The 142,057-nt window shown below is 39.3% G+C and overlaps 8 protein-coding genes, 1 non-coding gene and 1 pseudogene across 12 annotated transcripts; 4 read left to right on the top strand and 6 right to left on the bottom strand.

Annotated features, from left to right (window-relative positions):
• Nucleotides 1-24,927: 24,927 nt before the first annotated feature.
• On the bottom strand, nt 24,928-32,048 carry LOC131327057 (cysteine-rich receptor-like protein kinase 5). The gene is made up of 8 exons (XM_058360051.1): nt 31,471-32,048; nt 28,800-29,190; nt 28,087-28,242; nt 27,861-27,982; nt 26,782-26,992; nt 26,332-26,572; nt 25,640-25,790; nt 24,928-25,557 (listed from the first exon to the last, which is right to left on the bottom strand). The coding sequence occupies exons 1-8, from the start codon at nt 31,990-31,992 to the stop codon at nt 25,246-25,248; spliced, it is 2,106 nt and encodes a 701-aa protein (XP_058216034.1). The 5' UTR covers nt 31,993-32,048; the 3' UTR covers nt 24,928-25,245.
• Nucleotides 32,049-51,537: 19,489 nt separating this feature from the next.
• LOC131327549 (uncharacterized) lies at nt 51,538-52,998 on the top strand. Its single transcript, XM_058360703.1, has 2 exons — nt 51,538-51,676; nt 51,926-52,998. The coding sequence occupies exons 1-2, from the start codon at nt 51,538-51,540 to the stop codon at nt 52,996-52,998; spliced, it is 1,212 nt and encodes a 403-aa protein (XP_058216686.1).
• On the bottom strand, nt 51,937-52,043 carry LOC131328095 (small nucleolar RNA R71). The gene has a single exon (XR_009200377.1). It is a non-coding gene; the product is annotated as a small nucleolar RNA R71 (small nucleolar RNA).
• A 163-nt stretch (nt 52,999-53,161) lies between the features above and the next one.
• On the top strand, nt 53,162-54,064 carry LOC131327548 (uncharacterized). Its single transcript, XM_058360702.1, has one exon. The coding sequence runs from the start codon at nt 53,162-53,164 to the stop codon at nt 54,062-54,064; it is 903 nt and encodes a 300-aa protein (XP_058216685.1).
• A 3,492-nt stretch (nt 54,065-57,556) lies between these two features.
• On the bottom strand, nt 57,557-58,932 carry LOC131327056 (uncharacterized). Its single transcript, XM_058360050.1, has 2 exons — nt 58,603-58,932; nt 57,557-58,161 (listed from the first exon to the last, which is right to left on the bottom strand). Exons 1-2 carry the CDS (start codon nt 58,868-58,870, stop codon nt 57,896-57,898), a joined length of 534 nt encoding a protein of 177 aa, XP_058216033.1. The 5' UTR covers nt 58,871-58,932; the 3' UTR covers nt 57,557-57,895.
• Nucleotides 58,933-63,468: 4,536 nt separating this feature from the next.
• LOC131326726 (uncharacterized) lies at nt 63,469-65,150 on the bottom strand. Its single transcript, XM_058359585.1, has 2 exons — nt 64,822-65,150; nt 63,469-63,972 (listed from the first exon to the last, which is right to left on the bottom strand). The coding sequence occupies exons 1-2, from the start codon at nt 65,087-65,089 to the stop codon at nt 63,707-63,709; spliced, it is 534 nt and encodes a 177-aa protein (XP_058215568.1). The 5' UTR covers nt 65,090-65,150; the 3' UTR covers nt 63,469-63,706.
• A 5,369-nt stretch (nt 65,151-70,519) lies between these two features.
• On the top strand, nt 70,520-85,113 carry LOC131326476 (uncharacterized). Of its 4 annotated transcripts, none has more exons than XM_058359267.1 (10): nt 70,520-70,723; nt 74,982-75,038; nt 75,192-75,259; nt 81,134-81,350; nt 81,430-81,530; nt 83,650-83,713; nt 83,820-83,879; nt 84,093-84,143; nt 84,303-84,381; nt 84,836-85,113. In XM_058359267.1, exons 1-10 carry the CDS (start codon nt 70,649-70,651, stop codon nt 84,931-84,933), a joined length of 870 nt encoding a protein of 289 aa, XP_058215250.1. In that variant the 5' UTR covers nt 70,520-70,648; the 3' UTR covers nt 84,934-85,113. The 4 variants fall into 4 exon arrangements, with proteins under 4 accessions (XP_058215250.1, XP_058215253.1, XP_058215249.1 ...); XM_058359266.1 differs by having other exon boundaries at nt 70,522-70,723; nt 83,638-83,713; XM_058359270.1 differs by lacking the exon at nt 83,820-83,879.
• Nucleotides 85,114-97,247: 12,134 nt separating this feature from the next.
• LOC131327547 (uncharacterized mitochondrial protein AtMg00810-like) lies at nt 97,248-98,759 on the bottom strand (annotated as a pseudogene).
• A 9,041-nt stretch (nt 98,760-107,800) lies between these two features.
• LOC131326934 (uncharacterized) lies at nt 107,801-113,037 on the top strand. The gene is made up of 8 exons (XM_058359849.1): nt 107,801-108,095; nt 108,192-108,476; nt 109,977-110,260; nt 110,577-110,705; nt 111,061-111,183; nt 111,670-111,777; nt 112,331-112,509; nt 112,640-113,037. The coding sequence occupies exons 1-8, from the start codon at nt 107,948-107,950 to the stop codon at nt 112,761-112,763; spliced, it is 1,380 nt and encodes a 459-aa protein (XP_058215832.1). The 5' UTR covers nt 107,801-107,947; the 3' UTR covers nt 112,764-113,037.
• A 19,752-nt stretch (nt 113,038-132,789) lies between these two features.
• LOC131326496 (uncharacterized) lies at nt 132,790-134,304 on the bottom strand. Its single transcript, XM_058359290.1, has one exon. The coding sequence runs from the start codon at nt 133,559-133,561 to the stop codon at nt 133,115-133,117; it is 447 nt and encodes a 148-aa protein (XP_058215273.1). The 5' UTR covers nt 133,562-134,304; the 3' UTR covers nt 132,790-133,114.
• Nucleotides 134,305-142,057: the final 7,753 nt, after the last annotated feature.

The following is a 142,057-nucleotide window of genomic DNA, read 5'->3' as shown; positions in this document are numbered from 1 at the left end:
AAATCGGTTGAACCGGTCGAAACCGGACCGGTTTTATTTCAACCGGTTCCGGTTTCAAAAATGCTCAAACCGGATAATCGGTTTCGACCGAAAAAATATCCAAAACCGGTCGAAACCGGACCGGTATCACCCCTAGTCCCAGCAACCTCGCTTCCCACCTTGCTAACACTAACGAGCCACAGAAACCTCGCCCAAGCCAGCGAGGTACGGACCCCTCGCCCAAAGTATTTTACTCTTTTCTAGTTTGCCGGATTGTCGGGGCTTTCGTCAGTAGGGAATTCATCTCGTCGGACAATTAATTACGAAATCGGCGGATCCAATTTCGGAGCTTTTCATTGGTTTCAGTTGGAGAGAAGATTTCACAGAAAAGGAATTTGTGGGTTTTCAGTTTAGGAGAAGATGATTTGTGGGTTTTAGTTTCAGATCCGGTTGTGTGTGTGTGTGTGTGTGAGAGAGAGAGAGAGAGAGAGAGAGAGAGAGAGAGAGAGAGAGGTAGGTGGATTTCACTTCCATGTAGTACACAGAATTCGGTGCCGAAGCCGGAGAAGGCGGAATTGTGGTGGCGGTGAGAGTGGATCTGGTTTGGGAATTGTACGATTATATACATATATATAATGAGTATATATGTTTATGTTTATACATATAAAATAATGTTAATGGAGTTTGAATAGCCTAAAAAGGCTAGGTTGTTGGGTAGTGCAAAAATTTAGAGGCTAGCTAAAGGAGATAAATATACTTTTTCTAGCTAATTTACTTAAAATTATGTTGAGGCTATTGGAGATGCCCTTAGATTCGTCTTTTGTCCTAGATCGAAGAGTTGAGTTTAAAAGAAGGTGAACATTACTTCTTTTTTTTATTGATTGAAATTGTGTAGATCTCATCATAAAGTGATGTTGTGCTTACCAAAAAGTGTCTTGCAGGGGTAAACATCGTGGTGGGATCCACATCATTTCAACTGGTATTATTTAAAATGTAGGTTAAAAAAGTTAAAAAAAATTAAGTAGTTTTGAGCTACTTAATTTTGACTGAATTTTTATGTACTGACATTCAAAAACCATACCATGCCACCACTCCCACCCCCACAACTGCACCACAACTACTCCTACAACCATTTCACCACCACCACCGCTACCACTTCACCGCCATCACCATCAATCCACCACCACCACCACTCACCACTCACCACTCACTACAAGAAAATCGAAATCTAATAACGGTTAAAAGCATCACTAAAGAACACAAAAAAAAACGTCGCTAAAGGCTATACCAACGGTTCACCAACCGTTGGCCAAACCGTTGCTGTAAAGGTATAGCGACGGTTTTGACAAACGTTTGTACAGTTTTTTTTTAGTAATGGTTTCTTTAGTGACGCTTATAATCGTGCTAAAGACAATTTTTTTTTTGTTTTGAAAAATCACCATTGTGGGACGTAATGGCCACGTGTCTTCCACGTGGTGCTGACGTAGCACCCATATGTCATCCGCGTGGCACTAACGTGTTGCCCACGTGGCAGCGTGCAACAAATTTTGCTCCACCTGAGAATTGAATTCAAGACCTCGCATTCTTGCGCGCTCGCAACTGAGTTAGCACAGCATTTGTGTAAAATGAAGCACCTACTAATATTTATACTATATTAACCAGATTTTTCTTAATCTAATTTTTTGGTAACGATTCTTAAAAACCGTCGCTATAGTCTGGTTTATAGTAACTGTTATTGGAAATTGTCGCTATAGTCCAGTTTTTAGTAACGGCTATTAAAAACCGTCGCTATAGTCCAGTTTTTAGTAACGATTATTAAAAACCGTCGCTATAATCTTGTAATCTAGTAATGGTTGCATGAAAACCGTCGCTATAGTCCTGTTTCTAGTAACGTTTTGCAAACCGTCGCTATACATCATCTATACCGACGGTTTCTTGTAGTGACTCCTGCCCGCCACTACATCGCCACCACCACCACCACCATGCCACCATTGCACAACCACCACTCCATCACCACCACTACTCCACTACTACCACGTCGCCGCCACTACCACCACTACTCCACTACTACCACGCCGCCGCCACAACCACCACCACCACCACCACCATGCCACCATTGCACAATCACCACTCCACCACCACCACTCACTACCACCATCACTCTACCACCACCCCACCATTGTCACCACTCCAACACCGCCACAACCACCACCACGACGCTCACTCCATCCCCACCCTCACAACTCCACCACCACCACAACAATCACCACTCCACCATTATCATAAGTACATTGTGACTATGAGTAGTAAATTAAGAGAGAATCAAAACTAAAATTGATTTATTATTTTTTAATTCAGTACTTAATATATATATCAAATAGCTTTTCAGCTTAAAAATTTTAGCATTTAATTTTTATTCAGTTTTCAGTTTCAAATTTTCAAATTTTCAGTTTTATCAAACAGTCCCTAAATCAACTGCTAATTGAATATAGAATATCTCTTTCTGGATAATTGCGATGAAATAAAAAGGAGCAGTAAAACTTGCTCATCCTGAATACTTGAATGGACCTGGCTTCTCTGCAATCCAATTGTAGAGAGTCCATGTAGTTGTATCACAGTCGTTCATCTTTGCATTCAATGGTTCAGATTTTTAAAAAAAATTCCCCGGAAAAGTTTTTTTTAATCTCGACTGTTAAAAACACCATCTGACGATTACGAACACTCCAACCGCATTTTTGCAGTCCATGTTTGGACCGCAGACAAGCCTTGTGCTACTTTAATCTCGATTGGCACTATCAATAATCAATTCTTAAAGCTGTACTATTAGGCCATCCACAGTGGTATAATCAAAAATGGATAACCAAAAGTTGACACATCAGCTTTTGATTATTCACTTAAGAGATTGCTAAGCTTAACAATGTTGAGGTTCACAATGGTCACTGCTAGTCCATAACCAAAATAAGGGGTCCACTACAATTTCACACAATCTCTCTCTCCCTTTTTGTTTCCCGCCAGTCACTTTCTTCCATTACGTTTTTTTTTGGGCAAAAATATATCGAATATATGGTGTTCTTCCTAGTGTTATCTATCAAAACAACACCGATTTTTTTTTCTTCCTATTCCTATAGCCTATATCACAAATCCACTACTTTCTTAATCTTTCAAAAAAAAAAAAAGATGTGTTCTTAAATTTGGAAAAGAATGCAAGATTTTTCCTTTTTTTTTTTTTTTTGCAAGGTTCTTTGTTTACTCAACCATAGGGGGAGGAACAAAAAAATGAATAACCACTTTTTAGTCGAAAAAATCAATTTTTTTTTGGCTAAAAAGTGATTATTTATCAAAATACTTGGGTAAAAGTAAAAAAAAAAAACACTTTTCCCGATTCGTCTCATTGAGACGAATCAATAACCTATAAAAGTTTGGCGCAAAACTAAAAAATGCGAAAAAAATTCAAATAAAGATAATTTTCAGATTTAAGTTAAGTTTAAGTTAAATTCATAAGAATGCAGCCTAAAATAGAAACGTAAAAGAAGAGTAAAATACCTTAATCCAGCAACGATGAGTTAAATTATAGATGATCGAGAAATATGAGCTTCACTTTTGAAGGAAAAGAAAGAGAAACAGTTTGTGGTTGTGTAGACACCCCAATCTGACTTCCCGATCGTTTTACTTTGTTCTTCGGTTTCTTGATTCCCCGATGATGAGTCAGGTCGAAACAGTCCCGAGAACTTGGAATGGCTTGAGTTTGGCATGTGAGGAACCCATCCTTAGCCCTAAAACCTTTAATCAGAACCTAGACCCTGGTCTGAATGTCGCGCGACAATCTAGGACCCTCGCGCGATGGTTCGTCTGCCAGGTGGTGGTCAAAGTCAAAGCTTTGACCATTGACCATCGCGGGGTTGGCTGGACCCTCGCGCGATGGTCTCACTCCATCGCGCGATGGTCAACACCTGTCATTTTCACACAGATTGCGTGTTGGTCAGGGGCCTACAGACCCATGTGACCCCGTTTTCTCGGCTGAACAGCGTTCTGGGGGGGCTCCCCTTGCACCACCTCACCCCCCATTCTCCCATCACCTTTGCCACCCACTCCTCCACCAAGCATTTGTAACCAGCATTGTTGGCTGGTTACAAGGGCTTGGTTAGCCATCCACTAACCCCCTTCTTCTATAAATACCCCCCCTTATGCTTCCTTGCAAAGGGTTACAAAAAAGGCTCTCTTCAAGAAAGAAGAAGAAAAACTCAAGCACAAACACTTCACACAACTCAAACCCACATAATCACCCTCCAAATCTCACCATCTCATCATTCAAGCCATCTCTAAGACACTCAAAGCAAAGGTATAATATCTTTCTGCTCACTGTTCGATCCCCTGAGGGGGGCTGGCAGGGTCAAGGCTGGTAATCGATACCAGTTCTGGCCCTAAAGCCGGCAGAGTTTCAAGGGCTGTTGGCTGGGAAACCCTCGCGCGATGGTCCCGTATCCTCGCGCGACGATTCTGTCTGCATGAGAATGGACCACGTGGGGAAGGGACCCTGGTCTTTAAGTTTATTCTTGTGCATATAGCTCGTTTAAAAGTCTTTAAAGGAGATTTAGCCCACTGCTTTGCTGTTTTGCATGTTGAAAATCATTGTTAGGCTTAGTTTATAACACCTCTTGGTTTGGAATGCTCTTGGGATGCTCTTGAACATGTCTCAGAGCCCTAAGTATGCAAAGCAATTCCTGGAAGTCCAGTCAGAACAATCGCGCGGCTGTCTCATACTGTCGCGCGAGGGTTCTCTGTTTCCCAGGTACTGCCCTTGCATGAGCAACCTGGCCTTGGCCTCTGTTTAAGACACCCCCACTGTTTAGGGGTTGCATTTTCATAATATTTCTATCTGTTGGCTGTAATATTGTTTACTTTCAAGTACCCATAAACTGCTTGGTTTGCACCTGGGTGAGCACTGGTCCTTCCAGAGCCCAGAAGGGAATGGAATTCAAACCATTGGTGAAACATGAATACCCGCGCGAGTGTATGGGAATGTCGCGCGACGGTTTGCTTGCATGCGGATGAACTCACGCATGCAAGCTGGCTGTTTCTTCGTGTCAAACTCATACACAGCGCTGTCTTGATGTATGATCAATGTTTTGAACTTCGTTCTATTTATTACTCGTCATCTCGCTCATGCATGCTATCCATCACATCCTGCAAACTGTTACAGTTTTAATCCCCGATTAACTGTTCCCCCGCCCTAATTGACTAAAAATTGATTAATGAAACAGAATCGCAAACAAACATTTTTCGCAAATGCCTAAGTAGAGACCGATCTCCGGATTGGGCGAGAGGGGTGCCATAAAACCCTTCCCCTCTCGTAACCTGGCTCCCGAACCCAGATATGGTTATGACGGATTAGTTCCTTAACTCTTTCAAATCAAACAGCGCAGCAAGTGCTTCGAAATACGGTTCCTTGGGTGTCGGACCTTCAAAACCCGAGTGGCGACTCTGTATTTTGCGAGCGCTTGCTTTCCCCGCTCGCGCTCCCTCGACCCGGGCCCCTTGCCTCGCGTCTCGGAATCCGGAAATTCCGAAAACGGGCACGCATGCCCACAGTGGCGACTCTGCTGGGGAATCGAACCAATATTGGTCTATGTTTAGATTTCAATACACTTGAGGAACAATCCCGCAAAAGTTTTTCAAAACGGTGAGCTTCGCGCTGCCGAAGGTTGGAATGGTGATTTAACGGGACCTCGTATCCGGCCAATCCAATCTGGGACTTTTCCGATTGTTCTCTCGTGTAGTTTCTTCTAAGCATTGATTAAATAAAGTGAGCCAAATTTGAAAAAGGCGTTTGCGAATTTGCGATTCTATTTTCATTAATCAACTTCTTTAGCATCTTCATTTGCATCGATGTGGGATAAAGCCTCGTTGGATCGTTTTGGCAATCTGGCACGGTTTACCGGAGCTCGGGGACCCCGAATGACCAACAACCTTCGACGATGATGAGTCATTCTACCGTTTGACTGTTGCTCTGCGATTACGCGGGCAGTGGGAGGTATATCTTGGCTTTAGTCCGAGGAACCCGTTACAAGCCAAAACCAGCCTTTTTGCATATACAAAGCACTAGAACTCTCCAAACTAGGACAGGTACCTGCAGGGTAAGATCTACTTGCATCTAACCCCCATATACTGTCTATGTGTTACTGCTTTTCCTATCGCATGCACTGTACATACATACCGTTTTGCGTAGGGGCATGTTTAGGGCGGCTTCTAGGTTGTCTCTCTTTCGAGTCTGTCTTATGTTTATTAGGACGCTGCTAGGTCCGATGAAGAGTCATGCATCTTCGCGGTGCATGTTGTCAGATTTTCAAAAGTCCTAGGATCAACAAGACTTCGGGAAATCGAAACTTTCTAAGTCCTTGTCCATGTCCCGATTGAAGTCTCAAACAGAAAACAAGGAACGACGAAGAGAATGCCGTGATGCTCACACCACCCTGGTTACCGTGCGCAGCACGTACACCGCTCAGGCTATGGCACTGTGTTGCCTACGCCGCCCCGGTCAAGGTATCACGTCATTCACCCCGAGTTATTCCATGTTCAAAGTTGGAACTTCAAGAGCGAAAAAAAAATCAAAGGCTTAGACTATTTTCGACATCTCTTAGTATTATTCGACCCAAACGAGGATACACTCTCGAAAAGAAATCCGAGGATTTTAGCAGCGTCCGAACATCATGAGACAGACCCGTCTGTAGTCTTAGAGTCTAAGGGCGACACTGACGACGATGGCTGCATTATCACTTTAAAGTCTTTTGCTTAGAGTAAGGTTGCTGCAGGGCCCTTATCGAACCTTTTCTTACAGCAAAGCAAAGCAGAATTCTGAACCATTGCGCCGCCAAGGAAAGTATCGAGGCAGAAAGCCAAACCCACTTGGGAACGTCTGCATCAGAATTCCGTTCAAAGGCTAGTCAGGTTGCAAGCTCAGTCAGTCACAACGGAAGACTCTCCGGGCTCTCTTTTGGCCGCTTTACGATCAGGATCACCGTCAGTTCTCCAGGAAATTGAATCTCCGGCGTTACCAACCTCCCCGTCCTCGTCAAGTTCATCCGGGACCTCCATCATGGCAGATCATCCGCAACCACTGAGTCTCGAAACCATGCTCATGAACATCCAGAACAGCATCGCCACCATGCAGCAAAGGGGTGCTCAGACTGATGCAAATCTCGCTAGGCTCAATGACCTTATCAACACTCGTCTTCCACCAGCTGCAGAAGTGGGAGGCGAGGTCGATGAGGACGACCATGCGGAACAGGTCTTTGTTGAAGACCCTAACCATGCGGGGCGGATCATAATTCAGCCCAACCCGAGAGAGGCTCACCCGGAGGTTGCGAATCTGAATCTCGCTGTGGCAAGACCCGTTCTGGATCCTAACATGACTGCTCTCATGGCAAAGATCGTCAAGCTAGAGGAATCTGTGTCCAAGTCTGAAAAGATCAGCGCCGGGGGAATTGATTTAGATCGCCTCTGCTTGTATCCTAATGCTAAGCTCCCCGACAAGTTCAAAATGCCTGATCTCGCCAAGTTTGATGGAAGTGGCGACCCGAAGACTCATCTCTATGGCCACCATGCCGCCATGAAACTCTTGGCTGTTGAACCCGAAGCCATGTCCCAGCTCTTCCCTCAGACTCTCTCAGGACCTGCCTTTCACTGGTTTTTGTCGCTCGACATTGCTAAAAGGAGGACGTGGGAAGACATCGGTGCTGCGTTTATTTCGCAGTATAGTTAGAACTCCCAGCTCAAGATGACAACCCGAGAGCTTGAGTCCACGAAAATGGAGGTTAAGGAATCCTTCGCAGATTTTGTCAAAAGATGGAGGACGAAGGCTGCTCAGATGACCGATCGCCCGAGTGAGAGAGATCAGCTTCGAATCATCTCTCGCAATCTTCAGCCTGATTACGCTAGGCATTTGGTTCTTGTCCAAGCCTCCTCGAACTTTGATACTTTCTTCGAATCTGGGTTGGCCATCGAGGATGCGCTACAAAGCGGGATTCTGTCAAGAGGGGAGTCTTCTAACCCTTCGAAACCAAAGCCTCGGGTTTACTCAGGAAACACCAATGCGTTGTTTGGCAGTGGGACATCTTCCAACACAGCAACTAGCGGCACTAATGCTTCCTCTTCCAATACAACCAATCGCGTCGCTGAGATTAACCAGGTGCAAACCCCACAAAATAACCGGCCCCGCGGTCAGTCCCGCAGTTTCTCCGCGTTCGAAGCTCCACTGTCATCCGTCATGGAGAAGTTAATCCAGTCAGGGCATCTGAAGCCCCTTGACCCGACTCCTTTGCCTAAGAACCCTTCACCCAACTTCAAAGCTAACCTTTACTGTGCCTACCACCAAGGGGTTGGACATCTTACGGACTCCTGCTTCCGCCTCCGACATGCGATCCAGGATCTCATAGATGAAGGAACTCTCCATGCTCCACCTCCACCAACCCAAAAACCAAACATCCTCTCCAACTCCCTGCCAAAGCACAATGCTGCTCCTCGCATCAACCAAATATCCATCAACTCCACTCATATCAACCCTAGCTCCACTATATTCAACCCCACTGACCATATAACCTCAACAAACCAACCCAGGCCGGTCGTGCCTATCCCTTCTCAGCCCGAAGCCGAGATTTCCTACATCCATCTTGAAGAAGGACAGTCGTCTAATCCCGATGTGCCTCTCGCACGCTTGCAGAATGGGGCGTTTGTGTTCAACGCCTCCATTAGCGAGCTGTTTCACCAGTCCATTCCTGCCGTGCAGCTCAACTCTGCTTCTTCCTTGGACAGCCCGTATTTTGATGTGACGGATCCAAACTCCTCTCCGAATTTGATAAGCCGCTTTAGGTCTGCTGTCCCTTTTCTACCGGAACAGCAGGTTGATATGCAAGCAGTAGGATGGGCTATCGCCGATAGTGATGATTATGCGGCCCCCATAATCAATGAATGGACGGAGCTAGAGTTAGACAGTTTCCCCCAGAACCCCGAATATGTTCCATTTAACCATGCTTGGTATGACGCCTGGATGGCTAATTATGAGGCAGGCATGCTTGACCCTTTGGATGGATTCTCTTTGAACATGCTTTTTCAACAGCCTGAGCCCGTTCTGCCTGAGGAGGAGTACTATTGGGATCCCGAGCCCGCGTGGCAGTTTCCATTAGAATTCGACCTTAATCCTCCTCAAGGATATGCTCTGCCCGATCACGAGATTCAATTCATAGAAGAAGGTTTCGTTCAGGAGGAAACTCGCGTCTTGGGGGAATGCTTTCTCCCTTCTACTCTTGACAGGCTGGTGGGCTCTGTAACCAACACTGAGTACGATCCTACATTCTACATCATTAGCGAGGAGCTCTCGCGCCCCGCACCGCCTTATCCGACCGAGGAAGATCACAGCATTATGGTTACGGACCTTGTTCCGCCAGCAGATCTCTGGGATGTAGATGATGTGGTTAATATCCAAGTTGGGTCTGAGGTTTGGACTGTCAACCGCTCTCTTGCCGATGGGGGACTCTGGGACGTCCCGTTTATTGCTAACACGGAGCCTGTTGGGGAGGCTGTAGCTGTTAAGGAGCCAGATTTCTGGGAGTCGCTGCTGTGGAATGATTTAGCTCAAGACCTCGATCTAGGCATGGAAGCACCTGTAGCCCCACTGCCTTCTGACAAAGGAAAACGCAAATTGGGGGAGGTCCCTGCTGATCTTTGGGATGACCGTCAAGACCTTCAGGCGATACCCTCTTTAGAGAACGTTCACAACGTTACGAGGAGTGGACGAATTTTTCAGCCTTCCAATCTTCAGGCTGGGAGCTCGTCCAATCCTTCTAACAAAAGGAACGAACCTTCTGCGTTCTCAAGGTCTGCATCGTTTGAGGCACCTCCTAGCTCCCCGAATGAGGACTTGATTCAGAGGCAGCTGGAGCGGATTCCTGCTGCTATATCACTCTGGGGGCTAATCTGTTCCTCCCGCGAGCATCGTCAGAAGTTTTGCCATACTCTCTCTCGCCTTGAGATTCAACCTGATGTCACGCCTGAAGCTATGATATCCATAATTCTCCCGCCTACTTCGAAGCACACTGTGGTCTTCACCGATAAGGATCTACCGATTGAAGGGGTTGATCACAATCGCCCCTTGCACATCACTGTTAAGTGTAAGGGACTCTGGATTCCAATTGTTCTGATCGACAACGGATCGGCGATCAATGTTTGCCCGTTGAGAGTGGCTTACCGCTTGGGACTAACCAAGAAAGACTTTGCACCTTCCAATCTGGCTGTTAAGGCATACGACAGCACTCGTCGCGTGGTCGAGGGCACGCTCGTGCTCAAACTTGACGCTGAGGGATTTGAGATGGATGTTGAGTTCCATGTGGTCGACATCCCCGCCACCTTTAATCTTCTGCTGGGAAGGCCGTGGCTTCACCGATCTGACATCATGGCTGTACCATCTACTCTTCACCAAAAGGTTATGTTGGGACTGCCTACTGGAACTTTGACTATTTGCGGGGACTCGGGCATTCGCCCGCTTAAGGAAGATGGCACACCTGTTCTGGGGATTGCACACGGCGAGGAAGACGTTGATCTCGGGGGTTTCTCTTTCGACACTTCTGGTTCGGTTTTGGCTATCAACGTGGATGGGGACTTCATCATAAGCTCTGTTGCTTTAGACATCATGAGGAGGATGTCCTATCTGCCTGGTCTTGGCCTTGGGATTCACCAACAAGGGATCCCGGAGTTCCCTGCCTTTCCTTCCTGCGAGGGCCGCTTTGGTCTGGGGTACTCTTCCTCTACCAAGGATGCCAAAAGAAGGAAATGCACGGGAAAACCTCGATCTCTCTATGGTGAACCCGACAGCTACTTTGTGCGCGAAGTGGGAAATGACGTCTACACCGGACAGCCTGAGCCTTTTATCGATTCAGTCACTGGGGATTTGCTGCCTGGGTTTGAGATTTTCGCTGATGACACTTGGTCCTCTAGTGATGAAGAGCCAGCAAGGGCGGAGTTCAAAAGGAAGCTTAGCCAGCCTAAGCTAAAGACTGATTGGCTGGTGTCTTTTGATCAAGGGAGCTTGGAGCAGCTATTTTATGAGTTCTCCCAGGTGGGTTTGGCCAAGGAAGCTGAAGAGGCCGAGGTGTTCATGCTCGGTTCCGACGATCTCAAGGATCCCCTCTCCCTCATCACAGAAGCAAAGGGTAGTCTTAAAAATTGCATTTTCAAACCACGCCTTACTTGCATTGATGATGTATCAGAGTCTGACACTGAGTCTGTTGAGTCCTCTGAGTCTAAGTCTAGCTCTGAGTCGGAGTTTGAGCCTCTTGGCCCTCCACGTCATGGCTTTTACTTTGAGTTTGATTCCCTTGTACTTGGCGACCCTGCAGGGTCTTATGAAATGAAGGAATCCTCTTCTGACTACTTGAATGATCTTTATATAAACTGTGTCGACCCCGACGATGAAGGGATAGATTTCGATGGGGACATTCCCAAGGAAATCCGTGCCCTCATCGAAAGGGAAGACGAAAGGCATGCTCAGCCGTTAAAAGAAGAAATAGTCTTAATAAACTTGAAAGACGAGAATGATCCCCGAATGGTTCAGGTGGGCTCCACTTTATCTCCAGAGGAACATCACGATTTCAAAGAGCTGCTCTCAGAATTCAGCGACATCTTCGCGTGGTCTCATCAAGACATGCCCGGCATCGACCCAGAGATAGTGGAGCATCGAATCCCCTTGCTACCGAATGCCAAACCTGTGAAGCAGAAGTTGAGGCGGATGAGGCCAGATTGGGTGCAGAGGATCAAGGAAGAGGTCACTAAGCAGATCGACGCCGGTTTTCTCATGGTTTCTCAGTACCCTACGTGGGTTGCCAACATTGTTCCAGTTCCTAAAAAGAATGGGCAAATTCGAGTGTGCGTGGACTTCAGGGATTTGAACAAGGCGAGCCCCAAGGACGATTTTCCTCTGCCTCATATCGATGTACTGGTTGATAATACGGCGGGCCATGCCCTGCTTTCGTTCATGGATGGTTTCTCCGGATATAACCAGATTCTTATGGCGCCCGAAGACCGTGAGAAGACGACTTTCATCACTGAATGGGGGACTTATTGTTACTTGGTCATGCCGTTTGGTTTGAAAAATGCTGGTCCCACCTACCAGAGAGCCGCTACGACCATTCTGCACGACATGATGCACAAAGAAGTTGAGGTCTACGTGGACGACATGATTGCTAAATCAAAAACTCGGGAAGGGCATGTTCCTGTATTGAGGAAGTTTTTCGAGAGGCTCCGAAAGTTCCGCATGCGTCTCAATCCACAGAAATGCACCTTTGGGGTCACAGCAGGTAAAATGCTCGGTTTCATGATCACTTCGCGTGGGATTGAGGTCGATCCATCCAAGATCAAAGCGGTGCTTGAAATGAAGCCACCAGAGACTGAAAAGGGAGAGCGAAGCTTTTTGGGGAAGGTTCAGTTCATCAGCAGATTCATCGCCAAGTTAACCTTAACTTGCGAGCCGATGTTTCGTCTACTCAAGAAGGACACCCCGTTTGTATGGTCGGACAGATGTCAGGCGGCCTTCATGTCCATTCAGAACTATCTGCAAAACCCGCCTGTCTTAATGCCACCGGTGCCTGGAAAGCCCTTGATTCTATACTTATCTGTGAGTTCTACATCCATGGGATGCTTGCTAGCTCAAGAGGGTGACCAGGGAGTTGAGAAGGCCGTTTATTACTTGAGTAAGAAAATGGTTGGGTCTGAAGAGCGCTACACCGCCTTGGAGAAAACGTGTTGGGCTTTGGTTTGGGCTTCTAAGAAGTTGAGACACTACATGCTGGCTTACCCAGTGAAATTGATTTCTCGGATGGATCCACTCAAGTATCTATTTGAAAAACCGGCTCTCACTGGTAAGTTAGCACGCTGGTTGCTCCTTCTGGCAGAATTCGACCTCGAGTACATCACGAGGAAGTCGGTAAAGGGGCGAGCCATCGCTGAGTTTTTGGCTGATCACCCTGTGGATGGACCGGAAGATGCAGATTTCGCGTTCCCAGATGAGGAGGTGCTAGCAGTTGTCGAGGACGTCTGGACTCTGTACTTCGATGGGGCAGCCAATCAGAAAGGATTTGGGATCGGGGTCTTGCTAATCGCCCCCGATGGTTCTCATATTCCGCTTGCATTCAAACTTAACTTCGATGTTACAAACAACCAAGCTGAATACGAGGCCTGTATCGTGGGTATGGAGGCTGCACTCACGCTCGGCGTTGAACGACTCGAAGTCATCGGGGACTCCAATCTCGTTGTATCTCAAGCCAATGGGGACTGGAAGGTGTGTGAAGAGGGGTTGAAACCTTATCATCAGGATTTGGAGGGGCTAATTCCTCGCTTTAACAAAGTGACTTTCACCCACATCACCCGTTTGAAGAACCAGTTTGCCGATGCCCTCGCGACTTTGGCTTCCATGGTCGAACTACCCTTCGGAGTCAAACTCCGCCCAGTCTTAATTGAACAACGGGACCGCCCCGCTTATCAATATGTCAACGCCATCGATGATGTCGATGATAGCCTACCCTGGTACCATGACGTATGGAATTTCGTCGAGAATGGCATATATCCGGCTGAGGCCTCTAAGAAGGATCAGACTGCATTGCGAAGAATAGCCGCCCAGTACATCATTTGTGGGGGAAAGTTATATAGGAGGTCTCATTGCGGAATGCACAAGCTCTGTGTCAACGGGGCCGAGGCCGTCAGAATCATGGAAGAGATCCACGAGGGGGTCTGTGGCCCACACATGAGCGGCGTCATGCTGGCTAGGAAAATCTTGCGCCAAGGCTATTTCTGGTCTACTATGGAATCTCAGTGTGTAGATTATGTGCGGCGATGTCACAAATGCCAAATTCATGCTAATCTAATGCATGTTCCACCCTCTAACCTATTTGGCATGGCTTCGCCTTGGCCTTTCTCTGTATGGGGTATCGACGTCATCGGCATGGTTAGATCGTCTGCATCAAATGGCCATAGATTCATCCTCGTGGCGATAGATTATTTTACCAAATGGGTGGAGGCCGAATCTTATAAGACCCTAACCGCGGTTCAAGTCGCTCACTTCATCAGGAAAAACATCATCTACCGATATGGGGTTCCGCAAGCGTTCGTATCAGACAACGGGAGTCATTTCAAAGGCAGGGTTCTAGAGCTCTTTGAAGAATTCAAGATCCAAGTCCATCATTCAACGGTCTATCGTCCCCAAACAAACGGTGCGGTTGAAGCGGCCAACAAAAATGTCGAGACAATCATCAAGAAGTCTGCAGAGTCCGCCAGGGACTGGCACGAGCAACTGCCTTTAGCTCTTTGGGGTTACCGAACGTCGATTCGAACATCAACGGGGACAACCCCCTATTCCTTGGTCTACGGGATGGAAGCAGTTCTCCCTATAGAGCTTGAGGTGCCGTCTTTGAGGATCATGGTAGAATCGGAACTCTCGGAGTCTGAATGGCTCAGTGGGAGATTTGTTGAACTCATGCTTTTCGATGAAAGGAGGCTTCGGGCCCTGTATCATGTTCAGGGGTATCAGCGGAGAATCGCCCGGGCATTCAACAAAAAAGTGAAGTCTAGAGACTTGGTCGAAGGGGACATGGTTACGAAAGAGATTCGGGCACCAGTTTTTGACCCCCGTGGCAAATTTCGACCCAAGCGTTCCGGACCTTACATCATCAAGACCATCCTTTCTGGGAGAGCAGCTCAGCTCATTGATCTTGACGGCAACAAATTCAGCTCTCTGGTTAACTTGGATCAACTCAAACGATACTATCCCTGAGAGAAGCTCGTTGGGCCGAAAACCACAAGGGTGGGCGGTTCCAAGCAAAAATTAGAGCAAGCCTGCTAAACCGAAAACCTGAGAAGGCGGTTTAGGCAAAAATAAATAGGCATCAATCAAAGCTCGCTAGGCTGAAAACCCGAAGTGGCAGCACTAGGCAAAATTTAGAGCGCAAAAGGAGAGTTAAAATACTCGAGTGAACCTTGGCCTGAACTACGTGCTGACCTGATTCCCTGAAAGGGGATACGTAGGCAATCTCTCTATGAGATTCGGTCACAATCCCTCAACTTGATCCACGGTTTCCCATTACCAGGAATCGACCCGATACTTGGGGGACACGGCGGTTCAACACTTGGGTCAAAAGGGGACAACTCTCGAACTTTCATCTTTATTCAAATTATAACTTCTATTACACATGCTGAGCAGTCTTAAAAAGATTAAAGCATAAAAACAGAATAAAGTGCTCGAGGCCTTAACAGGCTCACGGTTTATTCTAGATCATCAGGATTCGTCAGAAGTCAATTGTTGTTTTGACTGCTTACGATTTCCCTTCTTAGCCATGTTTGATATCGGTGCGTAAGTTCCGTGCTGAAGTCTGGGTCAGCTCCTCCGAGTTGCCGCAGGCCCCAGTCGTGCTCATACCCTCTCAGATTCTGGGCAGTGAAAGCGGGGACTTGGAAATCTTCAGTCCCAGCTCGGTGGAGTCCTTGGCTCATTCCTAGTTGACGAAGGATGCGTCCGGGGATGTAGAATGTGAAAGCAGTCAGCCCAGCTATCACTACCCTCTCGAATCCTGCAGAACTCAGCGCCATGTCTGGAATGTTTAAAGCTTCATGCCGCCATATGATCTCGTTCGGCCACATTTCCCTCATAAATGCGCACCATTGATTCACAGACATTTTCGGATAAATCATGCCCCGCTGGTGCATTCGGCCGGGCAGATGAGGCCAATTTGCTTCCGGTGCTGTGAGCAATCCCAATTTGTCAGATAGCCAGAGCTGCATGAGTGGAAAAACAAGTGAGAAGCCACATAAAGCTTGAGAGAAAAGACAAGTAAGGAGCTTTGATATAGCCTTAGCTGAGAGATGAGGTAAAAACAGAACGTGTGAAAGCCAGAAAAAGGAGAGCTGAGTGAGAATTAAGCTAACCTGCAGTAGTAGTGGACTACCGCCGAACACGTCTGTTTGGCCTGAAGAAACCAAATCCAAACCTATGAGTGTCTCTGCCAAAACCAGTGGTACCACATTTCTCCGAGCACCCATTTGAGCGGCGACGCTCACCAACATGGGGTTGACTCGCCCATTTGGAGATACCAGTAAATAAGCAGCCAGCACGCCAATTGCCAGGGCAAATCGACGTCGAGCCTGCGCGGCTATATTCTCTACGTCCCCTTCTGGCCCATACCACTCCATTAGGCGCATGATGTTGATTTGCCCTCCAGTTAGCAAACTTTCGGCCGCCCCTCTAGTAATATCAAGACTTGACTGTAATAGCTTTGGCATGCTCTTCCTATAAGGCGGCACAACAATCACGCTCGAGGCGACTCCTTGGAGGTATGCTTGGAATTCCTCCACGGTTTGGCACAGCTCGTCAACCCCAAACCTGAACACGTGAACCTCTGGGTCCCAGAATTGTAGGGCTGCCCTCAGAAGCTCTGGACGGACCCTCACATTGCGAAGGAAACGGAATGCGGCCAGCCCGTGAAACCGGAATGACAGCCAATCTCCAGCAACAAAGGCCATAAGCCAAGGGCTAATCAAGGCCGGAAGATTATTTGCCATTCTGCTTCTCGTGGGACTCTCAAACTGTGGGAGGAATGCCTTTCATTTGCAGAATATTGGCCTCTTTATAGGCAGAATGCATAGAGTGTCGTCTCTTCCCAGTATAAATGTCCATGCCATGTGGCGTTTTCTTCTTCAAAGTGAGGGCACCTCTGCACTGCCCCCCCCCCCTCTGAAGTACTCTGAGCAGTTAAAGGTTGATGACGAGGCTTGGACGTCCAAAAATCTGAGATGGTCAAATAAAGGTGGCCTGGCACGGCCCAACCATCGCGCGATGATCTCAGTCCATCGCGCGACAAATCACCATCCACTCCATCGCGCGACATTATCAAACCCTCGCGCGATGGTTCAGTCTGCATTTTGACAGATTTCACCAGCTACTGTCCAATTTTGGTCGCGTCCTATTCCAAGGGTACTTTTGCAACTTTGGTGGTTCTGGCAAGTCAATGTGAGCATATGCAACCATATCCAAGCATCGGATTCGAGTTATCACGTTTAACGAGGTTTTTGAACCCTCGGTGGCTCGTTTCAAGGCCAAATGTGTGTTTCGGAAGGTCGAAACTCGTTCCGGAGGGTCGTGTCCTTTTCTCTCAGGCCGTACAGGTCATGGTGACCTATTGTGACTGTACGGAGGTGTCGGTTTCGGTCCGGGACATAATAGAGTCTTGTTTTCCCATCTCGTGTCCCTTTTGTGTCCTTCGTAAGGTTTTTGGGCAATTTTGTGTTTCGGGAGGTATTCCTCGAGTCCGTCGGCTCTCTTGAGTCATTTTGTGTATTCATGACCTCACAGAAGCGTCCCTTTTATCCGAGTTCGAATATTCTGGGTTTTGGCTTTTAAATGTCCAATATTTCGTATCCTAGTATCCTAACTGTATCCTGGGGTACATTTTCATTTTTTTTTCCGAGTCAATCATGTGTGTGCGTGTGCGCGCGTTTGTGAACAGTCTCGGTACGTTATCAATGCAAGCATCGTATTAGTGGCAAGCGTTTATTTATTCTAAGATCATTGCAAGAGTAAAATGAACTGAAAATGCAAATTTTATAGCTAATCCATATCTATCCATATCGAAACAAGGAATACTACTGTGCGTGCGGCGCTTCGGCCGGTCAAAAGTCATCATGTCAGCTCGGGCACACTCGCCCATCAAATCAAAAAGGCGCACAGGCCCCAAAAACATGTATCAAAGTATCAACTAAGGCACTCTGGCCTTCCATCTATCTACGCGGGCACGCAGGCCCAAAAGCAAAAATCAAAGATGCGGAGAGACAAGTGAGGCTTCTTAGTAGCCCTTAGTCCTCCCCGAACCAGTCACCATCCCCGTCGTCGTCGTCGTCGTCGTCTCCCTCTCTAGGATCCTGTCTAAAACCAGGGTCATCGGCTGAGTCGTCTGAACCACTGCTGTCAGGCGCCTCCTCGTCCTCCTCTTCTTCTTCTCCCTCCTCTTCCTCTTCTTCCTCAGAATCCTCGGGCAGGATCAGCCGCTTCTTGCGGACCGGCTCATCTTGCGAGGGCCTCTGGCGCATCTTCAATTGATACCTCTCCTCTGCGCGCGCCACGGCCTCTCGGGCCGCCTCCTCACTCGTGACGGGTGGCTGTACGCCCCGCGTCTGTGGTCTAGTAGTAGGTGGAGGAGCGGGAGTCCTGCTTGCTAGCTTCTTCTGCGGAGGCTCTCTCGCGCTCTTCCTCCTAGGAGCCGCCTGTCCCTGTGTCTGCATTGTAAAAATTTTGCACATTTAGTATACATTCTATATGTTGTATGTTTGCAAGCAGGTACAATTTATTTCAAAGTTGACGGCAATTAAAGTACACTATGTATCGAGCAAAGCATGCGTATGTCAAGTATCGAATGCAGGAATGTATCGTTTCTCTGAAGGGTATATACCTGAGATCTCTGAGCTGCCGGTGATGGATAGCGCAAGTCCAAAGGCAGGTCACTTGCCGCCCGCCTTATCACGTTCTCCAGTGCAAGCATGCGCCGAACGGCCTCGTTCGCCCACTCATTGGGCACCTGCAAGAATAACTTGAGCATAAGTAATAGGGCAATATTTCAAGGCTTTATGGAAGTACAATAATGAAGGGTACGATGCCTTACCGACACAGTGACGGGCGCTGGCTCAACTCTGGCAGGAACTAGGTGTAGCTCGGCCGGATTGCCCTGAGAATCCACCACAGCTATACGCCATGTCAACTCTGGTGGCCCACCTCTCACAGGTCCACTCGGACCCCGCCTCGCGCGACTCTCGCCGCTGCTCTGCCTCGCAGCGACGGCCCTCCTCTCCTCAGCAGCTCCCCGGGCCTGACTCCGGACCTCCCTGAACTCTCGTACTCTCTACGGCCCCGCCAAGCGCTCTCTCTGGTAAACTGCATAGTCCATGCCGGGACGCAGGTAGCGTGTCAAATCGGTGTCAGGCCGCGTGAAGATCTCCAGCTCGGCCAACGTGTACTCCCCTGTGTGTGAGGCCCGTGGTGGAAGCGGTCCGGGCATCTGGAACCCTGCATGGCCAAGCGACTGGCGTGTCACTCGGTCACCCAAGTACCACTGCCAACCAAAAGCTGACTCCAGCGGCACTCTGCTCGCCGTCACGACCCTACTCCTGGCCAAGTACTCAGGCTCTGACTCTGCCACTTTCCAAGGATCCCACTCTACCTGTGCAAGCAAGCAACGCAAATGTCGGTCAGCGACAGCATTAAAGCAATAAAAGGGACGCATATTTAAATTTGACGAAGTCGTGACATACCTGTGAGGGTCGGAGCTCGTCTAGGTATACCCTGAAGCCGTTCAGGTCGCCTCGCCCTCTTTTCTCTCCCATATTCTTCTTGCTCCAGATATGAGCACGTGGGAGGATCCCCAGGTCCAGGCTCTTTGTCACTGGACGGCACATGTTCAGAACTTCGTAGGCCCAGAGCTGCACAGTTGTCAAGGTTCAAAGCATTAGTACAATGCAGGAATATTTTTGAGCAGTTTATGTATTCAAAAAGATAAGCGCATATTGGAAATGTACTTTACTCAATAATGATCATACCTCCCAAATCCGCCAGTATCCAGCTGTGCTCATCTCGGTCCTCGACGAGTCTCCCATGAAACCATAGGCCGCGCCAAGCGCAGCTCCTCCCCAGTCAAAACGTGAGGCCGTCCTCAGATCCCTCAGTGCAGGCAAGTACGATAGGTGGACCTTGCTGCGCCTGTTCGGATACAGGGTAGCACCAAAAAGGTACAACAGGTACGCCCGGGCCATCTGCTCCGCCTCCTGCTCCGTCGCCACCTCCTTTGCAAGGTATCTCGTGAACTGGCCATATCTCGCCATCCCCTCCTCAACCTTGGGCACCTCTCCCAAGAACCACTCCAGGGCCGCCTCGTCCTCCTGAATGCCCGAGTCAAACGGGATAGGGTCACCTCCAACCCTCAAACCAGTAAGCGCCGCAAAGTCAGTTGGCGTCACTGTCATCTCCCCGAGCGATAGGTGGAAAGTGTTGGTGGTATCTCTCCATCTCTCTGCAAGCGCAACCAAGACCGCGTGGTCGTTTCTGGCCCGAGTCAAGGTCTGTATGAACTCCCCAAAGCCTGCCATATCCACCAATTGCCTCACCCTCTCCGGCAAGCCCTGGTACAATGCCAAGGAGCTACAGGCGCCCCCGAAACCCCGGATGTCCCTCTGTCTCGCTCTCTCCTGCATTAGACACGGAAACAAGCAACAGAGGATATATCAGCATGCAAAGCTTTCATTCTCAAGTTCTAGGTAATCAATACAACTTGGCAGTAGGTGGTTGGTTCAAGTTATTATGTTTCATGCATGGCGTTCAACGTGAAACTATAGTCTCACTATTCGTATCTACTTCAAAGGGTTGCGCTATGTTCCTCAGTTTTCAAGTACATGCATTGTATTCAAATGACTATCACAAAAGTAAATGAGGGATTTTCAGAAATTTACCTCAGCCCAGCTGCTAGAAATGTGGGTATCGGGGTCTCTCAGAACGAGCTCGGGGTCGTACTCCGCTTGCCGTGGCTTGTATGCCGCAAATCCTGACGGTACAAACAGGTGTGGAACTGGTGACCTGTACCCCTCTGCTGAAAACGGAGCACGAGTCAAGCTCTCCGCCTCTGACACTGCGGTCACTCTGGGTCCCTCCCCCCTCGCTCCAACCCGCTCCTCGGCCTCCGCGTCCCTCAAAACCCCCTCCTCGGCGGCCCTCGCCCTCTCTGCCCTCGCCGTAGCCTCTGAAGCGGCTATTTCCCGCTCCCGCTCCTCTCGAGCCTCCAACACGGCAGCCCCAATCATGGGATCCTCTTCCAGAAGCCGGGCTAATCTCTCGTCACTCAGGAACTCCGCAAGATCCTGTCTCGTGATCGGCCTGTGGCCCGATGACGTGGCCCCCGGCCGAAACAGTACCTCCTCCTCAGGAATCTCCGTGGCTTCCTCCTCCTCGGCCGCCACGCCCTTACCCTTCGCCGGATCCCTTGGCGGAGTCTCGCTTGGCCCATCGCCACCATCCTCGGCACCTCCACTGCCTACACCCTCGGAACTGCTACCAACCACCACCGAACCACTCACGGCCTCGCTCGGGTCCAATTGCACGACCCCAGCCCTCACGGCCCCGATCTCAACCGTGGCGCGACGGTCTGACTGCGTCGCGCGATGATTGCCGTCGCCAACCGCCTCCTGCTCGTGACTCCGTTCGCCATCACCGCCGCCCGCTACCTCTGCACTGGTGTCTACAACAACCCCCGATGCCGGCCGATCCTCTGTTTCGACCACCATTGGTCTTCCCTCGTCCTCCGGACGATCAACTACTTCCCCACTGCCCCGAGTAACGTCGTGATCAGCCATGGATGATGATACACACGTGGGTTTGCTTGGTTTTGGGACGGAATCAAGGGTTGGAGAGGAAGAGTTTGAGAGAGAATAGTGTTGGAGGGAGTTCGAAACTGCTGTGAGCGGTTTTCGAACGTCCCCGTCGATGGTATGGGAGAAAGCAGGTTCGGGCCGGGTCTGGGCTCTTAGCAGACCCAGGCCTGAACAAAGAACCCTCGCGCGATGGTATGACTATGTCGCGCGATGGTTTGGTTGGGCCTCCCGGCCCAATGCAGCTTCTGGACAAGCCCGATCCTGCTTATCCGTCTGTTCAAAGCACACGGGTTTTCGCCTAGGCCCCACAACGATTTTGAGGATTATCACGAGTCAAAGTCTTTTTAAAAAAATCCGAAACACATTGATATATCCCCAGCAGTGGTCTGCCCGAACCAAAATCAGCGACGATCTATCCGTCCAACTTTCAATCAGCGACGATCTATCCGTCCAATTGTCAATCAGCGACGATCCATCCGTCCAACTTTCAATTAGCGACGATCTATCCGTCCAACTTTCAATCAGCGACGATCTATCCGTCCAATTTTCAATCAGCGACGATCCATCCGTCCTACTTTCAATCAGCGACGATCTATCCGTCCAATTTTCAATCAGCGACGATCCATCCGTCCAACTTTCAATCAGCGACGATCCATCCGTCCAACTATCAATCAGCGACGATCCATCCGTCCAACTTTCAATCAGCGACGATCCATCCGTCCAACTTTCAATCAGCGACGATCTATCCGTCCAATTATCAATCAGCGACGATCCATCCGTCCAATTTCAATCAGCGACGATCCATCCGTCCAAATTCGGATCAGCAATCAATCTGCTCACCGATCCGTTGGTGCACGGTATTTGTATATACTTGCTAGCACTTTTCGTTTAAATCGGCTTTTGGGTGGATTGGATGGGTGTCTAGAAATCTTTGACGTTACCCGTACCAGCCAATGGTGCTCCGCGTGCCGTCAAAGAGGGACTACTGTAGACACCCCAATCTGACTTCCCGATCGTTTTACTTTGTTCTTCGGTTTCTTGATTCCCCGATGATGAGTCAGGTCGAAACAGTCCCGAGAACTTGGAATGGCTTGAGTTTGGCATGTGAGGAACCCATCCTTAGCCCTAAAACCTTTAATCAGAACCTAGACCCTGGTCTGAATGTCGCGCGACAATCTAGGACCCTCGCGCGATGGTTCGTCTGCCAGGTGGTGGTCAAAGTCAAAGCTTTGACCATTGACCATCGCGGGGTTGGCTGGACCCTCGCGCGATGGTCTCACTCCATCGCGCGATGGTCAACACCTGTCATTTTCACACAGATTGCGTGTTGGTCAGGGGCCTACAGACCCATGTGACCCCGTTTTCTCAGCTGAACAGCGTTCTGGGGGGGCTCCCCTTGCACCACCTCACCCCCCATTCTCCCATCACCTTTGCCACCCACTCCTCAACCAAGCATTTGTAACCAGCATTGTTGGCTGGTTACAAGGGCTTGGTTAGCCATCCACTAACCCCCTTCTTCTATAAATACCCCCCCTTATGCTTCCTTGCAAAGGGTTACAAAAAAGGCTCTCTCCAAGAAAGAAGAAGAAAAACTCAAGCACAAACACTTCACACAACTCAAACCCACATAATCACCCTCCAAATCTCACCATTTCATCATTCAAGCCATCTCTAAGACACTCAAAGCAAAGGTATAATATCTTTCTGCTCACTGTTCGATCCCCTGAGGGGGGCTGGCAGGGTCAAGGCTGGTAATCGATACCAGTTCTGGCCCTAAAGCCGGCAGAGTTTCAAGGGCTGTTGGCTGGGAAACCCTCGCGCGATGGTCCCGTATCCTCGCGCGACGATTCTGTCTGCGTGAGAATGGACCACGTGGGGAAGGGACCCTGGTCTTTAAGTTTATTCTTGTGCATATAGCTCGTTTAAAAGTCTTTAAAGGAGATTTAGCCCACTGCTTTGCTGTTTTGCATGTTGAAAATCATTGTTAGGCTTAGTTTATAACACTTCTTGGTTTGGAATGCTCTTGGGATGCTCTTGAACATGTCTCAGAGCCCTAAGTATGCAAAGCAATTCCTGGAAGTCCAGTCAGAACAATCGCGCGGCTGTCTCATACTGTCGCGCGAGGGTTCTCTGTTTCCCAGGTACTGCCCTTGCATGAGCAACCTGGCCTTGGCCTCTGTTTAAGACACCCCCACTGTTTAGGGGTTGCATTTTCATAATATTTCTATCTGTTGGCTGTAATATTGTTTACTTTCAAGTACCCATAAACTGCTTGGTTTGCACCTGGGTGAGCACTGGTCCTTCCAGAGCCCAGAAGGGAATGGAATTCAAACCATTGGTGAAACATGAATACCCGCGCGAGTGTATGGGAATGTCGCGCGACGGTTTGCTTGCATGCGGATGAACTCACGCATGCAAGCTGGCTGTTTCTTCGTGTCAAACTCATACACAGCGCTGTCTTGATGTATGATCAATGTTTTGAACTTCGTTCTATTTATTACTCGTCATCTCGCTCATGCATGCTATCCATCACATCCTGCAAACTGTTACAGTTTTAATCCCCGATTAACTGTTCCCCCGCCCTAATTGGCTAAAAATTGATTAATGAAACAGAATCGCAAACAAACATTTTTCGCAAATGCCTAAGTAGAGACCGATCTCCGGATTGGGCGAGAGGGGTGCCATAAAACCCTTCCCCTCTCGTAACCTGGCTCCCGAACCCAGATATGGTTATGACGGATTAGTTCCTTAACTCTTTCAAATCAAACAGCGCAGCAAGTGCTTCGAAATACGGTTCCTTGGGTGTCGGACCTTCAAAACCCGAGTGGCGACTCTGTATTTTGCGAGCGCTTGCTTTCCGCGCTCGCGCTCCCTCGACCCGGGCCCCTTGCCTCGCGTCTCGGAATCCGGAAATTCCGAAAACGGGCACGCATGCCCACAGGTTGAAGTGAAGAAGATATAAAGCAAGTGAAGAAGAGAAGAATAAAATAGTAGTTGAAATGCATGTGTATATAAATTTTGGAATTAGTTAACTTATGTAATGTGGGGTTCACAAATTTTGATTATTGAAAAAGGTTGCTAGTTTTGGTTATTCAAAGCCCAAAATTTGATTATTTCTAAGGATGTTGCTAAGTTTGATTATACCATTGTGAGCCATTTTTGCACAAATATTGTTAACTTTAACAACAATTATCTTTTGGTTATACCACTGTGGATGACCTTAGCTCCTTAACTTTTGTGCTCTGTTTAGAGATTAGGGAAAGTGAGGGAAAAGAAAGAAAAATTAAAAATTTTCCTTTACCATAGTTTGATTATAAGAAAGAGAAAGGAAAGAAAAAATAACCAATTCTAGAATTGTGAATAGTGAAATTTCCTCGCATTATCTTTCTTTTCCCCTCATTTTTCCTTTGTTCCAAATAGAGAGCGTTACTTGTTTTTATTTGCGGCTTCTGAAGATAGGTTATTGAAAGAAAACAGATAGTTTAACACGTACAGTTTATTTCTTGGGCTATGACTTAAAAAGAAAACATACAAAGAAGAGCCAAATTAAAACGAGCCAAATGAGGCCCTGAATTCTTGCTCATCTTGGATTTTTTTGCATAATACAAAACAAATTAACAAGTACATTTTCTTTCTGCTTTTGAAGGAGAAAAAATAAAGACAAAGAAAGAAAGAAGGCCAAATTAGAACGAGCCATATGAGGCTCTAAATTCATGCCCATATTGGCTTTCCCACTTAAAACATTGTGAGACATTGTTGCTTATTTATCTCATGCCACATAGTGTCCATTCTAGACTTAATGCTTGATATCGGTCTATGCTACTCATATTACCTTGGCTCTAGCTCACTGATTGATGCTTCATTCACAGACCACACTATTGATTTGCTCCTAGACCGATTCAACGCAATGTCAGTTCTACTCTGAGTGAGGAATGCAGGTGGTTGGGGAATCGACAACGTAGTAGAATAGCCATCGAGCATTGGAACTGCGATTGCCATGGAGGGCCTGGCATCCGGATCATCTTGAACACATAATAAGGCGACATGGATGCATCTTGTGACTTCATTTTTCGAATAAGGCCCTATCTCAGTTGCATCCGTCAAATCCAATGGTGCTTCATCACTCCAAAGCTTCCGAGCCTATAAGAATTCATTATATATGTCTTGTTGATGAACAAAAAGGAAGATTGTATGTAATCAGGCGGTAGAGTTGATCACTTACATAGCTCAGAAGGTCCATGGGAGTGTCTGATTGATACAAGACATTATTCTTTTTTCCAGTAATAATCTCCAGAACTAAGATCCCGAAGCTAAACACATCAGACTTGACAGACCATTGTCCATGCATCGCATATTCTGAAGACATATGATCCCTACAAGCCAACGATAACAACTAGTTTGTCAATATATTTTAGAAGAAAATAACAAATCTGTGCAACAAACTTTTCTGATGAAATCAGATACAAAATTGTTGAGGGCATAATGGCCCAAAGTCTAGCTGAAAAAACCAGTCCATAAACAGTTAGCCTAGCATTAAATATGTTTTTGAAACAGCAAAAATATTATAAAGAAACTTGATAGGGGTACATCAAGTGGAGGTAGAGGGAAGGGGAATTCAACCAAGGATTGAATAATAAGCTGAGGTCCAAACACCTTATGGGCAAGCCCGAAAAAACGGGCCAAACCCGACCACCTATGGGCCTAAATACCTAGATCAAATAGACATTACAAATAGAATAAAAGGCCAATCAGCCCAAATATGGAAATACAATATTAAATTTAATTATTTTCTATGTTCGACTCCAAGGGTACTTTTTTGAATAATTGTGCAGATGCATCCACTGTCATTGCACAAAGAACCATTAATCGAAGTCATGGAAAATCTAACACATGGGTTATGGGGACATAACTTACAATGTTCCATCGATTTCACTTGCATTTCCTTGATTTTTATCCACTCCTAAGATCCTGGCAATGCCAAAATCTGAAATATATACGTTCATATCACCATCTAATAGAATATTGCTAGCTTTAAGGTCACCGTGGATGATTCTAAGCTGAGAATCTTCATGAAGGTACAACATCCCTCCAGCTATCTCTCTTATAATCTTGTAACGTCTTGACCAATCCAACGGTTGTTGTTGTTGTTGCGGATCTGTACATTGCTCGAACAACATATCTATGTTATTTGGTTTTGAACTGATCAAACACAAGAGAACTTTAAATTGGGCTCGTCTATGAACTAAAAGTAATTACTACTTGTTAAAATTTGAGAAGTTCAACACATATATAGCTAGCAATTCAGTGTTACCGGTGAAATCGAAAAGCAATATTCAGAACTACAGTTGTTCAGATTGGACAAACCGAACAGAACGCAATCGAGGCTTTTGTTGGGCGGAAGTTCATAGATGAGCATCTTTTCTTCTCCTTCCAAGCAAAATCCCAGTAACTTGAGCAGATTCCTATGCTGAAGCGTGGCTACCGATACCACCTCATTCTTGAATTCTTCTATATCTTGCCCTGAGGTTCGAGATAGCTTCTTCACAGCTATTGTTTGTCCATCTCCAAGTAATCCCTGAGGATACACAGAATAATCTAGTTAGTAAAATTTTGGGCAAAGTCCACTTATACTCTATGTGATTTGGGCCATTTTTGGATACACTCTCTTAGGTTTAGTTTTGTGCATTGGCACGACGGCACCCCTATGGTTTGTGAAAACATGAACATTTAAGTCTGAACTATATTTAAAACTTTGGGCAAAGTCCACTTTGACCCCGATGGTTTGGGTCATGTTTGGATACACCCTCTATATTTTAAAAGTGTGCAAATAACACCCATGTGGTTTGTGAAATATGCACATAACAGCCAATAATGTCTATTTTAACGGAATTGTATCTCACAAGTCTCTTGAATCTAATCAAAATCCAATCCGAGCCGTTCATAATATATTAATCAAAGAATAGAGTATCTCTGTGAAAAATTAACTCGATCAGATATCTATAACTTAGTGGTCTAATACTCGTTAAAATGAATATTAAATTTGAAATTGAAATTTACTTCATAATAAATTCAATTCAACCATGAGATTTTTATTTTTTGATCAGCTAGAATTTTGGTATGGATGTGGTATACATCGTACTCTACAGTTTCAAGGGTTCAAATCAATATTTTGGTACATGGAATGGATTGTATGATTCAAGGAAGAAGATAAATCAAGAGAGAAGATGAGATTATATTGGACTTTTAATGGGCATTCGTCACACTTGACGTTAAATGGGACGGAATTGGGTATTATGTGCACACTTCACAAATCATATGGGCATTATGTGTACACTATCATAGAAGTGTATCCGCACATGACCGAAATCACAGGGAGTCAAAGTGAACTTAATTTGCCGTGAAACTTTCGTATGGTACCAAAAAACGAAGAAAGGATTTCATACCTTGTAGAGCGGTCCAAATCCATCTCCGCCAATTTTATTTTCATCCGAGAGGTTGTTTGTGGCAGCTTGAATCGCACCCAAATCATATCGCAAGGGCTTTACTGATGTGATTTCAGTCCAAACTGTACCATATCAAACGTCAAAACAAGAAAATACATGTTTTTTTTTTTGTTTTTTTTTTATAAAATTTATCTTTCCTCTCTCACTTTCTTTTGATTGTTCTTACCAGAATCTTCTCTAATATTGTTTTTAAGTTTCTTCTTTTCCCTCCTCCTACTTATGAAACAGAAACATGCGACGGAAAGCACTATAATAGAGACCCCGATCGGAACTACTACGATGGCAATGAGGTTGTGCACTTTGAAAGAAATTCCCTTCTTTCCTGCTTCACAAAATACACTACTTTCATTAGATCTTCAATAACATATATAGAAGACTTCTCATAACAAATTAACGTTCCTAAAAGGACTAAACACCGAATAAATAAATTTACTTATTAGCTATAGTGCCCCTTTTTAAAACCAACTCCCTTTGTTTCTTTGTGAGCGTCTAGTTTCGTAACTCCAATTTATCAAGAAAACGTCATCATTCATTATTTCACATCAACTTTTACCTCTACTTTCGATAACTATCATCCATGAAGACATCATTATTACACTTTTATTCACTAATATTTCAAAGATGAATCTACTTATAGCAGCAAAATGAAAAATGTACCTATTTTTTTTCATTAACTTTACAAAATAGGCACTTATTAAGCGACAACCCGAAATTGAATATTGGACTCTAATAAAGGGACAGAGGGAGTACGTTTCATTTCATATATCAGTTTGTAATTAAGAATAGAGGAGAATTCTAAATCTTCAAAATTAAAACCTAAACCATGCTTTCTAAAGATCATATACATGAATTATCTAAATGCCTTGTTTGGAGTTTTACCAGGATTGCTTGTAGGAGGATGCGGCAGAGGGAGGACTGGAGCAGGCGAACGCGGAGGAAGGACTGGTGGAGGCAAACCCGGATGCGGACGTGGAGGAAGGACTGGCGGAGGCGAATGCGGAGTTGCGGTGGACGTGCTATAAAATGGGAAAGTGGCAAACCCGGCATTACAGCTTGGAAAGCGATACATGGCATACGAATATCCGCTGTATTTGCTGAATAGATTATCGGTGCACTGACTAAGGCAGTCACTGCAATTCGAAGTAGATAAATCTGGCGTGCATTGTGCTAGTGAGTACAGCTTTCGATTAATCATAGAGAGATTTTCTTCTGTAGCAAATTTTTTACTCGAGTCTCCCCTCGAAGCCTGAGCAACTATATTGTCCAAGACCTTGTCAAGTGTGATAGATAGCATAGGTTAGTCATTAGGCAAAAATTTAAACTTGATATCCCAGTAAAAAAAATGCAAAACTTCCATAACTGAATAAGAATAATATGATGCAAACCCAAACTAATTAACCCACTTCATCCTCTCAACTCATCTAACAGTTGTAGTTAGTGAATAATTTTTCCCTTCCTCTTTTGTAGACGGTTATGATCGGTAGGAATTAAGGAAAGAGTTCTTAAATTTGGGTAAATTTCACTGACACCCATTGGCGGAGGTTTATAGGGCCCGGAGTAGCTCCGGCCCCTCCTGCCATTTCAAATATTTTACTAATATAAAAAGTAATATGGTTATTATTTATATAATTAGTATAGCAATCTCTAAAATTATGACTTATTTTGATTTGATCTAGCCAAAAATTAAAGTTATTTTACATTGTCAAGTAAAAAAATTTCAAATTCTTTCATAGACGAAAATAATTACACACGTGCATTGCAATTGTCAATTAATGCAAAAGATATTATATCCAATCTATATAATAGGGAGCGGTGGTTTTTGAATTATATATATAAACAAATGGTCCAGATTTATCCCATCTTTGTGCATAAATCTCCACTCTTCATTCTATAAAATGACATTTTGGCAAATACTTTGCTTTTTTACTACAAAAAATAGAGCACATTTTCGGAAAGAGAAAACTGGTATCAAGTCTGTATTTTTTATATTTTAATATCATGTTAATTGCATTTCAATAATTCAACAAATTTTAAGAAAATGAAAAGTTTTCTCACTTTAAGAAGCAAGTATAAATATTTTTGTTTTCCTAATGTAACAGAAGTTTTTGGCTAGGTAAGTGTTTGCGAAATCAATTAAGGGTGCGTGGGTTTGAAACTCAGCAACGCCAAGACAAGAGGATGGTCTAGTAGATGCCAATAAAAGATCACGCGTAATGATTTTCCATCTCATTTTAGGGCGTGATCATTTTGAACTTTCAATCACGATTTATTCTAAAGTAGGAGATTTACGATCTCATTCGGAAAGATCAGGTTTTAGGACTATGATTTAAGACATACGATTATAGTTAATAAGTGTGATCATTTTGAACTTTCCATCACAATTTATTACCGTGATCTAAAGTAAAAGACTTACGATCACATCCGGAAAGACTACGGTTTTAAGACCGTAATTAAAGACATACGATCACAGTTAATAACTGTGATCATTATCGTCAATTGTAGAAGTGAACCCAAAGCCCTAAAGCTCAAAAAGAACGATGAAGCCCATCCCAAAAGAAAACCCTAAACCTAACCTTACGTCGGCACCCACCAAACCACCACCGACCATCCCACGGAAGATGTAATCGAAGCCCAGAACATCAAAACTATTGCTGTTGCGGATATTGCACCATGCCGTTGGGCGTGAACCGGGCCGCCCAACGACAGCCACGGTAGTAGCCAATGCCAATCGCTCCATCCAACCCGAAAATCCCTTGCCGTTAAGCGAAAATCAAAAAACCTAGCAGAAACTCAGATCGGGGATCAACAGGCCGATTAACAGTCGAGAAATGGTGGTAGCAGACACGACGAGGGAAGAGGTTCCAAAACAAAAAAGTTGAGCCGGAGAAGACGAAGGAACGAGAGTCGTAGAACCAGATTCAACAGATCAAAACCCTTGAAGCATCCGCCGTGAAGCTGCAGCAAATCGGCTCCCTGAAACGGCAAGAGGTAGACATCCGCTGAGAAGACTACAAGCACCGCCATCGCAGACTACCGTCATCACCAACTCGCTACCATTCCGCTCGATTTTGTGAATATCCGAAAACAGAGAGAAAACGAATCGGAAGGGTGGGAAAGATGGAGAAAATGGGAGGGGAGGGATAAGGGGAGAGAGAGAGAGAGAGAGGGGAGCCCGGAGGGAGGAGGGGAGAGGTGGCGCCTCCCACTCGGCGGCATAAGGCGGTAGAAAACCCTAGGCTTTTCGAGAGATAGAGAGAGAGTCGGGAGGGAGTTAATGTCAAAATTCTAATGAAAAGACTCGTAATGTCAAAATTCTAATGAAAAGACTTGGTATTTAATGAAAAATATTAACTAAAAATCATGTCCTTTAACCAATAATATAGCTCTTCTAAAATCAAACAGAATCTAAGTAGTCCTGACAATTACTCCTAATACAAAAGTAGATTAACTTTTAATTCAATGTTAAGTTTTACAAATATAGTATAGATTTTTTTTTTTTTTGAACTGCTATAAAATTAAAAGTAGAGATTAAAGCCACTCAGATACGTACCCCTCTCAACACGCTAGGAAAATCGAGGTCCTCTATGAGTATAGCATCATTAGTGGAACCACTATGGTACGATACGTCCAGAGTGCCGAAGATGGAGACGTTGGAGTAGCGTAGCATGCACTCGTCGTACCAGATTATGACCTGCTTCGATCCGGGGCACCGTGTGGTTACATCTTTAGTCGCGAAGACGATGCAGTCGAAACAGTCGGCGGGGGAGAGGTCGCCGCGGCATAGGAAGAGTCCGTAAGAGGCATCGCTGGTAGGCCTGCGGGCGGTGAAGCTGTAAAAGCCGTTGGTGAGCGCGGTGGGGTTTGTCGAGAGACTGGAGAAGAGAGCGGAGGAGAGATCGGAGTGTAAGGTGGTGGTCAGGTGGTGATCAGCGGAGTGATCGTTTGTGCTTGGTGGATCGACTGGGCAAAGTTTATCGACAAATTGGGGCTCAGCTGCTACGGTTGTTGAGGGGCTCAGGAGGCCAAGCAAGCAAAATGTGTAAAGAGGCAAAGGGACTCTCGAGGCTGCCATGGTTATCAATCGAACTCGTCGATCAACGCTGAGTCCACGTGAATGATTTGGGATGGAGAGGCGTTCCGTGGGGGAAAATATATAGACAATGCCATGACAAAAAGTTTGGTTCGTGATCGATCATTTTTTATTAAACCTCGTTTAAGATCATTTCCCATCACAAAAAAGTCAACCTTAAACATGTGTTTAAAGAGAAAAATTTATTCACGGTCTCACGGAAGAGCTGTGAATAAGTTTTACGACGCTCAATCTCGGCTATCTAAAAGTGTTTTGGACGATCCGGATTACAAACAAGTCGTCCAAATACTTTTGGACTGCTGAGATTGCCCAGAGCCGTGAATAAGGCTCCGTTTGTTTGGGCATAAAATATATTTCGGTAAAATATATTTTATCTATTTTTTGGTATTTGGTTGTGTAAAAAATTAGAAAAATATTTTACATGTAAAACATTTTTCATTAATTGAATGAAAATGACTTACCTTTAAATTTTCTGTAAATTATTTTTCGAAATGAACTCGCTGTCTGCTACTACAATTCTCACTGCTCAGTTTTCTTGATCGTCAGTCCTGACCGTTTAAGCCCCTTCTCTTCACCGTTTAAGCCCCCCTCTCAGATCTCTCCACCGTTTAAGCCTCTTCTCTTTCTCTACACTATTTTGTTGATTTTTAAAAACATTTTCAAGTGCCAACCAAACACCAAAAAATAAAAGTTTGAAATTTGTTTTCTAAAAAAACATTTTATATGAAAAACATTTTATATTGTAAAATATTTTACATCGAAACAAACGGAGCCTAAGTTTCTCTCACATTTAAAACTCATTAATTGCTCACGGTGCTACCTTTTGTTGCCCTGGCATCTTATGCCAAAGTTTAGAGATGTGCATGTGTAGTACAGAGTACGGTGTTGATCAGAGACTTGTTGAGAAGAAAGAAGGATACGAAAAATAGATTACCTTAGTGTCCACCTCTATCTGTTAAACAAATATATGTAATTTGAATTTATGGATTTTAAGAGTTTGTAATGACCTTATATTCATTTCTATTTAATAAATGTTAGAAATTTGTTAAATTAATTTTCTAAAAATCGGGGCGTTACATGTTTATTAGTTCTGCATTGATTTATTACTTATTTTAAATTGGATTTCTTTTATACTTTTAATTTTTGAGAGCTTTAGGTTATTTTTTTTTTTTTTAGGAGAGAGATGGACAGGTAAAAAAGGTTATGTTAAACAAGGCAGCAACTACCAAGAAGTTCACTTAAGTCTGATCAAGATAAACTTATGGAAAAATTGATAAGTATAGTTTCAAATATTATTTTTGTTTATTAACAATATTTTTGAAGATCGGTCCATAATTTCAATTTTTGATCTTTAAATGAACCAAAAACTTAATATTCTAATCAAAAGCTAAAATAATTTACTTAAACGGAGAATAAGCTAATTACAAAAAGAAAAAAGATAAGTCAAAATTATCTGGATTGTTTAGGAACAAGTTTTTTGTGAAAAGAGTGTGAACCTGACAATGTTTTCAAAATCAAAAGCAATTTTAAGTGACCCCATCCCACCGTCCCACCGCCACATTGATATAAGGTCCACCCTTTGTCTTCAAACTCATGTCAATGTGTATACATGGTGGATGACTGAATAATTTAGGATATATACCAATGTCCTTGGATTTTTAACTTCACGTTAAGAAAAAAGTAAAGGAACCAATTTTTTTTTTTTTCTCGCCAAAAGGAAGATTTATAAATCTCGAAAGGATACATCGAGGGGGAAGGTTGAGGAGCATAAGTGCTCAAAACTCAACCGGGGGAGGGGGAAACTTAAATCATCCAGCACGAAGTTGAATGATAAATGCCAAAACAGATTACAGCTTCAGCAACCGAATACCATCTAAAAACAATTTGAAATCCTCCACGGAGTACATCATAATATTGAACTTAACTTTAATCAACATAACCACCTTGAATTTAATTATGTCCACCACCTCCTCTGAGGTCTATAAAAATCTCATTTCTTACGGGTGGTAGGTACCAATATTTATCAAATCCGACATCTTACAGATGCAATTCCGTTCTGGCTCTAATACCAATCATTATCGGTCGGTACCAAACTATTTGTAATTGTATTTAATTTTTTTAAATAAACCCAAGTTTTATGCTAATATTTTATAATGTGGAAATCTTAAACTAACAGAAATAAATTCGAAAGGATACTCGATTTTTCACTGGTACACCAATAGGTGTACACCAAATGCGCATGGCATTTTGTGTGTTCCACATAAATAATCAGAGCCACTCGATAAGATTTTAATCGGTTCTTGGCCCAATTTCTTTTAGCGGCTCATTTTTGTGCATTTGGTATACACCTAATGGTGTACTCATAAATTTTTTTTTTGTGTTTTTTTTTCCCTTTTCCTGACAACATGGATGGTATTGTAAGCTATTTACTAGAACTTTTGGTTTGTGCACGGACTGCTCCCCTTCCTGGTAGTAGAGGTGTACTTTTATATACATACACGCACACGCGTACATATATCCTTATCTTCTTCATTTTAATCCTATCTCATTCTAGCAAAAACAAACATGTTATTACCGATCCCAAGATCTAATCTTGACCTCATGTGCAAAACAAATTATGAAGAAATTATTTGTCGGCTTTGCTATTGTCAGCCCACTGGGCTGACGATAAGCACACTAGAAGATAAGGAAAACACATATTTTTGTGTACCTTTTACTACCTTTAATACACATTCACACACTTAGTATTGTCAGCCCATTGAGTTGATTTTAGAATTTTCAATTATTTATATCCTCATTAATAATTACACCCACCTCAATGCTAATAACAATTCCAATTCTAACCACACCTCTTTACAAATTTCTCCGCAATAAAATTTGGGCGCTGCTATTCGCAGTCTTTTATTTTTTCCCATAACCCACTACATTTCGGTAAATGGTTGTTGAAAATCATAAATAACATTTCGGTAAATAGCTGTTAAAAACAAATTTATATTTCAGTAACTACATGTCGAAAATATGTTCAACTTTCGGTAAACAACTGCCGAACATACATTTTCGGTAAATAGCTGTTGAAAAAAATATTATATTTCGGTAATTGGATGCTGAAAATATATCTCAATTTCGGTAACTAACTGTCGAGTATAATTGAAAATTTTTAACGAACTATGAGAGAAAATAAAGGGCTGCGAATAGTGGCGTCCTAAAATTTGGTATCAAACACGTCCTTAATGTATAGTGATCTTTTTTTATTATTGTTTCATCTTTGGCCTTTTGACTGATCAGCAATGGATTGAACTTTAATTAATTAAGGGGGAAGAAAGGAGATCTTTTTCGTATTACCTTTTGCCATTAAATTCTACGCAGAGGGGCCCATTCAAAAATTATAACCGCGTGCACTCTCTCTCTCTCTCACTCACTATAATTACACGGTGTTCTACTTTTCTCTCTCTCTCCACCGCTCCAAACCTGAGAAAATTAATCCAGTGCTTCACCCCCCGACCCAACCCCGGGTACTGTCCCGCAGCGAAGGGACAGCAGCGTGCTGTCCCGGCCGAGGGAGCCTCGCTCCGGTTTTGGTCCGACGATCGGAAACGTTCACTTCGTAGAGTTTGTTGAGTTGAACAAGTAAATAAAAAATCAGCTCAATTTGATATCATTAAGTGCCTAATTGAAACCTTTTTGTCTTGAAAAGAATGGATCCAAAACACTTGATCAATTATACTAGAACTCATTATTGGCAAGATATATATGTTCCAATCAGACACTTAAAGATATCATATCAAACTAATTTTTTGCATACTTGTTCAACTCGATGAGCTCTACGAAGTGAATGTTTCCGATTGTCGGACCAAGACTAGAGCGGGGCCCCCTCTTTCTTTCCGGTTCGATTTTTTTTCTCTTTTTATTTCCTTTTTTTTCTTTCCGGTTTGAATCCTTTTTTTTTCATTTTCTATTATTTTCTTTATTTGTTTCTTTTCCCATTTACCTTCACTTTTAAGCATGTTAAAACCTTTCCCTCTCTTGTCATTCTATTCTAGGTGCAAGACTTTGTGATTATCTAGGCTAGTATGCATGTATACTTAGAAAATCTAGGAAAGACTACTTATAAGACAATTAATAGGTTCAAGTCTATTAATTTCTAGGCTTTGTAAATTAATTGAGAGAAAAAAAAAGTGTTTCAATTGATCATATTTATTCGACTGTTTTTTTTCTTCCTTTTTTTGTCCTTTACAGATTAAAAAATATAGTTACAAAAATAAGTGTTCCAATTTTCAATCCGTTTGAACCAGTGCAAAAATGTTATTTTTCTGATCATTTTATCCTAAATGGTCGTAATAGATTTTTCGCTTTAAGGCCTTTCAATGGGCACCCTAAGAGAACTCTAAAACTAAATAAAGAATCTTAGGGTGCTCGTTGAAAGGTCTTAGAGTCAAAAATTTACTACGACCATTTAAGATGAAATGGTCAGAAAAATAACATCTTTGTACCGGTTCAAATGGATTGAAATTTGAAACAATTATTTTTTTACACCATTTATATATTAAAAAATATAGTTAAAAATTATGTATTTCAATTTTTTAGTTAAAAAATATAGTTGAAACACAAAGTCCTCCTTTTATAGCTTTCATAAATAATATTTTTGGCACACGAATCAACATTTTTGGACCAGCCGATCGCTGCCTTATCTTGGCACACGAATCAACATTTTTGATACTTGTCTTTTGTTCACACTCTAAGTATGAGGGTTAAGCATTGCCTCTATTGAATCCGACTGTTTTTTTTTTCTATATACATATTAAAAAATATAGTTAAAAAAATAAGTGTTATAATTTTCATCATAAATGGTTGTAATAAATTTTTGGCTCCAACGACTTTCAATGGACACCCTAAGAGAGCCTTAAAATTAAATAATGAGTCTTAGGGTGTTTGTTGAAAGACCTTATAGCAAAAAATTCATTATGATCATTTAGAATAAAATGATCAAAAAAATATGAACTTTGCCCCGATTCAACTGAATTGAAAATTGAAGCACTTAATTCTTGAATTATATTTTTTAATATAGAAAAAGTGTATTTATAGAAATTAAATAAATAAAATAAAAATAATTAAATAAAAAAAGAAATTAAAAAGTGGGGTACTTTAGGGGAGGTGGGCCGGGGGTAATCCAGGAAAATCGGTGTGGGGTCGGGGGGGTGGGGTGTCGCGGGGGGAAAATGCAATTTACCATCTATCCACACATTTACAATGACCATTTATGTAACGCCTCTGGGTACGTTAAATAGACAATTTTATTGAAATTTCAAAATAAAGTTTGGCTCATTATTACATCACGTCCTCCATAAGAGTACTTTCATTACAAAAGGGAGGGAAACTAGGGTTCCATATTACAGCTCCGTTTGCTCCTCCATCCTAGCCAGTTCTTCAGCTCCAAAGACCTCCAAGGTGTACAGCTTACCTGGATCATCTACAAAGTTTAACACATTATACCAGCGTCGCCACCAGTATAATATGTCAGGGTCACCAAAGGTAACACCATGAGTTACGAGAACTCAATAGAATAATCCATATCCACTAACCCATTAACGTACACACATTAGATCATAATATTAACGATTTCCACGAAGTATATGCATATCTAACAATAACACATCCACATTCGCTAATCAACTATCGTTGGTGTTTATGATTTCTGAATTTCTCCTACGCAACATTTCGTAAATCGTGTCACTGGTTTCACCTTTCATTTACCAAGTCAACACTTCCAAAATCGTTTTAACACACCCAACCTCGGTTCCGCCATTCCGGTCTCCCGAGTATCCTCACAATGGTTCCGTCACACCGGGTTTCCATTGGCACAAAAAACTTTGCATTGGCTCCCCTCCGCGGATAATCAAGCCATATTACCAATGAGGCTACCACGTCTGGCCCCGTTGGCAATCTTCACAATAGGCTACCAAGTCCGGCCACATTGCGGTTTTTGCAATCCACATGATGGGCTATCAAGTCCGGCCACATCGCGGTTTTCATACACATAATGGGCTACCAAATTCGGCTACATTGCGATTTTTGCAATCCACACGATAGGCTACCTAGTCCGGCCACATTGCGGTTTTCATACACGCAATGGGCTACCAAGTCCAGCCACATTGCGGTTTCAAAACATGTCTTGTCATTAACACACCCTAGGTGCCATGTTTCTACTTTCTCGATTTTTGTGTCTCATTTTCATGCAACGACTCTGCGGTAGGACTTTTCACATACGCAATCATAAATCATTCATTATAATCTTGAAACTAAACTAGCAAAATCATCCAACTCTATATTAATCATCATACTCAAACCACAACTTAAAGCATAACGCCACATGTACGGACGTCTTTGGAGTGAAAATCACTTATGCTTTACAACAAGATAAGTAATGCAAGCAATTCATGTATAGATGCTCATAACCATCCTAAAGATCAAAATATGAATACTTCTACCAAACAGTAAAGTCTTATCTTTCAAAAATCGTTCTTTCTTCCTTTGTGGGGAGTTCAAAACAACATATGTTTATTAGAGTAAAAGTATATTATTCCAACATGCTCAAACTTCCATTAGCGAAAATAAGTTTGTTAACTATCATGCATTCCAAGCCTTATAGGTGATAGATAACCTTGTATACTTAAAGAAAACAGTTAGGGACATTCTACGTATACTTAGAGATAGTGAGGATGGAAAAATCTACGGTTTTTCTTGGCGGTAGCCAATAGGGCGGCTACGAAAAGATAAGTCGGCGGTCGAACGGAATAACTTCCTACGGTAAGCTTCCGGTAGCTTCGAAAGAGAAAAATTTCTCTCGAAACTTGTTCTTGAATAAACTACTAAACGTTTATGGATCGAAGGGTGGTTGAGTAGCGGTTTAGTGGCAGCCTAGGATGAGTTTCTTGAAGAACTTAGAAAGAACTCAAGAACAAGAAAGAACTAGGAAAAACAAAGTAAGCACACAAGGATTCTAGAGAGAGAAGTTGAAGGTTGAATGTGTGAGTTGAATGCTTGGACAAGGGTCATATTTATAGAAAAAATGAAGCTTCTCTCTCTCCCTCCCTTGGCCGAAATCTCAATCTCTCTCTCTCTCTCTCTCTCTCTCTCTCTCTCTCTCTCTCTCCCATGGATTTGCCTCATTATGTAGTTAAATCACATCAAAGCATGCCATGCCTTGTTATCCAATTTTTGGTCCAAAACCTAGGTTATTATAAAGGGTTTTTGGTCTATTCTTTTACTAGGAATGCCTTGCTTGGAAGAAAGAACAAAAAAAGTCTAGAATAGATTGTCATGTGGTACTTAGGTTGAGTGTGGAGTTTGGTTTGATTTGGCTAGCCAAATCTTATGTGTACTTTTTGAATTTTGGCAAGACTTAGTTCTATTACCCAAGGGATAAACTTTTCCCTAGCAATTATTGTCCAAAGGGTAAAGAGGTAATGATGATAGGTATGGCGTTGAAATGACAAATCATGAAGGTTTTTGGCTTGTCTTGTCCTAGAATGGGTTGCTTGCAAGAAAGAACAAAAAGAAAGTCTAGAAATGGGTTGTCAAAAGTACTATGTATATATAGACATATATAGGCATGCTTAAAATAGCCTAAAAGGTATATATGTACCCATATTTATGTATATATAAGTACATAGGCAATCTAAGAAAGTGACTTTGGTGGGTAACTTAGATTTAGGCCTATTAGTCAAAGGGTGGAATTTAAGTTATCTTCTTTTGGAAGTAAGGTGATAGGATTTGGTTTTGACTTGTCTAGTCAAATATATATATACACACATTGGCAAGTTTTGTTTTATTAACCAAGGGATAAAAATTTTCCTAACATTTATTATCTAATGGGTAGAGGGATAATAATGTAGAATAAGGTTTGAAATGACAAGTCATGGAATATAATATGATTATTTCTTAAGGTCCAATGGTTCAATTAGGGTTTGGAGGGGTTCACAAAACTCAAAGATAGTCAAAAAGGTCCATCTAAGGTTAGGAGAATGTAACTAGGTTAAATGGTAACTAGGTTTCTCTAACCAATTGGTTAGAAGCTAATTTTACTTACCAAGTAGGATTTCTAGCCAAGAAGTATAATTTAAAGATTTTATTTTGCTCATTAGGAAAATATACAAGTGCTTCTATAAGCATACTTGTCTTTAGAAAATGACTAGATTGTTTGGTGCGAAAAAATATAATTTTATAAGTCTCAAATATAATTATGACGGATTATTATAAATTAAAAAGGAATTTCAAAAGCAATCCAAGTAATTAAAATAAAATTCAAATATTTAACGAAATTTTTTATTTATAAAAAATCAGGGTCGTTACAACTTAAGATTTGATACATTGAATCAAACACTTAAGGTTATCCGATTAAGATGGTTTTTCGCAACATTACTCAAAATAATTATTTTAAAACTAATGAACAACTTAGATCATTCGTTTGGAATCCATAAGTTGACCCCATAAGTCAATCTGTGTACACCATCGGTGAATTATATATCGATACCCTAGAATTATGCAGAATCCATGATGTCCTGTAGGATCAGCAAACAAACTGCCGCAATCTAACAGAACAATGCTTCATATTGTTTTATCGGTCTTGCGATAATATGTCAATGACTCCAAAAAAGTTTGAATATTAATATATATTTCAAAAATATCAACACATCTTTCTTGGATATCAATGAACCTTTATCTATTTTTCTTCGGTGGAAGTTAGTATTTTTCATTGTTTATTGTGTGCAATCTTACCTTTGAATTTGAGGAATATTAACCTTGTTCCGGTTAGAGCAAGTGCATGAGACTCTCTAAACACCAAACTTAGATAGTATAATACCTAGGCAAAAAAAATAAAAATAGAGCTGCACCAGTTCGCATCCAATGCCGTATACTTAAAATAGTAGTAGTGGATGGATGGTAGTGTATGTAGCATCTCTCTTTTGCTAGGCTGGGGCACAAGGTGAATCACTGGATGTCTCGAACCCAGTTTATACCGCGGTGAGAGAGAGAGAGAGAGAGAGAACATGGGCAAGGAATTAAATTGGGTTTTAAGTTAAATGGGCCGCCAGGTGACGTGTCAGTTATCCGTGGCGGTCCGCACAAAATATTCTACATGGCCCCTACGTGTAGAATTTAATCTATTGTCTTTTACATTGATTTAGTGTCCCTCTATATCCCATTCAGAGAAGCTCTTGCTTTTAAATCTTATGCCCTTGACCGAGCAGTCACCAGTGTATTGAATTAAGAAACGTTGTCTAGGAACTGTTAGTTTTAAATTATTTTTAAAGGATTTGTAATTTCGTCAGTTCAATGGGTATATAGAAAACCAAAGCATTCTTTAGAGAGTCTACCTAAGACATAAATAATACTCCTTTGAAGAGGAAGTGTCGACGAAAAGTCCAAAAACATCATACTGCAAGAAACTTTTGCCACATTTATTATTAAATATAAGTAGACGAATTATGCGTAATCTGGCCTGGAGACTTAGTTATATGTTTAAAAAAAAAAATAGCATAGGCAATGTTTCTCTAGAAGAATCATATAATTTGTTCCAATTGAATTTTAAGGACAAGAGTAGTAAATTGAAAATTCGGGTACTTCTTCCATTCAATTGTTTTAGAGTTTGTTATTTCTTCAATTTAAATTAGAAAAAAATTTCAAAAAAGCCCTGAACTTTCAGTCAATTTTTCTAAAAATTCTGAATTTTAACTAATGACAACAAGATACCTAAACTTATCATTCCATTAACAAATAGGCCCCCGCCGTCCAATTCTGTCAATTGGCTAGTAATATAACGGATGGAGCTAACGGAAGGTGTTAACCTACCTTCTTTTTAAAAAAAAAAAAATTTACTTTCAAAAATTCTTCTAACTTTTTATTTTTTTAAGTAGTAAATAAATATGCAATAAAGTTCTTTTTTTTCTTACTATTTATCAAAAAAAAAAAAGAGGGGGGGAGAAAGAGAGGGAAAGGTAAAACTTGAAAGTAAAAGAAAAAAAAAGTGGCAAGTTACAATAGAATAAGGCTCTCTCTCTCTCTCTCTCTCTCTCTCTCTCTCTCTCTCTCTCTCTCTCTCTATATATATATATATATATATATATATGTATATATATGTATGTATGTATGTATATATATGTATGTATGTATGTATATATATGTATGTATGTATGTATATATATGTATGTATGTATGTATGTATGTATATGTATGTATGTATGTAGTAGTAAGAAATGGAGTTAAAGTAATTTTTGATAAATAGTAAGAAAAAAAATTATTACATATTTATTTACAACTAAAAAAAAGAAAGAGTTAAAAGCTTAAAAAAGGAAAAAGAAAAAGAAGGAAGGAAGGAAGGTTAACGCCTTCCCTTAGCTTCATTTGTTATAAGTTGGCAGAATTAGGCAACGGAGGCCTATTTATTAACAGAGTGATAAGTGCAGGTGTTTCTTTGTTCATTAGTTGAAATTCAGATGTTTTTTTGCAAATTGGCTGAAAGTTCAGGGATTTTTTAAAATTTTCCCTTTAAATTAATCAACTTTCTTTGGTTCTATCCCACATAGTATATAGTTCTAGTAATTAGCAGGCAGTGGGAGAGACATCGAGGCAAGTGTTTGATTTGACACACAAGGCCAACGAATTGACCCAACCTCAAACTATAACTTACGTATTTCACATGGATTTAGGGGACTGTAAGCAGAAATCGCTAGGGTGATTTCTGTAATTTCTGTATTTTGTTGGTCAATTTCTGTATTTGTTTTTGTTAGACAAAGCTGAGCTGGCAGTTGGTTAGTGTTTGTGATTAGTTTAGTCGGTTAGTTAAGGGCTAGCTAATCTCAGATTAAGTGAGGAGTATATAACCTCCTGTGTTCTCACTGTCTTCAATCAAGAAAGAAAGATATCCAACGTGATTGAAACCCTAACTCAGTTCTTGATCTCTTTTGAGTTTCTGTACAAGTATTGTGTTGATTTTCCTCTTTTCATCATGGTATCAGAGCCGTGAGACGAAAGTCCACAGATCTAGATCCATTTCTGCAAGACGATTTCTCGAAGGTGATTTCTCTGCGTCTTCTCGAAGGCGATTTCATTCGCGTTTCTTCTCTGGTCATCAATGGCTTCCAATTCCTCTTCAGTGAGTTCAACTTCCACTACATCAGTAACTCTCCCGTCTTCTCTTGCATTCTTAGTGTCTAACTTTCATTCCTTGGTGAATATAAAACTTGATGGAGCCAATTATCTCTTATGGCGTGCTCAAGTTGAAAGTGTATTAAAGGCTAATGGCTTTCTAGGATATTTGAATGGTACTGCAGTATGTCCAGCCCCTCAGATTCGAAATACAGATGGTGTTATGGTTTCCAATTCTGAGTTTGCCTTATGGAATCTAGTTGATTCACAACTACTGTCTTGCTTACTTGCGTCTTTATCACAGAATACATTACCTTATGTTCTTGGATTAGATCATGCCTATCAGGTTTGGCAATCATTGTCTAGTCGGTACAATTCGTTATCTAGGGCACATGTTCATGATGTAAGAGATCGTTTGTATAATGTTACCAAAACCTCTACCATGGAAGCATACATAGACACTATTAAGGGCTATGCACAGAGGTTAGCTGCTGCAGGTTGCCCCATGGAAGATGATGATCTAGTGTTTCACACACTCAGAGGACTGAAATCCAAAGCTTTTGATGGTTTTAAAACAGCTGTCAGATTGAGGGGTGATGATATTACCTTTGATGAGTTAATAACCAAACTAAATGGAGAGGATATGCAAATGATAAAAGATGATGAAGTGGTGACTACATCTGTGTTGGTTGCTACACATGGTAATTCTTCAGTTCCAAATTCGATACCGCAAGAACAGTTAGGTTCTTTGCAGTCTGCTCAGCAACTACATAGCCCTTCCACATCAATTCTTATGCTTCCTGTGACACCTCAAGTTGGTGCAAACCACAATCCAAATCACTTTCTCCCTTCCTATTCATCACACCAGTTTATGCCTCAATCACAGTTCTATCCCCCTTCTTCCAGAAATTTCTATAGAGGAAGAGGAGGAAGAGGTCCTAGATTTCCAAGAGATCCCTGTGAAATCTGTGGGAAATCTAATCATATCACTAGTTTTTGTTACTACAGACCTCAGTTTCAAGCTCAATTTCCTCAGTTTCCTTCTTATGATCAGTTTTCAAGTGGTCATTGGAGAGGTTCTCAAGGAAGTCCATGGATGAATTCATCACCTATACAGTATAATTTTCCTATGATGCCTTCCCAGGCTTCTTTTTCAGGAACTAGAACTTCTGTGAGGGGACCAGTACATTCTTCTTTTCCACATTCCAACGTCACTGGGGGTGTCTTGCCTCAAATGTCACAAATGGCACCAGCTTCTGTGTCTGCACAAGCTCATTTTACTGGTCCTTCTGGTACTGCTAGTCCTGGACCTGGACATGGTTCTGTAAATGGAAATTACAGTGGTTATGAAGGTTTTTGTTCCACATCTTCTTCTCCTCAACAACCGTGGTATTTTGATAGTGGAGCAACAAACCATATTACCAATAATCTGCAGAACCTGGACATTTCTCAACCTATTCAAGGGACAGAAGGAATTTTGGTGGGGAATGGCAATTCTCTTCAAGTAACCCATACTGGGCAAGGTTTACTTCCTACTCCTAAAGCTCAGTTTCATCTTTCTCATGTTCTTCACACACCTCATATTACACATAATCTTATTTCAGTCTATCATTTTGCAAAAGATAATAATTGTTCTCTTATCTTTGATTCCTCTGGTCTTGTCATTCAGGACAAGTCTTCTCACAGAATTCTCTATCAGGGACCATGTCACAAGGGACTTTATCCAGTTATGAACAACTCTAAAAGGTCATCTTCTGTCTCAGGTTCTACTGTTCTAGTGAGTTCTGATTCCTCTGCTATGTTGTGGCACAGAAGACTTGGTCATCCAAGTCCTCCTTTGTTTTCTGCTTTAATAAAACAGCTTAGCTTACCTATCTCTAAGTCTGTAATGCTCAATTGTTCTTGTTGTAATATGGCTAAGAGCCATAAGTTGAAGTTTCCTTTATCTGTGTCTAAAACTACTGCTCCTTTTCAACTTGTTCATATGGATGTTTGGGGCCCTGCTCCCATCCCATCTAATAAAGGTTTTAGATATTACTTGTTGATCATTGATGATTTTTCAAGATACTCTTGGTTGTTTCCTGTGCATTATAAGTCTGAAGTTAAGCAAAAGATTGCAGAATTCAAATCTTATGTCTCTACTCAATTTCATACTTCTATTAAGATTGTTCGAAGTGATAACGGGGGAGAATTTGTCAATCACTTTTTGCTTCATCTTTTCTTGTCCACTGGGGTTCTTCATCAAACCTCTTGTCCTCATACTCCAGAACAGAATGGAGTTGTTGAACGTAAACACAGACACCTAATAGAAACAACAATAACTCTTTTGCTGCAAGCTAACATGCCTAGTCATTTTTGGCTTGAAGCTCTTACTACAGCTGTCTACTTGGTAAATAGGTTACCTCATTCCTCATTAAATTTTCAAGTTCCTTTTATTGTTCTGTTCAGATGTACTCCAGATTACTTGGCTTTGAAGCCTTTTGGCTGTTGTTGTTATCCTTGGCTTAAGCCCTATGTTCCTCATAAACTTGCTCCAAAATCAACACCATGTATTTTTCTGGGGTATAGTGAAACATCTAAGGGACATAAATGCTATGATCCAGTTAAAGATAGAGTTTATGTTTCTAGACATGTCAAATTTGTTGAGCATGAGTTTCCCTTTGTATCTCTTTCTAAAACTTCTCATACTTCTCCCTGTGCTATACCTCCTTCTTCTTTGTCTTTTCCTCTTACATCCTTTGATGATATTGTCGTACATTTTCCTATGTCTGTATCTTCTCTTCCTTCTTCTTCTCCTATTGTTCCTCATGAATCTGTCTCTCCTGTTGTTTCTTCCTCAGTTTCTCATGTTTCTGCTTCTTCCTTGCCTATTTCTGTTCATGTTAATGGATTTTCTCCTATTCAATCTTCTAGTCCTACTCATGTATCTCATTCATCATCTTCTTTGTCTCATAGTTCTTCTTTACCAGTTTCTTTACCTACAACTGCTATTCAACCTCCTGTTTCTCATTCCATGATCACAAGGTCTAAGAATGGCATTGTCAAACCAAAATATCCCTTAAGTCTCAGTGCAGTTATTTCTGATTCCGTCTTGCCCACTACAGAGCCTACACATTTTTCTCAGGCTATGAAACATACAGTGTGGCAAAAAGCCATGGGGGAAGAATTTCAAGCTTTAGTCAAACAAGGTACATGGACACTTGTTCCACCACCACCTAATGCCAATATCATAGGATGTCAGTGGATTTATAAGATTAAACGCCACTCTGATGGTAGTGTGGCAAGGTATAAAGCAAGATTGGTAGCAAATGGAAACCAGCAATTTGAAGGGTTGGATTATACTGAGACATTCAGTCCAGTTATTAAACAGCCTACTGTAAGGGTGGTATTGAGTTTGGCAGTTCATCATAACTGGAACATTCGTCAATTAGATGTGTCCAATGCATTCTTACATGGAGTGATAGAAGAAGAAGTGTTTATGAAACAACCCCTTGGTTATCAAAATAGATCTTTTCCTCACTATGTGTGCAAGTTGAATAAAGCTTTGTATGGTCTCAAGCAAGCACCAAGGGCATGGTTCTCCGCTTTTTCTGCATTTTTGCTGAGTCAAGGGTTTGTTAACAGTAAGGCTGATGCTTCTCTCTTTACTCTTCACAATGATAAAGGGACTACTCTTATTCTGGTATATGTTGATGATATACTGGTCACTGGAAGTAATACTTCATATATTGATGATCTGATTTCTCTGCTTGGCACTAAGTTTGTTATGAAAGATCTTGGGGCTTTGAGCTACTTTTTGGGTATAGAAGTTCTGACACATGGCTCTAGTGTGCTTCTATCTCAAACCAAATATGCTACAGATTTACTAGTCAAAGCAGGTATGCAAGATTGCAAGCCTAGTTTTTCTCCTTCCTCCGTGAAGCCTGCTGTATTGGATCCTGATCCCCTTTTCTCTGATCAACAGTGGTATAGAACTATAGTGGGTTCTCTTCAATATCTCACATTAACAAGACCAGAAATTTCCTTTGCTGTTAATGTGGCATGTCAGCATATGCACAATCCTAAACATAGTCACTTCATAGCTGTGAAACGCATACTCAGATATATCAAGGGTAGTTTACACCAGGGTCTTATGTTTGTACCAAGTCCTCTAACTCTTACAGCCTACTCAGATGCCGATTGGGCAGGTGATCACCTTGATCGCAGGTCTACCTCAGGTTTTTGCTTGTTTATGGGTTCAAATCTGATTTCCTGGTGTGCCAAAAAGCAGCACACCGTTGCCCGTTCTTCTACTGAGGCTGAGTATAGGTCTTTGGCTCATACAGCAGCTGATCTTTCCTGGATTCAACAACTTTTGGTGGATTTACATGTTTCTGTTTCTGGTTCTCCTATTATCTGGTGTGACAACCAATCAGCCATCTCTTTAGCTGCTAATCCTGTTTTTCATGCCAGGACTAAGCATGTTGAGGTCGACTATCATTTTATTCGAGAAAAGGTTCTCAGCAAACAATTGCAGGTTCAGCACATTGGCACTTTAGAGCAGATTGCTGATATCTTCACCAAATCTCTTTCTGTGGATAGGTTTTTGTTTCTAAAATCCAAACTCATGGTGGTTGATACCCCCATGAGTTTGCAGGGGACTGTAAGCAGAAATCACTAGGGTGATTTCTGTAATTTCTGTATTTTGTTGGTCAATTTCTGTATTTGTTTTTGTTAGACAAAGCTGAGCTGGCAGTTGGTTAGTGTTTGTGATTAGTTTAGTCGGTTAGTTAAGGGCTAGCTAATCTCAGATTAAGTGAGGAGTATATAACCTCCTGTGTTCTCACTGTCTTCAATCAAGAAAGAAAGATATCCAACGTGATTGAAACCCTAACTCAGTTCTTGATCTCTTTTGAGTTTCTGTACAAGTATTGTGTTGATTTTCCTCTTTTCATCACGGATGTATGCCCAAGAGTCGAGTTTACCAAAGATTAGGTGTCCATACCGACATGATAACATATCCCGAACACTTATTCCTGCAGCTCCTCTCATGTTCTTCACCATCCCTTCACGGCTTCGCCTATTGGTGCCCCCGCAGCTATCTTCCGATTTTTCTTCAGATAGTTTTTGACAAAAGGAAGATTTTCCCAAGGACAGTCCACTGATTTGTAAGCCATTTTGATCATCTTGCTTCTACTTGTGCTATATATCAGCAAGGCAGGCTTAAAAAATTAGAGGGTTGCCACCAATTTCAATCAGAAATGACATCAATTCCAAAAGTATATGGCACTCCATCAGGCCGATCGATTACGATCTCTCGAAAATCAAATCGATTGCTTGTTCACATCTTGAGTAGGCTACCCTCTTGTTGGATCTCGAGATATAAATTGTAATAACACCCACTGGTTAACCGATAAACAACACCAATAGCTAGCATCAACCTAGCACCTTTGATCCGCGAATTGAAAATAACATGAAAGGGAATCTTGTTAGGTATTTATTATTTTTTATATAACTCAGGTGTCGGGACCAATTTTGAGGTATTAGTGATAAATGCATAATGCCAAACATTTGTACCCACAATCTATGAAGAACCAAAATCCTATCAAGATGAAGTTCAACTGGTGCAACATGCAAGATGCATTTTGACGATCCCAAGATGATACTGCACTGGCTATATATGACACGACCAAAATTTGTAGTCATCAATGCCTTTCCAAGGCACCGTTCCGCTAAAGGTAACGTATTGTGAGTAAATGATTTGTCTTGTAAAATGAAAAATAAATACTTAAAAAAATAAGAACCTTAACGGAACATGACCTAATAGCTAAAACTGTGCTACAATACCACAAAGACAAGTTTGTTGTTGGCTTGATCCTGGTCTAATCTTGAATCTTTTTAGTGGGGTAGAAGAAACAAAATGGAGCAAATAAGGACTGCTAAAAAACAGTCACTACAGTCGCAGGAAACAAGGGAGGAAAGAGTTTCTTCTCTGTATCTCACTCAATCTCTAACATAGGGCCAATTCGAGACTTAGCCCAACTACAAACATTTAGGCCCAGCTACAAAACCAAATAACTTAGCCCAACTACAAACATAAAATTGGTCCAATTACAGAAAGAAATATACTTAACAAGGTACTTAATGCCTTGTTATAACACCCACATTTCTCTCATTATACATTGTAACTTTTTCTTTGAAAGAGCTTTGGTGAAAATGTCCGCCATTTGATCTTCGGTTGCACAATACCCGTGTCGATTTTCCACGGCCTCTCGAATGAAATGATGCTCGATGGCAGTGTGTTTGGTATGATAGACGAGATTTTTTGTCATTAATGCGGATTTGTTGTCATGCAAAATTGGAGTAGCTATTTTTTTTTTTACAGCAAAAGTAACATTTTATTAAGAAAAAAAGGAAAAGAAAATTCCAACCAAAGGTTAAAAAAGTACACACAGTTGAGAGAAAGCCCAAACACTCCTAAAGGGCCAGAGCCTGAACAGATGAGGGCCTAAATCCTCAAATAGTTATTCTTTGGTTTTCACTAACATCCTTCAGCATCATCCTTAGCCATACTCGGCTAAAGCGGTAGATTGTGCTACAGATTGTTGCTTTCTTAGATGCCCCTGAGAAGACACCCGTTAATTTTTTTTTGTAATCTTTTTCCCTTTCTTTTTTGTATATTTCTCTTTAACAATCGATAAAAAGAAAAACTATGCAATATACGACACATACAATCTCTATATGATAATGACAAGATGTTACCAAGAATTGTGCTACTTGAACTTCATCAAGTACAGATTTCAAAACAGGTTTGAGAATACTTTAATAAAGCATGGAATTCAATAGTGACAGGTGCTGAAAAGCACTCATTTATTTCCATTAACTTAGGTTTTGTCGGTCCTATCTAATGTTATTTAACGAGCTTTAATTGGTTTATGGTGTTTCAGGACTTACGGAGCATTCGGAAAGGATTTGGATTAATAATCATGAGTTAAGGATGTTACGGAAGGATCCACGGAGAAAAGATGAAAGCTGAGAAATCTGGTCCGGACCAAGGATATGTTGGTCCGGACAACCAAAGCTGGAGCAACAATTTGAACAATCTGTTTTTCTGGTCCGGCCAATGGAATTGCTGGTCCGGACCAGCGGGCAGCAGAAGGAAATCTGCTTTGCGTTTTTTTTTAAGTTTTATTTTTACGGTCCTAGACTATAAAAGGAGACTTTAGTTCGTTAGGTTAGAATTACTTATTTACTTTTCCAGAGAGAACAGCAAGAGGCGTTCTAAGGGATTTCCTCCATGTTTTCCATGTCTTCTTCAATCTCGATCACATCTTTCTTCTCCATGGCCGGCTAAACCCTTTTTCTAGGGTGAAGATGAAACTTCGCACCAAGTAACTCTATTTTATGTATGGGTTTTAGGTTTATTATTCGGATCGATTGTTTAACTAAGAACCCTTTCCGTTTCAATTGAATGGAATGATTTTGATGGTTTTAATTTATTGAGTATTTGTATGCATGCTTTCAAATACAAGTTATACAATGGTTTTCATCGATTGTAGTTGGAGTTCTGAGATAGATTATACTCGTAAGACGGATCGTGCCGTTAGGCGACTAGATCGTACTTCTGAGACGGTCCGTGCTATGGGATAATCTATACTTTTTAACAACTCAATTATTTTCTAGATGATTATTGCTAGGGTTTGCAAGCCCTAATAATAATCCTTTCTGATTCGGATAATTAATCTGCCTATGCATGTTTGAGTTACGCGGTCGAGGTGGATTTAAACCCTAGATTTTCTCTCCAATCGTTACAAACTTTCCATTTAATTATTTCTCTTAGTTTAATAAATTCTCCAAATTCAAACAACCAAACTTCCTTGCCCGAATTAATCTAGAAGTTAATTGAATTTGTCGTAACTCAGCCATACTGTCTCCGTTGGAACGATACTCGGACTTGACCACTATTCTACGGAGTAGTAGTTAATTCTCAGTTTTATAAATATATTTTTGACACGGAACGACGCGGTCAAATTTTGGCGCCGTTGTCGGGGACAATTTGCACTGTTGCGATAATTTAATTAGTTTTTTAAGTTTAGTTCATTGTTTTTTTTTTTATTTTGTTTGTTAGTTTTGGTACTCTTAGCTACAGGTTACGAGGCGACAAAACGAGCAAAGATCACTGTGGAGAAGCGGTGCCGTGATATAAAGCGATTTCGTTGACCCACTGTGAGTTTGTTCTTCTTTTTGGCAAATTAGTGTCTGTGTCTGGAGTACCCAGTTTTAACACCTCTGGGGTATTGAACTTGCATGCTTGGTCGTCGGTCTTTGGAAACCGAACTCTTACCTCTTAATTTGAATTTAGATAGGAGACGTAGGGTTAACAAACAGACCAACTTAGTCACAATGGCAGATGATGTTGATGGAGCACTTGTGGTACCTAAACCTCTCCCTCTCAACTCACACTTTGCCCCCACAGCGTACACTACGCCATCATGTGTACGACTACCCGCCATCACGGCTAACAACTATGAGATTAAGCCTGGTACTCTCCAAATGCTCCCTAAGTTTCAAGGGCAATCTCAAGAGGATCCATATCAACACATCACTGAATTTGAAGCCCTCAGTTCCACGCTTTTAATTCATAATTTTCCGATGGATGCATTGAGATTGATTTTGTTTCAGTTCACTTTAATAGGGAACTCCAAACATTGGCTTAGTACTTTGCCAGCTAATTCTATAACATCTTAGGCGCAAATGAGTGCGGCATTCCTTAAGAAATTCTTTCCCATAGGAAAAACACTCAGACTTCGGCAGGAGATTACCACTTTCCAACAAGCTGAGAATGAACAGTTCTATGAGGCTTGGGAGAGATATGGGGATCTCATTCGTAAGTGTCCGCACCATGACATACCTAAGTGGCAATTAGTACAGAGTTTTTATTCCGGGCTGCATCCGCAGCATCGTGTGATGGTTGATGCCTCATGTGGAGGCTCTGTGATGGTTAAGAATGAAGAGGATGCCTGGCAGTTATTTGAAACTATGAGCGAAGGGTCCCTGCAAAATGTTTCTTTTGAGAAGAGAACTAAGTCAGTCATTGCTGGTTCTGATATGCCACGAGGTATGTATGAGATTAAACCATCTCATGATCTCCAATCTAAAGTAGATGCACTGACTGAGAAAGTTGAACAGCTTCTCACCAAGGAATTGGCCACCTCACAACCTCCACCTTATCAGGAGGCATGTTCTTTATGTGCTAGTCCGGCCCATTATATTGTTGACTGTCCTGCAGCACCACAATTCCCTTTGTTTGTGCAAGAACAAGTTAATGCTGCACAAGGGTATGCCAATGCGCAGGGTTTCTCCAAACCGGGTAATGATCCTTTTTCCACTACTTATAACCAGGGATGGAGCAAACATCCCAATTTCTCATGGAAGACGGAACACCAGGGTAATAGTTTCGCCCAGCAGCCTAGGCCATTCAACACGCAGTTTAACCCTGCGGCCTATCTCTCCCAGAATCAGCAGCAAGCACATCCCCAATCCTCGCGGGATCCATCCTTTGAGGAAAAGGTGCTACAAGCGTTTGGTAGACTACATGACACCCAACAGCAGGTGCGCACCAACACACAGTCCATCGCAAGGTTAGAGACCCAAGTGGGTCAAATAGCCAATGCACTCAATCGTAGGGAAGAAGGTAGGTTGCCCAGTCAGCCTGTCCAACCCCGTGGAGGACAGTTTGTGATTCATGACCCGCCTCCTGCTGATGCTAAGGTAATCATGACTTTGCGCAATAAGAGAGAGGTCGAAACCCGACCAGAGAAAACGAAATCGAAGGAGCATTTGGCTCCCTCCAACACCAGATAACTTTGGGGAGGAGAGTTCACAGAGTAAAAAGGGAACCCTTCCAGTCACACCCTCACCATCCACCTCCACTTCATGGGGCTCTAAGGTACCACCCTATGTGCCTAAAGCCCCATTCCCACAATGTCTCAATGCCCCATCTCCTTTCCCCAAGAAGGGTGCGGCTATGGAGGATATCCTTGAGGTTTTTAAGCAAGTCAAAGTAAACATTCCTCTCCTAGATGCAATCAAACAAGTCTCCACTTATGCTAAGTTTTTGAAGGATCTCTGTACTCAAAAGAGGAAATGTAAAACCAATGTATCGAAAAAGGTCCTTCTCACTGAGCAAGTGAGCTCAGTGTTCCAATCAATTGCTCCTCCAAAGTTACAAGATCCAGGCATCCCTACTATTTCCATAGGAATAGGGAACCATGTCATTGAGCGAGCATTGCTAGACTTAGGGGCTAGTGTTAATTTGATACCTTACTCGGCGTACGAACAATTGGGGCTTGGGGAGTTGAAACCCACGTCAGTCACCCTTCAGTTAGCAGACCGATTCATTAAGGTGCCGCGTGGGGTAGTTGAGGACGTTCTTGTCAAGGTTAACGATTTTTATTTTCCAGCGGATTTTATAGTACTTGACACGGAACCGGTGCAAATCCTTAAAAAGCAAACTCCCATCATTCTTGGTCGCCCATTCTTAGCAACGGCCAATGCTAATATTCACGTGAGGAGTGGGGAGATGGAGGTGACTTTTGGGAATATGACCCTTAAGTTGAATGTGTACAACACTGCAAAACACCACTCCAATGATGAGGTACATCCACCTCTCACTGTTAATGATGTGTCTAAGGTGAGTGAGGTTGACTCCGAGGTTCCAATTTTGTTTGATGATGTTCCACTTATGACTAGCCCTCCTTCAAAAAATGATTTAAAGTTGCCATCTCATTTGCTTTCTATCACACCATTAGGTCCGTGTAGTGCGCACTCACCGGAATTAGCATGGAGACTTCCTTTGGTCTCGGCAGCGTGTTCACGTGCAAAGTTGGATTGTAATGCTTTGTTGAATGATGGTTTTTGGAGTGATTGATGTCTGGCTGAAGATATAAAACTTAGCGCTTCTTGGGAGGCAACCCAAGGTTCTTTTGGTCTCGTATTTTCGATAGTGGTTTAGGCAACTTTAAATTTTTGGAGGGTGAAATACCTCCAGTGTTTGTTGTGCTCGAACGGCTTCCAACGGTCTGGTATAGCCACCTTGTCAAAGCTATGTATGTAGTACTTAGGAGGTTGGGTCTGGCGGCAGGGGTGTAGTTAGCAGCGAGAAATCTGTCTGAACCATCCGACTTTAGTGTCCAGCTTGGCGGAGATTGCTTCATAAGCCGAGTAGTGGGTAAGGAATCTGGCAGCCCCAGAGGGAGTGACAGCCTATTAGATGATGGCACTACTTCTCACGATATCATTGAATCCTACGCATATTGCTCTTCCAACAAGTAGGGAACCACAGTCTTTGGCAAGGGAGAAAAGTAGTACCCGTGTCTTTCGCGTGAAGAAAGTGGTGGATTTTAATTTTTTGTTTTTTATTTTTGTCACGCATTTTTCTGTAATTATTTTTGTTTGTTTGTTTTCTTTTTGTTTTGTTTTATTTTTCCTGTTTCTTGTGAGGACTAAAATTGCAGGTTGTTTCGTTCAAGTTGGGGGGCCTCTCGGCCGCCATATCTTTTCTGCCTAGTTCTCCACTCGCGGTGATATCCTTCCTCCCTCTTTCTTTCCATTGCCTTGTTTCTTTTAGTGCCCTTGCAATCACTGAGGGCAGTGACTAGTTTAAGTTGGGGGGTGGGGCATACTTCGGGTGCTTTCTTTAGTAGTTTGTTTAAAATAAAAATTGAATTTTTTTTTGAGAAAACTAAAAATTAAAAAAATGGGAGCCTTTCTGCATGAGATTGTTGTTTGTTGTGCTCACTTGTTGATTACTTGAGCATAAGCATGCTGCTACATTTTCGATATCTCTTTGGCAGAGTAGTTTCACTTGCTAGACTGCTGGCACTTTTGTCTTAGCATTTTTGCACATTGCACGTCGGGCTTGATTGCTTGTGAGCTGTGATTTGACTGTCTTAAAGGCTATGATTAGTGGAGACTTATGTCCGAGTGAGCTTTCATGCCTTAGCCTTTCGTTGGAGTGGTGTCGAATAAACTCTTTGTTTGTCATGAAAAGAAACACATTTGTTGTCAATCTCAATCATCTTTGGTTGCCAAGTGTTGGAACTTGAATGCATAACAATATCTCTTGGCTTTGGTTTGTCACATGGATGTTACACCCCTGAGAGAGGATTACAGGCACTTTCTTGATATTTGGGTTAGTTCGTTCCTTTGTGTTCACATTTATCCCTTGCGAGCTATATTGAGCCTTACACATTTAGCCTTTTCTTGGTTAGCTCCACCTTCCATATTATGTTTGGAGAACGGCGAGAATGTAAAGGTTAATTTTTGGGTAGATTGTTGAATTTTGTGGAGTATTGGTGGTGTCCCTTAAAAAAAGGAGAAACACAAGAAAATACAAAAAAAAAAAGTAGAGAAAAAGGGGCACCGATAAGTTAAAAAAAAGGAATGGTTACTTTGTATTTGAAAGATGTTGAAAGGATAGAAGGAGAGATAAGGTGGAGTTGAATTAATGTTAGCGGGGTACACATTGCATATTTGCCCCGTTTAATTGAAATACTTGCCTATTCTTTCACACTTAAATCTATTTTTACCGTAGCCTAGATACATTATCCCATCCCTCATGCTTTGACCTTGAATAAAGTCCTCTTTGATCTTTAGGGGTGTTGGGTTGAGGTTTGATTAATTAGTGGAGAGTTCCAATGCTTGGCATTTTGTTCATGAGATTGTGTGTCCACTATATAAAGCGTTCTTTTCGTGTCATAGTGTGCGGAGTTCTTTGCTTTCCATTAACGTATCCTCCAAACCGCAATGCAACTTGTTTCGAGTGACTTTATTTGTGAGTGCATGACACGGTGAGAATTGAAGTCGAGGCTCGGTCCAGAGAGAGTGGTTGGTTATTGTTCATATGTAATTGAGGCCCGTATTCACACACGCTAAGTTTAAGTGCCACAGTTTATTTCTTGAATTATTAGCGCTCGGAACTATGTTTGCCTTGCTATATCTTTGTGGTAGCTTTGCATCCTCTGCTTGATATGTCGATGAGTTGCATGACAGGTTGCGATTTTTGTGTTGAAATGTTCCTTATGTTTGTGGGCGTTCACTGCTAATAACCCTCACACTTTTACGAGACTAAACTCGTCCTACCGGAGCACCCGGGGGTTCAAATGTCCTATCTTTCATTGCTTTCATTAGTTGTTTAGTTCTTTTCTTTGCTAGGGACTAACAAAGTGTAAGTTGGGGGGCGTGATAGGTGCTGAAAAGCACTCATTTATTCCCATTAACTTAGGTTTTGTCGGTCCTATCTAATGTTATTTAACGAGCTTTAATTGGTTTATGGTGTTTCAGGACTTACGGAGCATTCGGAAAGGATTTGGAGTAATAATCATGAGTTAAGGATGTTACGGAAGGATCCACGGAGAAAAGATGAAAGCTGAGAAATCTGGTCCGGACCAAGGATATGTTGGTCCGGACAACCAAAGCTGGAGCAACAATTTGAACAGTCTGTTTTTCTGGTTCGGCCAATGGAATTGCTGGTTCGGACCAGCGGGCAGCAAAAGGAAATCTGCTTTGCGTTTTTTTTTAAGTTTTATTTTTACGGGCCTAGACTATAAAAGGAGACTTTAGTTCGTTAGGTTAGAATTACTTATTTACTTTTCCAGAGAGAACAGAAAGTGGCGTTCTAAGGGATTTCCTTCATGTTTTCCATGTCTTCTTCAATCTCGATCACATCTTTCTTCTCCATGGCCGGCTAAACCCTTTTTCTAGGGTGAAGATGAAACTTCGCACCAAGTAACTCTATTTTATGTATGGGTTTTAGGTTTATTATTCGGATCGATTGTTTAACTAAGAACCCTTTCCGTTTCAATTGAATGGAATGATTTTGATGGTTTTAATTTATTGAGTATTTGTATGCATGCTTTCAAATACAAGTTATACAATGGTTTTCATCGATTGTAGTTGGAGTTCTGAGATAGATTATACTCGTAAGACGGATCGTGCCGTTAGGCGACTAGATCGTACTTCTGAGACGGTCCGTGCTATGGGATAATCTATACTTTTAACAACTCAATTATTTTCTAGATGATTATTGCTAGGGTTTGCAAGCCCTAATAATAATCCTTTCTGATTCGGATAATTAATCTGCCTATGCATGTTTGAGTTACGCGGTCGAGGTGAATTTAAACCCTAGATTTTCTCTCCAATCGTTACAAACTTTCCATTTAATTATTTCTCTTAGTTTAATAAATTCTCCAAATTCAAACAACCAAACTTCCTTGCCCGAATTAATCTAGAAGTTAATTGAATTTGTCGTAACTCAGCCATACTGTCTCCGTTGGAACGATACTCGGACTTGACCACTATTCTACGGAGTAGTAGTTAATTCTCAGTTTTATAAATATATTTTTGACACGGAACGATGCGGTCAATAGCTATTCAAGAATAGATATATAAAAATGTAACAGTAATTAGGTTTTCTATTTCTAGACACATTTTCTCACTCCTAAACACAAGTCAGTAGATCTTGAGTAATCCTAATTCTTTGTGTCTACAGGTGAGAAAATGGGTTCGACTCTCGCTTATTCATTACTCTCGCAAACTTTTACTAGTCGATAACAAATGTTATCCACAACAGAAATCGAAAAAAAAATAAATAAAGAAAAAGAAAGCGAAACAAAAAATTGCATTATTCGTATAAATGGAAAACTAGAAAATTCTCGTGGGCAGCACTGCATCTTCCCAAGCCTAGCTAGTTCCCGCAGCATCACCCATGCCAGCGGCGAGACAATGGCATGACAGCGAACTTCATGAGTCCCTGGTTGCAATGGACGCCATTACTTTCACCGCAGGCAAAGAAGTACGGCTGCCACCTCTTCAACCGGAACTCGAATCCCTCTCCACCTCCTTGTGTCGGGTCCGCCAGTCGACTAGCTCGGGTCAGGTCGCAGTTCAAGAAGCTCCAGAAGTTGGTGAACAAATACACACTGTGAGGGTGCGAGGAGTTGTCGACTGGAGGGTCATACTTGAACACTGCATACAACCACAATAAAAAAAAATGGTGATAACAATTCAAAGAAACATAACAATGATTATTTGGATTTTTTTTAAACTTTTCCCCCAGAAAACTAAAATGATTTGTGCATTGGTTTGTTCAACAAATACAGAAATAAAAATGGAAACAAGTAATATTACATTTATGGTAGAAATGAGTCAAATGACCTAACAGGAGCCTAATCGATCCCTCCGTTTTATTTTGCCCACTCTGTCTGGTTAGGAGCACCACATGCACATTAAAATTGTTCCACAAGTACTATCAAACATACTTTTACAAGTCAATAGAGTATTTTTTCCTACAACCATTGAACCAATAACAATAAATAAAAATGATTTCACCAAAATTTTTGCCACACATGGATATATCCAATCATGATCCTTGTGTCTAATAAATAAGAATATTGTGTATCAACTTACCGAGAGTATCATTGAGGTAGAATGGGCCATTTTTCATAGCCCAATCAGTGTAGTTGAATCCAAACTGCCATTTAGCAGACCCACCGACGATAATTCTGTTGGGCCCAGATCTAGTATTATTGTTTCGGTGTTTGGCAGACCAGTCTGTGTAATTAAACCCAAAGTTCCAACGTTGGGTGGCAGAAATCTTCTTATCTGCCATTCCAACAGCTGCCATAGAAGCAGCAGTTAGTAGCAAAATGAGCACTTGTACTTGTTTCAAGCCCATCTCTGTAATTTTAAAACTTGAATGTTTTGAACCTGAGGAGGAATATAGATATTGAAAATGTTGGTGGTGGAAATGAACGATTGAGCTGATGGGGTTTTATAGGGAGATTTAGATTCAAAAGGTGCGTGGAAATGTGTTACAGGGAGCCGAAATATGTGTCGAACACTTTTCCTGAGTTGGGTTGGTAAGAGATGGAAAATATGAGGTGAGAAGTTTAATTTTCTTTTGTTGTACTTATTGTTTTTTGATTTTGAGACAGTCGACAAATTGAGACTTTTCACTTACACTGTTTGTGGCAAGGGCGGAACCAGAAATTAATTCTACCCTGGGCTGACTTAAATCATATATATATCCATTATATTTTTAGCCATATTTTTATGAGAGTTCTAGAGACAAAATTTAATTATGAAGCTCTAGAGACAAAATTTAATTATAACCATTTACTTATATGATTAGAATAACAATATCTTCGTACTGGTTCAAACAAATTGAAAATTGGAGCACTTCATTTTGTAAAACTGTGTTATATATTAAAAAAATATAGTTACAAAATGAAGTGCTTCAATTTTCAATCCGTTTGAACCGGTGTGAAGATATTGTTTTGTTGATCATATTATTCTAAATGGCCATAATTAAATTTTGTCTCTAAGGCTTTCATAATTAAGTTTCTGCTCTGTAGGGTCCCAAGTAAAGAGCAGAAACTTAATTATGAGAGCCCTAGAGACAAAATTTAATTATGACCCTTGAGAATAATATGATCAGAATAATAAAATCTTCGTATTGGTTCAAACGAATTAAAAATTGGAGAACTTAATTTTTTAATTATATTATACGAAACTCACCCATCTATCACTGTTATCAAACAAGGCCTAGATAATCATAGAATTCGCTAAAAAATCATCCTCCATTTTGATGGAAAGATCAATTTTCACATGCTTCATAACTAAACACGCTCTTTCTATAAAAAAAAAATGGGTTGGACTAATAATTTTGGACCGAAATTTACATATAGTAATAATTTATTTTTTGGGGTTTTTTGAAGGTCCACCTGGGCTACAGCCCAAGGCAGCCCTTCACTGGTTCCGCCTTTGGTTTGTGGGTTTACAACACAATGTTTTACTCTGTCAACTTATCACCACAAATTATACATTACTTGACATTGAACATTTTTTTAGGAGGGGAAGCTTTAGCCATTGTTCTTAATTGAGAAATGGCTCAGTCTGGCTCATTTCTCGAAAGAAGTTTTTACTGGATGACTGGATCCTTATCTACCAAAATTTTGACTTATGGTTCCGATAAAGGAATAATCATTTATATATCCACATGTAACGACATGCGTCAGCTAATTTGTTAATTAACCCTTAGTCTAACCACAAAGCTCGAAAGATTAACCTCAGATTATCCAGTAGCTCGTCAGGATTCGTTATATTCTAAACCATTTCCATATTATCCACCGATGCGGAACTACTTAAGGGGTTTCTCACACCACATGACCAACTTGTAGTTGGATTTGGGAAGCTTGAAACACAAATTTGGTTAGCGCAACCCTCTAATGGTACAGAACTTTGCATAAAATACTTCCACATACTATTGGTACATATGGGGGTCAAGCACGTACGGCACACTTTCAATGTTTATTACGCCCGGCCCTCAAATTCTCTCATATTCAATGATAGTTGGCGCATGTAAATATCTTTTCTCAAACGAAAATAATTTGTGAGCCACATAGTGAGGCATGTCGATCATGTGTGGGTATTGCATCTAAAGAGCTTGCCAACTCCCAAGACACCGCGAGTTCGAATCTCACAAACATTACTCCAACTCGATCTTGGGGCTATTGGAGATTCGTCCAGTCCGTTAACTTCAACACTCGGAAATTAATTAGTCGAGTCGCGGACAAGCTGACCTGAACATCTGCTTATAAAAGAAAATGGTTGTTAACATGTTGATTCAAAGTCTACCAACTCTACACGGCTATGGTTGGGTAATCTGCCATTTCCTCAATTAGCTAGACTCTGGGGTCAACCAAATGTCTGCTCAGTAACAGCGACTGAATCATTTGTTTTAGAAAATTAAGTCAATATTTGTGTTGCGGTCTGAACTGAAAATAGGTCGACGGAAAGTGGGTAAGAGCCAACTAACTATTATACTACTCCCTTAGTCCCATTTTGTTCCGTTTGTTTTCTTTTTGGGACGTCCCAAAAAAATGGTCTATGTCTCATAATTTATAATTTTATATATTCAATATGGATCTTATTTGATAGATCTCAATTTATTTTTTTAAACAAAGTTTTCGAAATCATAAAAAAATATTATATATTGTGAGATATAGACAATTTTTTGAAACGCCAAAAAAAAAACAAGCGAAACAAAGTGGGACTGAGGGAGTACTATACTTACTTACGAGTTGATGAGCTCATGATGACCCTTTTCATAGCATCATTTTAGCTATAAAATCAAAAGAGATTATAATACCTGAATCTTTGTCCAGTTGTTACTCTGCTCCTCCAACGCCTAAACATCATTAACATATCAATATTGTTGACTCTTCGACAGTTGTGATTGCAAACATTTTGGAGGAGAATGTTGTGGGTCTACCCAGGAATTTGTGGTCTCTATATAAGAAAATCATGGCCATCTGGAGGAACCGATCAGAGGATTACAGCCCTTTTTCTGCCTTGTGACCTAACAATCGCAGACAGAAGACCAAACCCAATCATAATGCTAAATGTGATTGTGGCAAGCCTTCTCAAAACCTCACCCGGACTAAATTTAATCGCGAAAGGATTATTGAGGACAGTTATGGCGACCCTCGTACATATCGTATCCCTCAACGTCGCGTTTTCCATTGATTTTCTTTTTATCTCTTGCTCCTCACATTTGTTTTGAAGGTGTTTGATGTTCGTGTAGTCGTGTTGGCGGGGAGGGTTGAAGTTTTCTTACAAGGGTTTTTTCATTGAGCCGTTTGTTTTGCTTGAGTCGTTTGAATGCTTTGTTTGTTTGGTAAATTGCTAATAAGAATCGATCCATAGTCCATATTAGTTTCAAACAAATGGATCAGAATTTTCCCTCTCAATCACTCCTGACCTTAGGATGACTTGCTGAGACCGGCATAAGTTGGTCTGGAGATATGATTATCAAAATGTAAAACTATTCCATGCAATGATACGTACTCAATTCAAGTTTTTATATTTAGTGTGTGCATGCATTAATTCAACAACTATGCAATGTACGACATATACAATATATGTCTATATGTTAATGACAAAATGTTACAAAGAATTTGTGCTACTTGACCTTCATCAAGTGCAGATTTCAAAACAGGTTTGAGTTTAATAAGCATGGAATCCAATTGCAATTCAAGAATCTATATTATAAAGTAGAGCGGTTTTTGTCTACACATACAGATGAACACCTCTACAACAGTTGATCGCTTTCAAGGGTAATGAGGAGGAAATTGTTTGTGGATTCATGGCTATGGAAGCTGAAGATGTGGAGAGGGCCAAGGTTCTTGCTACTGTAGGATGATTATTTCTTAGGCATTTTCTTTGGGTGTTTCTTATTTTTGCTGCTCTGTTTTGGTTGTGGTTTGCTAGGTTTGGTTCCCAGTTGGGTTTGCTTTGGGCCTTAGGTGTTAGGTGTCTTTTTGAGAGTCGTATTTTTGTTGGTTTCTTGCCAACCTTGGGCTGTTATTCTCTCCCCTTGGGTCCGTGTCGGCTTATGATTGTTGGAGCTGTTGTTTCCCTTTGTGGGTTTTCTTGTCTCTAGCTTGAAGCTGTCTTGGATCCTTTTAATCTTTGTAATTTGTTTCCAAAGATTAATAAATTTTTCGCCTTTCAAAAAAAAATTTTGATCGCCTTCAAGTTAAGATCGTAGCCATCCGATTAAGAGAGTGTTTCCTTAAGTTATACTTTGACCTGCTATTGTGGTAATATAGACACTTCCCTTTCCAATTAATAACCTTTTGCTTTTTTCTATTTTAAGTTGATGTTATTTTAAGAGGGTTGATAATTAACCTGTAAATTATTGTTTTTTTTTTAAATTTTATTTCTTCCCTTCTAGCATGAGCTTTTTAAAAGTGAGGCATTTATAAAATGCAATAGCTGGCTAGGTTTTCAATTTCTAACCACATTTTCTCACATAACACAAGTCAGATCACGAGTACTAGTCCTACTACTTTGTGTCTACGGGTGAGAAAATGGGTTTGAGTCTCTCTTATTTAGTTATTTTATTGGTAAAAGAAATTTTGTTAATCTCCGAAATATTACGTACAAAGATTAAAAGAACAAGGGCGAATGAAAATTAAAATTAATTAATTTCCAAAGCTACCCGAGACTCAAGGGTTGGCAAAAGACTAACAAAAACCCTAACAACCAAAGTGACCCCACATTCAAACCGCCTCATCGGATAGCGCATCAATGCCCCCACTGGAATCTGGGGAACCAGCCCATATTGCTGCCCCAGAACGGCATAGATGCCTCTCCGCTGTTGACCGCACCAATACTTCCTCCAGAACTCGTGGAATTAACAACGCCCATGTTGCCGTCCCATGCATAGACATTAATTACTTTAATTCATTATTTGATAACAATTGAGTATTCAATAACAAGTAACAACGCCCCTTCCTTATTCATTAGTCATTACTTTCGCAATCTTTTATTCGATAACTAATGTTATCAACAACAGAAATCGGAAAAAAAAGAAAAAAGAAAAAAAAAAGAAAAAGAAAGCAAGAAGAATCGCATTCATTATTCGTAAATGGAAAAGTAGGAAATTGATAATATAAATCTCGTGGGCAGCACTGCATCTTCCCAAGCCTAGCTAGTTCCCGCAGCATCACCAATGCCAGCGGCGAAACAATGGCATGACAGCGAACTTCATGAGTCCCTGGTTGCAATGGACGCCATTACTTTCGCCGCAGGCAAAGAAGTACGGCTGCCACCTCTCCAACCGGAATTCAAATCCCTCTCCGCCTCCTTGTGTCGGGTCCGCCAGTTGCCTAGCTCGGGTCAGGTCGCAATTCAAGAAGCTCCAGAAGTTGGTGAACAAATACACACTGTGAGGGTGGGAGGAGTTGTCGACTGGAGGGTCATACTTGAACACTGCATGCAACCACAATATTTATATATGATATCATCATACAAAGTTATTACAAACTATAGAGGGCTAGCTTTTCGTATTGTTTTGGTTGTTGATATTTTGTTTGCTTGGCGAATAATCCACTTTTCAAGAAACATAGTACTCCCTCCGTCCCTTTTTAAGTGTCCTGCTTCGTAACTCCAACTTATTAAAAAGACATCATCATTACACTTTTCACATCAACTTTTTCCTCCACTTTCCCTACTTACCCGTCATCATTACACTTTTACTCACTAACTTTTCAAAATAAAATCTACTTTTAGGAACAAAATAGACAATACACCAACTTTTACCCCCCTAACTTTACAAAATGGACACTTATTAAAGGACAGCCCAAAATGAAATACTGGACACACAAAAAGGGACGGAGGGAGTAATAATGATGATTTGGAATTTTTTGAAAAGTTTCTTCCCTGGAAAACTAAAAAATTATTTGTGCATTGGTTTGTTCAAGAATTACAGAAATGAAAACAGAAATGAAAAAGGGAAACAAGTCGATCCCTCATTTTATTTTGCCCTCTCTTTCTGGTCAGGAGCACCACTTGCACATGTCGCGGTAGTGCTTCAGAAGTACTTATTAATCATTTTTTTTTTTTTTTGTATCAAACATACATGTACAAGTCAACAAAGTGTGTGTGTGTGTGTGTGTATATATATATATATATATATATATATATATATATATATATATATATATATATTACATCAATTGAACCAGTAACAATAAATTAAAATGATTTTCACAAATACTTTTCCCCAAATAGTCCTTCACAAATGACTGTAAAACAAAGTAAGAATGTGTATCAACTTACCAAGAGTATCATTGAGATAGAATGGGCCATTTTTCATAGCCCAATCAGTGTAGTTGAATCCAAACTGCCATTTGGCAGATCCACCGACGATAATCTTGTTGGGCCCAGATTCAGTATTATTATTCTGGTGTTTGGCAAACCAGTCTGTGTAATTAAACCCAAAGTTCCAACGTTGGGTTGCAGAAATCTTCTTATCTGCCATTCCAACCGCTACCATTGAAGCAGCAGTTAGTAGCAAAATGAGCACTTGTGCTTGTTTCAAGCCCATCTCTATAATTTTAACACTTGAATATTTTTGAACTTGAGGAGGAATAGATAGTGAAAATGTAGGTGGTGGAAATGAAGGGTTGAGTTGATGGGGCTTTATAGGGAAAAATTTAGATTCAAAAGGTGAGTGGAAATGTGTTGCAGGGAGCCGTGCATGTGTCAAACATTTTACCTCAGTTGGGTTGGCAAGAGATGGAAAATATGATGTGAAAAGTTCATTTTTCTTTTGTAAGTTTGTTGGACTTATTGTTTCTAGATTTTGAGTCAGTCTACAACTTGAGGCTTTCACTTCCTATTTGTGGGTTTACAACACAATGTTTACTATGTCAACTATCAAAACAATGTTTACTATACCAATTCAATGAGCTCTTACCTCAGTTGGTACGCCTTCCTCAGTAGAAGCATGGTTCGAGCCCCGCGAGTGGTGGTTAATTTGGGATTCAGGGCTATGGATAGCTTTTGAATTTCATGTGGACTAACATACCGTTGGTGTATACAATAATACAATATTGCCAAAAAAAACCTATCACCACAAATCTAGGAATGCTACATACACACCTACAAACCATACCCCTCTCACTTGTGTATGGGTCTTATACATTTAATTGTGGGATGATGTCCACACATATTTAAGAGGAGGAATGCTACACTTACAACATTTTTCTACAACATGTTTATAACACGGTGACATGGTCAGGGGACCCACTCACTTTACCCAGCCAAAAAACAAAAAAATTAGTGGGTCCCCTGGCCACGTCACCATGTTGTAAACATGTTGTAGAAAAATGTTATAAGTGTAGCATTTCTGATTTAAGAGGGGTGTAGTTGGCGGTACTTGACATAGACCATTTTTCAAGAGGGGTGAAGAGATTAATTGTTCTTGAGAAATGGTCCGGCCAACCAAATTTTTGTTTGAAGCTTCCCAAATCCAACTAGAAGTTGGTCATGTGGACATGTAAATGATTATTCATTCGCAATTACCAGTGATACATAAATACTTGCGCACATTCACATGGATTGATAGCCTCACATAGGTGCACTGCGTGGGGTCTTTCGTGTATACAAGTATGTGTAAGTTTTTTTTTATAGTACAACTTTGTGTCACTGGCAGAATTAATTTCTTTAGATTAAACGTATTGTTAGATCTCCTTGCATATACTAAATACAAAAATGCTACTTGCACAATCGTTGTGTTGGTTGTGTGCGTAATTTTGACCATCCAGATGTATTTGGACGGTCTAGATTTAAAAAAAACTCTTTCATGGATAAGTTTAACTTTTATGAGGAAGAGTTTGAGCGAATCCTGACCATTCATTACAGCCTAGATGGCTAGAGATTGGTTGTGTGTTGTGTTTTACACAACCGTTGTGTGTGTAGCACTTTTGTACTAAATAATATTGTGATTATATCGTGATATTGAGATTGTGATTTGATTATAATTGATTACTATGATTTTATTATAATTGGTATGATTCCCTTCCATAGTTAGGTTCTTTCATCTTGTATAAATAAAGGCATCATTGTGCGGTTTCATTATCAAATTCAATAAAATATTTATTTTCTCATATTTTACAGCCTCAATTAGGAGAAATTTTTGGATGGTGCTAAGTGGGTACCACGTGGCGGCATCCATTGGCAATCCCAACTGTTCAAACGTATTTTAGATGTACGGTTCTGATTACCCAACCACTCTCTCTCCTCTTTTTCTCTCTCTAAAATCTGGACTGTTCGAAATACGTTTGAACGGCTGAAATTACCTACAGGGTACCACATGTGTGGCAGCCCGGCACTCAACACCTTCTCATCAATTAGACTTCGGGGTCAACCAAATGCACGTCGGCTCAAATAGCTTAATTAAATTCAAAGTTGGTCAAGCCTTAACAGTGATTGAATCATTACATGTGTTGGAAAATTATGTCAAAAATCGTGTTGCGGTTCTAACTGAAAATAGGTCGACGGAATTAATATTTAATAGTAGCACTAATACTTCCCAGATGATGTGCTGATGACCCTTTTATAGCATCATTCAGTGAAAGTTAAAACCCTAAGCAAATTTCCTAAAAACTGAAGTGAGAAAAATTCACAAAAAAATTATAATTCTCGTATTTTCATTTCGTTTACCAAAATTGAATGGGCTAAGAGATTTGTCAGGAAAAATTCCTTCGAAAGGACTACTAATAGAGCTGCAAGCATGCAAACGATTCACTGAGCTATTCGCAAGCAGCTCGAGACTCGATTTGTTAAAGGCTCAACTCAATTTGTTTAGCAAAAGAACTAAGCTCGAGCATAATTTTTAGTTCGTTTAATAAACAAGCCAAGATTGAGTTAAGCGTAAACCGGTGTTTTGTATGTACAAGCTTGCTCGACTTCGGTTTTAGTACTGGAGCTTTCAACGAGCCAACTCAAAGCAAATGCGGGCTTCGACCGGTTATTGTTAGGGAAAATGATGGTCCAGGACGTGTTTTGATAATTAATACCCGCCAAGGACAAGCTAAGAACATTTGTTAATGCTGAAAATGTCCTTGGCGGATATTAATTATCAAAACATGTTCTTAGCCGTCATTTTCCCTTGTTACTGTTTCTTTCTATTTTCCCTTTGGGCTTTGGCCCCATTAAGTGCATTGATGTGAGCTCCTTGGTTTTCAGCCAAAACCTGATTTCGGGAACTGAGATTCGGGTGATGATGGTGAAAATGTTTTACATTTAATGAACAGATTGGATTATTTTTGTGAGATCTGTGGTGGCCCCACAGCGAAATTTGTGCACAAATCGTTTGTGTGGGTAGCAGCGTTAATTATAGGTATCCGATCGAATTAGCTAACTTGATTTTCATTTAAATTTCAAGATAATGAAAAGATATTTGATTGAATCGAGCACCTATTGGTATCAGATTGAGTTGATTTTTCACGCATGTCCTTAAAAAAATGTTCTAAATTTAGGAGCTGTTTGATAAAACTGAAAACTGAAACTGAAAGCTGAAAAATTAAGTACTGAAATTTGAATACTGGAATTTTTAAGCTGAAAAGCTGTTTGATAAATATATTAAGTACTGAATTAAAAAAATGATGAATTAATTTTGTTTCAATTTTCTTTTAATTTACTAATAATCACAATATACTTATGGTAATGGTGGTAGAGGTGGTGGTGGCGATGGTAGTGGTGGAGTGGTATGTGGGAGTGGTGGTGGTGGTGTAGTGATGGTAGTGGTGGTGGAGTGGTGGAGGTGGTGGTAGGAGCGGTGGTGGTGGTGTAGTGATAGTAGTGGTGGTGGTGGAGTGGTGGAGCTGGTGATGGTGATGTGGTGGTGGTGGTGGTGGTGGTAGTGGTGGAGGCGGCGGCGGTGGTGGTGGAGCTGGTGAAGTGGAGGTAAGAGCGGTGGTGGGGGTGTAGTGGTGGTGGAATGGTGGTGGTGGTGGTGGTGGTGGAGTGGTGTAGGTGGTGGTAGGAGTGGTGGTGGTGGTGGAGTTGTGGAGCTGGTGGTGGAGAAGTGGTGGTGGTATGATGGTTGAATGTAAATACACAAAAATTCAGCCAGAATTAAGTAGCTCAAAACTACTTAATTTTTTTCAACTTTTTAACCTATATTTTAAGTGATACTTAATTTGTTAAGCAATGTAAAATGTGATTATCAAACCTACTGAATTACTTATTACTTAATTGATTCAGTTTTAAGTGTTGAATTTAGGGGCTGTTTGATAAAACTGAAAACTGAAACTGAAAGCTGAAAAATTAAGTACTGGAAATTGAATGCTGAAATTTTTAAGCTAAAAAGCTGTTTGATAAATATATTAAGTACTGAATTAAAAAAATGATGAATTAATTTTGTTCCAATTCTATCTTAATTTACTAACGGTCACAATATACTTTTGGTAATGGTGGTGCAGTGGTGGTAGGAGAGTGGTGGAGGTAGTAGGAGTGGTGGTAGTGGTGGTGGTGGAGTGGTGTAGTGATGGTAGTGGTGGTAGGAGCCGTGGTGTGTGGTGGTGTAATGATGGTAGTGGTGGTGGTGATGTGGTGGTGGTGGTGGTGGTGGAGTGGTGGTGGTGGTGGTGGTGGTAGTGGAGGAAGTGGTGGAGGGGGGGGTGGTGTAGTGATGGTAGTGGTGGGGGAGTGGCGGTGGTGGAGTGGTGGAGCGGTGGTGGCGGTGGTGTAGTGATGGTAGTGGTGGTGGTTGTGGTGGAGTTGTGGTGGTGGTGGAGTGGTGGTGGTGGTGATGTGGTGGTGGTGGTGGTAGTGGAGGGAGTGGTGGTGGTGGTGATGTGGTGGAGGAGGAGTGGTGGTAGTGGAGGTGGTGGTGGTGGTGGTGGAGTGGTGGAGTGGTGGTGGTGGAGGTGTTGGTGGAAGTGGTTGTGGTGATGGTATGACGGTTGAATGTAAGTACACAAAAATTCAGCCAGAATTAAGTAGCTCAAAGCTACTTAATATTTTTCAACTTTTTAGCCTATATTTTAAGTGATACTTAATTTGTTAAGTAATATAAAATGTGGTTATCAAACCTACTGAATCACTTATTACTTAATTGATTCAGTATTAAGTGCTGAATTAAGGGTATCAAACAAGGCTATCAAACAAGCTCTAATGAACGACTTGAATTATGTGTAAGAAACCCGTGATGGATTCTACATCAAAATATGTGTACAATCTATGCATAAATCCTCTGTGTGTATAGACTTTTTGGTCCCAATTTGTGTTCTTGTGAGGTCATGTTTCCGGTAGTAATCTAAGGAAAAAATGTAGGTATTTTTACTATGTTGTTCGCACAAATCAATAAGTTATGGTATTTAATCATCTCGTTCACAGAAACTAATAGCTTGTCAATAAATTTTTTTTTGCCACAGTAACTTTACGCACAAATTCATCTATAATTTATTCATTATCGAAAATAACTTAACATTTCTCAATAACTTATTTACTACCGCAAACCCCTAATAATTTAATTGATACAAATTTTTTCTCACAACTCACTGAAACACCTCCTTATTAGTTGTGGTAAGTTTGGATTAAAAAGTTAAGTGACTTTTTTTTTTGTCTTTATTCAATTTTTTTTTTTTGCATTTGTTTGTTTTGCGTTAAAATTTTATGACTTATTAATTTGTCCCGTTGTGAGTAATCGGAAAAATAAAAAAAATAAGATCGAAACTCATAATTTTTTGAATAAAGACAAAAATAAGTCAAAAAGATAGTATTTTTTACTTATTTTTTTATCTTTTTAAAAAAATAATGAGTTTTGATCAAAAAAATTTATTTTTGCTATTTTTCTCAAAGAGACGAATCAATAAATCAGAAAATTTTGACGCAAAATTATCAAATACGAAAAAAATTTGAATAAAAAAAAAGAAAAGGAAAGAAGAGAGTTTTTTTTTTTTCAGCAAAAGAAGAGAGAGTTCTATTTGACTTTATTAAGCCAGGTTAAGGGGGTTATTATAGAAGGAAAAAAAAAAAAAAAAAGAACCAAACCCGCGTGAGGGTTGAATATTCATCCGCAAAGGGGCTTTCTTCAAATGCATCTCGATCGTATCCGTATGTTGTGCGTGTGAGATCGAGAAAGGTACGTATACCAATGGAGCTCCCGCAGTTCCAGGAAGCGTCAGAGTGCGACGTCTGCAGATGCAGCTTCAACACCTTCAGACGACGGGTATTCTTTCAACCCCTGTAAAAACCTTATTGTCATCTTGTTGGCGACGGGTGAATCGAGTTTTGATCTGCTATTGCCAATCTTAACTTTGGATCTCTGTGTACCAATTCAATTCAATGGGTGCTTAATTTGCAGGCCCGACTAAAATTCTGATAATCTGCGTCTGGGTTACTTTCAATCTCTAATGTTAATTGCTTATGACACTCCATAATTTTATGCTTACGAATCCATGTCCAATTTAGGGCTGCAAATGTTCTGAACGTCTGGCTAACATTTTGGTTTTGTTCGCGTTCGGTTATTTTAGAAACAACCGAGATCAGGTTGTTTTCCATAGCTCCTTTGCTAAACGAGCCGGGTTTGATATGGCGCAAACTCCGCTCTGTTTGTTGAGGAACATTATCAATGGCATATCAATTTCGCATAGGACATCTAAGCCGTACTGTTGTGTTTTTATGTTATGCCAAAATTCTATTTGAAAAGGAGACTTCCTTTTTAATTGCTTTGCCAAGTTTTAGTCTAACTCAAACTTGTATATCACCCAATCATTGCTCAACCCGTTACCCATGTAATAAGACTGCTTACAATCGCTAAGCCTTGATATCCTAGTTAAGCGACTCGAGCAGATGGGCTCCAACAGGGCCATGTCTTTAGTTTTACTTTGACCACTTTGGGTTCATATTGGAATTGTATTTTTGCTATATCACTTGATTTTGAAGGAGGACCAGATCCACCACTTGATGTATTTAATCGTCCCTGCTTTGAACACTAACAATCAGCAAATTCAGATTCCGGACTCATGGTGCACTTTTTATTCCAACAGTTGCAACTCAAAACCAATTATGATCGTTTCCTGCAAAATTAACTAATTCCATGTAATTACGAAAAAAGATAATAATTATATCAAATTAAGCACAAGTAATGACCGTAAACCGACCCCATCTATGTACTCATATGCATAGTTGTTAGGCCATAATATGGATTTCTTGTGGCTCCACACGGTTCTGCTGTGGACCTTCTTGTTGGATCTGCCATGGTAAAATGGCTTTACCACGACTGAAGCTGAAACCTTAGAGCTGTACGACTCTTTCGGGCATGCAAATGGTGGAGCAAGAATCACTCATTCTGGAGGCCTTACACCCAAGTGGAGCTTGCTCCACCATTTCCATGCCCGAAAGAGTCATACAGCTCTAAGGTTTCAGCTTCAGTCATGGTAAAGCCATTTTACCATGGTGAAGAGGACTGTATGTGTACACCTTTGGCACTGACAACAGAATTACCTTCCAGCAGAGGTGCCAAATGTATCAGGGTTCAGATCTTAATGGATATAATATACGGAATAATCCTAAGTAATGCTTCAGTGAAGTAAGAATTGGTAACCATCAGCCTGGACACTGGGAAATCATTTTAGGTGAAAAAGCGAGGGACACAGTGGACTGTCTTGCAGGGGTGCCAAAAGCATTTTTTTTTCCTGTACAGGAAAAGATCTCTCTCGAATAAAGTTTTTTTAAATCCTAAAGGGTTGACGCTATATCATAGGCAACCTGGGAGGCCTTATGTGATCTCGCAACAGTCATGCTTCCTGATTGTGTAGCAGCAATACTCGCGATACTTGTGGTACTCTTATGGGTACTTCTCCGCGATAACTACTCCCTAGCTATCCATTACTCTTTAGCCACCGAACCACTAGTCTCCAGAATTCCCATAAAAGAGCTGGTCAGGACATGTCTCGGTCTCGGCAATAATGTGAAAGAGGGCAAGCTCATGACTTGTCTTAGTCTGGCTAATACTACATCAGGTAGGTTGTGAACTTTGTCAATCTCCCCAATACGCGACCTTAGAGGTCCCGTCAGGTCCTACCAGTTGACAGAGTGGAACTTACTATTTCGGTAAATCGTATAAACCAAACCAAACCAAACCGAGCCTTATGTTCCAATCACTTGGGGCGGCTACATGAATCATTTTCCTCCATTGAGCTCTGTCAAGGGCCACTTGTTCACACAAACCAATTATACCGTACCGTATATGAATGGAAAAGTGGAGTCATTCTCTATGTCGCACCAACTTAACCATGTCTTTTGTAGGTCCCTCTATTCCCGAGAAAAATTAGTTTCTCTGTGTTAACAATTATCCTCGCCAAACAAATTAAAGGTTTCACATTAGTCAGTACCTCGGGGGATCATCATGTCGCTTTAACTATGGTGGATTAATTTGACAATAGGCCTTAATGATGGGGGGAATTTTTAACTATGGATGCTTTGATTCGGATGTTATCATTACTTAGAGATCCCCATAACCTTTGTTTACAGATGGCTCATATTGATAAACCTAGTCTTAGAAGGGTCGAGGAATTTAGCTATGGCATCAGAAATCCTTTATGCCTTCGTAGTTAAAAGTCGATTTGTGACGTTTAAGATGCAATATACGAAGAAAATGTGGGATCAGTTATTCCAAAATTTTTGGAAGACTTTAGTTGTGTTCACGGGTCAAATAATGCATGTTGGTCTACACAGTCCATTTTGGTGCCGATAATCTCAATTGCATCTATGAGAGTCATCTAGTTGCCTGCCTCATAGTTGTTAAGAATCATACAATCGTACAATTGGATACGATTCAGTGGGTCATAGATATGAGTAGGTTGCATGAATCAAAAATTGAATCATAAGTTAGTGAATTGTTCAATTCACTTTCAATTTGCTAGATTCAATTTTGGCTCCTTTTTTTCATTTTTTTTTTGTTGCAAAAGGAGTTAAAACTTATTTTGCAGGGTTTATTTGTACTTTTTCAAAGGGCCGGGCCACTGTTTTAGGGGTATTCTGAAAGCAGCCACTTTGTGCATATATTACCAAAGGTTAGGTCTATCTCCAATTCTCTCTCGCCCATACCCCCAATGATTGGGGATTAAATGGGTTCTGTTATTGTTGTTGTGAGCTGTCAAGGGTTACTTATTCACTCAATCCCATTAGACTCGTATCTTTGCGCAAACAACATCTAATGTCAATTTAGGTCTTCCCCTCCCCGTAACGTTACTACCCAACGCTATCATATCCGCTCTCTTAACTACTGCATCTACAAGTCTACGGTAGACATGACCAAATTACCTTAGCCTATTTTCCCTCAACTTCTCCTCTATAGGTGTTACACCTACCATCTCGCGGACCGTTTCATTTCTAATCTTGTCTCATCTAGTCTTACTATACATCCACCTCAACATTCTCATCAAAACTTCCTCTACTATGCAAGTATATATATGTTTGTTGTTGGCTAGTTAAGATTCGTGAACAAGAGCTAGCTTGAGTCAAGCTTCGACTAATTCGGCTCGTGCTCAGTTCATTAGCTTTTCACTATGTTCGAGCTCGAGCTTGAGCTCGAGCTCACTAAATATTTAATAAACAAGCTTTAACACGGCACAGCTCGGCTTGTTAACAGCCCTAGCCATAAATAGAAATCTCAAATCCACATCTCTTACAATTTGCAATAGAGTCATCTTACCTATTAGACCAGTCTTATTTATTCATCATTTCAAACAAGCATTTATTTGTTTAGGCTTAAATTCTCACTTATACTATTTATTTTTTGTCACCAAATGTATAAATTATTTCACCGTGTATTTTAGGAATCAAGACTAAATTGAGTGATTCGCGATTCGGAAAATGAACTTTTCATTTGCCGATTTGATTCGACAGCTATGGCTCGCCTATCCATCATTTTTTGAATTTTTGGTCGGTATATGTCATATGTCGCTATCATGCAACTTGACGAGACGATCACCTGAATTTGAATTGTAATTTTCGAAGTTTGCAAAAAAAATCCTCCTAGAACCTGATGCAGTGATGCATAACCATCTCTTTTGTACATGTAGATGCAATTCAGTCTTCAATTTGTATCCCAAAGCTTAATCAATACCTTTGAGAGGACTGGTGCAAGAATATGCAAAAGTGGTTACAATATTTGATGGACTAATTAAATATATACGAATTGTAGGAGGAGTTATTCATTCGATTTTAGTTATAAAGCTGAAGAAAGAAAATTTATTATCATTGCCCTCATAGAAATTTAAATTAAAATGCTTGTGATGCATTTTGTAGGAAGATAAATTTTTTATGTGCTTTGCAGAGTTGCATGCAGTGACACCTATGGACTATATACATTCCTCATTGTAAAATGTTATATGCTGCAGAGTTCTTCGCATCTCGTGCAAATCAAAATTTTCTTTAGGCCTGACCTCTCTCTCTCTCTCTCTCCGTTTCAAATTTTGCAGCATCATTGTCGTTGCTGTGGTCGGACATTATGTGCTGAACATTCATCGAATCAAATGGTATGAGCTATGTGGAAATCGTATATAATACCTTTAATCTGAGCTCGATAACCTCCTTTATCTACTTCATTTGTTTCGTAGCAATTCTTCCAATGGACAATGGGTGGATTTTAATTACTACATCTTCTGTTTTCTCTTTCTTTTTTGTTTCAGGCCTTACCACAATTTGGTATTCACTCGTGTGTCAGAGTTTGCTCTGACTGTTTTAGTAATGATTGTCGGTAATTGCTTCCAACTCCTACTTTGTAGTAACTACCACACATTTTAGATGTCTCTTGGCTTTCTTAATTGAAATAAGAGTGGGGACCTAAATCAATTTTTACAGGACTTTGTTGCATTTCGTGAATGAAATGTCAATATTGACTAAGCAATAGTGATTATTTAGGTTACCCGACCTATGCTCACCCCTATGCAATAGTGATTATTTAGCTTGCCCGCTAAACCAAGATATCTACCTTGATATGGTAACAACCACCTAGAGGTTGATCAACTTAAAATGGGATATTATGTTTGTGAAGTGTCTAAGTAGGCGTAGACCCCTACAAACCAAAATATTAAGCTCATATTTCCTTTGTGACAAATTAATTCCTTTGTTTTACCTTGATGCTTCACACACAAAAAAAATAGTGCAAGCCCAATTATTTTTTATATGAAACGAGCTTAGGAACTCTTCAATCCCTTTCTTATCACCAATGATAATGCATTTGTTAAAGCATCAAAGCCAATTAGCAATAAGTGGAGAGGCCATCCATGCTCATATGCTAGTTATGGAGATTATAATTAACCAATATGGGACAAGCTCTAACACTCCCCCGTAGGCCTGACCCCTAACCCACACGTGAAGAGGAGGTGCACTTATGGCACAAACTACAAGGCAATCAATCAAGAGAGACTTGTTGAAAGCCTCTGAAACCCTAGCTCTGATACCATGTAAAAGCATTCAACTCAAAGCAATTTGCAATGAGTGGAGAGGCTGCCAGGCTCATATGCTATTTATGGAAGTTATAATTAATCAATGTGGGACAAGCTCTAATAGAATTCATAAACATAAACATAGATTTCCAAATACCAAAGAAAAGTTATGACAAATGTTTACGAAGACATCTAGTACAAGAACCAACCATAATGGTACAACATCATAGATTTATTTAGCCCTCAGGTACATGAACTAAGCATAAGTTTGTAGATTTTTCAAGGTACTACAGCTTATGTAAGCTGGTTTCTCTCTTATTGTAAGTTATCTGTAAGTTGGCATCTCTCTCTTCTCAATTTTTTTACATTTGAGAATGTGGCATGTCTAATTCTTAGCCAAAATGGCGGATTCATGTGACATAGGTGGTGCTGTGACTAAGTAATGCTAATGCCTTGCTCCAAAAGATGGATGTATGGGTGACTCCTCTACCTCACAAGGTGTCATAGATAACTAGAATCAGACGAGGCTATGTCTGAGTCTCAATAATATCTCCATCATGAGTTTCTTGTTGCAATGGATATAGTGGAATATGATAGATGGGCGCCAATGAAGCACATATTCAGATACGGGATACGGATATAACACGATACGGATATGGCGATATGGTAAAACCTAAAAAACTAGGATACGGATACGTCTGGGATACGGCTGTGCAGATTATATATTATTATAATTATTAGTCTCCTAATAGGTATAAGAAGTCAAAAGAGTAGTTAAATTGCCAATACCAAGCATTGAGCACATGTCCAAGACAAAAACAAAAGTCATTCAAGAGAACCTAACAAAAACTAATACGAAGCATTCTACATCCAATACATGCCAAAAGTCCAAAATGCGAGGTGAAAGTTCAAATCAATGTCCACTTACATCGATGTTAGCCTTCAATTATCAACTGCAATTGCATCTCTTCGCCTTCATCGTTGAATATCACGGTTTCCATCTCCAACTCATTAAGGGAAAGATTTGCAATTTCAAGTATACCAACACCCTCAAGGGAATCAAATGCATCTCCACCAACATCCCACAATTTGGTATCTCCTTCGTGTATACTCAAGTTCTCCTTGATAGGAGATGAAGATTGTTGTGCACATAAATCAAATCTTGTGCTCATTGTGGTGTCATTTTGTTCCTTTTGATAGAAAGAATAAAAGAGTAGGTGCTCCAATTTCTTTCACAACATGATAAGGAAGATGGTTGACTAAGCTACTTCAACAGTGAAGATTGGAGTGTAGGTGCAGGAGACCCATGTGCAAAGTGCAAACCACCAAATACGTGGTTGTAGGGCCCCCCTGTCACTTCACTTCTTGAGTCAAAATCTCCAAAAATTTTCTAAGCAACTCGAAAATTTGGAATACTCGACATTGACAACCCTTCTCTCATCTGGATTCGGAAAGCATCTTTGGAAACACTTGTTCCTCGTCTTGAAATCTGTTCATCCCTATGAGGAGGAACACGCTCATGATTTTCATCCAACCACATTGTACTATAGTACCTAGATAAAGAGTTGAAAAGTACAAAAAATCAGATTATGCCAGCTACATCCATCATATTAATGCAAATAATATTTAGTACAGATTCATAAATGCATTGTACCTTGGATTTAATGAAGTTGCAAGGCAATGAAGAGGCGTGTTACTTTTGGCCCACCTGTCAACTAGTATATTGTGCACCACAGAATAAAAAACTAGCTCATCATTTTGATCCTTATTCTCATGCTTGTAAATGGCTGCCCTCACATTTTCAATCATTGCGTCCCACATCTCATAAACCAAGTGAAGACATGGTTTATCGGTGTCACAAGCTCTAAGCATCTCATAAATTGTCTATGCGAACGAAAGCATGTATTCTATATCACCCCACCACTCCTCTTTCAACAATAAGGTCCTCACCGCTTCAGCTTTCGGAACATTATCCTCTTTGTAAGCAACCTATTTTTCACTAACCATCGATTGGAGGCCACGCTTTGTAAGTTTAAACCTTTTCAGCATCACAATAGCAGATGCAAAGCGCATATCCGCAACAAGAAGTAACTTCAAGGCACAAACTCACTGAAAATTGCTTACCTCATTGAATGATTCATTACGAAGTTCTTAATATCAGCCACATCTTCAACAATACTGGTAATCCATATGGATTCATTATAAGCAAAAGGTACCTCTAGTCTGCTTTGGAGCACAAATATTTTTAAGAGCAAGATTCAAGGAGTGCACTACACAAGGGGTCCAAAAAACTTTGGGATACTTGCCTTAAATAAGTGCACCAGCAGCAGAACAAAAAGGAGCATTGTCGGTAATCACTTGAACCACATTTTGAGACCCAGCATCTTCAATAGCTTGAGTCATCAACTTGGAAATAAAAAACTTATCTTTGTGCTCTACCTCACAATTAACAGCTTTCAAGAACATTGCTCTAGCTTCTGACAAACCAAACCAAACCAAACCAAACCGAGCCTTACGTCCCAATCACTTGGGGTCGGCTACATGAATCCGTTTCCTCCATTGGACTCTGTCAAGTGCCACTTGTTCACACAGACTCATTATACTCATATCTTTGCGCACTACAGCATCTAATGTCAATTTAGGTCTACCCCTCCCCATAACATTGCTACCTAGAGCTATCCTATCCGCTCTCTTAACTACTGCATCTTCTGGTCTACGGTAGATATGCCCAAACCACCTTAGCCTATTTTCCCTTAACTTCTCCTCTATAGGTGTTACACTAACCATCTCACGAACTGTTTCATTTATAATCTTGTCTCGTCTAGTCTTACCACACATCCACCTCAACATTCTCATTTCTGCTACACTCATTTGCTCACGTGTTGTTTCTTAATAGGCCAACATTTTGTCCCATAAAGCATCGCTGATCTTATGGCAGTTCCATAGAATTTTCCTTTCAATTTTGTAGGTACCCTCTTGTCACATAGTACACCAGTAGCGCTTCTCCACTTGAGCCACCCCACTTGGATCCTATGGGCCACATCATCAGCAATCTCTCCATCTCTACTAATAATTGAGCCTAAATACCTAAAATGATCACTCTTTGGTATCTCCTGGTCTTGGATCATCACTCTTCCTTCATGCGCACTACTGGTACCACTAAACTTGCACACCATATACTCAGTTTTACTCCTACTTAACCGAAAATCCTTTGACTATAATGCTTCTCTCCAAATTTCTAGTTTCGTATTAACACCTCTAGTTTCGTATTGCTCCAGCTTCTGATGCTGCCATGAAATTAATAAGGGGCCTTCTTTGAGAATCAGTTCATCCATCCGTAACAACACTCAATCCCTTTCCATTCCATGACTTTCTATTAGGCTCCACAACCTCTCCACATTTGCCCTTTCCTTCTATAACGGAGTTGTTCTCAACAAATTATAACCTAGCAGTACATAACCACTAATTAAGTTGTTTGCAGCAAATTGAAAAACACTCACATAATACGGGTTTCTAGATTGAATGCGAGCAATCTCAGAATGCAGCTGTTCTTGAGCACCAAGATTGAATGCCTTCTCAATAGCAGTAGTTCCACTTGCCTTTCTTTTTCTTGTTTCATACCCTTCCAACCTAAATCCTCCAGTTTCAAAACTCATTCCGCCAATAGAATTAGATTGGCAAGATGAAGGGGGCAAAGGAACTTTTTTAGGCATGTTCATCTTCACCTTGTTCTTAGCATCATCAATTTTCTTTCTCATTTTGGCACGGTGTTGAGGAGCCACTTTTGGGACCATTACCAGTGATTTTCAAGAGATGTGCACCTTGGCCCCAAAGTATGACCCCCTATATTCATATTCATTTAGACAAAAGTGGCGTTTAAAAATGGTGTTTCCACCTCCACCTCCCAATTTTTCTACCGTAGTAGCATAAGCCCAAAAAGGAGCTTTTTCTCCATTCATGTGATTGCTACTACTGCCTGTGGAACCTGAACTTCCGGTTCTAGAACTGCTCATCCTTACGTCCACAGAGAGAGAGAGAGAGAGAGAGAGAGGTTTGGACTTTGTAGGTGTTGAGTCTGTCGATCACAGGAGAAGTTGTATAATGTAATACTTAGGGTTTCTATTATAAAAATATATAATTTATAGTTTCATTACAGTTTTCCCTTTACAGTTTCTACTTTTTCTACTTAAATGTGTAAAAAAAAAAAAATTTCATTTTTGACCCTGCCATATCCCAAAACGTATCTGGACTTATCCCACGTGTATCGCTCGCGTATCCAAAATGTATTCGAAAATAAAAACATTTAATTTAATTATAGGATACTTATTTGCCATATACGATACCTGTACGTGACTAGTTTCGGAGTATCCGTGCTTCATAGATGGGCGCTGAAAAAAAAATGAAAGGAAAGGTTACTTCTTGGTCTTCGTGCCCGAAAAGTATAAGGCTCAAAGGTGCATTGGTTGGAAAGGAAATAACTACATCAATAAAGGAGTAATATTCATTGTAACATCACCGCTCAATGTTGTTTACAATTTGCTGACAAATGTAATACATTTTCTTTGGATTTGGCAATTTTCTAAGTCAAAAAAGAAGAAAAAAAAACAATTGCCTATAGGTGCTGTTTTTTGTTTCTATTTTGGGCTTGGCTTTTTGTGTGTTGTTCTACTCTGACTGTGGAAATAGTCCTCGGGAGACCCATGCTAATAGTGTTTGTGATATGAATTTTAGACGGGTAGTACCACTTTTCATTGTTGGCATAATGATCATCTACACTACAAAACGACTCCCGCGAATGAGAAAACTGTAACATCAACCCAGCAGGACGTAAAACTCTATACAGAAGTATATTTGCTTCACAGGTGCTTATGAATGATTTGGCTCGAACTTCACATTGTTTATCCTTTCTTTAGAAAGTGAGACTAAATGTTTCTAGGAAGGGGCTATATGTATGGAAACTGTAGAGCACATAACTACCTGTGTTGTTTTTTTTTTTTGTTTTTTTTGTTTTTTTTTTGGGGGGGGGGCGGGGGGGTGTGTGTGTATTTTCTGAGTTCCAATTGTTGTTTTACTTTGTGGTATTGGGGTCTGGCAGGATTTTCTTTACAATTTACCGTTTTTTCTTTTAAAAAAAAAAACCTCAGAAAGAAGTGTATCCTTATCTATTTATCAATTTTGTTCAGGGATAGATCAAGCAAAAATAGCACACCAACTTCTTTGGACGGAGTTAATCTGCTTACAGACGGGGTTTCAACATTAGACATTAGTACCGGTGCAGATTCAAATCCCAAATGCACTGCTGAGAAAATTCCTGGTATAGGTACTGTAGAGTGCAAATGTGGAATGCCTTTATGCATTTGTGAAGCCCCAGCTCCGTCAACGGATCAAGTATTCTTGCTGGTAGAATCTTGTAGCTACCTTAAAATGATTTAATTGAATTAATTACATGGATCTCACAGACTTTGTTTGTCCCTTGCAGAACAAATTTACATCAACTACTACAGTTCAGTTAAACCCCAAAGCGAAAAAGACGGATACAATACCGAGGAATAGACGTCCAACATCGAACAACCAGCAGTTGTATGTTTGATCTGAGTTTTGCAAATTACTTTTGTGTTGATTGTGACATAAGATGCCAAAAAATGAGTTGTTCTAGGTGATTAAGGGTTATGGAGCCACAATCTTTCTGCCGTTATGATAAACACCTCGTGCTTTTAGGTCTAGATTCTAGTGCATAACTTAAGCTGATTCTCACATGACTTTCTAGCAATTGGTTCTTTAATAACACCCATTTTTCAAAATTTCCCCTTTTAGTGTAGTAACCATCTATCCTATTGAATCAATCTACTTCTTTGAGATGCATGTTGCCGTATTATACGGATTTTAGTTTCTTAGTCTGCACATGTTGTCAAGACCAAGGGGTTGGCCCGGTGGATGAGGCGCTCCCTTCAATTTTGGTGTCTTGGTTTTTGTATTTTTCTTGCTTGGAGGCTGCACTTGTCGGAGACAATCTCGTTTTTGAATCTGTTTATCCTGTGTAATTATGTCATGTGGTTTCAATATCAAATGTTTGTTGTATATTGTTCATAGATGATACTGGCTTAGTGAATGGCAACAAAAGAGGGATTAATACTAAGCTAAAAATAAAGAGAGACACTAGAGTAGAAGGGCATAAAATAAGTAGGACCAAGGTCTAAAGGGTCACGATAAGAGCCTCTTTGTCTAGACTGCCTTTCTCTGGAGTTTCTTTCCATTGTTGTCCCTCTCTTTCCCTGTGTCCTCCTTCGCGCCCCCTCTCAGTTGCCATGACTCGTAGTTCTGATCATGCTGCTTTTCCAAAGAATTGCATTTCTGGTTCGTCTTCTGATCATCGTGAGTTAACCCTCATCATAGAAGTGCCGCATCAGGATCTGTAAAACGATGTTGGGTTATCCTATTTTATCTTGGCGGGTTGCTCTGTTTAAGAAGTAGTTCAAGTAGTGGTGTCTTAGATGAAATGTGTATTTACAAATATGTGATGTTATAAAGTGGGTAGTTTAGCTTAGTCAAAGTTATGCATCTTTCGCAAGTTTTTTCTTATGGATCCAATTCAAAGAATTTGTCCACATCACGTTGGCTTTGTATTTGCTCATCGAACCTCTCCCTCTCTCCCTCCTTCCTTGTCTCTCTGATTTTCTTTTGTTTTGGTTTTGTATCAAAGACATCTACCCATGTTTCCTTGGGCAGAAAAGTGTTTTTATTGAACCAGTTGGTGAGAACTATATAAGATGGAGTGAAGACTTGCCAGCATTTTATAAATAGAGGAGAAGAAGAACCATTCAGTTTAGTCCAAACATGCCCTTAGATGCTATGTATAAGGGGATTTTGATCCTTTTGGAATTTTTTGATAGAATGTCTAGGCACTTTGGACACTTATTCGTCACATTTTCGCTGAAAAATGATTGATCACACTTCACTTGTGAATTCAACGGGGGTGTATGTAAAAATTTAGTTGAGGGGTTTTAGGCGAAAGCAAAATTCCCCTTTCAATCATAATTGACCCATTTCATGTCCCCAATTGTGTCCAACTTGAGACAGGCGTATCGCTGACGCGTCCCTGTTGTCCCCTGCTTGAAATTTGTGAAATTAATAGGACGCACCACCTTGCATCCTGCCACGTCACCACTTGTTCTATTACCTCCACATGTGTCCAACATGGATACGGTTACTGGTTGGGTGTGTCGATACTCCATAGCTTCCTATTAGAGAAAATTTGCACATTGGGGACAAGCTAAATAAACAAGGGATTATCGATTTTTCTGGTTGTACTATATGAAATCAAAAGGACAAATCCCTGCAACGCTTGGTCGATTGCTCTTACTCTTGATTATTTTGGCTCATGTTACCTCATTTAAGAACCCCCTCTCTAACTTCTCCAACCAGCTCGCCACCGACACTGTAATGATACTAAAGACACCGTAAATAAGCAAGCTCTGCCAAGTACTTTTGGTAAGAGTAATTCACTTCCCCTTCGTTAGATATTGTCTCGTCCGCCCTGTGATGTCTTTCGAAACCTCGCCACGGCAAATCCAAAACCTCAATCGATTAGGATATAAGGTTTAGTATGCTATGGTAGTATGGTGTATTGTTTAAAGCTTTCATATTGTAAATTTATTTATTTATTTATTTATTTTTGACTAATTCTCTGTATGATTTCAAGTCATGGTCAAGTGTCCAATGCTGGTTCAGAAAAAGCTCACATGGATTACGAAGTTAATGGAGAGGTATGACCCTACGTTTATTGTTTGAAATGACAAATGCAATTCAAATTTCTTCTGGCTTGGAACGCTTAGCTAATTGAATGGTTCTATTCCCTAAACTGTTGCTTAGGGTTTACGAGAAGCAATAAAAAACGGTGACACTTCAGCTGTCAAGGAGCTTCTCACTAAAGTACTGCTACTTGTTTTGTTACAACTATAATTGTTATCTTGTGGTTATTAGCAGTTGTCTTTTGCCAAAGCAATCAATGCTTTCACCTATTCCACAAAAACTGATTGCTTTGGTTTTAGCGATGGCCTTTTGTTATTCAGGCTTGATGAGATGCTGACATTTTGTTGCTTTACTCATGGTTATATACAATCTGAGCCATAACCAAATTGGCAGGGTGTGGATGCAAGTTACTGTGACAAGCAAGGATTATCATTGTTACATTTGGTACTCTCTCTCTCTCTCTCTCTCTCTCTCTCTCTCTCTCTCTCTCTCTCTCTCTCGCTCATGCACGCTCTTTACATGCTATTACACTTATGATGGTTTTTTTGGTCTGTCCATTCCCTTTGTGAAAGTGTCATATCTGACATGATCGATTGAATGTAGGCAGCACTTTTTAATCGAACTGAAATAGCTTTTGCTCTCATGGAATGTGGAGCTAGTCTGGATCACAGAAATTTGCAGGGTAATTTATTCCATGCCTGACTATATTGTCCAGTGTTCGGGTTAATTTACTTTGGCTAAGTTTCCTAGAACTGTCTCTGATAAGCTATCGTTGAGTACTAGTAGTAAATTATTTAGCTTCCTTTTGTGGGTAGTCAATAGTTGTCTCTAGAATGTCCAGGAAATGTGAATCAATGTTGCGGTCTCTCTCTCTATCTCTCTCTCTCTCTCTCTCTCTCTGCACACAAGTCTTTCTCAACAATGACAGTGGATGAATTTTTGTGGATAAATTCCCTTTCCTGGATATTGGTTGTCATCTATAACATTCAGGAAATGTAGGTAGTGGATGAATTTTTGTGGATATATTCCCTTTCCTGGATATTGGTTGTCGTCTATAACATTCAGGAAATGTAGGTAGTGGATGTTAAATGTTAAAAGTTCATTTGCTGAAATCTGACTGATAAGGTATTGTTTAGGGGAAACGCCACTTGATTGTGCTCCTGCTACATTGCAATACAAAATGCAAAAGAAGATGGAAGAAAGGGAACAACTGGGCGCAAGCCATATTATCTGAATCTTTGGTATTTAACTTGTTTGCTTCCTTGAAAATGGTGATTTTGATCCACCTGTTGCAGAGTTTGTAATAATGTGACGCCTTTGCCATTATTCCTGGGATTGTGGGAGTACACTTCAGCCCAAGATTTAATTTTTTTTTGACCAGTTCTATTTCTTATTTCTGTCATTGTTGTCCTCCCATCATTGGAAAGCACAGATCTCTCTCTCTCTCTCTCTCTCTCTCTCCACCCGTGTGTGTACATTTGTTTGCGTTTGTGTGTATGCCCATTCGTTTGTGTATTTTCCTTTCATTTGGTACCATATCGTTGTTTGTCATGGCTAAGATGGTGGATTGCTTACTGGCTGCCCAACCAAAATGGGGTTTAAGATCTGCTGGGTATGTATAGCTAACAACTCGGATGATGCTATTCCAATTCCATAATGATGACTCAGTGTGTGGATAATTTACTCCTGTTGAGAATATCTCTAGAGAGATCATTTTACTTCCATCAAAGGATTCTCAAAATGTGCAACTGGGGCAGGGATGGAGAAATTGGCGGAAATTCCTTGCCGGAAACATCAGATTCAGTAATGATGGTTTGATGACTATTCCAAAATTTCTTGGAGGTTTGGCAATGCTAAAAAGTGGAACTTGCTAAGTTGGGTGCTTGATCGCTTCAGAATACTGTTTTAACCTTTTTTTTGAACGGCGAAATAGCAAGAATACTGTTTTAACTTGACACAGTTTGCTAGCACTTAAGTTGAAATTATTCAAGGAAGTAGCTCGGCCCTGGAATTTCCCAGGATGATTGTTATTCAAAAGTTAGGTCAGGTTTGGCAATGCTAAAGGGGAATCAATGCTGATGTTTCTGAGACTCCCAAGTCCCAAGTATTGTTGTATCCAGAGAGCAGTCGTTTCATGTTAACGGGTAATAACTTCAAAACGCGGGTGGTGCATTGATCTCCTAAGGATTCTGAATTTGGACATCTTCCTGTATCCGTTGAACGAATTGTGCGGCAGAACCCCACCAATCTTCTCCCGTCGTCTCTAATCTCATACACCTTGAGGAGAGAGAGAGAGAGATAGCATTGGACGAAGGGATAGGTGGCTAGCTATAGGGTTACAGAGAAGACTCGACCGCTTCTTAGCGGAGGAGGGGATGAAGCTTTGGTGTTTCAAATGACATAATGACGTTTGTGGCATTTCAGATGGTATGCTTAAGGTTAGGTGGGAAGGTTGCCAGTATGGGCGTGTTTGATTGGGGAGATTGGAGGTAGGATTGGATTAACAATCCGTCCACCTTCTCTTATCCCATGTTTGTGTGTGTTTTACTCCCGGAACTAATAATTCAAGGACTAATGTGGCTCTAGATTAACTGTGAGGATTACCAAAATAATCTTGGATGCTCCAAAATGAGTACTTTTTGTTTCCATTTTTTTTACTGTAGTAGTTGTATGTAATGTAGAGGAATAGGAAGAGCTAAAGAAGTAATTTGAATTATAAAGAGTGCTTCTATTAGAAGTTTAGAACCCAATGAAATTCTCTTTAGCCCCAAATCTTTTTCAACACCCATTAAATAATTATTCTGTAAAGTTACTTACCAAATAAAAAATTATTCTGTTCAACAAACACCCTCTTGTTCTATAGTTCTTAAAACCAATTTCTATGTGCTCGCTGACACCATTAGCCATACCCATTACCCAACCCTCACCACCTTCCACCACCATGCCCGAACCCTTCTGATTGTTTTATTCCATATGGATGAACTCCATTGGTTGTGGAAGCTAAACGTCACTATAAAAAGCTAATCGCCAACAAAAAAAAGCTAAAGAAAAAGGGTGCCAGTGGGTTTGTAAATTGCTTTGGAGGCAACATAGTCAATTGAAAATTAAGTTTTTTTTTTTGATCAAATTAATTGAGGTGGTTGTAAAGAGTAGTCGGGGTTAGAGATAATTTTTAGGAGATTTTGTGATAGGTCCACTATAGACATTTCATAAGCCCACAAGTCCACCTAATAGTTTTGTAAAGCCACAAGTCCACTTAACCTAAATCCTAGGATACCCTATGAAAGTGCCTAAAATCCTAAATCCTATGAAAATGCATAAACCACTAAGACTCTATAATAGGAAAGTGCACCCTAAAATCCTATAAAAGTGCATAAACCCTAGGGTACACTATCCTATAATAAAAAAGTGCATCCTAAAATCTTATGAAAATGCCTAAACCCTAGGGTACCCTAAAATGGACTTGAGACTTCACAAAATTAATAGATGGACTTGTGGGTTTATGAAGTTCACATAATAAACCTAAGACTAATTTTCTAATAATTTTTTGGGTTCAAATAGAATTGCTCATCTATAAATTGCACTAGGGGCAATATGGACAATTGAGTCATTAATCCTTGTCAAGTGGTATTCAAAACAGGAATACCAATGGTGGTGTTACATTGGCGAACTTGAATATCAGTGACAATGAGGGCGACCACACTGACGACGACGGCGAATACACTGACGACGATGGCGACCACACTGACGATGACAGCGACCACACTGACAATGATGGTGACTACACTGAGGATGACGACGACTACACAGAGGATGACGATGACTACACTGACGATGATGACGATGGCTATGGCCAAAGTACGAAGAATACCTAAGGTGGGTGCATCAACTGGGAACACGAGTACCGTAGGTGGTGCATCAACTGGGAACACCTTTAGCGGAGGTGGTCGAGCAATTGGGAGCACGAATACCAGTGGTGGTTTTTCATTTGCAAGTCTGGATACCAATGGTTATACTGTGTCATTTGGGAAGGAAAAGGCATGATAGAAGAACCAAATGTGCCAAATGCAATCGTATTTCCTCCCGGAGTTTGTTTTCATCCCTTGAGAATAATTTTTCTTTTGTGGAACAATAAAGCTGTAATAGTGTCTGTGATTAAACTTTTATTTGTGTCTTATTCTTTTTTTTCTTGTAAATCAACTTTTATGGTATTCATGGTGCTTAGTCAATAAATTAAAGGTAAGCCTGGCCAGTAAACTTACGAGCTATTTGGATGCAGGAGATGAAGGGGATATGTGAGCCCCCTGATTTGTACTCCGGGTGTCCCTCATATCCGGTGTTTGGTTCAGTTTTTTGAAAGGGGGAGATAAACACTGTTGCGGCTCCATCTCTGGTTAAAGGTGGATTTGTGAAGGGGAGCTCAAACCCCGTCGTTGGCAAATCCGGGGGGTTTTGAGATGGTTTTACCCCTCCAAATCCCCCTTTGGTTTATCTTTTCTCATTCCATTTGTTTTGATCGTGTTCTGAAACCCAAACCAACGAAGAAAGAGAAGAGAGAGAGAAGAGAGAAGGTTGCCAAAGAACTCTGGTGACTCCACAGCCTTACTGACGGTTACAACCCTCCCTCGTATTCCTCTTTACATGGGCTGAGGTATGGTTGTTCACTCTATTTGCGATCATTTTTGTGGTTTTTGAAGACCGTCTGTGGTCCGTTGGGTTGAGTTTTTGATTGATTTGGGGGTTTTTGATGTTGGGTGTGATTTTTCTCCCACGGTACTCCATAGCTTATCTGAGTTGCCCTATAAATCTTGAAACGTCATATATGTTGATTTTGCCCTAATTTTGTTGTACGGTTTGTAGATTTGAGTTGCCCTAACTCAAAATAGTATTTTTTTTTAATCTCATTTTGTGCATTTTGAACCACGATTTGAGTTGCGACATGGGTTTGAACCACTATTTAGTGACTGAATAGTCACTATACTTCGGACCTGAGGATCTGGATGATCAGAGATGATTCTTGCCTCTACATTGCATGATGTTAAATTTATGGTTGATAAAATAGTGTTTAAGTACGAATATGCATGATATATATATATATATATATATATATATATATATATATATATATATATATATATATATATATATCTTCATTGGACACTTCCACTTCTTTCCATTTCTGTTTTTAGTTCAGTTGGAATTTTTCAAAATGAGGGTGGATTTCTCCGCATGTGAAAGCTTTATTTTTGTATCCGATGCCGAGTACGAAAGGAAAATGTAGATAAAGCTTCCTTGGCATGGTCTAAAAATGCACTTCCTAGGAGCCGTGGTAAATAATTGGTATTGGGATGTAACCGTACATATTGTTGGAATAGAACTTGGATGATTTCTGGACATTACCTATGTTTTTTCAACTTGGAATAGAACTTGTACGGACCAAATATACATTTTTCAACTTTCAAGATTGTTTTAGAGCTTGTTCAAATATACACTTGGCCTTGAGGACAAGGCCTTTGGTGGAATGTTGAAAGTTATGGTTAATAAGACTAAACATAGAGCTATGTGGCAACCGTTTGATATCTTCTCTAGTTGCATTAAAATTACTCCAATACGGATGGTACGGCGTACTAATTTGGTACCGCTTACTGATTTGGCCATAATTTCGAACACCCTACTGATTGCCACCTATTGATTTGGCAATATTGTATGTATAATGATTAAAATGCATTGAGTTGCCCTAATAGAATTGGAATTGCCCTAAAGTATTAGTTGCAGTAAATTAACTTTTGCCTTAAAATAGATGGCAAGACTAACGAACCGTGAACGAAGGAAAAAGACAAACCGTAAGGCATTGTTAGCAGCGTTATGTATGATGAGAGTACTCAATAGCGTTATTCAACTTTACTTGTTAATTACGGAGTTGATTGCTGAGAGGCATCAACAAAAGCCTCATCTTCATGTCAATCCTAATGCTTACCAAAGCCAATTGGACACACTTAATAGGTTGGTACACGGGAATGACAAAACTTGTCATGACAATTTGAGGGTAAACAAGCATACATTCATGACGTTGTGCCAGTTACTTATTCAAAATGGGCTAGAGCCATCTAGGAATGTTACCGTTGTAGAGAAGGTGGCGATCTTTTTTTGGATCCTCTCACACCATACGAAGAATAGGCGTACCATTTTACAATTTTGGAGATCGGGGGAAACAATTAGTAGGCATTTCAACGCAGTTTTGATCGCGGTGATTCGCCTTCACAATATCTTGTGGTATCATCCTCAGCCTATTCCTGCCAATGAGCCGGATGCTAGGTGGAAGTGGTTTGAGGTACATAATTGTTATGTCTTAAGTTCTAGTAATGCACTTATTCATTACCAATCTTATTTGTAGGTCGTTACCATTGTAAAAATACCCTTCTGTCTCATAGAATTGTCTAGAGGCTTTAAATGGTACCTTTGTACTTGTCCTCCCCCCAACAGAACACAAGGCACGATGTAGGTCAAGGAAGGGTGACTACGTGACAAATGTGTTAGGAGTTTGTAGTCATTACCTACAATTTGTTTACGCGTTGTCTGGTTGGGAAGGCTCCGCCTCAGACTCAAGAGTGCTCCGAAATGCCTTGCTAAGGCCTCATGGGTTGAGAATTCCACAGGGTATGTGACTTGAAAACCTTTCCATTAGTGAACATACCTCAGCATTATTGTAAGCATACTCATGTAGGGCAACTAATCTTATTTGTAGGTCGTTACTACCTCGTCGATGTTGGTTACACTAATGGGCCGGGATTATTAGCACCTTACAGAGGTCAGCAATACCACATTAACATTTGGAGGCAAAGACACATTTCCCAGAGCCGGGAGGAGTACTTCAACATGAAGCACTCTAAGACACGAAATGTTATCGAGAGATGCTTTGGGGTGCTGAAGATGAGATGGAGAATTTTGAGATCTTACTCTTTCTACTCCATCAGGATTCAATATCGCATCGTCATTGCCTGTATCTTTCTCCATAATTTCATTAAGCGTACAATGGCGGTGGATCCCGTTGAGGCTGAATACACAGTGTGGGAGCAGGTGAACCTACATAATGTACCACATGAAATGTACATTGCAAATGTCGATGCTACAAATGAATGGACCCAATTTCGGGATAACTTGGCAACCCAAATGTACAATGATTGGTTAGCTAATCCAGAGGGTGACCATTAAAATATGTGTAACTGAATTTGAATGTAATAATTTGGACGTGTTATTTATTTCTATTAATTATATGTATCTGTTGGACGTGTTAAACTTGTTGAACATTGGTCGTGTGAACTATTTGAATGTAATAACATTATTTTTCTTGAGTACAATACTATGTCAAATTGTCATCATCATTTAAACCAGGTTAGCATACCTATGGAAAGTGAAAGAACTTCAAAATCTGAACCAACGAGTCGTAGGAAAAAACAAGATCGTAGGCTATGGACCTTTGCGGAAGAGAAGGCCCTACTTGCTGCCATGATGGAGTGTATATGTGATAAATATAGAGCTCATAATGGTTTCAAGCCGGGCTACTTTAATGAAGTTGAAAAGGAGTTGAAGAAGAGATTGCCTAGGACGACGCTTAAAGCGCAACCGAACATTGAGTCAAAGGTGAAAAATTGGAAGGAAAAGTATGCTCTAATTCTCAACATCACACGTCTTAGTGGGTTCGGTTGGAACCATACCACTAATTCCATTGTAATGGATGATGAAAACGTGTGGCAAGATTATGAGAAGGTAACTTCTACTTGCATACATTTAAACTTACTATTATCGTTGTTGCCTCCCACTTAATGTATGCTATTGTACATGTACAGTCCAATTCCAAAGCGAAAGGGCTGAATGGGAAGTCTTTCCCCATGTATGAGAGTTGATAATTCTTATTTGGGAGGGATAGGGCCACCGATGATTTAGCCGAGGATGCGGCAGAAGTGGAAGAAGTTGTTGAGACCCCCCAAGATGAAGCCAATATAGAGCTCGATGACATGTTGAATGAATGCTATACTCCAACATTTCCAAATGGTGACACGGTGTTTCCACGTGAGACACCATTTGTTGACATATTAACTTCTTTAGGAACTCCAACAAGCAATGTCATTCCCGTCGCGACATGAACCAATGCCAATACTCCAACAAGCAATGCCAATGCTCCCACAAGTAATGTCGTGCCGGGAAGGCCAAAGAAAAAGGCAAAGGTGGACGCAAATGAGGCGTCCATTCATGTGGCAATGGAGAATTTATTGGCTCAAAGCAATACGGCGTTCAACAAGATTGCTGATGCGATTGGATATGAACACCGACTCTCTGCCAAAAGAGAGAAGGTGTTTACTGAGCTAATGAAGGTTGACCTTGAGATGATCGATAGGTTTGCTTTAAACATCATGATTGTGTCCGCCGAAGAAAATGTGGACACATTCTACGGCATACCGGAGAACTATAAACAAGCTTGGGTCGAGGCCGTATTATTGGGTCAAATCAAATTGAAGACTACGTAGGGATGTCTTACTAATTATAGCCCTTTTTGTTGGAATGATGAAAGATGTGTTTACTCCTTTTTGTAAAGAATTATATCGTACTAACTGAATTTGCCTAAAACATGTTGTTTATTTTAGGAAATAGACCCCTTTTTTGGCATTGTAATTAAGCACTACTTTAAAGTTGTTAGGGCAATGATGATGATCCATGTGATACAATGAGGGGTATAAGGCCCTTTTTGTGGAATGTTGTAGGGCAACAATGATGATACAATGTTAATAGCCCCAAATTGTATTAGTTGGTATTGATATTGGCAACAATGAAGGCAATTTTTTTGCTATATTCTGGCTAGAATCATCTCTGTTTTCCGTGTTGTTTTATTGGGCAATGATGCAATGGTAATTGCAATGTATTAATTGGTATTGCTTTTGTCAATTTTGACGGCCTTCATGGCATCTTAGTTGCAAATGGTAATGCTACTTTGATTATTGTGTCTTCTTGTCTGAGCCCAAGTGTTGATATGCTACTTAATGGTAACTTCCTATTTTTTGCTATTTGTTGGACAGTTTTGGTGCTCCATTATGTGGCAGTTAATTGGCTGTTTTGTGGACAGTTTGGGTGCTGCATTATGTGGCAGTTTCGTGGCTATTTTTTTTTTATAGTTTTGATTCTGCATTCTGGACAGTTTATTGGCTATTTTTTGGACAGTTTGGGTGCTGCATTCTGTGGCTATTTTGTGGCTATTTTAAAACAGTTTTGGTGCTGCATGCTGGACAGTTTTGTTGCTGTTTTAATGAAAAATCTGGTGCTATTTTGGGCAATGACGATGCAATTGTAATAGTATTTATAAGTTGGTATTGCCTTTGGCAACTATGAGGGCCTTAATGGCAACTTAGTTGCATGGTAGTGCTGCTTTGATTATATGTTAATTATATTTGAGCCTAAGTTTTGATATTGTGTTTTCTGTCAACATGAAGGTTTTAGGTATGTTATGTGACTATTTTGTGGACTATTTTGTTGCTGCTTTCTGGCTATTTCTTGGACAGATTTGGTCCAATTTTTTTACACTTTTCTAGCTACTTTCTGGCAGTTTTTTTTCCTATCTCTTTGGCAAATTTTTTCTCTGTTTCTTGGACAGATTTGAAGCACTTTCTTGGGGTTATTGTTATAGCAAGTTTGGCAAGGTTTTTGGCTGGTTTTTGGCCTATTTTGTTGCTTATTTTTGGCCAGTTTTGATGCTGTTTATTGGGCAATGTTGGTGCTGTTTGTTGGGCAGGTTTTTGCTGTTTGTTGCCTGTTTCTTGGCTGCCTTACAATCTGTTTCTTGGCTGCTATCAGAGCAGTCCAGTTCTGATGTTTACTCTGTGGTGTGGTTGCTATTGCTTGCTACATGGTGGTATTCTGTTTCTTAGCTACCTTACAATCTGTTTCTTGCTACATATTCCATAGGCTATGATGATATGATAAACAAATTTGAAGGCGAGGCACTTGTCTTGGCGGGACAATTTATGAGGGTCAATGGTTGAATCACCATTTGGCAACATAAGTTATAACCAAGTGGTGCACTATGTGCCGGTCAAAAAAATATCTAAGCTAAGTACATATAAACATAATATTAGTATTCGTTATGTTATAAATGTGTCCATTCCTTTATTCTCATAGATTTTACAATGACAAGTGAAGATAAATAATACTATTGGGTGGTTTTCATTGGCCGTAATCCGGGAATCTATACAAGTTGGGAGACCGCGGAACTGCAGGTTAATAGATACCCGGGGAACTTGAAGAAAAGATACAACACGTTCGATGAAGCAGAAGGAGCATTGTTACAATTTCATGAGGAAATATACCGACTCATTCAAATGCAATCGGTCCGAACCAAAGATCAATCAAGTGACGATGCTTCCACATCAACAAGTTCTTTGCAAGTTCAACATCAACAAAGTTTATCAACATACTTTGTTTTAGTTTTTTTTTTTAGGTTCCATAACTTGTATTTTGTTCACACTTTTATTTGATTCGGAATGAAGTTGTAAGTTTAATTTCTCCAATTTAGAAATGAAGACTGCATTATGTAGACAAACATGAGTAATCTCAAATAAATATAATTACTTGAGATACAAATCGGAATGGTACAAATTTATTCCTCAAAAATTTATAATCAAAAGTACGAACTTATTCTTCAACCATCCTCTTACAACTTCAAACTTCTAGTTTTCTTGTCGAACAAAGCAATGGCCCCAACGATTAAAATTGGGAAATTCCATGTCTCGAAAATGTCTCAGTTGTGGCCGATCCTACATAAAATTAAGGCAAACTGTTAATAAATTTACTAAACAAGATTTAATATGAAATTGGAAACAAATTGAAAATTACTTACTCGAACAAATTCATTCCAAACATTATTTTTCACCATCCGTTTATTTTCATTTGGATTCCACCCAAACCCCGGACTTCGAAGCATAGCGTCTAGATCAAAATAATCACGCTTCTATTTTTTTATCTTTCCTTCGATATGATTTTGTTTAATACCTACTTTGGGGAAAGAAACTCGCATTTGATTCTCAAGAACTCCTAAGTAGCCGGAAAGAAACCCGTTCTCGGCTTGCCAAACCCCTTGATCTACAAGGCTCGTAAGATTTGTAAGTAATATTTCCTCCGCCACCTCGCTCCAAGCCCGGCATGCCATTCGAAGGAGTGAAAAATCAAAATTACAAAATAAATTTTTAAAAGGAGATAGATGTGTGTGTGTAATGATATGAGATAGGTAGTGGTATCTATAGACCACTTTACCAAATAATTTTAATAAAAACGTTTTTACCTAACAAAATTTGGTGCACCTACTTTTCTTTTTCAACTACCACAAAATGTGCTTTTTAAATTACTAAATTGAAAATATATAATTCGGATTTCTTAAAAAAAATTCAAATAAGGTTAAAAAAATTTCAATATAATCACATTTAAATTTATGCAATAATTAGTCAGTATGTATTTACTATAATTACAAAATGTACTTTTTAATTACTAAATTGAAAATAAATAATTCGAATTTTAAAAAATAATAAATCAGAAAAGGTTAAAATATTTTAAAGATAATTTGATTCAAATTTATGCAATAATTAATTGTATATATGTATTTAATGTAATTATAATGAAATAAACGTAATTTGTTCATTAAAATACTAAAGTGGGGGCAAATAAGTCATTTAACACCTTATCCCATCATATCCACCTTACAAATCCCCCTTCTCAAAAATTCATCCAAACACCTCATTACAAATCCACCATTCTTAAGAGGTGGGGTCACCATTCTTAACATATCACCCCTCATTACATATCTACCTTCAAATCCATCCTCATTCTATATCCACCCAAAACAAATGCTTCATCCAAACGGGTCATTAATTACTACCAAATGGTCACCAGAAGGTGGTGAATTTGTACCCCATTAGTAACTAAACCTGCTAGATGCGAACAATTCATTTTTGAGGTTCCCTTATTCACGGAGTGTCCATAAAAGAGATTTCTGTGCCGTTCCATCTCGCCATTCGTCTAAGTAATCGATGGTCCGGATTTTAAACAAACTATTCGCGCGAATAGTTTGTTTAAAGTCTGGACTGCCCAAAATACTTTTGGATGGGTAAAATTATTCGCCTCCGTGAAAACCTTTCCGTAAAGAAATTTTTCTCTTCATTTTTAGCCCTGCAAATGGTTATGAAAAGTTTGAGTTGTCTGATCAAGTGTATAGATTACCTTATTGTTGCTTTTACATGGCAATTCATTATAATGACAATAAGAATATACATTTTCATGGTGTGTTAAAATTTTAATATATATAGAACAAACCAAGTTTGTTAAGTTGGTAAACTGACGCAGCAGAATTCATGAGAAACTAGTTAGCGTACTAGTCCAAACGAAATAAACAACTCGTCGCAACGAGCAAATCTTGCGCACAAGAAAGAAAGAGAGAATCTTTGCAATAGTATTGATAAAAGTTGCTTAAACTTTAGGTTACAAACCTTTATATAGGCCGAAACCCTAGAAACCCTAAAAATAAACTTGGAAAATAAAAAGTCCCAGAATTTGGAGCTTTTCCTAAAACTGAAAACGGGAAAGAAAAATAAGACTTTCCCAAAAAGAATCAACTTAAAAGGAATTACGGTCTAAGAGTTATTAACGAAACAAATCTTTCCTAAAACGGCAAAATAACGCAATTGAAGGTTTGAACGAAAAAATTAGGCCGAAAAGCACCATTGATCATCATGAGTATGGACCGAAGTGCGAAAATAAGTCAGCCCACCAAGTTTGGGCCTATTCCGAGCTCGTCCGAATTTTGTCAATTTGGGTAATCTGAAATTAAACACCGTTTGAGCTTCCGGGGCTTAGCTCGGTCCAACTGATTATGGAATTGGGCTTACACGTGTTCTACACCATAAGCTCACTCTCCTCCCTCACTAGAGGCAAGAGTTCGAGCCCCGAAGGGCAAGGGTGGGGTTTAGGGCTATAGACAGCTTCTGGACCCCATGTGAACTAATTTACTAACCCACTAACTCCCTCATATCCCGCTGATGTATAAACTATGACAAAAAAATAATAATATATATTATTTCCACATGGTTCGTTTATATTATCTTATCCCCAAAAGTAACAATGAAAATCAGCGACAGTGAGGAATGTATTCTTTTGATTATCAACTTTTTTTACACGTTAACTTCGTTTATCAGTGTTAAAGGTATAAGTAATAAAATTGTCTCTCTCTCAAACAGTTTAAATTTTTAGAAGAGTTGGTGGTTAATTAATAATCTACTATGGTATCAAAGTTGATAAAAATGGTAGAGCAAGGAAAGAAAAGATTAAGAAGAAGATTTATGAGATACTTTATTCATTGTGTGCTACAACTTATATACAATACAAAAGTGAATATGGTGATTGGTTCAATCCCGTGATTGGTTCAATCCCATGATTGGTGGATCGATTTCCTAAGAATTAAAGATTATAAATATCCTAACTCCTAAGAATTAGCTATTATACAAAGAATCAAATCATGCCCACTATGGAAGGATTCTAACACTCCCCCTCAAGTTGGAGCATGCAGATCCGTAATGCCCAACTTGCCCAATAGCCGATGGAAAGAAGCAGCTCCAAGAGCTTTGGTGAAAATGTCTTCAAGTTGGTGTTGGGATGAAACATGGCTTGTGGTGATAATACTAGCAGTGAGTTTCTCACGGATAAGATGACAATCTATTTCAATGTGCTTGGTCCGCTCGTGGAAAACTGGATTGGCGGCAATGTGAAGCGCTGCTTGATTGTCTCAGAAGAGGTGCATTGGTTGGGGATGGGAAACTTGGAGGTCATGAATAAGAGTCTTGAGCCAAACTAGTTCATAAGTCGCGGTGGCCATGGCACGATATTCGGCTTCAGTAGATGATCGAGAAATAGTTGTTTGCTTTTTAGTTTTCCATGAAACGAGACAATGACCGATCATTATGAAGTACCCAGTGGTAGACCGATGAGTCATGGGACAAGCTGCCCAATCAAAATCACAGTAGGTAGAGAGTTGTAGGGAACTAGTAGAGGATAAAAGAATGCCTTTTCCAGGTGATGATTTCAAATAACGCAAGACACGGATAGTTGCATCATAGTGAGGTTGTCGAGGCTGATGCATGAATTGACTGAGAAGATTAACCACAAACACAATGTCCGGGCGAGTGATTGTTAGGTAGATAAGACGGCTGATGAGACGGCGATAAGTGCTAGGATCAGAGAGGATATCTCCATCAGTATCAGACAAACGTAAATTTGTTTCCATAGGAAAACTAACTGGGCAGGCACCGAGATGCCCACTATCACGAAGGATATCAAGGGCATATTTTCGTTGATTGAGAAAAATGCCGTTGGAGGACCGAACAACTTCGATACCCCAAAAATACTTCAATGCACTGAGGTCTTTGATATGGAACTTGGTGTGAAGGAAAGCTTTGATTTTGGAGATGGCTTGAGGATCATTACCAGTCACAATAATATCGTCTACATAAACAAGGATGGCTGTGAATTATTTGATATGGTGAAAAGAGAATGATCCGCGGCAGACTGAATGTATCCGGCTTCTTGAAGTGCTGAAGAAAATTTAGCAAACCAATTGCGAAAAGCTTATTTGAGGCCATAAAGAGACTTACGAAGACGACAAACACGATGCTCCCCTTGTCTTGAAAAACCTGGTGGGAGTGCCATATATACCTCTTCATGTAGATCACCATGAAGGAATGCATTATGAACGTCTAACTGATGAAGGGACCAATTGCAAACGGATGCAACTGCAAGGAGACAACGAACAGTGACCAATTTTGCAACAGGAGCAAATGTTTCATGATAATTCAAACCCTCTGTTTGAGTATATCCCTTACAACCAATCGAGCTTTGTATCTCTCCATCGTACCATCTACCTGATGTTTGATTTTGTAGACCCACTTGCAGCCAACAATTTGTTTTTCCAACAGGTAAGTCTTCAAGAGTCCAAGTATGATTTTTTTTCAATGCATCAATTTTAGTTGCCATTGCTTCATGCCAAAAAGGAGACTCAACAGCTTAGGTAAAAGATGTGGGCTCTTCATGGTTAGCAATATTGGATAAGAAAGCAATATGATTGGCAGAAAATTTATGGACAGAAAGATATTGAGAAAGAGGATAAGGCTTACCTGCCGAGGGCTATAGAGAAGGGGTGGAAGTAGGCGATGAAACTAAAGATAAGGTGGGACACACATAGTCACGAAGATAATTGAGTGGATTGATGGTGCGACGTGATCATTGAGTGCATGCATGGTGCGAAGGTTCGCGAGATTTGCTAGAACTGATATGTTCAATGGGTTCTGGAGTTGGAACAATAGTGGGGGATACACTTTCTTCAAGAACAGGATTTGGTGTAACAATGTCAGAGTTAGCTAAATGAGATGCAAAAGGAAAGGAATCTTCGATGAATGTGACATCACGTGACGTAAAAATACGACACGTTGTAAGATCATAGACTCAATACCCATTTTGATTAAAAGAATAGCCAACAAAAATGCATTTAGAAGCTTGGGCAAAAAATTTGTGTTGCCGATATGCATGAGGGATATGGGCAAAACATAGACAACAAAAAACACCAAGATTTGCATAATTTGGTGCAACTTGAAAAAGTATTTCATGGGGCATTTTTCCATTAAGAATAGGAGTTGGGATCCGATTGATTAAGTAAGTGACAGTTAAAATGCACTCACCCCAAAAAGCCAAAGAGAGGTGCGCTTGAAACCGTAAGGCTCAAGCGACTTCAAGGAAATGTCTATGTTTGCGTTCGGCGACCCCGTTTTGTTGTGGGGTGTCAACACAAGTGCTTTGATGAATGATTCCACGGTTATGATAAAAAGATGTCCTTGGGTTGGAGAAAAATTCTTGTCCATTATTTGAGCGACTTTTTTTTTTATAGAACGATTAAATTGTGTTTTAACCATTTCGCAAAAAATTTTAAGAAAAGAGCATGCTTCAGATTTGAACCGCATAAGATACACCCAAGTGCAACGAGAATAATCATCAACTATGGTGAGAAAATAATGAGCGCCAGTTTGCGATGGTGTGGCAAAACCTCCCCAAATATCATAGTGTATAAGAGTAAAAGGTTCAGTACTTTTATTAGAACGTAATGGAAAAGGACAGTGAGTTTGTTATGCCCGAATACAAACGTCACATGGAGAATGAAAAGAAAACACAGAAGAATTAGTAGAGCAGATTTTATTTAATCGAGGACCGAAAGGATGGCCAAGACGCATGTGCCAAATACTAGAATGAGGAGAGCGATGAACCGGCATAGCTATAGGGATGATTGGACTGGTTGGCACAAAATGGTAGAGACCATCGCGAACTTCACCCCTCCAAATCAGCTTCTTCGAGGTAAGGTCCTGAAATACACAAAAGGTGGGAAAGAAGGTGACAACACAATTCAGATTTTGTGTTAGTTTACTAATGGACAAAAAATTGAAATGAAAGTTAGGTACACAAAGAACATTTTCTAGAGAAATGTTAGGAGACAACTTCACAGATCCAATATGAGTAATTGGTGCAGTATCACCTATTGGAAGTTTCACAGGTTTTGCATCAGTGGTAGGTGTATGAGTGGTGAGTAAGGACAAGGAAGACGTCATGTGATCTGATGCACCACTATCAAGGATTCAAGAAGGAGAAAAGGTAACGGAGTTGCAAGAAAGAAAAGAGCTTTTACTAGCAAGGTTAGTCGTGGGCATCTCCTTTGGCGAGAGCAACGCAAGCAACTGGTGATATTGAGCAGAGGACAAACTAGGTATTGGATTTGGAGCATCAGTTGGATTTGGAGTAGGAACACTAGAGTGTGTCACAACTGAGTTGGTTGCATTGTGCGCTGAATGCCGTGATGTTGACGCTTTCTTGTTGGAACCGGATTGGTTCCATGTTGCTGGATAGCCAACTAGCTCGTAGCACTTCTCCTTATAGTGACCAAATTCACCACAGTAGTCACATTTAGGTCGGTCGGCCTTTCCCACGAACGGTGCTCTGATTGGTTCCATGTGGCCGATTAGATCCATGTCCACCATTCTAGAATGATTTGTTGGCTGTCATGGCCACATTTTCAGAGGTGTTGATTGAAGGGAGATGCTGCTTCTCTTCTTGATTTATGATGGCATAGACTTTGCTAACATTAGGCAGTGGATCCATGACAAGGATCTGACTCCAGATATTAGTATAAGTTTCATTCAGTCCCATAAGAAACTGATATACATGTTCAGTCTCATGCATATCTTGAATCTTTTTGAAAATTTCACAAGTACACTTTGATATGGCTCCACAGTTGCAACTTGGAAGGATTACATAGGTTCCCAACTCATCCCAATAGGACTTAATGGTGTTATAAAAGAAAGCCGGTGAACGTTGTTTTTGACGAAAGTTGGTAATATCTCTTTTCAACTGAAAGATGCAAGGATTATTACCTTGCGAGAAACATTCCTCAAGGTCTAGCCAAACACTACGGGCAATGTCAGCATAAACAATGCTGGCGGTGAGAGATTTATCTATAGAGTTGAGGATCCATGAGAGAACTGTAACGACCCGGATTTTTGACCCATATTTTTTTAATACAAATTTATATTTTTAAATTTTTAATTCAATAATTAATTAGATTGAATAATTAAAATATATTATTATGTGTACAATTGATATTATTTGCATTATTGTATAAGATATGTATTTAAACTTTAGATATACAGGAAATTATGGATTCATATTCATCTCTTATCTTTCCTATCTAAACTCGAAGTAGAACTCTATTCAAACTAACTCTCCACTTCTCTATCTCTCGACCTATACATAAAAGCGTCCAGATACATCCTCACCATGTACATACATGCGTCCACATACATTATAATTGAAAACCCCACAAATGTGGCACTTGTCTCCTATCTTTTTATCATTATCAGTATCCATCTCCTTCCTCGTTCCACCACTTCTACACTTATCCTCTCACCTTCTCACTATCTTATTCTCTCTCATTATACATACCCACATAATCCGAAAATTGAACACCAGTATATTATTTCACTCCCAATTCTATTGTTGAGTCTAGAATAGAGAGAGAGAGAGAGAGTTGTGGCCATAGGTGTGTGCACACCATGAGTTTCGTGGGCACACCGCTGCTGTGGGCCCTATCAGAGTGCCGCCGGATGCTGTCCCGAGATTTCAAAACCACCATGGCGATCTACGGACACCGTACAACACTTATCCGAACTTCGAATCGCGTTTGAGGTAGTTTTCCGGAAACCCGAAACCTTAATCTGCATTTTAATGGAGTTAAGACTTAGATTTAAAGTTTATTGAAGATGATGACCTGCTGTTAAATTGTTAATTTATTTTTAGTCCTGTTTATATTAAAATTCAGTTCGATTGTGCTGGAATGATTAGTGTTATATCCTGTGAAAATTTATGATCATTTAACAAGTGTTTGATTGCGAAATTATTGTTAATGATGCATTGTTAATTTGTATTTGAGTGGACGTTTACGTGTTTAATAAATTATTATGGTAGATAAATATTTATGAAATATTAACAAGAATATTTTATTAGTAAAAATTTATTTAGATTGTAAGCAAGAAATATTTTTGATTATATATTAGTTAATCTTTAACTCTAATAAATATTGACTAGAATAGCCTCGCATAATTTTGTTGTTATGAAAATCTCATATTAATATTTAATATAGTTAGTAAATACTAAATTTAGCAATAAGTATTTTTCAATAAAAAAATTAGTTTGTAAAATCTATAAATAATATGAGAGTTAAAGAAAATATTTAAATAGTAGAAATGTTTTATAAAATTTCTAAACGAGAGAAATAGACTTAATTTTAAGTGTAGTAATTAATTGTTTGACTGAATATTATTTTGTTACTCGCATGATTAATTCTATGACAGGATTAATTTTATCGCATGGTTATGTGTTGTTAGTACTTTTAGTTGAAATGTTGAACCGTGTGATATTTTGTTGTGGCTGTAGATTGGACGAATAGGTTCCCGGGGTGGTTACGAGTAGTGAATCATGTAGACGATGATAAGTAAATGGAAAATGGTAAAGTGTTGAAAGTGTGAGTACTGTATGGATTGTGAATTGAGCCATGGCGATGGCAAGGGTAACCTATGGGGCCCTGTGTTGAAATGGGTTACCTGCGGGGCCCAGTGTTGTGACGCTAACGTATGATACGTCATGGGAAGTTTCTCTTTGAGGAAGAGAATGGGTCCCATGAGACGGTTATAGTTAGTGAGACGTTAATGTATGATACGTCATGGGAAGTTTCTCTTGGAGAAAGAGAGTGGGTCCCATGAGACGGTTATAGTTAGCGTGGGTAGTGGATGTCCGACCCTAATGTACGATACGTCATGGGATGACTCGATCCTCCTGTTATGGTCTTAAGTGAGAACATACTCGGTACATAACTTAGATGCGCTCACCTAGGACCCTGGTGCAGGACAAGCAAGAGGAAGGGTGGACCCATGAGACGATTGTAGTTAGTGGATGTGGGAGGAAAGGATCTCGCGGAGTGAATCCTTAGATTACATGTAAGATGATGGATAGTAAAGAAAAAGATGATGTGTTATTATTTTGTACCTTCGGTGTATTATGAATTATTATATTGTTGATATGCATATTGTGGTATTGGGTTTTAGGATTTCTACTTGGTGAATTATCACTAAGGATACGTTTGTATCCTGGCAAATCGTTTGCTTCGGTGTTCAATTTGCCAGAGTGTGCAGGATTCCACAGTGGAGCAGTTGATACAGGTGGGACCCCTGAAACGGAGTCTGGGCCAACATTGCTTGGAATTTCGTGTCAAAACTAGAGTCGCTCTGGAGTTGCTTTTGTTAAATAAATGTACATAGATTTTTGTATTATTTTGAAATTGTAATTTTTGTATAAGGATAAATAAGGGCCTAATAGTTTGTAAAATTCAGTGTATTTTAGGGTTAATGCTTCCGAAATTTCTTGAGAAATCGGGGCGTTACAGAACCATATCATTGCATCGTCCCCAAGCCTGAATCTCCACTTGATTTGTGGCTGATTCGGTGACATTCCCATCAACAAAAGCAAGTTTGTTCTTTGAGTTAAGGACCATTTTCATAGATCGTTTCCATGTAGGGTAATTATCTCCATTGAGTGGAGTGGAAACAAGAACAGCACCAGGATGATCAAAGGAATGCAAGAAGTATGGAGATGCGACATCCTGAATTGGATTCCTCGCAGACACTTTTGATGAATCTGATTGCGTCATCGGAAAAGAAAATGATTTCAAAGGGAAAATGGATGGAGGTTGAATGATTAAACCACAACTAGGCTTAGAAATTCAAGCTACAAATGCTAAGGAGAAGCGATGGATCAACACAAGAACGTTGCTCTGATACCATGATAAAAATGGTAGACCAAGGAGAGAAAAGATTAGAAGAAGATTTCTGAGATACTTTATTCATTGTGTGCTACAACTTATATACAATACAAAAGTGAATATGGTGATTGGTTCAATCCCATGATTGGTGGGATTGATTTCCTAAGAATCAAAGATTATAAACTATCCTAACTCCTAAGAATCAGCTATTATACAAAGAATCAAATTATGCCCAATATGGAAGGATTCTAACAAAAGTAGGCAATAGATTATGTATTCAAACCTCGCCGTCTCCTTAATGTTAAAATATTTACACATGTTAGCCCGATTATAGAGGAAAGCCTGGCTACATGTGAGGGGGCGCCTATGTTGAAGGTAATAAAGTTATCCCTCTCTCTAACAGCTTAAGTTTTTAGATGAGTTGGAAGTTAACAATCTAATAATTAAAAATAAGTGACTCTAGTTAATTTGATCCAAAATGATTTATGCGGCAGATTTTCGATCAGATGACTGAAATGGATCCATTGTATTTGCACAATATTTATTTTCTGCGTGAACGTCATCCCATTCTTTGACTGTTATATAGTATATCAAATGTTTGTGCAGTGCTCGGCCGGAACAACCTAGCTACGACCGTTGAATGCAGGTTTTAAGTTATGAGATTCAAGAAAGACTCGATTGCCAATCCAAGCATGCTGAGTAGACAAGATGTGAGATACTTTCTTAGCTTTTGTTATTTTCTTCGTCGGTCGACTAATACTACTTTTTTGTTCAACTTTTGTTTATCCTTCATATGTTGTGCGTAGTTCAAAGAGAAAAAGACATACACCCAAGCTGAGATCGATGAAGTACAAGTTGAGTGGATGAATTTTATTCTGAAACTTGATATATGAGATATGTGTGCGTGTTTACCGTGTTCTAGCTAGTATGCTAGTTGAGTGTGTGCTAGTTTTGGTGAAATCGGCTGAGGCAGCCTTTTTTTGTTTTTTATCAACTAGTACATAGTTTTGTTGAAATAAGGATGTATTTTACTCATCTAAAAACCTTCATAATGAACCATTTCCTGTTAAGCACTTGTTATACATTACACATAGCATTTACAAAAAACACATAGAACGTTGTTTTTCAATTTGATTAATAATGGTTTAAGGAACTTCTTATTTTACGTCTCTATTATCGCATTTGGTGAACGCTATTAGAAATAATGACTTTCCATAGTGTCTTTGGCACGTTATAAATGACAATTGTTTCATATCTGAAAAGCTATAAGATAGGAAGTCACTACAATTAGGAATTCATACTAAAAGGCTAAAAGCCATGCATGCCTTTTTGTTACGAGGGAGACAAAATTTTGCATAGTAAATGATCAGTGTGTAGAAATACTGCATACACACAGAAGATTGGATTATCAGTTTTTGTGAAATATAAATTTTGGTTCACATTCTTAGTGAAATTTGACACACCATCGGTAGAATTGTAGCACAATGTTTTAGTAGATATGTTTTGATTACAGAAAAATGTACTTGTTCTAACTCATTGTGCTAATACACGTGTGTATATACTGAACAAGATTACATGTGCCTCGCGATCAGGGGTAGTTCCACAATATGAGTTTTTTTTTTGTCAATCGATAGGAGGGGACAAGGGAAATAGTGCTACAATTCGCAGCCCAAAATATGAGTTTAACAGTGACAAAAATGTATTAAAAAATTTGTGATACAAAACTCTATATGAACAAAAGGTTTTTTTTAACTAGTATGAAATTTATTGGGCCTCGATTAGTATTGTTTTTTTAACAGTAAAGAAAATTTTACTAACCATAAGTTAAAAGGATAGAAAGTACAAAAGTACAAAGCATAAGGGAAATTTCACCTAGGCACCTGACTTTTCACACAAATCACACATAAACACATGACATTTCTTAAATTTCATATAAACACCTGAGCTTTCTAAAAACTTATCAATTCAACACCTGACCTTTGTTAAATTTCATATAAACACCTGAGCTTTCTAAAAATTCATCAATTCAACATCTGTCATCACCCCTCTGTCTAAAACCAAACGAAATGGCTGAGGTGCTCCAAGCAAAACAAGTTAAGTGCTCCAATTTTTAATTTGTTTGAACCAGTGCGAAGATCTTATTTTTTCTGATCATTTTATCCTAAAGAATCATAATTAATTTTTTACTCTAAAGCTCTCGTTAGTCAACCCTAAGAAAGTCGTAGAATCAAATATCTCTTAGGGCTAACTAACGATAGCCTTAGAGTCAAAAATTAATTATGACCCTTTAGAATAAAATGATCAGAGAAATAAGATCTTCACATTGGTTCAAAGGAATTGAAAATTGGAGCAATTAATTTTTCAACCATGTATAGACCGTTTATATATTAAAAATTATGGTTAAAAAAATAAGTGCTCTAATTTTCAATCCGTTTAAACCGGTACGAAGATCTTATTTCTCTTATCATTTTATTCTAAAGGGTCATAATTAATTTTTAACTCTAAGGCTATCGTTAGTTAGCCCTAAGAAATATTTGATTTTACGACTTTCTTAGAGCTGACTAACGAGAACTTTAGAGTAAAAAAATTAAGCATGGTTCTTTAGGATAAAATGATCAGAAAAATAAGATCTTCACACTGGTTCAAATAAATTAAAAATTGGAGCACTTTAACTTTTTTTGCATGGAGCACCTCAGCCATTCCGTTTGGTTTTAGACGGAGGGGTGACGACAGGTGTTGAATTGATAAGTTTTTAGAAAGCTCAGGTGTTTATATGAAATTTAAGAAAGGTCAGGTGTTGAATTGATGAGTTTTTAGAAAGCTCAGGTGTTTATATGAAATTTAAGAAAGATCAGGTGTTTATGTGTGATTTGTGTGAAAGGTCACGTGCCTAGGTGAAATTTTTTCCAAAGCATAATAACGAAGGAAATGCATCCCAATCGACACTTAACCCACCCGTTAATCCTATACTGCTACGTGGCTAACTACCCTACGAACCATCCCACAATCAAAACACTCTACAACAACACAAAGAAATGACAAAAACCAAAAAGCCCATCAAAAGCAACCAACCTTCCATCCCAACCACCGTTGCCCGACTATCTTCGCACTAACAAAAACTTACAGAGAAACCTCCGAAAATTTTTGGGAGTTTGGTTTGTTTAGCAGAAGAACTGAGCTCGAGCACAATTTTTGACTCATTTAATAAACAATCCAAAATTGAGTTAGGCGCAATCCGTCGTTTTGGGGGTTTGGGCTTTGGCCCATTAGTAAGTCCAGCCTTCCATTCTCATTTTTCCATCCTCCCGGACCGGAGCTCCGATTGCCTTGATTTTCCAAAAAATATTAGGGTTACAAATGTGCCGATGTATCTAAACGAGCCAAGCTCCTATAATGAGCTTCAATAAGGTTGAGTTCTCTTGAATTTAATTTAAATTTGAGAGTTTTTTTTTATTTGAATTTTTTTTGCATTTGTTAATTTTGTACTAAATTTTTGTAGATTATTTATTTGTTTCGATGAGAAAAATCGAAAAAATAATTTTTTTTACTTTTATTTAAATATTTTGAAAAATAACTATTTTTTAACAAAAAAATATAAATACGAAAAATTTCAAATAAAAACAAAACACTCATATTTAAATTAAGTTCAAGAGAACCCAAAACTGCTTGTTTACAAAAAATTGAAAATAAGCCCAAACTGATCTCCCGCACTCTCGCTCTTTACAATCACCCTCTCACTCGTCCAGTCGTCCTTCTTTCCTCCGCATCACCGCCGTAGAAGACGTCGCCGCTGCGGCCGCCTCCGTCTGCGATGGGCCCACCAAAACCCTCCATTACAATCTCCCAACAAGCTTTCGACGAAATGGTGAAGGAAAACATCGACGACCTCCAAATGGACCCCACCGAAGCCCTTCAAGACGCCATCGAAACCCTAACCCTCCAAGGCGTCGATCTCTCCGGTTTTCACTAAACCCTCTCAAATCCCATTTTCCAACGTTGCCTTCCGTCACTCCCACTAATCTCACTACCTACCCCTGCTTCTTTTTTTCTCTCAGGTATCGTCACGTGCAAGGAAGACCCGGTGATCCGGTCACGGGACCGGTTGAAACAGTTGGATTCCGATTGGACGGAACGGATTGCTGACCGGAAAGATGTGGATGAGGTGGTGGATTTGCTTGATGAGTTGACTGAGTTGTGTTTAATGGAAGGGTCTGGGAATGCTGCGATTGGGACCAGGAATGGAGGGATCAAATTGATTTGTTCGGTTTGTTTGAAGCTTCGTGGTGGGTCCGATCGAGGTTTGGGTTCGGGGTTGAAGGCACTCGCATCACTTATTCATGGTATGTAATCAGACAATTCTAGTGTAATGTACAAAAAGAAGCTCCAGATAGTTGATGATGTTGAGGAATCGACCAGAGTGAGGAACGTAAAATGCATAAAGAATAATCAGTAAAAGAAACAGAGAACGCAAGACACGTAGATTTTCACTTGGTTCTCTAACTGTGTAAATTGTCTGCTTTCACAGCTCGTAACAGTTTTCATTGTGTATTGAATGAAGAATGGACTACAAGTTACATTGAATGCGTAAACTAATTATTTAAACATACCATGTACTTGATCAATTTCCGTAATGCCCATGTCTAGGAAGCATGAATGGTCAACCAAGCGCGAACTGAATCGAATGGGGCTTCACAAGCCCATAATCTTTCCCTTTGACTGAGATATTACGTGTGATACAATAGATGGAACTTAGATTCTTGGGGCTTGTGGAGTTTAGTTATGTGATTGTTAGTTGACTACTTAAATTTTTTTTTTTATTTGGTGTTTTTGTTGGTTTAGTTGACTGTTGTAACGTTTTATTGGCCGGAAATGTTAAAACAGATTGAATTCTGCTTATCATCACTGGCTATCTATGTGATGCCAGGTAGCTATGTGGCATAGCAGTTCTCACTTCCAAAAGACATCGAAGTTAGTGGTGTAAAAGAGAAAGGAAAAATGGTGTCAGAAGAAAATTTAGTTATGATGTTGAACATGGAGTCGTGAACCGTATTGTGTAGCGGAAGAGTTAATTTACTTAAAATGCCTATGTATAGGAAGCCTGAATAGTTAACAAAGCGCAAACCAAATCGAATCGGGCTTCACAAGCCCAATAATCTTAACCTTTTGAATGAGATCTCATGTGTAATAGTAATACAATAGATGGAACTTAGATTCTTGGGGCTTGTGGGCTTGTGGAGTTTGTTTATGTGATTGTTGTAGTTGACTATTTGAATTTTTTTTTATTTGTTTTTGTTGGTTTACTTGAGTGTTGTGAGGTTTTATTGGTCACAAATGTGAAAATAGATTGATTTCTGCTTATCATCTCTTGTGATAATTTGATGTCAGCTTGCTATGTGGCATAGTAGTTCTAACTTCCAAAAGACATCGAATTCGGAGGTGCAAAAGAGAAGGATAAAAAATGGCGGCCGAAGAAAATTTTGTTACAATGTCGAGCATGGAGTCGTGGACCGTATTGTCTAGAGAAAGAGTTAATTTACCTGTAATATGAATATATCATGTATTTGATACCTAGTAGATTTTGTGTAAGCCTGAAAATAGGATGTTTAAGGTGACACAGGGCTTGGTTGCTAACAGTTAATGAGATTAGCTCATCTTCAATTTCAAAGCCTAGTATAGTAATCTGAGTAAATGTCTGATACATGCGAGCCCATTGGGTATTGATATAGAAAGATGCGGAATGCTGATTTGTGGTTATGGTCTTCCATCATTACTAGGCATTGGGATCTGGCCAGTTTAGTGTTACGGGGATTGTCTGATGTGTGCAATTTTTTCTTGGGCAGATGTTCAAAGTGGTGATACATTTCAAAGGAGTGGTGGACCAAAGATGGTGATGGCTATCCTAAGTGACAGCAGTCAAAGTTCGAATATCTTGAATGGCGGTTTTTCTGTTGTTGCTGCAGCTGCAATGGGCAATGAGATTGTCAAGGAATCATTTATGGAGTTGAAAATTGATGAGCTTATGTTCCAAATTTTGAGGACACATGATAAAGGGAGCATCCATAGTTTGTATGATGCTATACGGGTCTTGCTAACACCTGATGATAACCGTGTTGTGGCATCCCAGGCAAGTAACAGTTAAGGTTTATGGAAGTTGTTTATTTTGAGTTCTTACACGTGTATTTAGTTTAGAGTAGGAAATTAATCTGTTAGTGGCTCAATCATCGACTTTTTTCTTCTTCTTATAATTGAAAAGGCAAAATAACAATTAAAAAAGTAGTATTGAATGAAGTTCCTTGTTTGGGTTTCTGGGAAATGGCATCTTGGAATGGAAAACATGTCATGATTTTGGAACCGATGGATCAAACTAGTGAGCTTGCTTATTCATTTAATGTCAACTATAAATGTTGCATCTGAATGTAACTGAGTGATTTCAACTACAGGTCTATGGTTATGCCCGACGTTTTGCAAAAATTGGAATTGCAGAAGTTCTTGTGGACTCTCTTAAAGAAGGGCTTAATTCGCCAAGTCTAGTATCTGCAACCATCACTCTAAAGGCTGTTGCCGTCAATGTAAGTTTTCCTATGTTGTAAGAGGTTTAGGTTGAGCATATTTATTGCCTCAAATCTCTATTTCATGTGATTTGAAGTTCTTTTTGTTGAAGCTTCTCTTAGAATCTTAGTCCTATCTTTGTTAGCTGAATTTGCTCTAACCATTAAATTCTTCCTTTGCACCACTATTTGGGGAAGGCATGTTATAGTTTGAAAGATGTTTATAAACAAAGGTAAGGGAAACTGCAGAAAACTGGTGGGATAGTATCTAAGGATTGTTATGATTTGTCAAAGTTCCCCCTGTACCTTATTGTAGAATATTTTTATTGATCTCTCTTTTTCTACACGTTTACTTATGGGCTTCTTGTGGTTGCAGGATGAAATATGTAGATGCATCGCCGAAAGTGGCGGTGTGGATGCACTTCTTCAATGTATTGATGACAGTGGTGAACAGGGCAATGAAAACGTAGCTAGAGTTTGTTGTTCTTTGTTGTGTAAGGTTTTAACCAAATCCCTCCTTTGACCAACTTTAAATATTCGAACACATACATACACAAGCTTGCTTTCGACACCTGTTTTATCAATTTGAGGCTTTACAATAGAATTATCCACGCTTGCATTGTACCGCATGTTCTGTTTGAATACTGATAGGATGGAGGTAGAAAAGAAAAATATTGGAATCTCAAACATCTTAGTTTTCGGTGGCATATTCAAGTACATGCTGATATTCACGAGCTATTTTTTGGTATCTTCTGAATCGTAATATTTCTCCCATTTTTCAGACATTATCTACCTCTAACTAGGTTAATTCTTAATACATCGGAAACTGGTAATTGGCTAAAATCTGTAGCCACTTGGATTCTGCAACTTTCTTATTAGCTTCTTATCATTACTTCTGCTTGTAGCACTAGAGCTCAACTGAAATTGGTGCATCTTTTTCTCCTTTTTTCCTCTTTGGCTGTTCCCGATTGTTGTACACTATTAGTTGGCAGGAAGTGATGCAAACAAGAGTGCTATTGTACAAAAGGGAGGAATGGATAGGCTAATCAAACTCGCGGCCAGATTTTCCGATGATCCGTCAGTTTTGCAAGAGGTAGGGAAGAGTTTTATACAAATGACACTGCTTGTATCAACTACTGGTTCATATAGCTATATTGTGATTGGAAGTGCAGCTAGTATTTTGAATCTTAAATTATGCTTAATCAACATGTGTGAAATATATCAAGATTGGATACAAATGACAGTTACTAAGGGTACTACAATTTTGAGAAGATGGATGATGTTCTTAGCTAATAGCTGCGGAAAAAGTTTAATACTGCAGAACTTAGTGAAACCTGTGCGTCTATCATACATTCAGATGGATCTGCATGTTGGTAAAAACAATGTTAGCGATCATTTGCTTGTGAAGAGTTGGGCTTTTTCACTTTTCTTGCCAAATTTTTGGTTACCTAGGGAAATCAATCTGGTTATAAGGACCGCATAAGTTATCTACTCCCTATGTCCCCATTTGTTTTTCTTTATGTTGGGCATGCCCTTTAATCGGGTGACCAGAAATAGACAAATAAGTGGGGACAGATACAGTATATGTATTTAGCAAGACTGCAAGAGGTAAGTTGCATGGCTTAATAGTCTTTGTTGTGGTACAGGTCATGTCTATTATAGCTGTACTATCGTTGAGATCCCCAGACAATGCGGCTCGTGCCATTGAAGCTGGAGCTGGAGATCTTGCTATCCAGGCTATGCAGAGCTTTCCTGGAGCTCATCAAATGCAGAGGAATGCCTGTTCAATGATCCGTAATCTCGCGGTTAGGAACCCAGAAAATAGGCAAGCTGCTTTCTTTATACATTTTGGTCTTTTGTCCTTCTTGGAATATCTGGTGGATGTTTAACAAATAGAGAATTTCTCTGATGACACCTTGCATCTGTGAAACTAATTTTGTCTTATTATTGTACAGAACTATATTGCTTAACAATGGTATTGAGAAGATCATAAGGAAAGCTAGGGAAAACCATGAAAGCTGTAACAGTGCTGCTACGGATGCGCTAAGAGATCTGGGGCTTGATGACTACAACAAATAGGTTACGCTTTCTACTGCTGTTACCTACTTGGTTCATTTGCAATGTGTCCTTTAGTTGTTTTTGCTCAAATTTTGCCTTGCCTTCTGCATGGAGGTCCTTGATCACATATTGTGTCGTGCATAGTTTGGTTTTCAAATATTGAACTCAAATATCACGATGTTATTTACTCAAGCGATACACGAAAAGTGTAATTGACTCCAACTTGGAGTCACACAGACAATCACATTTGAAAATTAGTATGTATGGATGATATTTATTTTTGTTTTCCGAAAAAGTGTTCACACCAACTTGGGTGTAACATTTGGGGTGGCTTCTGAATTCCTCCACAGATGGAAAGTGAAATATTTGTCATAGATATTTTGATTGCCAAGTATACCCTGAGTTTTATCATCTGTTATTTCTACAAAAAAAAGGCTACGCTTACAACAAGAAGCTACTACTACAACATACTTGCAACATCACTGGGCCCCACCAGTTTTAAAAAGAGAAAAGCGAACGAAATCCTCAAATTCAAAACTCAGTTCTTATGGTTCAAGTTTAGAGAGAGAGGAGGAGGAGGAGTAAGAAGAAGACCCAGTAGCGTGCGACCCCCATCACCACCACTGGCTCCACCACTGTGCGACCCCTTCACCACCTCGCGACGCACCTCTCTCTCTCTCTCTCTCTCTCTCTCTCTCTCTCTCTCTCTCTCTCTCTCTTCCATTGGGAGCCTCCCAAACATTGGTGACGACAAGCCCCCGCACCATTCTGGTCCCTCGCTGCCAGCCGCAATCTCGCTGGCGCTAACATGGAGCGATTTCCACTTGAACGGAATAGGGGTTCGATCAAGGGCTTCTCCGTCGATGGGTTTGCGAGCACAAACGATTTCTCTCCGTTGTGAGCTCAAATGACAAGCCCCCACACCCTTCCGGTCCTCTAGCGCCTGCGATTCTTGCTGGGTTGATTTTTTATGGCTTGTTTGTGCCAGAGTGTGTCATCAAATTTAGGGGTACCAGATTTAGGGGTTTTCTTTGCTTTTTTCAATTTAGGGATTTTGAAAAATTAGGAGTTTTGTGCGAAACTGTGTCTTCATCCATCTTTGATGTCTTAAATGGTGCGATTATAGTGAGTAATATCCATCAAATTGAAACTATGAACCATTGCCGCCGACCAAATGGAGATTGTTTAGGAATTTGGTAGTTATCCGACTTAAGAAGTTCAAGGATGAAGGGGGTTTTTTACTTGATTTTTTGTTCTAAGTAGTTGGTTAGTATTGTGCTTGGCTTATCTCCTTAATTGTAAGACTCATAGGGATCACTTCAATAATGAAAAATGTTTGCATTTTTCTTGGAAATGGACTATGTCGTTTGAGATATCAGAATGGTATTGTTTATATTTCTGCTACTGTTTGATGAATGGAGTGGAATATAATGCAAAGTTGCTATTGGACTAGATTTCTTATTGGTGTTATCTCTCAAAAGAGAGAACCAAAATCTCTATATACTCAAATTGCATTCTTCGTTGTGATGAATCTTGTTTCTTTGCTGAGCTTGATGTAGGCTCATGGTCATACAAATCCAAGATCATATCCCAAATCCAAGATCATGTGCACAAAATCTGGGGTTTTAGTTTGAACAAAAGGACTTACTTGCATACATGTTCAAGGAATTACTTGTATACATGAAATGGTTGCCTTAGACAGAAAACTAAACTAAATTTGGCGTTTATACATTTTGCTTGGTCCTTATTGTGCATTCCTCCCTAAGAAGTACAGACACAGATATAGAATACGGACACGACACCACATTGAGCACTAGCTAGTTAATGCATGCATGCCAATACCTAATAAAAAGTCACCACATCTAATAAAAGGTCATCACATACGGGATACGGATACAACACCACATCTAATAAAAAGTCATCTTTCACACATATTACATGCCAATACCAAGTGTTGCCAAAAAAAAGAAAAAAAAACAAAGTTTGAGATTCAATTGAGCACTAGCTAGTAAATGGATATGACACGATACAGACATGATACACCCACAATCAATTGAACTGAACTACTCTTCAACATTATCCATTGCGTTCATCATTTCCATAAAACTTGGTTGTGGTCCTACCTAACACTGCCTTTGAGCTTCCAAAAAAACTTGATTGCCCTCTTCCCCGAACTTGACTACCTGTAATATTTGATTGCCCTCCTCCCCGAACTTGACTACCTGTAACATTTGATTGCCCTCTCCAATCATGACTATTGAGTAAGGTTGACATGTTGGTTTGTGAATTTGGAAATGTATACATAAATTGGTTAAAGTTTGTTCTGGTTAGGCATAAATTTGGAGAAAATTGGAAGATGCTTCTGCCCTGTGCCATATTTGGTCGCATATTATGGGGCATCATGTTTGGCCACAATGATTGTCCCATGTAGCTCATTATGGGGCATCTTGTTTGACCACATTGATTGCCCCATGTAGCTTAGTTGACTCTGCCCATCAATAATTAACAATAACTTTAACATGAAACATGAGATTGTGCAATAAAATTAAAGTTTCCTACATTTACATAAATAACACTCTCTTGTGTCCCAAACACATGGTCAATCACAATCTCTTCAACCTCTTGAAATTAGCAAATAAAATAATTACTAAGCATTCATCGAATATATCTATATGTCCATATTAAGAAATCATATAGAACTTATACCGTAACTTTTTCCTTGGGCAATGTCTTCTTTTTTTCTCTTTTCATCTTAACAGCTTTTACCACAACACCTAGCATCCTTTTACATGGCGGTCTCTCTTTTCGACGAAGACCTTCCGGATCAAGTATGTTCGTGCTCTGTTTGGTTTTTATAACTCCATCTCCAAGTAAAAATAAATCATTTGGAGTTTCGAAACCCACATTACTTTCACAAACAATCAAAACTTTCATCAACTCTCGTTTTAGCTCATGTACCCACGTCGTCATCATATCAAACGTCTCTTTAGATTCTTTTGCTAAATTAGCAACCTCAATAAAGATATTGCACATGTTAAGCTGACGCGCTTCAATTGATGTTGACGACTTATCGTAATTGATCCGAATTTTAATGTGGCCCATTTTCCCATTTTTGCACCATCTTCTCAACACATACTTATCGAGCACTCTTTCAATTCGCCTTTGATGCCGCACAATCAATTGATGTTTACATATCATTCCTTTGAACTCAAACAATCGATAATTACAATGTGTTTCATTGATTTCAGCATTAAAATCAACAGTAAATGACACTTGTTTCCTCTTTTACTCTTCTCCTTTTCCAAATGTAACTCACTCATTTACCTCATATTTGGACACAATATCACCTTCTTTTGTCTTCAAATATAAACAGTCAAGTTTTCCGACAAATTGTTTGGGAAACTCCTTAAACTTTGCATTCGTGTGAACACTTTTAAATTGCTTCTCCTACTCATCTTTAGTTATTAACGGGATGTAAGTGTTCTAACTTTTCACATCTTCTAGTTTTTCTCTTTCCATCTTATTCGCCAATGCATTTTCATATTGTTCTACAAACTATTTCAGGGTCGTTTTTGAATGAATATAACTATCAAAATATGCATTCATACTCTTGCTTCTTTGTGTGGATGACATTCCCACCCAATACACATCTTTCGCATAAGCAGACATCCACCGTTTCCTCTCTAGATACAACCCCTCTAATCATGTGTTACTTTGAAGCTCGTACTTTTTGATGAACACATCCCAAGCATCCTCAAATTGTTCTATTGTCAGTGAATAATAAATTATCTTATGCATACACCAACTAATTTTCTCACAGGCATTGTACCGATTCAATTTTCCGGGCACCTTTTTCATAATATGTCATATGCACCACTGATGCCGGGTGTTAGAGAATATATATTATGTAGAATTTTTTAAGGCCATACATAGGTCAGTGATAATTGCTCTCGAAGCACAACCCCACATGCATGTCTTCCAAGGCTGAATAACCACAAAAATGATTGTGTCGTCATGAGAGATGAGTCCACATCCCAATAAAATAGACTGACTATAACGATTTACGCCTACAAATGGAGCAAAAAGCATGTCATGCTTGTTTACCAAGTACGTTATGTCAAATGTTACAACATCACCGAACTCCTTACAAGTTGCCCTACTCCTTGCATCAGCCCATTATACATTCCTCAGTCAACCCTCATTATTCAGATCCATTGCAAAAAGGAAGTCAGAATTGCTGGGTTTCATCTTCATGAAATATTTGGGCATCGCCTCAACATCTCCTTCCACAAGTAGTAAACGTCACCATTTATCTACATAATTTCGGCAATCTTTCTGAAGATATGGAAGCTTTTTAGGTCCCCTAGCCTTAATCTGAAGTGAATCATAAGTCTTGTTCAGTTTGATCCCGGCTTTATCATTTAGTTCAAGCTTTCTTTTTATGTGTTCATCAAATACCCTATTGCTTTTGAAATACCTTACCTTTGAAGGGCTCTGTTCGTGATTGTGCTCCAAAACAATCCAGTTTAACCTCCACTTTCCATCTGGCAGTATAACACAGTAAAGTAAGTTGGACAATCAATTTTTAATTGCAGATGTGATTTGATCGGGTTGCTTGTTGTCACCTTTACCTTTCCACCACAAATACATGAAAGAGTTACATAACTCAACTTTCCGTCTCTTCCATTTCTTGATGTTCTTTTGCACACAACAAACCATTTTTGTTCTTGTAATACAAATAAGCATCGTCTAATGAGTTGAATGTCATTCCCACCTTCAGTTCCTCAACTCTGTCTTCACAATTTTCTGTTGCCTTCTTCCCATCCTCAGCAGTATTTGTCTCATCACTCTTTGTTTGAAGAACCACTTCATACTTCTTCATTTTCATTATCTCCACTCCATTTCATATCTCTTCTTCTTCTCCACGGACTCTGCATAATCGGAAAAAAAAAAAAAAAAACTCTTAATAATGCATGGAATTGACATAAAGATTGTAACCTAAGTTATAATGAAAATTGATTGGATTATATTAAGAGATTGGCAAAATACCTTCCAAAATCAATTTGGCCATATTTGTTTCTCGTCTGCTTCGGCGATGGAGGAGGCAATGCCGACGGAAGTCAACATCATCTACTTGTTCAGAAACAAAGGAAACATATTAGATACGTACTACAAACACCCGATCAAAAACAAAGTGCCATCAAATTGGGGGGGTTTTCAATTACGGGGTTTGGGGTTGGGGTGGGGAGGAGTTCCTCGACCCAATTGCGACTCATTTCATTTGTAAAATGACCTTATTCATGTTTCATATTGATGTCTAGCTTTAGGTCATATATGTGTGGATAGTTATTCTGCCTCTCCTATTTCCTGTTTGTCTCCTTTTCTTCCTATTGTCTGTTCAGTCAATGGCCAATGGAACCCATCACACTCTGTTTCAACCCCTTATCTTTTTCTTCTTTTTTCTTAAGTTGCGGAACTGGTCTGGATTGGGAACAACCATTATCCCCTTCTCTTTCTTATTTTTTAACTTAAGGAGGGTTAAGAGTGAGGGATATTTTGTTAAGCAATAGAAAACGGTATTAGGGAAACCAAACCAAACCGCTTCTTTTGGCTGGTTTTGTAAGAGAATTAGGGTTTTTTTTTTGTAACCCAGGAACTCAGTTTAGGACTCATACAAAACTAATGTAGCATGAGAGAGAGAGAGAGAGAGAGAGAGAGAGAGAGAGAGAGAGAGAGAGAGAGAGAGAGAGACCTTGACAATGGAGCTTCGATGGTTCGTCACGATTCGATTTTCACAATTTGACGGTGCTTCAGTGGAGGTGGTCGCCAAAGGTGATGATGGGGTCAACGGTGGCGGTGGTGGTCGGAGGTGGTGATGGGTATGTCCTCCTCCTCCTTGCCCCTTCCTCGCTCTCTCTTCGAACTAGAAGAACTAAGTTTTGAATTTGGGGATTTTGTCCCCCTTTCCTTTTTCTCTTTCTTTTTTTTTTTGAACCAGATTGTTTTCGAGCACAATCGTAAAGAGAGCCCTTCAAAGGTAAGGTATTTCAAGAGCAATAGGGTACTTGATGAACACATAAAAAGAAAGCTTGAACTAAATGATAAAGCCAGGATCAAACTGATCAAGACTTATTACAAACTTCAGATTGAGGCTAGGGTACCTGATAAGCTTTCATATCTTTAGAAAGATTGTCGAAATTATGTGGATAAATGGCGACGTTCACTAGTTGTGGAAGGAGATGCTGAGGCGATGCTCAAATATATCATGAAGATGCAAGCCGACAATTCTACTTTTTTTTTGCAATGAATTTGAATAATGGGGGTCGACTAAGATTGTATTCTGGGCTAATGTGGGGAGTAAGACAGCTTATAAGGAATTCAGTGATGTTGTGACCTTTGACACAACCTACTTGGTAAACAAGCATGATATGCCTTTTGTTCCATGTATAAGCGTTAATCATCATGGTCAGTCTATTTTATTGGGATGCGGACTCATCTCTCATGAAGACACAGAGTCATTTTTGCGGTTATTTCAAACTTGGAAGACATGCACGTGGGGTTGTGCTCCGAGAGCAATTATTACCGACCAATATATGACTAAGAAGAATGCTATAGAAAATATATTCCCCAACACCCAACATCGATGGTGCATATGGCATATTATGAAAAAGGTGCCCAAAAAGTTGAATGGGTACAACACCTATGAGAAAATTAATTGGTGTATGCGTAAGGCAATTTATGATTCATTGACAATAGAACAATTTGAGGATGTATGGAATGTATTCATCAAAAAGTACGAGCTTCAAAGTAACACATGGTTAGAGGGGTTGTATCTAGAGAGGAAACGATGGGTGTCTGCTTATGCGAAAGAAGTGTTTTGGGTGGGGATGTCATCCACACAAAGAAGCAAGGGTATGAACTCATATTTTGACGGTTACATTCATTCAAAGACGACCCTAAAACAATTTGTAGAGCAATATGAAAATGCATTAGTGAATAAGGTGGAAAGTGAACACTATAAGATATGAAAAGTTGGAACACTTACATCCCGTTAATAACCGATGATGAGTATGGAAAGCAATTTCAAATTGTTTAGACGAATGTAAAGCTTAAGGAGTTTCCCAAATAATTTGTCGAAAAACTTGGCTATTTTTGTTCGAAGACAAAAGAAGATGATATTGTGTCCAAATTATGAGGTAAATGAGTGGGCTACATTTGGGGAAGGAAAAGAGAAAAAGAGGAAACAAGTGTTATTTACTGTCGATTTTAATTCTGAACCAATGACGCACATTGTAATTGTCGATTGTTTGAGTTGAGAGGAATGGTGTGTAAATATCAACGATGGTAGGGCATCAAAGGAGAATCGAAAGAGGAGATGGTGCGAAAATGTGAAAGGGATCCATAATAAAATTCGGTTCTGTTACAATAAGTTGTCAACGTCAATTGAAGCCCGTCGGCATGACATTTTGTGCAATCTCTTTAATGAGGTTGTTGATTTAGCGAAAAAATTTGAAGATAAGTATGATATGGTTATGACATGAGTTAAAATGAGAGTTGAAGGAAGCTTTGGTGGTTTGTGAAATGTGGGTTTTGAAACTCCTAATGATTCATTTTCACTTGGAGATGGAGTTATAAAATCAAAATAAAGCGCAAACATACTCGGCCCTGAAAAGTTTTCATAGAAAAGGGAGATTGTCGTGTAGAAGGATACAAGGTATCGTGAAAAAAGGTGTTAAGAAAAAAAAGAGAAAGGAAAAAGAAGGCATTGCTCAAGGAAAAAACCAAGGTATAAGTTCTTTCTGATTTGTTATCATGGACATATAGATATATTTGATGAATACTTAGTAATTATTTTATTTGCAAATATTAGGAGATTGCCGTTGACATGTGTTTGGAACACAAGAGAGTGTTGTAAATGTAAGAAACTTTAGTTTTATTGTACAATTTCATGTTAAAGTTATTGTTAATTCTCATTTTTATTATTAGGCAGAGTCAGCCAAGCTACATGGGGCAATCATTGTGGCCAAATATGGCACAGTGCAGAAGCATTTTCCAATGTTCTCCAAGTTTATGCCTTACTGGAACAGACTTTAACCAATTTATGTATATGGTTCCAAGTTCACAAACCAACATGCTAACCTTATTTAATAGTCATGATTGAAGAGGGCAATCAAACATTACAGGTAGTCAAGTTCGGGGAGGGCAATCAAATTTTTTTGGAAACTCAAAGGCAATGTTGGGGAGGACCACAACCAAGTTTTACAGAAATGATGAATGCAACGGATAATGCTGAGGAGTAGTTCAATTCACTTGATTGTGGGTGTATCGTGTCATATTTGTATCGTGTGAACTTGGTATTGGCATGTAATATGTGTGAAAGATTGACTTTTTTATTAGATGTGGTGTCGTGTCGTATCAATATCCCATATGTGATGACTTTTTATTAGGTATTGGCATGCATGCATTTACTAGCTAGTGCTCAATGTGGTGTCGTATCCGTATCTTAATTGTGTCCATGCTTTTTAGAGAGGAATGTGCAGTAAGGACTAAGCAAAATGTATAAACGCCAAATTTTGTTTAGTTTTTGGTCTAACACAACCAATTCATGTATACAAGTGATTCCTTGAACATGTATGCAAGTAAGTCCTTTTGTTCAAACTAAAACCCCAGATTCTGTGTACATGATCTTGGATTTGTATGACCATGAGCCTACATCAAGCTCAACAATAAATTTTTTTGAGTACATAGAGATTTTGGTTCCCTTTTGACTGGTAACATCAATAAGAAATCTAGTACAAAAGCAACTTTGCATTTTATTCCATTCCATTCATCAAACAATAGCATAAATACAAACAATGTCATTCCGATATCTCAAACGACAGATTTAATTTCCCAGAAAAATGCAAACATGTTTCATTATTAAAGTTATCCCTATGAGTCTTACAATTAAGGAAGATAAGCCAGGCATAATACTGACCAACAACTTAGAACGGAAAATCAAGTAAAAAAACCCCTACAACTTCTTAAGTCAGATAACTCCTGAATTTCAAAACAATCTCCAATTGGTCGGCGACAATGCTTTGTCATTTCAATTTGATGGATATTATTCACTATAATCACACCATTAAAGACATCAAAGATGAAGACACAATTTCGCACAAAACCCCAAATTTTTCAAAACCCCTAAATTTAAAATAAAATATAAAAAAAAAACCCCTAAATTTGACGACACACCCATCATCACAAACAGGCCATAAAAAATCACTCACTCAAGCAAGAATCATCGGCCCTTTTCCTTTTTCTTTTTTATAATCGGTTGTAAGTATGTTGTAGCTTCTTGTTGTAAGTGTAGCATTTTTGTTCTATATTCTGATTTACTATGGTAATTGATTTTTGTGCCCTTTTTTACCATGTGTACTTTTTTTTTTTTTTTTTTGTCTTTATTTATGTGAACCATAATACTCCTACCAATCTTTCATGTGTAAAAACTAAACAAGTACTGCAAAAGGAAAATTTTATTAATTTAATTGCACGTATATTTATATATATGTACACAACAACAGACTGCACCTTATGTCTTTATAATTTATTATACTTGTTGAACCTTCTGTGAGCCTCTTTTTATTTTTTTTAAATAGTCTATGAGACTATTTAGCTGCAGGAATAATAGCCAGAGAGTTATAGCAGGCTAGCAGCCCCCATTTTAAATCTCGACCGATCGTCCCTCCTTTTCTCCAAGCCTTTTGCATTAACATTCGGACTAGGATTGACAATCTCACCCGAACTAACAGTGAACCGAGCAGACCGGGCGGGTTTTTAACCACGATTATGGTTATAGTTTTAGTTTGAAAAAATTTGCCGGTTTGATTTAGGTTTTGGTTTTGATTTTATATGTGATAGCCATACCGAAATCTTTGGTAACCAAAACCGAAACTGAACTACAATTATGAAAATACACTCATTTACTCTCTCTCTCTCTCTCTCTCTCTCTCTCTCTCTCTCTCATCTTCGTGATGATTTAGCTCGTGGTAGACCTCGTGGTCTCATCATTCTCACTTATATTTTGTACTCCTATTTTTTTTTTTAAATTCTGCCCCTTTCGTCTGGTTGGATTAAGGTTGAATAATTAAAATTTTTGACCATCTGTTTCAGTCAAATAAAATTGAACCGTACCAGTAACCGCATATTCGTCATGGTTTCAAAAAGAAAAATCGCCGATTTTGGTTTTGATTTTACCGATACCTGCATGTTGCCATCCCAATTTCTAACATGGCCCAGAAGGCCAGAAGCTCGTATTGCACCTGGTCATTAAGAGAGCTGCCGCCGCCACAGACACTACACGGATTCGGATTCGTATGCGTTTGGAGTTGTTCGATGCTCGTCAATCTCACACAATCCATAGCTAAGGGTCGTTCAATACTCGTATGTGTGTTTTGGAGTATGAATTTCTGTTCGGATCCACAGGATGTCTAGAGGCCTAAGGGCCCGTTTTGGATGCGAGATTAGGTTTGAAGGTATTATGTAAGAAGGGGGAATTGGATAGTATGGGGTATTGGTTAATAAGGAATGATCCAAGTTGATGTGATGTTTATGGAAGGGGTATTAAATAGTACTTGGTTTGGATGAAGGATTAATTTGGGATATAAAAAATGGGGATTGATGTAAAAAGCTGTTAAATGACTTTTTTGCCCTTATGCAGGGTTTTTTTACAAAATTTGTTAGTTTCACTATAATTAGAATAAATACGTGTTAGCAAAAAAAAATTAAGTGTTCCAAATTTCAATCCGTTTGAATGGGTGAGAAGATTTTATTTTTCTGATCATTTAATTCTAAAGGGTCATAATTAAATTTTGACTATAGGGCTCTTGTTGATTAGTCCTAAGAAAGTCGTAGAACCAAATATTTTTTAGGGATAACTAACGAGAGCCCTGGAATCAAAAATTAATTATGACCCTTTAGAATAAAATGATAAGAGAAATAGGATCTTTGTACCGGTTTAAACGGATTGAAAATTGGAGCACTTAATTTTTTAACCATATTTTTGAATATATAAACTGCATGTTGAAAAATTAAGTGTTCCAAATTTCAATCCGTTTGAACCGATGGAAAGATTTTATTTTTCTGATCATTTAATTCTAAAGGGTCATAATTAAATTTTGACTATAGGGCTCTCGTTGATTAGCCATAAGAAAGTTAATTATGACCTTTTAGAATAAAATTATAAGAGAAATAGGATCTTTATACCGATTTAAACGGATTGAAAATTAGAGCACTTAATTTTTTAACCATATTTTTGAATATATAAATGGCAGGTTGAAAAATTAAATGTTCCAAATTTCAATCCGTTTGAACCGATGGAAAGATTTTAGTTTTTTGATCATTTTATCATAAATGGTCATAATTAAATTTTTACTCTAGTGCTCTCGTTGGTTAGTCCTAAGAGATATTTGATTCTACAACTTTCTTAGGGCTAATCAACAAGAGCCTTATAGTCTAAATTTAATTATGACCTTTTAGAATTAAATAATCAGAAAAATAAAATCTTTCCATCGATTCAAACGGATTGAAATTTGAAACACTTAATTTTTTTTGTTTTTGCTCAAGAAATGGGTACCTTGGGTTGGGGAGGGGATTAGGAGGGGTACAATCGTCCGAAATAAATGGGGTTTAGGAAGGATTCCACAATAACATGTCAAACCCTACCCATGGCTAACACCCCCTCAGGGGTATTAGGGGGTGCAGTGGAAGAGGGCCGATAGGAGGGGTACAATCGTCCGAAATGAAGGGGGTTTAGGAGGGATTTCACAATAACAGGTCAAACCCTACTCATGGCTAACACCCCCTCAAGGGTATTAGGAGGTGCAGTGGAAGAGGGCCGAAAGAGAATACCCTTCCAAATTAACTTGCCAAATGGGGTCTTGGGGTGGGGCCCAAGTACTAAGAGAGGTATATTACAACACCCTTTCACAGCACCCGTCCAAACAGGCCCTGAATGCACTCTCTTCCTGCCATTAATCCCCGCACTGGAGTGCACTCAATTACACAGCAACTTGAGTCACTAGACTATGCTTGAAACTTGAACGTAGGTGCTACTGTCAATGTGTACAAACCCCTTTTTGGTTCCGTCTTGAGTCTCAAAAAAATAATCGGAACCGCTCATTTTGTTTAAAATACTTTATTTGTGACTCTTATGAAAAATAAGCTCAATCAGGTATCGGCTAGGACGTCTACAAAATATCCAACTTTGTCATAGAATTCAAGCTTAAATTCTAAATCAAAGTTGGATATTTTGCAAATGCTCTTACTGATACCAGATTGACTTTATTTTTTGCAAGGACTATAAATAAAATATTTTAAACAAAATGAACAAATTCGATCATTTTTTTTTAGACTGAAAATGGGCCAAAAAAGGATTTGTACACATTAGTACAGACATTAGACTTTCTGAACGTTAAATGCCCATTTATTTGGTGACGCTGGTCAGATTTTTTGCAAACGTCAGAAATCATTACGAAACTGCAGACGGGGAAGGAGAGGCAAGAATAATTTGCAATAATAAGGAGAGAGAGAGAGAGAGCGCGCTTTTGAATAATTTGCAATAATAAGACTAGAGAGAGAGAGAGCGCCTCCATCCCAAATTATTTGGGCCAGCTGTTCGTTTATAACTGTTTGGTTTTGTTCTTATTTAAGAAAATATCGCATGTTAGTTTTGCGTCAAATTTTTAGGTGTTATTGGTTCGTCTCGACGAGAGGAATAAAAAAAAGTAAAGAATTATAAAAGTATTAGCATTTTTTATTTTTCTTGAATATTTCTCAAAATACTAGTGTAAAAATCATAATTTTTTACTTTTTTTTATTTCTCTCGTCGAGACGAACTGATAATATATAAAAGTTTGATCCAAAACTAAGAAACACGAAAAAAAATTGAATATTGAAAACCAAAAAGTTGTACTGTAATCTATAATTTTTTGGTTAGCGAAAACGTCTTTCGTAACAATATAATTGGGGGACAACAATATAATTGGGGGACTCAAGGATTATTCTGGTAACATTTATTTTGAGATAGGTCCTTGCTATAGTACACTCCTAAAATGGGGTGTACTAGGGATGAAATTGGTTCATTTCGGTTGGTTTCTCACCATTTTTACCACCAAATTGAACCAGTCGATTTGTGAGAATATAAAACCGACACCGACCTGTTTAATGGAGAAACCGTCCAGTTCAGTGATGATCGAAACGGTTCGGTTCGGTCGATTTCATTAATTTGTTGGTTTTGCATTCTAGGAACCCGGTGTACCACGTGCACTTTTGTATTTCGAGCTATGCAAAACCACCACAAAATGTTGTATTTAAACACTAAAAAAAATATGCGGACCACAAAAATTCAAAAATAACACCATATAGATTCATAAACAACACAAGAAAAATTTATAAGTTTTGTGCTGTCATTTTTAAAACTCGTTGACTTTTTGAACTGCAAAAGTCATACTAAATTGTTCATATATTGAACTACAAAATCACATTATACAAGCTAGCCACGAACAATTATAAAAAAAGTCACCAAATTTTGAAAATTAAATTATCATAAATTTTATATCTCGAGCCACAAAAATTCACAAGGGCGTAGGATGCACCCCAAAAAATTAGTGCGTACAGTATATTTTTCATTTGAGATACACTGTACTTGGGGAGTTTAAAAGGTGCTAGAATCTGTTTTTTTATTTTTTTTTCTCTCTTTTCAACAGTTAGGTGTGTCCGGATCAATTTATGCACACCTCAATTAATCTCCTTTCTGGTTCGGTTAAAGGCAGACCATACACGCCGAGAATAGTGAATTCCCAAGGAATTACTTCTTACAGTCTGACCCCAAGAATCGAACTCTGATCAATTGTATGGAAAATAAACCCACTTACAAACTAAACTAACCCTTAGGGCAACTAATCTAGTTTCTCTTATTGCGCATTTGGGTCATGGTAAGTCTAGAGTCACTGCACCAAAGGCTACAGCACGGCTATCGTACGCTGTGTGGGGCCTATTCCAAACGATTTGAGATGTTCAATAATTAAAAAAAAAAAACGAATGAGCCAATAAAAAATCAGCTAAATCTAGTATTTATAAATGCTCGATCCAATATTTTTTAAAAATCGAAAAAATCCAATCTTTCCATTTTTTTACTACTATGTGTTTAGGTCAAAGTAACTTCCCGACGGCCAAAATTCCGATCGGAATCCCGACGCCCTGCAGGGCACATTCCGGCCACTGGACGGCCGATCCGAGCCGTCCAAAAATTCTTTAAAAAAAACCGAGCGGGCCCCCTAGCAGGAATAAACGGCATCCGACGTGTGTAAGTGGCCAATCCAAGCACTCCATTTTTGGCCAATCCAAACACTTCATTTTTGGCCGATCCAAACACAAAAATGGATTGTTTGGATCGGCCATCTACACCCGTTGGATGCCATTTATTCCCTCATAGCCCAATCGGTTTTTTTTTTTAGAATTTTTGGACGGCTCAGATCAGCGGTCCGGTGGCCGGAGTGTGCCCGGCGGAACGTTGAGATTCCGATCGGGATTTTTGGTCAGTAAGGGTAGACTTTCATGGACATTCTGACTGACTGACAAGGGTATCCGCGAGTATCCCGTTCCGATTGGGTGACCCACGATAATTAGTACTACCAAAGAAACAGTACACAGTTTTTAAAATCAAGTACTTAAGTCTCACATTAATTACGGTCAGCTAAATGAATTTATATTTCTATTGAGATCTGTAGATGCAGTAATAATATATTCTAAATAAAAAGGTCGTTTTGAATTGGTACAATGTTTGAGAGTATCTTCAACCCATCTCCTGATCTTTAAAACTCCAAAAATAGATAATGATTGTGATATATGGAGTAAAGATTATTAACTTGAATCATTTGTGTAAAATCTTGAAGTGGGTCCAACACCGCCCTAGACACAATATAGGTACCCTAGACATCGAAAACCGTAGTATTTTTGTGTAGAAAATTAATTTTGGCATTTCACACTCTACTTTTGTCTCTTTCCTATTTGAATTTACAACAATACCCTTTAAAATGGATGAATACTAACAAAATGAAGAGTAATTTGGTAATTTCACATAAAATAAAGACAAAAAGTAGAGTGCCAATAATATGGAGTACCAAAATCACTTTCTTTTTGTATAATATTCGGTGCTTCCATACATCTAGTACAGTGCTAACTAAACTTAACTTAAATCTGAGAAATTTGTCCTTATTTGAATTTTTTTCGCATTTGTTAGTTTTGCATCAAACTTTTATGGGTTATTGATTCATTTTGACGAGAGGAACTGAAAAAGTATTTTTTTTATTTTTACCCAAGTATTTTGAGAAATAACCACTTTTTAGGCCAAAAAGTGAAATTTTTTGCTAAAAAATGTTTATTTCTTAAAATATTTGGATAAAAGTAAAAAAAATACTTTTTCAATTCCTCTCGTAGAGACGAATTAACAATTCACAAAAGTTTAGTGCAAAAATAACAAACGCGAAAAAAAATCAAATAAGAACAACTTCCAAATTTAAATTAAGTTTAAGTTGAGTTGATAAAAACGCAACCATAAACTGTACTACTCATTTTTATTTTTATTTATTTATTTATTTGGGTCATACTGTACTACTCATTTTTATTACTCCATACATGGTGGGGAGAGAGAGAGAGAGAGAGAGAGAGAGAGAGAGAGAGAGAGAGAGAGAGCAATGGAGTTGAAGTGGAAAAAATTGAAGGGTATGGGTCCTAACCATAGAGGATCCAGATCCCTATCCTATATGGGAGTATGGGAATGGGAGGGAGTAGGGAGAGGGTGAAACTGTTGTAGTCCGAGAAAAGCTGCTTTTATCACATGCCTTGCTAATCCAGTCAGACGAATCTCTTCCGATCGAATACTACTACTCCTCCCTCTCCTATTAGAGAGAGTACTGTACTACTCGGACTCCTACATTTCATATTCCCTCCTCCTCCGTACTCACGTGACTTGGACGCCGTACGTACTACCAAGGCTATTTTTGTCATAATACTCCTAGGGAGTACAACACCGTTTATGAGTAGTGAGTACTACTAGTAATAATTCTAGTGGAGTGTACTATTATGCATCTCCCAAATTATTTACAACAAACCCAGAACACACTCTGAAATACTACTGCATAAATACTTACGTAAATGTGTGGGCTCCGTATTTACGCACTCACATAAAGTATAGAACCAACCCGGTACACACTCTCGAATGCAAAAATACTCACAGCGTGAGCCTCGCGCACATAAAGTGTAGAGCCGACTCCAAAAAACACACACTCCCAGCTGCACAAATACTCACAAGGATGTGAGTCTTACACATTTATTTAAGTGTTTGTGAATTCCTTCCCTTTGAAATGCCATAATCTTGTATCTAACTATGATGATGTTTGAAAGTCTACTTTTTGACTTTTCATTTTTAGATTTTTGCCTTTTTAACTTTTTGAATTATGGCCAAAATGTGTTTTGAGTATGGTAAAAGTGTTTGGGAGATACGTATATAATGTATTTTGAAACAGTAGTAGTGTTTGTGAGCTGTAGTTGCAACGTAGGGGGTGATGAGAGAGAGAGAGAGACGAAAGACCAGCAAAAAATGGAGAGGGTATGCTAGTAATTGATCTGAAAACGCAAAAATCCAATAGTCCGAAAAGTACCTCCAAGCCTCTTTCTTACTTCTCGCTTGGAATAGCAGAAACGGTGAACTCATTTTCGCAAAATGAGTTCTTACAACCGTCGCTAGCTAAAAGCGAAAAGGATGTAGGGCCTTAATAACCGATGCGATTTGAATCATCCTTTTGCGGGTTTGCCTGCCTAGGCTTCTCAGAAGCTCGCCTTCTTCCTTATTTTTAGGAGTAAGAATGTTCGCAATAAACTTGATAGATTGCATTCAATCAATAATGCTAGATTAACGCAATCAACAATAGGAGGAATCGTGAATGCCATTAAAAAAAAAAAAAAATTCACATTAACAACTTGATTGAAGTTTCAAAAAATTCCTTTGGAGTTTCATATCGTCAACATTGGATGTCTTATAAATGGAGTCGCTTCCTATCACTTTACAAAGTATTCCCGTTTTGCTAATATTTTTATTTTTTAAGTACTTATTTTTCATTTCACGAGACAAGTCGATCATTCACTCACAATACATTACATTTAATTCAAAAAATTATTACTTATTACATATTTTCCTTAGCAGAACGGGGCCTAATTGCCTGGGCTTTTTATTTTATTACCTGGATTTGCATAAAAAATGAGAGGCATGTAGTAGTAGGTTTCTGTGCCCAAAAGGGTAGTCTTTTTGGATTCTACTTGGTTAAAATCATGTATTGTATTTCTAAACTTGAGACAGGAATGCTAGTTCTAAAAAATAGAGTAGAGTAGAGTAGTAGTGTAGTTCACAAGGAGGGGACCAAATAGAATTACGCGAAGCATAATATACACTAGTAAAGAGACAAAACTGAAAGATCCTACCTACTCAAAATGCTCAATTAAATTTATTCCAAAATCAACATAGCAATTTTTTCTGTTGTCACATATGTTATACAGTAAATTTCAAGGGGGGTGGGGGTGGTGGGTGGGGACCGAATAGAACTATGTGAAGCATAATGCAGTAGTAAAGAGACAAATTGAAAGATCTTACCTACTCAAACGATAGAGTATTTTGCAAGAGAATATCTTGTTTACATAGCTTAATCTCGTGCATCCAAAAGTATTTTGGACGGTTCGGATTAAAAATAAATTATTACCGTTAAAAGATACTGTATTTATTATCGGTAATAGTTTAAAAATATATCTCAAACCATCGATTGTCGAAACGGACGGGTGTGATTGCGCGCATCCGTGAATAAGTCAATCTCATTTCACAAACAAAAAACAGAGCGCAAAGGAAACACGCTGACAGTTATCAACCGGTGGAACGTGCGCCTCTGAAATTAATCCTTACATTGATCAATCAATCAAAAAGGAGACTGAAATGAAATGTATCCGCAGGGGCATATTCCAAGCCGAGGCAGAATCTTTTGTGCTAGGAAATTTTTCGGCCGTTAAATTTAAAATATGAAAAACAAATCACACAACCCAACAATCAGAAAACTCTTCGATACATAGACACGGGAATTTTCGGAAAACAACTATAGATTCTTTGCTATGGTATAAACAACTTTATGAGCAACATTCTCTCTATTTTCTAGACTTACGTTTGCACATTGGTACAAGGTTATGAATCCGTACCGTATCGGCTAGTACGGACTGGTATGTACCGATATTGTCTATATCCGGTATTCTATACCTCTAATTCTGTTCCAGGTTAAATACCGATCGGTACCGACCAATACCGGAGATACCTGTCAGTACCGGCCAATACCGGATAGTATCGGACTACTTTTAAATTTATTTATTTTCTTCAAGTACCGGTCAATACCAGACGGTACCGGACAAATACCGGAATATTTTTTATTTTTTTTGTTTTAAAAAATGTATATTATACTATAAATTCTTTTAGATAAGAAAATAACACTAATAGCAATTAATCCGAAACGGTATCCCATATCTCACCGATATCGGTACGTACCGTACTAATAAGAAAATCGATATTCTAGCCGGTACAGTAGTCAGAACCTGACATTGGTATTCTCAGACAAGCAAGTCTTGTCAAGGTATTTTTGTCTAGAGAAGAAACTAAACTTTGCCGTCAGAAGCCATTTCAATAAAATCGTACCATTTAGAGGAAAATTATTCAATGTACCTTGTGCGCTGTCACGTGATACCCGAGCTCTCTTCTCAATCGTACATTTTTGTAAGATTCAAAATTAAGTGTATGAATCTAACAATGTGTGGTGGAAAGAGGCTTAGGGCACCACCACAAAATCCCCCAATGGCATCGAATAATCTCTCCAAATTGGCTTCCAAAAAACAACCACCACCTCCCCAACACTCACCACATTTTTATCCAAATGCATTCTTTATTTATTTGTCTTTATTGATGTGGAATTAAAATTTTATAGTACTTCCTCCGTCCCATTTTAAATGCTCCCTATGTAAAATCGTGTCATTTTGACTTTCAAAAAAATCGTATTTTTCATAATCTTTTTTAGAACTTTTTTGCACTGTTTTAAAATACTCATTGATATCTTTTGAACGATGTAAAACAAAGTTAAAAATTAATTTTGAATGTACTTTATTTTTGAGGTCAAAATTATACGGTCTCCTGTAAGGACATTTAAATTGGAACGGAGGGAATATTTCGTACATTCTTTTTTTTTTTTTACACGCACAAATTATAATCTTATAGTAATTCCACATAACTATAAATAAAAAATTGCATCTACACGACGAGAGTATCAAAAATAGTTTCAAAATAAACAAATAAAAACCAACGCGAAGAAAATAACTCTATATGAGTAATGTATATATCTCTGGCTTGCTCCGACTCTAATTGGGCCTATAAAATTAGTTAATGTGCGTATTAATTTGCCCAAACACCTAAGAGTTATCAAAAAAATTGTTTATTTCTAGAGCAATACTAGTGTAACCCCATTTTTTGAGACTCTATATAGTCCTGAAAAAAACCCAATCAGTTACAGGGTTGGCTCCATTGTGTTCTGTGGGGGTTCAAGCGAAACCCATGAGTTCAAAAAATGGAGCAAAATTTTTTAGTTTTTTTTTTTGCATAATATAATTATTATTTTTAAATATTGTCTGAACTGAATTATTCATATGTATCCAAAGTAAATGAAAAGAGACGTAAATTTGGAAGTAAGTAGACAACATAGCTCAACAAAGTAAAATAAATCAAGCCCAATAAATTTTCAGCAAAAATAGATGTGTTTTTTTTTAGGGAAAATGACGGCCAAGGACGTGTTTGATAATTAATACCCTCCAAGGATATTTTCAGCATTAACAAATGTACTCAAATGTTCTCAGCATGTCCTTGGCGGGTATTAATTATTAAAACACGTCCTGGGCCGTCATTTTCCCTTTTTTTTACCTATAGAGCTTTGGATACAAAAAAAAATTTCTTTTGTTTTTGTCACCGCTGAATTAAAATTTTGGATTCGCCTCTGATCAGTAATCTCATGATAAGATCAAGATACACATGCTATAATCTGATTTCTGAAAATCCCAATAAATAAAAGCTAAAATTACCCCCAAAAATTCAACATAGGCTTGATATCAAGTAAACTTACCAAGAAACCAATCTCCCCACACACCTGAAAAAATAGAGAGATTATTCAGCACCCTGCCACTGCCAAATGGTGGTAGTCGGAAGCACTGAATAATTTTTCCTGAAAATCGGATCTAAAAAGAAAAGCATAACCCACCCAATTTCAAGAACCAGCGCTAGCACTCCCACCCGAGTCGGGTCGGGTCACTCCTTCATCTCTCGCTTCCTGACCCGATTGCGTCGGACCCGCCTCTGGCACGCCGCTGCTAACTCTCGCACTGCTGCTCCCACTTTCGACCCGACCCGAAGGAGGCTGCCGCGGCGGAGGACGATGAGGAGGAGTAGGCGGGTCGACCCGGCCGTCGATACAGGACCCGCATTTGGCCTCGACCCATCCTTCGAAGTCGTACTGCCCGTGACCCATGATCCGCCGACCCGAACAGAGGCGCCCGATCATGACAGCAATGGCGCCCAGTATTGTTATCACTGCCAGGACCCCGATTACGGGTCCGATTGACCCGTGACCAGATTGGGATGTGTAAGCTTGTTGGGTCACTTCTAGTGGCGGCGGCGGCGGTGGTTGCTGCTGTGGCTCTAGTGGCGTTGACATCTGTGTAGGTGTGTGTAGATGCAGAAAGTGTATCTATTTTCAAGGGTCTTTGGTGGTTCTTGAACCTCTTGACTGGGTTTGGTCTAAAGTTGTGATTTTGATGAAGTTAAAAGGTCCTCAAAATGGATAAAGATTCGGGCTTTGCGCTTTAGAGAGAGAAAGAGGAAATGCAGAAGGACTGGATCTTACTTGTTCTTGAATTTTTTGATTAGAGACTAGATGGAAATGAAGAACAAAGACTGGGTTTGGTCTAAAGCTCTGATTTTTGTCCTGAAATGCACAAAAACTCAGGCTTTTTGTGGTTTTAGAGAGAGAGAGAGAGAGAGAGAGAGGAAATGTAGGAAGATTGGATCTTATTAATGCTTGAATCTTTTGATAAGAGACAAGGTGGAAACGAAAAAAAGGAGACCGGGTTTGGTCTAAAGTTGAGATTTTAATGAAGTTAAGACTTAAGATCCTGAAAATGCAAAAAAATTAAAATCGAATCAGGCTTTGGTGTTTTATAGAGATTGAGGGAGGGAGGGAGGGATAGGAGTTCATAGAGAGAGAAAATGTGGAAAGATTTTGTTTGTATTTGGGATTCATAGTGCTAGAGGGAAAATGGGGGAAAAGGAGAAAGAACTCAAACAATTCATTGAGGTTTATTTATACTCCATTAGAGGTGGTGGAAAGGAAAAGAGGGAAAGGTGGAGATGAAAATGGGGAAAAAAGTGGAGGGAAAGAGGAGAGGGCAAGGTGGGGGGAAGGTTATCGGGGAACAGGAAATTTTGCAGGGAGTATATTTTTTTTTCCCGACGGTCAAGGTATTCGGGTTAGTTTACACAAGTCTTAACTAATCACCACTTTGATTCGATCAAAGGCAGAGTTCACGTCGAAACTAAAAAATTCCACAAGAAAATTATTTTCTTAGAACTTAACCTAATGAATTAAAGTCTGGTCAATTATGTAATAAGTATACCAGTAGAATTTTGCTGGGTATATTATTTAATTCCAATACTGGGCAAAAGCCAAGGAGACAGAAGCAGAGCACTTTTTTAAATTTTTATAATCCTTTGTGTGTCCTTTTGTTAAAAATAGTCACGGTGAGCTTTCCATGAACAGTTTCTGGTACTGAAAATGTACCCAAAAAAACAAGGTTTGATTCGATCTAAAATTAAAGATGGCAATGGTAAAGGGACTTGAGGCAAGGTGCAGCTAGCGTGCGCTCTCTCTCCTCCTCTTCTACTCCTATGAAAGATAGAGAAGTTTATGGGTGGTCCCAAGTTTATTATCGAGCCGTGCGCAAACTGGCCAAGGCTCGACACGACAAGAACATGTTCAAGTACAAGTTGCTCAACTAAAAGTTGATGGGTGTTTCCGCTAACTTAGAAGTTATAGACTACAACTTGTTCACTTTGTGAAAGAAAAAGAAGTCAAAAAAATGTATAGCCTTTTATTTTATTTGCAGATTTTATTTAGTTTTTTTCTTCTTCTTCCATGAGTTCAAAGAGTCTTGCTAACCACCGCTCAAGGTGATTGGTAATATCAAATATGTATATGATACCAAACAAATTAAAGATTTAATACACATCTCACAAATATCAATATATTGGTTTTAGATATTGATACACTTTTTACGAATTATCTACTGTTTTGTTTTTTGTTTTGTACCATCATTATCTACTGCTTTTTTTTTATATAGTAATCATTATCCATAGCTTGGTAGGCAGTATTTAGCATTTTTTTTTCTCCTGATATAAAAAGTGGCTCATGAATATGCATGGCCTAGGTCGCCTGACTCATATAATCCTTCTGTAAAGCCTCTGCTCCTACACTCAATTCTCGTTTTACGTTTTTCGCTCTCAATTCTTGCCTCTCGTAAATTTTTAGTAGTTTAAAATGTTTTTGAAAGATTTTTTTACATATAAAATATAATTATTTAGTCTCTATTTTTTTCGAAGGATAAGTTTCAGTGAGTAAAAGTCAAAAAGTCCGCCATTATTTTCAAACTTTAGGCAAGCTCATCCATTATCTTCATCTTTCTTCTCCTACTTTCTGGTTATTTTTGTTCTTTTTTACTACTTTCCTCTAAAATCGTTGTACTTCTTGGGACCATTTAAGCAGGCGCTATGTGAGCTCTACCATGTGGGTCCCATATGGGAAGCCCACATATATGTGAAAGAAGTGTGATTGGATCTATGGTTTATAAACGTGTATGTAATACAATGATACTGCTAATTTAAATCCCTTGTGGGATTTGTTGTAGGAAAATGATTTCCACTCTTTCTTTTTTTCTTTTGATAAATTCACTCAATTTTTTGTTTTTTAGTGAAGATTTTGCGATAATTGGGGGGGTTTGCAGGGATCTGGGCCCCCGCTTGTACCCCTGTGTCCGCCTCTACACGTGACTCAAAATATTAACTAACCTCTAGTTAATAGTAACTGGTCGGCCTTTACTTATATTTCACATCCTTTTCCACATTTTTCCCGATGTGAGACTTTTCCTAGGTGGGTTTTCAAAATCTCCCCACCTTGGTTGTGCAATGTCCCCGTTGCATTGACCCATCACTTCCACCCACAAGCGACGTGTGACAAATCTCGCTTAAGCATGACAAGCACCTCAGGCTCATCTCATATGGGATCCGCCCAAGCACGACCAATGTCGCTACACACACATATTTTTGCACACAAATTGTGCCCAGATCACGGTGTGGAGCCCACTATAGGTCCCACACTGTACTAAGTACGACAAACACCTCAAGCTCCTCACTTGCCGGGCTCATCCAAGCACGTCTCCTTGCGGGACCCGCCCCACACTTCAGGTTAGTGTCAGCTTTGCTACCATATGTAACGATCCGCTCCAACTGACCTGTTTAACTCTTAACCTAGCCACGTAACTCAAAAAATTAACCTCAAGTTAATAGTAGTTGGTCGACCTTTACTTATATTCCACATCATTTTCCATATTTTCCCCGATGTGGGAATATTCCTAGGTGGGTTTTCATTGCAAAAATCATTACCCTTTGTTGTATTGAAACTTGCAAAATCTATAACTTAAATACGTAGCTTCTCTGTATAGAACTTCTCTTTTGTTTTTGACTTTATTGTGTAATACACCATGTGAAAGAATTATTTATGCTATCCTATCATCAGCTAGGGGTCAAACTTCTTTCTCCATATTCACATACAACCCTAGTACGCAAAATGGAATCCACAGCGATCTCGGATGATTTGAGATGTTTATTTTGTCGGTTTTGATGTGTTCATCGATGTATAAAAACAATCGAATTGAAGATATCGGTGAGAGAATCTCCAACCCAATTCTAAAGGTCTATTTTTTGGTGCCAGATCTCTATTTTGGAGAATGAGTCCACCCCAACAAACCTGCATTTTGAGTCTCTAAAATAAAGACCCATTTTTTATTGTCTATATATATGGAGACTCTCCAAAAAGGGAGATGGATCTTCACTTACAAAAACAAATGTTGTCAATATATGTATTACTCCATAAGGAATGTATACAAAAATTGGTACCGTTGAAAAGATATCAACAATACCTTTAAAATGAGACTAATGTTCGATATGTTTAACAAATTTATAAAATTATAATCATATGAATTTTAGTGAGAGAGTTGTATTCAAAAATGAATGAAGGTGTATTTGAAAAATAAAAAGTCTAGGAACACATTAACTTTCGGACACTGCTCCGGATACAACTGTGTTTGAAACCGTCTATTGTATGAGGGTCCACTTGTATCGAACGACTCCAGAGGAATATTCGACACACAATGGTATGATTCGAACCGCTCATATTGTAGGGCTTGTTTAAAAGAGCATTCATAGAAAAAATTATCTTAATTGAACATTAGTAGGGTATCTAAATACAAAAATTGTTTTGAAAATATGATTTAAATCGACACCTATCTATGTCTAATAAAAATAATTTTCTTAACTAGTGATAAAGTCAACAAGGCCAACGAGACAAACAAATTGTATCATCTTATTATGGTTTCTGAACACGTCTTAAAAATAGAAAAATGTTAAGATGTGAAAGTCGAGGCCAAAACGATATAGTTTTGGCGCCCTACATGCTACAGGGCTGCTGTGCGGGCTACACCACATCATCCCTGAATCATGGGGACAATTTGTTAAACAACCTATTGGAAAAAAAGGCCAATACACAAAAATAAGCAATTGGTCACCAAACAAGTTAGCTTTTTCTTTTTGAACTGAACAAGTTTGCTTATTCTACTTTGGGTCCTTTTATTGCCAACTTATTAGAGTGTCAATAAGCTCAAAAAAAAAAAAAACAAGTTTCAATTGACTTTTTTACATTTTTAATACACTTTTATATATTTCTTTCATAATTCGATACACTTTTTAAACCTTAACGACAACTCATAATATTAACATTTCCTTGTACTTTTGGCATATTTGCTCATTTACTAGTCATCTTAGGGACCGTTTGCTTTCTTTCTTGCATCCAACGGATCCTAGGATGATGACACGTACACGTGGCGTCATGGAAATAAAAATACTCCTAGATTGTGACAATATAATGGCAGTCCATCCTAGCCGTCCGAGGCAACAGGGTATCCCAATAATTATTTTGAGGAGTTGTCAATTCTGTCTTTTAATAAAACAGAGAATAAATTTTACACGGACCCTCCGTGTACACGGGAGGGTCCGCCCAACCAATTAAAAGTAAACAACTCAGCTTTGCAAGGACAGCCGGCAATTTTTTTTTCTATTTAGGATCCTATAGAGTAGAAACTAGATTATGAAAGCTTTAGAGACAAAATTTAACTATGACACTTTAGAATAATATGATCAGAATGACAAGATCTTTGTACCGGTTCAAACGGATTGAAAATTGGAGCACTTAACTTTTTAATCATATTTTTTAATATAGAAATAGTCGACAAAAATTAAGTACTACAATTTTTAATCCGTTTGAATCAGTACGAAAATCTTATTATTCTGATCATAGTATTCTAAAGGAACATAATTAAGTTTTATCTCTAAAGTTCTCATAATTAAGTATATGCTCTTTTATTTGGAACTTTATGAAACAGGAACTTTATTATGAGAACAATAGAGACAAGAATTAATTATGACTTTTTAAAATAATATTATCAAAATAATAAGATCTTCGCATTGGTGTTCAAAAGGATTGAAAACTGGAGCGCTTAATTTTTTAAAATTGTTTATATATTAAAAATATAGTTAAAAAGTTAAGTGCTCCAATTTTCAATTTTTTTGAACCAATGCGAAGATCTTATTATTTTGATAATATTATTTTAAAAAGTCATAATTAATTCTTGTCTCTATGGCTCTCATAATCAAGTTCCTGCTTTATAGAGTTCCAAACAAAAGAGCATATACTTAATTATGAGAACCTTAGAGATAAAACTTAATTATGTTCCTTTAGAATAATATGATTAGAATAATAAGATTTTCGCACTGATTCAAACGGATTAAAAATTGGAGTACTTAATTTTTGTCAACTATTTCTATATTAAAAAATATGGTTAAAAAAGTTAAGTGCTCCAATTTTCAATCCGTTTGAACCGGTACAAAGATCTTGTCATTCTGATCATATTATTCTAAAGTGTCATAGTTAAATTTTGTCTCTAAAGCTTTCATAATCGAGTTTCTGCTCTATAGGATCCTAAATGGAAAAAAAAATTGCCGACTGTCCTTGCAAAGCTGAGAAAAGCTGAGTTGTTTACTTTTAATTGGTTGGGCGGACCCTCCCGTGTACACGGAGGGTCCGTGTAAAATTTATTCTCAATAAAACAACGGTCTTGCTAACCTCAGTTTACTAGGCAGAGAATAATATGTTATTCATTTCGTTTCATATTGAAAGTCTTAGGCTCCATTCTGGAACAAAAAATAAGTTCTTATTTTTTAATAATGTAATTTCAAGCTCAAAAATTATGGACTTATTGAAATCTAAAAATATGCAATATGGATCTTGTTTGGGAGATCTTTTATACGATGCAAAAAAAATTGAAAAATTATTTTTCATTTACTATATATTTGAGGTTGATAATGTAAAATAAGCTACTTATTTTTTAAGAAGATTTCTGGAACGGGGCCTTATACTCTCTCTCTTTCCTTTTTTCAAATAAAAAAATTAATTACTTCCGTATATAATTTTTTGAATTTTCTTGTGCTGTATTAAAGATCTCGATTAGTACTTTAATTTGGTGCGAAAAAATCAAAAAATTATACACGGAAATAGTTGATCTTTTATTTGAAAAATGACACGACATTTCGTAATGGACCTTCAATATGGAACGGAGGGAGTAATAATTTCACGGATATTAATACATTTCACAAAATATCAATACACTTTTCTCGGATATCAATGCACCTTTTACCTATTATCCTACCCCTTTGGGCGGAGATTAGAATAATTTTAAAAACAAAAGATTTGCTCACACGTCTTTGGTTTGGTAGATGGAGTAGTGTTTGATGGCGCGCAGTGAAAACCCCAGATAGTGTTTGATGAAACTTCATATCAAACAATAAATGATAACTGGAATACTAGCTGATGAGCACAAGAAATGCCTTTTAATAAGGAGACATGTTTGTCGGATCAAAAAAACAATAAATGATAACTGCGACAAAAACGGAAAATAAAATTAATTTACTAACAGAACTTTCTATCCACCGTACATTTATAGGAGCTCCGCTCATTTTGTGGTTAAATGCAAGATAATAGGCCGTATCCATGCCTCGATCATACCTTCAAGGGTGGTTGCCACCCGGTGCGACAATCTTGGCCGCCTATTTTGTTGCCATGGTTAAGTCGGAAATCAGATCACCATGCATGCTCATCAATCAAAGATACAATCGAGTCGTAATCTTAAAATAAATGTGATCTAACTGTAGAGCAGAGGAAAGAGAAAGAGAAGGCTTCACAATTCACTGTTTAAAATAGCTACGAGGGCATATTGTGTCTTTCAGATGACCCTCATCCCAACCTCCAAAACGTGATGTGGACTATTCAAGCTTATACGAGTGGAACGCCCTTGCAAGAAATCTAATTGATGGAGCATCGATAACTTAGTGGATGAATCTCATACATTTGTCTTGAATATAAATAAATGGCAAGTACAGCATAAATGATTCAAATTATATTTGCGGGCACAGAGCATTGCAATTTGAGTGCTGAAGGGAGGAGGGATGAAGAAAACAAGTGTTAAAAAAAACCAGGGTAGGGTAGGAATTATTCGGAGCTCACGGAACACCGTGACATTGTGCTCGAGGAGTCGTTGCTACGATACTATCACACATCCACTTGGAGTCATACACTTAATCATAAAAGCCACGCAAATGTATAATGCCGAATGTCTTTGGAGCACTACCACGTGTGCCCTAGCACAGACACTTCACGGTTTTTCGGGTAGGGTACAGAATCTCAGTATGAAACGAGAATATGTTCCTTCTTGGTCTTGGGGTTGGTGATCATGATCATGATAGTCCATGATTTGGCAGATCAACATAACCAAAAAGCGAAATCAGAGAGAGAGAGGGAGAGAGAGAGAGAGAGAGATGCTCTGTTTTGTGATGAGACAAAGGACAGGGTCCCGTTGGATTGTGCAGAGGTTGGGTCAAAGTCAGGGCATCCCACAAGTCCAGCCTTTTTTTCTCTATTTTTTTATTCTTTTTCTTCAATCCAAGCTTTCCTTTGTCGGCTTCTTTTCTGAATCCATGCATGACTTATATATTCTCTTAATTTAAAAAGGGAATTGATTTTGTCACTTTTTTTTTTATTAATGTCATTTTTTTTTTTTACAAAATAAATCATCTAATAAAAATACAAAAAGAAATGACATTAACAAAAAGAAAAGTGACAAAATTACTCCCCTTTAAAAAATAGGAGAAAAACAAAGTTGTTCTAGTGTGATAGAGACTACAGAATTTTCTTGTCTACTTGAAAATAGAGAAATGTCAGAGGCCATGAATGCTTTTCATGAAAGTGTCTATGAGAACATATCGGACGGTCTAGATTCACTTTCTGATAGTCTAGATTCACTTTTGAGTGGCTCTGGACTGTCCGATATGTTTTCATGGAAAGTGTTCATGGACCCTATCAAACCTCTTGAAAATATTCAAGATGATGGTGTGAAAAAGTTTATTTAAAATGACACTATAGATAAATAATTTTTTTTGTCTTTACTAATTTTTTTATTATAATTTTTTACTTTTTAAATAATTAAACTTTCTCTTATCGAAATGAATGATTAATCTAAAAAATAAAACGTAAAAAGAAAAGAATTACCAAAACAAAAAACACAAAAAAAAAAATATAGGAAAAATGCACCCAAGTGGGGCTACATCTATATACTCCTATAACTTTTTTTTAACAGCAAAAAAGAATTTTATTAATCTTTGAAAATAAATTACAAAGATTAAAAGGATTCAAAGTACGAAGCACCAGGAACCAGAAGGGAAAAATAACCGCCCTAACAATTAAGTGATTCTTGCAGAAGGTCTTTTCACAATA

This window comes from Rhododendron vialii, chromosome 5a (assembly GCF_030253575.1).
Source record: "Rhododendron vialii isolate Sample 1 chromosome 5a, ASM3025357v1".
Taxonomy (NCBI): Eukaryota; Viridiplantae; Streptophyta; class Magnoliopsida; order Ericales; family Ericaceae; genus Rhododendron; species Rhododendron vialii.
Note: the sequence above shows the minus strand (reverse complement) of the source record. Positions and strands in the feature narration are given on the sequence as shown.

Excerpts from the sequence above, each read along its gene's own strand:
- LOC131327057 (XM_058360051.1), bottom strand. The coding sequence starts at position 31,992 with ATGGCAGCCTCGAGAGTCCCTTTGCCTCTTTACACATTTTGCTTGCTT. Across the intron at positions 25,791-26,331 it reads AGTGAAATCGATGGAACATT|GGATCATATGTCTTCAGAAT; the intron begins GTAAGTTATGTC and ends GTTGGCTTGTAG. Across the intron at positions 25,558-25,639 it reads CCATGGACCTTCTGAGCTAT|GCTCGGAAGCTTTGGAGTGA; the intron begins GTAAGTGATCAA and ends GAATTCTTATAG.
- LOC131327549 (XM_058360703.1), top strand. The coding sequence starts at position 51,538 with ATGGCAGATGATGTTGATGGAGCACTTGTGGTACCTAAACCTCTCCCT. Across the intron at positions 51,677-51,925 it reads CAACTATGAGATTAAGCCTG|GAAAAACACTCAGACTTCGG; the intron begins GTACTCTCCAAA and ends TCTTTCCCATAG.
- LOC131327548 (XM_058360702.1), top strand. The coding sequence starts at position 53,162 with ATGGAGGATATCCTTGAGGTTTTTAAGCAAGTCAAAGTAAACATTCCT.
- LOC131327056 (XM_058360050.1), bottom strand. The coding sequence starts at position 58,870 with ATGGGCTTGAAACAAGTACAAGTGCTCATTTTGCTACTAACTGCTGCT. Across the intron at positions 58,162-58,602 it reads CTACCTCAATGATACTCTCG|TGTTCAAGTATGACCCTCCA; the intron begins GTAAGTTGATAC and ends GGTTGTATGCAG.
- LOC131326726 (XM_058359585.1), bottom strand. The coding sequence starts at position 65,089 with ATGGGCTTGAAACAAGCACAAGTGCTCATTTTGCTACTAACTGCTGCT. Across the intron at positions 63,973-64,821 it reads CTATCTCAATGATACTCTTG|TGTTCAAGTATGACCCTCCA; the intron begins GTAAGTTGATAC and ends GGTTGCATGCAG.
- LOC131326476 (XM_058359266.1), top strand. The coding sequence starts at position 70,649 with ATGGAGCTCCCGCAGTTCCAGGAAGCGTCAGAGTGCGACGTCTGCAGA. Across the intron at positions 81,531-83,637 it reads ACATCGAACAACCAGCAGTT|TATGATTTCAAGTCATGGTC; the intron begins GTATGTTTGATC and ends ACTAATTCTCTG. Across the intron at positions 83,880-84,092 it reads TCAAGGAGCTTCTCACTAAA|GGTGTGGATGCAAGTTACTG; the intron begins GTACTGCTACTT and ends CCAAATTGGCAG.
- LOC131326934 (XM_058359849.1), top strand. The coding sequence starts at position 107,948 with ATGGGCCCACCAAAACCCTCCATTACAATCTCCCAACAAGCTTTCGAC. Across the intron at positions 110,261-110,576 it reads ACCGTGTTGTGGCATCCCAG|GTCTATGGTTATGCCCGACG; the intron begins GCAAGTAACAGT and ends TTTCAACTACAG. Across the intron at positions 110,706-111,060 it reads TAAAGGCTGTTGCCGTCAAT|GATGAAATATGTAGATGCAT; the intron begins GTAAGTTTTCCT and ends TTGTGGTTGCAG.
- LOC131326496 (XM_058359290.1), bottom strand. The coding sequence starts at position 133,561 with ATGTCAACGCCACTAGAGCCACAGCAGCAACCACCGCCGCCGCCGCCA.